The sequence below is a fragment of the Gigantopelta aegis genome, chromosome 1 (genome assembly GCF_016097555.1).
Source record: "Gigantopelta aegis isolate Gae_Host chromosome 1, Gae_host_genome, whole genome shotgun sequence".
NCBI lineage: Eukaryota > Metazoa > Mollusca > Gastropoda > Neomphalida > Peltospiridae > Gigantopelta > Gigantopelta aegis.
The window spans coordinates 37,157,273-37,287,769 of NC_054699.1; the positions used below are offsets into that span (position 1 = coordinate 37,157,273).

General features: G+C 37.7%; 4 protein-coding genes across 4 annotated transcripts in view; 3 read left to right on the plus strand and 1 right to left on the minus strand.

Moving 5' to 3' along the window:
* LOC121378801 (ankyrin repeat and MYND domain-containing protein 1-like) overlaps positions 1-6,324 on the minus strand; it is a 68,842-nt gene extending 62,518 nt beyond the window's left edge. The window contains exons 1-3 of the mRNA XM_041507161.1: positions 6,203-6,324; positions 1,692-1,917; positions 946-1,052 (exon numbers count right to left, since the gene is read on the minus strand). Coding sequence (XP_041363095.1) covers positions 946-1,052; positions 1,692-1,911 — 327 coding nt within the window. The 5' untranslated portion in view covers positions 1,912-1,917; positions 6,203-6,324. The remainder of the gene's footprint in view (positions 1-945; positions 1,053-1,691; positions 1,918-6,202) is intronic.
* Positions 6,325-14,354: 8,030 nt separating this feature from the next.
* LOC121367952 lies at positions 14,355-37,938 on the plus strand. The gene is made up of 7 exons (XM_041492424.1): positions 14,355-14,468; positions 22,842-23,150; positions 27,052-27,200; positions 29,648-29,876; positions 31,047-31,195; positions 35,042-35,270; positions 37,716-37,938. The coding sequence occupies exons 1-7, from the start codon at positions 14,423-14,425 to the stop codon at positions 37,799-37,801; spliced, it is 1,197 nt and encodes a 398-aa protein (XP_041348358.1). The 5' UTR covers positions 14,355-14,422; the 3' UTR covers positions 37,802-37,938.
* A 7,663-nt stretch (positions 37,939-45,601) lies between these two features.
* On the plus strand, positions 45,602-81,163 carry LOC121374555 (neuronal acetylcholine receptor subunit alpha-10-like). Its single transcript, XM_041501663.1, has 8 exons — positions 45,602-45,726; positions 57,104-57,258; positions 59,993-60,037; positions 63,384-63,493; positions 67,158-67,645; positions 68,721-68,807; positions 72,893-73,011; positions 73,514-81,163. Exons 1-8 carry the CDS (start codon positions 45,636-45,638, stop codon positions 73,862-73,864), a joined length of 1,446 nt encoding a protein of 481 aa, XP_041357597.1. The 5' UTR covers positions 45,602-45,635; the 3' UTR covers positions 73,865-81,163.
* A 1,904-nt stretch (positions 81,164-83,067) lies between these two features.
* On the plus strand, positions 83,068-112,566 carry LOC121374565 (ras-related C3 botulinum toxin substrate 1-like). The gene is made up of 6 exons (XM_041501673.1): positions 83,068-83,176; positions 85,062-85,211; positions 91,838-91,952; positions 93,621-93,738; positions 98,748-98,908; positions 109,483-112,566. Exons 2-6 carry the CDS (start codon positions 85,096-85,098, stop codon positions 109,558-109,560), a joined length of 588 nt encoding a protein of 195 aa, XP_041357607.1. The 5' UTR covers positions 83,068-83,176; positions 85,062-85,095; the 3' UTR covers positions 109,561-112,566.
* The last annotated feature ends 17,931 nt before the right edge of the window (positions 112,567-130,497 follow it).

The window sequence follows — 130,497 nt, forward strand, 5'->3', positions numbered from 1 at the left end:
TACACACACACACATTGTGAACAAAAACACTTGGAGTCAAATTTTAGAAACAAATGGAAGGCACAAGTTGCAACATTTATTTGAACAAAATGGCACTCTTAGCAAAATGTACACTTTACAAAATAGATTATGCTTTGTGAAAAATGTTTGTAATTATAAATGGTCCATTTCTTTTTTTTGTGTGCTTATATCTTATTTTTGTGCTTACATCCAATCAAGGTTCAAGCACACTTTCCTGGGCACACACACCTCGGGTCTCACTACACAGATGTCATCTGCCATTGAAACCCATGTTAAATCGCCCAACTTCAAACGAAGATTGCCAATAGAACGGGTTCTTGTTGGCACTAACAACATATACCATTGCGAACATACATATGAAAGCATTTATTTTGACTCCAAATTGAGAACATTTCCGTCTCAGTTTTTTTGCTATATGACCGCATCTGGCTGTAGTACCGGTCCGAACAAGTGGTTCATTAACCGATTCACTCCGGCTGTCTCTTTCGCTATACACCCATGTCCCAAAAGGTCAATGCACAATATTAACAAAATAACATGGATAAAATACAGCCAGAAGGCTTACCATTAAACATACTAATTGTTTTAATTCTTCCCAAATTCCTAGAAGTGAATATGTGAACCACAACATGTCACAATTAGGAACTATAGCGGACTGTGATGAATGAACTCTCACCTGGAAATGATCTGTGTAGTGAGACCACAGCTATCTGGGTTGTCTGTTCAGGACAGTGAGTTAGTTGTTAGTGGTTAGTGAGAGAGAAGAGGGTGTATTGGTCTTACACCTACCCAATGAGTCATTAAAACTCGCTCTGAGAGGAAGCTGGTACCTGGCTGCGAACCCTGTACCTACTAGCCGTATGTTGATGGCTTAACCACGACGCCACCGAGGCTGGTGGTCCATTACTAAACATCAAGGAAAACTGATTGGTTTACCTCCCCATTAGCCCACTGGATGTGTCCATCACCATGACGAAGGTCGTCCACAAACATCCCTTCGTAACGACTGCCATCCGGCCAAATGTGAACCCCTGAAATAGACATCCACAAAAAGTCATACAATCTATAACTGACAGTACACAAATGTCACAAAATTATAAAATCTATAACTGGCAGTATACAAAAGTCACAAAATCAAAATTATGAAATCTATAACTGATAATATACAAATGTCATAATCTATAAAAGGCAGCAAACAAATATCACAAAATTATCAATTCTATAATTGGCAGCATAAATATGTCACAAAATTATAAAATCTAAAGGTAGTAGAGTAGTATGCAAATGTAAACAAATTGTCAAGTCTATACGTATATGATTATTAAAATGTATCTCAAACTATGGGGTGAGCACCACAATTCACTGTTGTACAACAGGTTATTACCATCAGAAAAAACCCTAAATTTAAACATTAAATAATTAATAGAATAAAATAGAATAGATGTTTAATAGCACCCAAGCAAAAAAAATACATAAGCTATTGGGTGTCAACCTGTGGTAAATGAAAAACTACGGTGATGATCAGCATCAGTTAAATACTTAATAGGTGCTAATCTATTTTCAAATTAATTATAAAATATCGCTAATTGAAATTTTAGAACAAAATAATGCCTGATAAAGTGCTAAAGATTAATGTTAAATACTGAATTAATATTTCCATGAGAGCGAACCTGTGCCGTGTCTATGGTTTTCTACAAAAGATCCCTCATACTTGCTCCCATTGGGCCACGTGAAAATTCCTTTTCCAACTTTTTTGTGGTTCTTGACGGTACCCACGAAGCTGGCACCCGTTCTGTAGTTGACATGCACCTCCTGTATGTCGTCCACGTCCTCGGTGTCCTGGAATGTTGTCGCCGTACTCAGTCTGGGTAGAGGTAGACCACAATCCATGTCTGTCTGAAAAACAAAACAAGAATTCCGTTGTATTAAATGTCTTGGCTACCATAAATCTGCAACAATGTAGTTCATCCAACTTTGCTTACAGGTTTTATTTAATATAAATTATAATCAACATATTACTTGGGAATCCTTTACAGAGCATCCTATTAAACCATATCATTGTCTTATGTAAAAAATATATATACAGTTGGAAATATGTCAAATGAAATATTACATTTTCTGAAGTTATAAGTATAATAAAACATAATAGAAATATTGAAAAGTATATTTATGCAAATAATGACCATTTCACAAACAAGTGGGATATATTGGCTTTAAAGATAGTTAGTACATATACTTACGATCTTTTGAAAATATGGTGCTATATTATGACAAAACCAACCAAATATATAGGTGAATGTAAAGTACACTGCTGAGAAACCTATCAGCCGACAACAACGCTCGGGATTATTTATTTATTTTCATTATCATTTTTTATTTTTTTATTATTAATTTTGTATTATTACTATTTTTGTTTTATTATTATTATTTTTTTGCTATTTGTTTATTTTACTTCCTTCTATTATTTCTTCTTTCCTTTTAGTGGATAACGTTTATTAATATAATAACATATTATTTGTATTATTATATAATGTGTATCCTACTAGAATACTGTATTTTAATGCTTATATTCAACCATTATTCGATTACTGCTTGACCATATGGGGAAATTGTTCTAAATTAGACTTAGAAAGAATAAATAAATTACAAAAAAGAACAGCACGTATTATTTTTGACAAATCACCTGATGATCCAACTGATTTACTTTTTCATGAACTAAAGTGGCTAAAAATAAACAGAAGAGTCGAATATCAAAAAGCCATTCTTGTATATAAAACACTAAACGGACTTGCTCCTCAGTACCTCAGAGACCTGTTCAATCCAATATCATCAGTTTATGAACTTCGCTCCATTGATGATGGAAATATGTTAGCTCCCCGACCAAAAATAGAGCACTATAAGAAAAGTTTTCAATTTTCTGGAGTTGGTATCTGGAAGAGTTTACCTAATGATGTTAAAAAATGTACTAGTTTAAATATATTTAAGAAATTTTTTTTACAAACACTTCTTAGAAACATGATTGCTCTACTACATAATTATGTCTTAATATCTTTTATGGTTGTATATATTGTACATACATGTTTGGTTTTGTTAGTTTTTATTTTAATAATTAATATGATTATTGTTATAATTAGTAAGAATGCCTCAGGGGAGAATAGTCTAGAACTAACTGAGTTACCTTCTATAAATAAAGATTTTATTATTATTATTATTATTATTACATTAATGTAAGGTAGTGATACCAAGTTCCCGAACCCTGGTATTACTGTATTTAATTTTTAGGAATAATAAACTTTGAAAAACCCCAAAAACCCTTTGCTCACCTTAACATTACAGTTACTAGTGTATATGAATCCAATTCCACCTGTAGACGGGTTTATTGGCCAATCACGTCAAAGTACTGTATGTGCCCATGTTTAGAATCATTTGATTGGTTCACCATTAAGGGTGTGAAACTCGCACAATAATAAGTGAACAGCGTTCGAAATAAGCACTTGTCTGTTTGTCCTGACAAGTGAAAATCTGCTTGTACAAGCAAAATGTACCTCAATGTTTGTCCAGTGGACAAGTGAAAATGTTCAGTGCAATTTCATTTTAAGCAATCAAAAACATCGGTTCTTGCACTTGAATAAAACAAACCACTTATTTCGACATGTTAAAATATTGGCAAATAAGTAGTTATCTAAATGTACATGTCTGGAGGACTAGTGAAAATGTCTGCTTATCTCTATGGCTGGTGAAGGCATTGCATGCACCTGGGTGCATTTTCAGTATTTATGACCTTTTAGGTACATTTTGTGAACGCAAAACCAGTATGTTGGATAATTCATCCTAATTTAAAGATTGTAGATTCATACCAAAATTGGTGGGAGTGTGTTAATCATTAATAATAATAATCTTCTGATTAAATACATAGTTGCTGATGGCTTTTTTCACGTTCATGTAGTGTGTGTATTAGTAATTTTTATGTGAAATTATTTTAATCAAGAAACTCAATGTAAAGGTATTTAAAGTCAAACATAGAATTGTAAGTAAATTGTTAAGCTTAGTGAGTGCCAAGGAGTTATTTTTTTAAAAGGACAATTAGTTTAACACCAGCAGTGCAAATGGTTCAGCTGTAATGAGGCTTGGTATTCAAACACCTGGTTTTCCGTATGACAAAAGTGGGATGTGATCAATCTGGGTAATGTTCAAACAAGCTGATTTTGTGAAAACTTGAATAGCTAAACCTATAATAAATTAGTCAAATGAGAATTTTTGTAAGGTTTGATGAACAAAGTTTTCATAAATATATGTGTGATATCTGTCAACTCCCACTTGGGTGTGGTTTGTATAGGTGAAAAAAGTGTCCAAAATGCACCCAAATCATGCAGTTTGGGCACATTACAATGAATGTTACACAATAATTTAACTAAAAACATTTAAAATAAAACCCTCTTTATAAGTATGACCATTTTAGTAATTTCCTTGAGACTAAAAATATCTGTATCTTTTATTATTTTTAAACCATAGGTCGGCATTATTTAGGATGCCAGGAGCTGGCATGCATAAATCTCAGCTGAAGATTCACAAATAACTGTGGTCTTCTACATATCTGGTCCAATGCTGTATATAACACACTGTTTGTTATTAATATTTACTGCCAAATTCATTTGCCAAAGCAAATTTTTTAATCAGAACACTCTTGTGATGTATCACGTAACAAATAGTCATGGGTAACAGGTCGTTTCGCCCTTATTACTAGTTCACCCCAAGTTATTTTGAACCGGGTCGATTCATACCTCTAACCGAGTCGTTTCACCCTAATTTTTATTTTGTTAAAAAATTACATTTATTCATTGATTCGTCTTATATCCATTGATTTTCACACATTGCAATTTATATTGCGTGTTCATATTTACAAATACAAATGTTATAATTTTCTTTATTTCTAATATCATTTACTCACAAAATACGTACAGGCCTTAGATAATATATTCACAACATAACTAATTAAATTTATGAACAGTCACACTGCATACTACTGATGTGCTGTGGTTTCTTATTAAATATACTACATACCCAGCTGAGGTTCAAATGCTGAGTTCGGTATGTTGATTTTGCCCATTTCAGCTGAGAGAAAGTAAAATGCTGATAAGGCATTAATATCCAAAGACAGAATATTAACTAATATTTGGTAATGAATAATGAATACACAGAAGAAAAAAGACTTCAAAACTATAATAAATATATTTATTTTGGGGGGCGAAACGACTTGGTACAGATGAGATTTAGGGGTAACCAACCCTGGGTGAATAGGACTAAGGGCAAAACAATGCAGGGTTCGAAATGGTTTTAGGGCGAAACGACCTGGAATCATATAGTAATGCACTACATTCTTGTTACATGTTGCCATTTACTGTTTGACCGACCGTTCAAAATTATGCCAAATTCCCTCAATCAAAATTGCGCACCCTTTTCTCTTTGGCATTTAACTGCTCCATTCAAATTCCATAGCACCACCCCCACCCGCCTGCTACCGATTTGATCGGGCTGCTGGTGCTCCCTTGCACCTGCCAGTGCAGGCGTTCCCTCCTCTCCCCTCTCCCCACCTTTCCTGTCATGGATAGAGGAGCCGGCCAAGGCTGGCTCTTGTGCCCATGACAGGCGTGCACTACAACAGCTTGTTCTGAATGTGCATGTAAAACCCTATGACATGACATGACATGACATGTTACATGTTCAGCAATTTCTGTCTGTGGACCCAAATTATATTAGGTATTTGAGAAAACACATTTTTTATTGATGAAAAAAGAAATTATGTAAATCAGTTATCAAGATGTTGTTGGGTTTTTTTTTTTTTTTGGACATGCTCTATTAACAAGCAGGAATTCTGCCGGCTCAGGAAGAGTTGTTTCTTCATTTGTTGTTAAAAGTGAAATACTTGTTTAAAAAAAACTTTACTGTTGATAACAAAAAAATGCTTTTGAATTGTTGAAGAAAAAGGTTACAAATGAACAAAAAAAAACAGACAGTGTACGAGAAATCAAACCTAACGGAGTTTGAAACATAATGGAATTCAAGAGACACGGATAACTATTCTGTTCACTTATCCCATCGATTCGATCGAAAACATGTCATATGACGTTACATCACTGCACATGGAAATCGATGCTTATCACAATAAAATAACGAATCTTACCCAGTTGTTTATGACAGCCCTTTGTTAACGGTGTCCAGTAAACACCAGTATTGATGGTCAAGTGTTAATAGTGTTTCACACATCTATCGACACTGCTTGTAAACACTCTACCACCATTTTCATACAGTCACTGTTGCTAAGAAACAGGGTAGATTACTCTAATGGGATTCCGTTTCTCGTACCAAAGGCAAGAGCGGATCCAAGAAGGTGCTACGTTAAATAAAACAAATCCACGACCCCCACAACTTCCAACTTCCAACGTTACGCCCCATCCATGTATATAGTACTCAGTGTACCCACAATTCTGAAAGTAAACTAAATCTGCCGCGTTGCACGCGTGCGGTTAAAATGCGACAATTGAAATCAATGATTTCTAAAATAATCGCTCGCATCCGGTTAGGATACAGCTTTAACAGAGAAAGAAAGAAATGTTTTATTTAACGACGCACTCAACACATTTTATTTTACGGTTATATGGCGTCAAACATATGGTTAAGGACCACACAGATTTTGAGAGGAAACCCGCGGTCGCCACTACATGTGCTACTCTTCCGATTAGCAGCAAGGGATCTTTTATTTGCGCTTCCCACAAGCAGGATAGCACAAACCATGGCCTTTGTTGAACCAGTTATGGATCACTGGTCAGTGCAAGTGGTTTACACCTACCCATTGAGCCTTGCGGAGCACTCACTCACGGTTTGGAGTCGGTATCTGGATTAAAAATCCCATGCCTCGACTGGGATCCGAACCCAGTACCTACCAGCCTGTAGACCGATGGCCTACCACGACGCCACCGAGGCCGGTGCTTTAACAGAGATAATTATATGAGTTAGTAGGCCCGTCGGAAAATTTTGTTTTAAATGGGGTGGGCTAATGGTCAGGGTCGTTGTTAAGCATGGCACGATGTGCCTTGCTAGAGAGTACACAGCGCCCGAGATGTATAGGGGGTCTGGAGGCATGCCCCACCGGGGAAATTTTAAAACTGAATGGCTTTAAACGCCTTTTCTTTTCATCTGAATCGCAAAATTAGCCATTTTTAAACAATAATTTAAAAACCATTTTAAGCATTATTTTGCATAGTATTATAACCCATTAATGTTTGTTTTTTCTTGGTATCTTGATAGCAAAATTATTCATTTTCAGACAGTGATTGGGGGATAATAGGAGTTTTATAACCCAGTTGGAGTTTTATAACCCAAAAATTATTATTTAGAAAAGATCAAACCCGTTACTCTTAAATCTCAATCACTAAATCGTGAATTTTAGCGTTGACCGCCGTCGAAATGACCAGGGTCTGGAGAACGGGAGAGCAGGACCCGAGGAAAAGCCATAGAATCAACTTTGCGTCGTATCATATATTTCATTGTATTAATTTGACTTTTATCACTTTTTTTTAAAGGGCACTATTCTAGGGACGGCTCTGTCTAGGTAGGGAAGATATACATGAAAACGATACAAAGAGGCACTTGTAAGAACTTGTAAATTAAAACTTTGAAAGGTACTATTCTAGGGACGGCTCGGTCGAGGTAGGACAGTTATACATAAAAACGATACAAAGGGGCACTTGTATATTATAGCTTTATAGGGCACTATTCTAGGGACGGCTCGGTCTAGGTAGGGCAGATATACATAAAAATTAGCCTAATGTTCATTAGTAATTTTGATGATCTATACAATTTCAAAGCAAAAACTATAAGGCTATCATTATGCAACTTTGATCACGCAAAAGTAAGGCGCTCATTACTCGCGTTAAACAATGTGGTGAACAATGAACTCCATTGGGAATCAGTAACACAGACACACATTTGCAAGCTTACACATACAGGCACAACTTAACTTCATACAGCTGAAAATGCTTACGTGTGAAACAATTTTTATACAAACAAAAAGGGCACGTGAACATTTTGAGGGCACTTGAAAAAAAACTTGGGGGGGGGGGGACGCGTCCCCTTGGTCCCCTCTGGATCCGCCTCTGAGAATACACTACATACGCTAATTATACACTATAAATATACACTATACACATACGTATATACCACGTACAAGTATACATTAAGTATATGAAGTAAACACTACGTGTATAATATATATATGAAATACACATAGTACACATTACGCACGTATAAATGTATTACGTATTCACTAAGTAGGTCAATTGTGCACAACTTAAATGAAAGATACCTTATGTACACAATATGTACTGTACTTATCTCAAGTATACACTGTGTACATCAAGTGTTCACTACGTATACCAAGTATATACACTACGTACGCAATATATACCTGAAGTGCGTGGTGTTTACTTCAAAAATAGTGTTAAATTAATGCAATTACTGTATATCTTGAGTACGTATTACATATGGCATGTAGCTAATGTTCAGCTCTTGTTTAACGTATATTATATATTGACAGTGTGTAATGTACGTTAGTAGTTTGTACTTGATATACGTAGTGTATATATGACGTGTTTAGTGCGCATTTGATATAGGAAGTATATAATTAATTTCAATACATGTTGTGCATTTGATATATATGCAGTGTCTACATAATATAGGCTACGCTGCGTATGCTATGTCTAAAACATCTTTTGCACTCTGTCGTGTGCAGAGATACAATTTTGATCACGGAATACGGTTTTGTCAAATTATTTAGTATGTCTACAGTTTATGTACGTACAGTCAAATGAAACAATGAAATAGACAGAGGATGAGCACCAAACAAAGAGAGACAGAAAAAGACAGGAAGGGAGAGTCAGAAAAAAACAGACAGACAGACAGACATACTAGCAGATTGGGGATAATATTCGTTTACATAATTTGATGGGGAGTACTTAAAAAGAAAAATAATCTGCTAGTTTAGTGTGGGTTGTTTTTGTGGGGTTTTTTTTGTGTGTTTTTTGTTTTTTTGTTTTTTTGCTGACACTTTTTCCAGAACAAATATTTATTCTTAAAATTAAAAAAAAATCGTCAAAACATCACTGATCACGTCAGTATATTATGTTGCAATACATTATCATCAATAAACGAAGGAAGGAAGGAAATGTTTTATTTAACGACGCACTCAACACATTTTATTTACGGTTATATGGTTTCGGACATATGGTTAAGGACCACACAAATATTGAGGGAGGAAATCCGCTATCGCCACTTCATGGGCAACTCTTTTCGATTAGCAGCAAGGGATCTGTTATATGCACCATCCCACAGAATGGATAACACATACCACGGCCTTTGATATACCAGTCGTGGTGTAATGGCTTGAGCGAGAAATAGCCCAATGGGCCCCCTGATGCATCAATAAATATTAAGTTCTATGTATAACGTTTATACTCGATCCATTCTGTGTGAGTTTTGCAATGCAATGCAATCTCTCTCTCTCTCTCTCTCTCTCTCTCTCTCTCTCTCTCTCTCTCTCTCTCTCTCTCTCTCTCTCTCTCTCTCTCTCTCTCTCTCTCTCTCTCTCTCTCTCTCTCTCTCTCTCTCTCTCTGGGGCGGGACATAGCCCAGTGGTAAAAGCACTTGCGTAATTTGCAGTCGGTCTAAGATTGATTCTCGGCGTGACCCACTGGGCTATTGCTCGTTCGAGCCAGTCTTCATCATATAATGTAACAAATTCCGTGGTATTCTGTGGGACGATGCATATAATAGATCCCGTTTTGCTAATCGAAGAGTAGCCCATAACATGGCGGCATCGAGTTTCCTCTCTATGGTCTTTATCCATTTGTCCGACGCAGTATAATCGTAATTAACATGACTTTACTAAATAATTGGCAATGTAAATTGGCGTATGTCACTATTACTATTGTATCCTTTTTAATGGACTTTTTCGTAGACAATACCATTGAAAACGAGCTGACCATGAATGACATCATTGTAATATACTGTTCATTACAATATATTGGACGGTCCATAGCTATAGCTTCCAATGTATGAAAGCAAAAATTTCCGTGTCAAAGTTCGAGGGGCACCGTCAAATATTCACGGAGTATAAACAGCTGCGGCTCTGATTAGTAGTAATACGTATATGTCAATAGCCATTTATACAAATACTATTATCCATTCCAAATAAATAAATATTTCGACATTTAACGGGGCGTCACGTTCAGATATAATCTTGAACCACCCTAGACTCTTCGCATTTCCATAGAACATGCAATCAAGGACGGATCTGTAGAATTTCATACACTTTCTATGTTTATTTTCAGAATTGTGTGACTGTAAATGACCGTGGTGTAGTTATACTGTGTTCCCATATATGTGGATGGGGCGTTACCGGGAAAGTTGCCCCTGAGCCACCCCGTGTTTCATATTTGTGGGTTGTATGTGCACTACTGAACATATGATAAACATTCTATTTTTAGTTTCAGAATTGTGCGTCTAATCTGAATATTGAGCTGATCTGCGAATTTCGACATTTAACGGGGTGTCACGTCCAGATAGAGTTTTGAGCCACCATAGACTCTACATTACCAACGAACATTCACTATAGGATGGATCTGTAGAATTACATAAACTTTCTATGTGCAGTTTCAGAACGGTGTGCCTGTAAACGAGTGTGGTGTATTTATATTGTATACCATATATATGGATGGGGCGTTACCTCGACAGTTGCCCCTGAGCCACCCCGTGTTTGTTATATGTGGGATGAATGTGCACTGCTGAACACCTGTTTATTATATGATAAACATTCTCTGTTTACTTTGAGAATTGTTGGTAACTTGATTTTACACTGTATACCTTATATAGTTATGGGGCGTTACCTTGAAAGTTGCCCCTGAGCCACCCCGTGTTTTGTTATATATGGGTTGAATATGCACTGCTGAACACGTTGTTATCATATGATAAACATTCTATGTTTAGTTTCAGAAATGTGAGTAGCTTGCTTTTACACTGTGTACCATACATAATGATGGGCCGTTACTTGGGAAGTTTACCCTGAGCCACCCCGTGTTTGTTATTTATGGGTTGGATGTGCACAACTGAACACTTGTTTATCATATGATAAACATTCTGTGTTTAGTTTCAGAATTGTGGATCTAATCTGAATATTGAGCTAATTTCCGAATTTCGACCTTTAGCTGGGTGTCACGTCCACATAGTCTTGAGCCACCATAAACTACACATTTTCATAAAACATGCACTAGAGGATGGATCTGTAGAATTTCATAAACTTTTTATGTACACTTTCAGAACTGCGTGACTGGAAACGAGTTTGGTGTAGTTATACTGTATACCATATATATTGATAGGGCGTTACCTTGAAAGTTGCCCCTGAGCCACCCCGTGTGTTTTTTATATATGGGATGAATGTGCACAGCTAAACACCTGTTTATCATATGATTGTACACTGTGTATCATATATACTCTTCCAAAAAAGATGGGGAACCTGAAATATTAATATCAACTATTAGACCACAGACATCCTAATAAAGATAAGCGATGCGAGCGATTATTTTAGAAATCATTGATTTCAATGAATTGCTGGGAAGTGAAAGTTGGTTCGATAATAAACGTTCTACATTCAATATTGAATATTGCTCTAACAGAACAACATTCAATATTCAGAATATTTTCTGCAAAATGCAATTAACATTCTTTAAAAACTTCAATTCAAATACAAGTCTTTGTCTATGAAAACAACCAATTTAGAGTGACTTTGGAATAAACGATAATATGGGATGACTTCAAAAATAAAGCAAAGTGGGAATCCATGCAAAAATTTACTAACACTGTAACAGTATTAAAAAAGAAAGTAAACCTAGCATTTTTATCATTTGATAAAGAGGTACTCAATAGTGTCCGTCCCACCAATACATAACAAAACCAGGATGGCTCAATGGAAACTTCGCGCGTAACGCCCCATCAATATATACTCTTCAAAAAAGTAGGAGAACTCTAATAATAATTTACAATTGCCAAAATTGTACGGTATATTAGCTGTGGGAAATGGTTATATGATAACAGTCAATTAATTGGTCAAACATTACAACCGGTAGTTCAGTATTACAGTTGCTTTTATGACCACCAAAGATCTTAAAGGACGATTGGGGTCAGAAGTGAAATTTGAAAGTTGACGTGTTTTTGTTATCAGTAAATCTCAAATTCAAACAATAAAAATGACTGAAAACAAAACAATAACAACTGTATGATCAACAGAATGAAAAACATTGACAGAAATAATCTTCCACGGTGATTAATGGAAATTCGTGGAAATTGTCAAAATCAAGAATGACACCCCAAGCACGTGTTCGGGGCAGATGCGTAATGCATGTGCAAACTATGGAATGTGTTTCGGCGTGTTGATAAACAGACCTGAACATTCTTTACTAGGATGTCTGTGGTCAAAACGTATGTTCGGTCTAACATTAATATTTCAGGTTCACCTACTTTTTTGAAAAGTATATTTTAATTAAGCAATAAGTCAGTGTTTGAAATGTGTACAGTTTATTCACAATACCACAATTAATTTTTCACACACACACACACACACACACACACACACACACACACACGTTTATAAAAACGTACCGGTATGGAAGAATCAATTATTTTTGTATATTGCATCTTTAAAACTGTTTCCGATGATGTTAGATCTTTCCACAGAACAATAATGCAGATGTGAACGATTGAAAGTGTCATATATTATTCATATCATTCGACGGCTGTTTTCTTACTTTATTTTAACGGTCGGACATTTTCGTGAGAGTTATTAATTTTAATACCCGGGTTAACATTGGACCTCGAACGATGCACTGTAATGTATACGCGTGGAACACGCTGTGAAGTGATCGGCAATCCAAATAAACTCCTAATCCAGCACAAGTCGAGAAAATAATTATTAGTTTTATCCTTTATTAATGACTTACTGTTGGGAAATCAAGTTCATATAACTTTAACATTACAGAACATATTATATATAATAACGCATTTCATTCATTAAAAATTTAAATTCCGTAATGTAGGCAATTGTTATACCAATTATTTTTACAGTTTCAAACGACATTTAAATTTATACTCTGAATTAATTGTTGGCGTATTTGTTTGGTAAAAGTCTGAAATATAAGTCTGTAATGCCTTTATTATCAGTTATAACTTTAAGTTATGTGTTAAGACAGTTTAATTACCATAGTTCAATCGTGGTGCCAATATATGTAGCAAGATTATAGCTACAACAGTACCAATATCCGGTGTCGGTCTTACACAGTGTACAAAAGCGAAAATATTCAGCCTTGTATAGTTGTAGCGACAGTTGTATTTCTCATTGACGAAGTGACATCTGTGACCGTTAATTAAGTGACGTTAGTCAGCATTTAATAAAGATATCGCTTTGAAAATGGATTACACACGTCACATTGACTGGTATTTTGGCTGACAAGTATACAAGTATTAATATATTCTATAGCTGTGTTTTTTTCCATTCTACCCATGCATTTAAAAGGTTAAGATCCATTTGCCGCCGGTATGAAAAGGAGCGTTACAACAAAGTGATCAAAGGCGTGTTGATATATCAATATCGTATCAATCATAAAGCGCCGAAAGGGACCGTGTCAACACAATTATACTTACTGCTTTCTGTCCACGCTAAAGTGTCGCATTAAGAAGTGTATTTCTTGATAGGAAGCCCATTATACGGGCATAGATACAAATAGGGAGGTGCAACGTTCGATTAAAGAGGGACACGTGCGTGTGTACAACAAACACTTAACTCAGCCTACTTACGGAGCATTTGGCTATAAATTACAGAGAAAACATAAAATTGGTTTGGTCTGTGAAAGGTGCAGAGAAGGGAATGGGGGTGAAATTACAAACGATCCACCACTTAATTATATTACATCCCAACCTGGACTCCGAACTGGCAGGGATTCGACCTCCCCTCCTCCCCGTCCACTGAGGATAAAACATTTTTTACTTGCAATATTAGGAGAATTCGTTCGATTCGTATTCGACCCTCCACCCCCTCCCACGTCCAGACAACGCTACGCCTGGTCCACAAAAAACCCAACTCTACAAATAAGTGAAGTTTATACTAGTATTTATATTTAGTGTCCTGTCTGCGCAAACATAAGGATATTCAGGTGTATGCTAGGTGTGACACCCCTCTTCCTCCGCACCGTGTCATTTTCCGGCTCAACTGATATCAGCGAGAGAGCTTGTATTAATATAATTAAGCACATTAAAACGTGTAGTGTTATTAATTGTGTGTACCGTTGTGGGTCGAGCCATGTTCACAACTCTCCTCTTTCTTGGTCTTGTGGCTCCATGTCTAGGTAAGTTAAAGTTTGTTTTGTTTAAAGATACCACTAGAGCACGATGTCTAGGTAAGTTAAAAATACAGATCACTTATGTTCTTAATTATCCACTTTATTTGTTATCAGTCTGTGTAAATGCTATGTTGTTAAGCATTCCAACTTGTTAAACATAAATGCTATGTTGTTAAGCATTCCAACTTGTTAAACATAAATGGCGATACTCGGAAAGCTAGTTCAGCTCATTTAAATCTAATGCACGCGGAACAGCAATACTATGTAACAATGGTAATTATCTTGCATTGTGGGTCTTGAAATAGACAAACATTCTTATATTTTAATTAGTGTTTATGGTCCAAATTTATACAAACCAAATTTTTATTATAATTTAATTAATATACATATAATTGATAAATTAGATAGTAAGTTTGTTATTCTATGCGGAGACTGGAGTTTAGTACATGATCCAGTACTTGACTTGTATAATTATACTAGAACAGCTGATAATTCAAATGCACGACAAAAGTATTGGAGATGACAGAAATATTTGATCTTAAAGACCCACGGAGACAACCTAACGGAGATTTAAGGCGATGTACTTGGAGACAGACTATACCCTTCAAACAGCCTCCCGCCCCGGAATTGGTCACTGGCCAAGTCAGACTAACTCACGGACAGGCGTGCCTGAACCTTCGGGATATGGGCACGTAAATAGAATTCCCTTCCTTCCTTCCTTTGAAACAGCCACGTCTAGACTACTCTCTGATGTCACATAACCTGTCACCATCAGTTGTCTATATAAATATTCATCCCAGTTTTCAATCTGATCATTCACTTATTGAATTAACATTAAAAATTAATGAAATAGAAAGAGGAAAGTTTTTTTGTTGGAAGTTTAACAATTCATTACTTGAGGACAAGGAATTCGTAAAATTGATTAAAGAAACTATAAATGTAACTATTTAGCAACACAAAAATAGAACGAGACTACAAGGCAATATACCATCGATGATCATCTTTTATGGGATACTTTATTGCTTATGATTCATGGTAAAACTTTATGGTCTTTATCGAGGGGAAAAAGAAAATTACAGTACGTAGGCAAATTTAATTGAAAGCTGAACTGGATAGCTAGACTAACAAAAAATCTAGATGATACACAAAAGACATTAATCTTAAACACAATATAATCCAAAATGTTAAACTGATAAACACTGTAACTGAAGATGTGGATTGTATAAAAGCTAAATGGACGTTTGATAGATTAAAAGCATGATGGGTTGAAAAGGGTGAAAAACCTACCAAATATTTTTTAAATTTAAAATCTAGATTTAAAAAAAAAATACAGTGGGTTTTTTAAATACTCAGTATACTAGAGGAGACAGTCTTTCATTTTCTTTTAAAATTAGAAGTAAATTTAGAACACCTATTGTCACGTGGCGAGTCCGCAAAATCAGATCCAGACACCTCTGAAAGTCTTGACGGTATACAAAGTTATGATGAAATCTTACACACTTTTAAAATTAGAAGTAAATTTAGAACACCTATTGTCACGCGGTGAGTCCGCAAAATCAGATCCAGACACCTCTGAAAGTCTTGACGGTATACAAAGTTATGATGAAATTTTACACACTTTTAAAAATATGAAAAATGAAAAAAGCTCCGGCCCTGATGGATTTACGGTAGAATTTAAAAAACCAAAGCTTTTTGAGAATTTAAATAAATATTTACCCCGAAACAAGGTTTAATAACCTGTATTCCAAAAGCAAATACAAACAAGAAACTTTTTTTAAAACAAAAAGGAGACCTATCTCTTTATGGGTCTTATTAATTATCTTCCCGCTGCCATAGCCTCAAGAATAACTTCTAATATTATAAGTGAAGACCAAAAGGGATTTCTATCAGGTAGATTCATTAGGTAAGTGACACGATTGGTATATGATATGAGATATATGGAAGACAATAACATCCCATGCTTGTTATTATTAACTGATTTTCGAAAAAGTTGTTGACTTGGTAGACTGAAATTAGGAAAATCGATTCAGAAATGGGTTTATTTATTTCAAAGAGATAGCCAATCCTATCCCCTTGTAGATGGAGCTGTTTCATTTTTATTTAACACAGGAATAGGGTGGAGACGGGGCCAACCAGTATATCTGCATACTGTTCTCCTCCGTGCAGAAATATTAGCCAAATTGTTTAAAAAGCAATATTAATATATATTAATATAAAAAGAATAAAACTTGGTAATATTGAATATTTATTTACTCAATTTGCAGATGATGCAACAGTAATAATTATTAGATAGAACGGAGAAAAGCCTCTATGCTACTTTGAATAATTTAACATTTTATGCTAAAGTGAATCTGGAGAAAACTAAATTGATTTGGATAGGATCAAAGAAACGCAGTCGATATAAATGATGTAAAGAATTGAAATCTGATTTAGAAAATGTTGTTAAAATTAATTTACTGATAAATTGAATGCTATGGAGTCTCTCATGAATATTTGGGCAAGTAGGACTTTAACACCATTGAGAAGAAAAAGTGTTTTAAAATCGTTATTTATTGCAAAACTAAATAATTAATTTTCGCCAATTACTTTAATACAGGAATTTCAAAACAAATTTTAAAAGTTTATATGGAAAGGAAACCGGATAAGAGTAAACGTGTGCAAATGAATTATAATATTAGAACCGGAGATATTAATGGACCCAATATTCAAAATTTTATTATGGCTTAAAACATTGCATGGATTAAAAGAGCTATATATATATGTTCTAATTAGAATTGGAAATTGTTAATACTAAGCGAGGTTGATAAGTTTGAACATATAATGGAATTTGAAAAGAATATTGTCTCAACAGTAAAAACTATCTATTGAAAAGATACTTTATTAGCCTGGTGTGCATACCTCAGAACAGGTAAGAACAAACTCAGTGGTCACAATGAGATATAATCTCACTTTATTCGGTATAATGATGACATCAAAGTAAATACTAATTAACTATGTTATAGAGATTGGTATGGAGATACATAAAATAAAACAATTCAAAACAAAACTTTAAAAATCCTATTCTTTCTTATAATATATAATTCTAAACTTAAGGCAAACTGCAAAGGCTTTAAACATTATTATAATACCTAGCTTATACCTTATTATTTTTAAAAACAAACAAATATAAATTAAAATGAGAAAATTATTAATTTTTTTATTATCAAGATTTGAAACTTATAAATGCAATGCCGTTTCGCTGCACAGATAGTACAGAATTAAGATGGCTGTAATAAAAACCTTATCCACAGAATATTACCAGATAATCTTTCTTATATATATATATATATATACCATAGGATATATTGAGTCACCTCTGTTCTTTTTGTGAACAGAATATCAACATTAATTCATTTATTTTAGTTTGTAGTAAAATTAATCCCATTTGGAAAGGGGTAAACGAATGCATCCATACCACCACCATTCCAAAAAACCCAAACAAACAAACCAAAACAAAACAAAACAAAACAACAAAACAAACAAACAAAACCCCAAAACCCACCACCCAGGTATAATAATGTTCTTTAACAAAAAAATTGGGTTTAGAATAAGTAACAGTGAATCAATTAATTCAGTTATACTATTACATATGCATACTATTTAAGAGTCATTTGAAATGTTTTATTCCAAGTATGGAATGGATTCAAAAGGAATTAGAAATGTACTATAATATTTACTGACTTGAACTTTTTTCTTAATTGCATATGGCATTATATACATGTATATATATATATATAATATATAATATATATATATATATTATATATATATATATTTGGTTATCTTAACAATTGACAGCGAGTTTTATATCAATTTGCAAAATAAATCACAATATTATGTTTAATATATTAGTGTGATTTGACATGTATTCCCGTAGGATTTGAATGCTGAAATTGTTTTTTTTTTCACTTGTTTGGGTTCATTTGAGGTAAAACTATCGGAAAATTATGGGGTTCAAATTTTCAGACCCCTCCACCCCCTTCTGGGGGGTCCTTTTCATCCCGGGACCCCCCCGCCAATTACTCAATTTCTATCTCCACTAATACTGAACCGATTTTTGTGATCTTAGTGTCGTTTTAGAGGTTCTAACTGATGCTGAGTTGTTTATCATAATTTCGAAGCTACCAGCAGTGCCCATCACTGACTTCCGGTTTAGGACATCAGCGAAATCAAGGTCGTTATCACGGTAGCGATAAACCTATACATGTAGTACCTCTTTTTCGGGGTTTTCAGGCACGAGAAACCAATTGGTGCATTCCTGCGATCAGACTATCCTGTTAATAGATAGCCATGATAAGGGTACGTAGATCACGTTTTTATCAAATGGAGTGAAAAAGCAGGTTTTATATCGATAAATACCATGGGAATCCCCATGTCCCAATTGCTTGAAATAATTTTGAAAGTTAGTATTCTGATGTCACCGGTAGATGTCGCTCGAAGCACAACAATGCCTACGTCATGACAAATTTCACAGAGTGCGCACAGACTTGGGGTGCGTTCTTTTCACCTCTCCTGGACATGTTCCAACTGTTCTGTCCTGGTTGTATCCCCCTCTCCAGATATCGTAAGACTTAGCAAAATTATTGGTTTTAAGGGTTTGTAACGTTTTGTATTGAGACACTTACTTGTCTGAACTTTATTGTTACTGAAAATGTTCACGAACTGTGAAGAAAAATCTCACAAATGAACAACAACAAATCGGATGTTGATTGCGCGAACCGTGCACGAGAAAACAAATCGAACCAAAATGATAACGGTCACGTGGTATACCAACATCTGTGACGTTTACACAGGAAGATTCCCTCTAAAAATAGATTGGACCTCGCTTGCTTAACGTTTTTTTTCTCGACAGCACGTCTTGTGAAAAAATGAAAAAAATGCATTTCGTGGTTTTACAAACATCAGGATTACCAAAAAGCACTTCAGGTGAATGGAAATGTGTATTCTAAATAATAAAATGTAAGTAAAGTGCACTTTTATTTGTGAAAAATGGGGTTTAATAGCGAAAAACAACGCCGTAATGGTTAACAAATAGCCGTAACTAGGGTGTGTCCCTTTAAGCATGATGCTTATTTGTACTGTTCTGTGAATTTATCTGGCATTTTAAGTTGCGTAATTTAAAGGTAGACTAAACTCCAACAAGAGGCTTATGCGTTGGAAAGATGCATACCCGGACCACCAACACATACCGACACTTTAACAAATGAAAAACGCGTAATTTTAGAATTAATAAAAAAACCGTGATTATTCCTGCTAACTGGGGGCAGCCATTTTGTTTCGTTTTTGTGATGTCCGGTGGTATAGCTTGGGGCGAAGTGACGTCAGCTCAGGTCCAACTTCTCTATTATGCACAGTGTAAACAAATGCTCTAATTTACGACAAGGCGCTTCGCTTTCATCAACCTCACTTGTAAAACAACATAAATGACTTGATAGTATAATAAACTATTTAACTAAATATATTTCAATTTGCATCAATATAACGAAATGGTCTTATAGTATTTTTTTCTTTTAAAAAAATTCCAAAGAAAAAATGCATATTATTAGGCCTATTGGTAGGATACGTTCGAGCAAAAACGACCACTCACGATACCCAAGTGATAATTTTCTTTTCTCTGGGACTACGTAATTGGTCAGTTTTGTGATTTTAGATGGGAAGGGTTTTATAGAATTACTTAAAGTAATAAAGCTGGTAAAGTCAATTACGATTTGAGGTTATCACACAATACCCTGTAATCTTAATAAAAGAGGCACGTCTTTTCAGTCAGTCTAGACACAGTGTCTAGGGACCGTCTAAATATACACCTGCCAATCAAGAACCATAGGTACAGGCCACGGAAAGAAAAGACCAACTCCGACTATTATTTCAGTACGTGGGTTAATTTATATAAAAAATATAACACAGTTATTTCAACACTTTGACAATGGTGGTTTATTTTGTATAAACCACATATACACGTTACTGTGTTACTGGGATAAATATTATTACAGAATATTGCGATGCATCCGCAAAAATCAGGTGTGTTTTGTTTCTTCAGTTCGAAGACTAATTCCTGACGTGACACGTTTGGTATTACGTAACCACCAGCTCGCCAGAGGGCGTATTCATTGTGATGGTACAAAATAGCTGCGCCCGTTATATGTAGGCGACCATGGGACACGAGGCGACCTAGGCGACCATGGGACACGAGGTCGAGAAGAAGTGTCAGCACGTCCGTGTCGGGTGACCAAACACGTACTTCTTGCTCAGCATTCTTATCTGTAGCAGCCAGGACTTGATGAGGAATAAGCGTATCGGCGTTTCTTCAAAATCGTGGCCCTTGATCTTTGTGTCACACACGACAACGAGCTTGAAGGCGTTACTGCTGGATACGTGTTCCAGGAGGCCCCTAGCGAATATGGTTGTCAGACTACTCTTGGTCTTTGAAGCAGAGAGTATCTCCTTGATAGACATCGTGAGCTTCATTTCCAGATGGATCTGGAATTCTGCGGATCTTACAGCTCTCTTCTGGCGTGTCTTATTCTTTAATGATTGATCAATATAACAATCAAAGATCACTCGACCCTCATTGTAGTCGACCATCATCCATTCGATGCGCTTGATGAATGCCTCTAGATGAATAGCTTCCGTATGGTCGGTGTTTTCTTCATGCTCTGAAGAACTGACATGGCAATCAGTACTTCGTACGGAATAGGCGCTTGATCAAGTGCAGGTGCAGCTTGTATAGGTTGAGCTTTCACTCCTTCAATGGCATGTATCAGGCTGGCCTTATCTGTAGGGATGTACAGAGACCCATCAATGGCACACAGGGAGCGTGGCACCACTGACATCTCATACTCCCCAATCATCTCCTCTAATTTTGGCACCAGGTCGGGTCTGCTTCCTTGGATGATCAGAAATCGACCTAGCAGCTCATGTGCCTCTCGCAACTTGATAACTTTATCACCCAGGCGGACTTTCGTTTTCGCCATCCAGTTCGAGAACGTCTTCAGTTTGAGTTTTTTCATAGGATCCCATACTGAAAGCGTTGACGTCGGCAACAATCTGTCGTGAATGAAGTGTTCAAATCGCTGATATCCCTTTTCTGTAAAATGCAGAATGTCGTCCTTCGCATCTGCTGGTATAAGAGCTGATGAAACTAGGTTCTTCAAAGGAGACTGGATGGAGTAATGGAGCTTCAGTGCATTGGATCATCTCGTTCGAGTGCGTTCATTTGTGCGAGGTGGACTGGCATCAGGCGAGCATAGTTGAGGAGATCGTGAGCGACGAAATACTTGATCAGGTTCTCTAATGCACCCAAGTACCCTTCCCAGTCACCTGAGCGGCAGGCAATGATACGATTCAAGAGGTTTTCCACCTGTTCGACGTACTGCAATAGAAATTGGGCGAGCTCGCCAATTTCTTCTCCTTCGAGTGGCTTGAGATCTCTGGAGTAGCTGGCCTGGATCTTGTTGTAAATCTCGACCATGTCTGGACTCCACTCGTGCAAAGCTTTCTTGAATGTATTGGACTGGACACGGAGAGGTCCTGGTGGAAGAGTTGAGAAAATAGCGTCAAACCTCAACATCAGGATGGCCAGGTTTGTCATGATGTGGTACTCGACTCCTCGCTTATATGCCTTGCCACCATAAATCCCACGAAGTTATGCTGACGTGTATGTCCGACTTTCAATGGCACACATGTCGATCAATTTTTTTGCCAAGAGCGTGCAGTGCGACAAACATAAATACCATATTAATATTCCCTAAAGCAACTTTATTATGCATATCTATTGACAGGATAGTATGATTGCAAAAAGGAGTGCACCAATCGGCTTTTGGCGTTGAAAGTTCTGAAAGAGAGGTACTACATGCGTAGATTTATCGCTACCGTGATAACGATCTTGATTTTGCTGGTGTCCTTAACCGGAAGTCGGTGATGGGAATTTCTGATCGCTTCGAAATTATGATAAATAGACTCAGCATCAGCTAGAACCCCTAAAACGACCCTAATATCACAAAAATCGGTTCATTATTGGTGGAGATAGAAATTAAGTAAGTCGCTGGGGGGTCCCGGGATGGAAAGGGCCACCCAGAAGGAGGTGGAGGGGTCTGAAAATTTGAAACCCCATCATTTTCCAACAGTTTGAACCCAAATGAACCTAAACAAGCAGCAAAATCAATTTCAGCAATAAAATCCTACGGGAACAGTATAGGTGACATATATACAAAACCCCCATTCTACGCTCCTGATATATACATTCGTTTGTTAAAACTTGGTGTGCACCTTCCCCTGGATCCGTGCCTGTTTCTTGTTTGTTGTTGTGTTGTTCACACGACTGTTACTTGTTTCATATTACAGGAGCCGTCGGGACAGCAACATGCGGAGGGGGCACGGCCTATGTAGGCGTGCCCTTCACAGTGACGTGCAGTATAGCAGGCGCCATAGTTGACGGGGGCATTGTGTGGTATCGACCGAACGGCGAGCCTGTGGTCACGTGTGACGCTGCTGGCTCGTGTTCCTCTGACATCGCTGGATACAGCGTGACGACATCGACTTCGTCACAGCAGACTCTTGTCATCAACTCCCCATCTGCAGCAAATGACGTCGGCGACTTTGGTTGTGAAGATGGGATCGAGAGCTTCACACCTTGCACTTTGGCAGTTGTCCGTATGTAGTTTGATTTTGCCCTTTCATTACTTATCCCTAGCTCGTTTATACATATACACATATATATGTATGTATGTATACTATACATGTATATATTTTTTTCCAAAACACTTTTATTTTTGTTCTTGCTTCAAACCAAACTGAATTTATTTACAACAACAAAAAAATGTTTGAAGGAGGATGGGACGGACTATAGAAGATAATGAGACTAAGGAATAAAGTAAACTAGCATTATGCGTCTTAATTCGAACGCTGAACATGCCTGCCAAATCAAACCATTGTATTGCATTGCACACGTTCGACTTTTGTTTTCCCTCCATGCCTCATAGCCCTAAAATGTAACAGGCAGCAAGCTTATGGCAAAATGACGTAAAACATTAAATAAGAATGTTCTTCCTTAAACGGGTACTAGAGCCCTGTGAACGGACTCGAGACTTGCTAGACTCGGCCCGTCCCCGAGTACTAGAGACTTGCTAGACTCGGCCCGTCCCCGAGTACTAGAGACTTGCTAGACTCGGCCCGTCCCCGAGTACTCGAGACTTGCTAGACTCGGCCCGTCCCCGAGTACTAGAGACTTGCTAGACTCGGCCCGTCCCCGAGTACTCGAGACTTGCTAGACTCGGCCCGTCCCCGAGTACTAGAGACTTGCTAGACTCGGCCCGTCCCCGAGTACTCGAGACTTGCTAGACTCGGCCCGTCCCCGAGTACTCGAGACTTGCTAGACTCGGCCCGTCCCCGAGTACTCGAGACTTGCTAGACTCGGCCCGTCCCCGAGTACTAGAGACTTGCTAGACTCGGCCCGTCCCCGAGTACTCGAGACTTGCTAGACTCGGCCCGTCCCCGAGTACTAGAGACTTGCTAGACTCGGCCCGTCCCCGAGTACTCGAGACTTGCTAGACTCGGCCCGTCCCCGAGTACTCGAGACTTGCTAGACTCGGCCCGTCCCCGAGTACTCGAGACTTGCTAGACTCGGCCCGTCCCCGAGTACTAGAGACTTGCTAGACTCGGCCCGTCCCCGAGTACTAGAGACTTGCTAGACTCGGCCCGTCCCCGAGTACTCGAGACTTGCTAGACTCGGCCCGTCCCCGAGTACTAGAGACTTGCTAGACTCGGCCCGTCCCCGAGTACTAGAGACTTGCTAGACTCGGCCCGTCCCCGAGTACTCGAGACTTGCTAGACTCGGCCCGTCCCCGAGTACTCGAGACTTGCTAGACTCGGCCCGTCCCCGAGTACTAGAGACTTGCTAGACTCGGCCCGTCCCCGAGTACTCGAGACTTGCTAGACTCGGCCCGTCCCCGAGTACTCGAGACTTGCTAGACTCGGCCCGTCCCCGAGTACTAGAGACTTGCTAGACTCGGCCCGTCCCCGAGTACTAGAGACTTGCTAGACTCGGCCCGTCCCCGAGTACTCGAGACTAGCTAGACTCGGCCCGTCCCCGAGTACTCGAGACTTGCTAGACTCGGCCCGTCCCCGAGTACTCGAGACTTGCTAGACTCGGCCCGTCCCCGAGTACTAGAGACTTGCTAGACTCGGCCCGTCCCCGAGTACTAGAGACTTGCTAGACTCGGCCCGTCCCCGAGTACTCGAGACTTGCTAGACTCGGCCCGTCCCCGAGTACTCGAGACTTGCTAGACTCGGCCCATCCCCGAGTACTCGAGTATTCGTGGAGATCCCCTGTGATGCGTTGTCTATTTGAAAGAAAGAAAGAAATGTTTTATTTAACGACGCACTCAACACATTTTATTTACGGTTATATGGCGTCAGACATATGGTTAAGGACCACACAGATACTAAGAGAGGAAACCCGCTATCGCCACTTCATGGGCTAGGCCCACTCTTTTCGATTAGCAGCAAGGGATCTTTTATATGCACCATCCCACAGACAGGATAGTACATACCACGGCCTTTGTTATACCAGTTGTGGAGCACTGGCTGGAACGAGAAATAGCCCAATGAGTCCACTGACGGGAATCGACCCTAGACCGACCGCGCATCACGCGAACGCTTTACCAATGGGCTACGTCCCGCCCCGTGTTATTTTGAATGGGAATGACGTCAGATATCTATGATCACTGCTACTATAAGTTTTGTTTTCACAACGCTGGACAACTTTCAATGTAAAGTTGGTATTGACATGTTGATGCGTCGCCGTAGTACTTTGCTTAAATGTCAATAAACGTAGTGCCGTGACCTCGATTAATTTACATCTAATTTGCAAAGATATCAAATTCTGAAAGTATGTGATTTAAAAATAATACAATACTTTGATTACACCGGATATGCTAGCTATGATATGATAACTATTGCTAGTCAATCTGCGAACCACCAGTCATTTTGCGTGGTCCTAACATCTTCCGTCATATCATGGAATGACTAAAATTCAAGGCCTTGTGTGACACAAGATGCTTGAATGTGGGTACAGCAAATCGGTAACAGTTCCCGGGTTAATGGGAAAAATGCCTATTCATATTTGTTTATACATATTTATATATAAACAGTCACTAATTTGAGCCCTGTTTGTGTGTATGTACACACGCACGCACGCACACACACACACACACACACACACACACACACACACTGAGTGACTATTTAGTTGCAAATGCGACCATAACTGTACGTCTGCTCCTGAATAAATTACTTTAGTCGCATCGTGCGACCTGAACTTTATTCTGGTTTATTCACTTTCTTTTACCATTTACACAGGCATAGACAAAGCACACCCTTGTAACATGTAGAGCCAGTTACGACGCCTGTTTCTCGGAAACGCACGTGTTTAAGCATGGTAAATGTATGTAGTTACACGCGTCTAAAACCAAAAACAAAAACAAAAACAACAAAACAATCAGGCCGTGTAAATTCGGCCTGTAGTATTTATTTAATTATACATAAAGTTAAAGTTTGTTTTGTTTAACGACACCACTAGAGCACATTGACTTAGTAACTATCGGTTGTCAAACATTTGATAATTTTGACATATATAGTCATAGAGATGAAATCCGCTACATTTTTCCATCAGTAGCAAGGAACCTTTTATAAGCCTCATCCCAAAGACAGGATATCACATACCACGGCCTTTAATATACAAGTCGTGGTGCACTGGCTGGAACGAGAAATAGCCGAATAGGCCAAGACCAAGACCAAATTGTTTAACGTGCACATTCAGAGCAAGCTGTTGTAGCGCACACCTGTCCTGGGCACAAGTACTGGCCTCAGCCGGTTCTTCCGTCCAGGACAGGAAAGGGTTGGGGTGGGTAAATGAGGGACCGCCTGCACTGGCAGGTGCAAGGGAGCACCAGCAGTCCGACCGTAGCCGGTAACAGGCGGAGCGAATAGGCCCACCGACGGGGATTATTTATACGTGGTCTTGTCCCTAAGTGTATTACTACGCGAAAGCTATTCGAAAAAGCAGATACATGAAAAGAGCACGGTGGGTGTGCCATATGTTTCGCTATTCAACTACAAAAGGTGGTATGTTTTTTAGTCTCCTGATATGACACCAGTTTGTCAGTGTCTTAAATTATTAATATAGGCTTAATATATTTATTTGTTTATTTAACCAAAGTTAGCTCCTAACTTATATATTTTGCTCCTAATTCTTTTTACTTTAGCTGCAGTGTGTCTATACTAGCTCAGAATGTTAACATCGAGTCCTGTACATTTGTTTTGTTTAACTACACCACTAGAGCACATCGATGTAATAATCATCGACTACTGGATGTCAAACATTCGGTAATTCTGACAAATATAGTCTTAGAAAAAACCTGCTACATTTTGTTTATTAGCAGCAAGGGATATTTTATATGCACTTTGCCACAGACAAGACAGCACATATCACTGCCTTTTGGTATATCAGTCGAAGGGTATTGGTGTAACTTTAACCGTTTTCTACCCATTACAGCTGCTATGAGTAGTACCCTTATGCAGAATGACCTACAGTCGATGATGTCACAGACATTTACAGCCAGTTCGTCCTTGACCCTGGTTGTGGCGACATCATGTACCACTCCGGCGGGAGTATGCACGTGGAGCTATCAAAACACAGAACTGGTAATATCTATCAATAAAGTTTAACGTTAAAGTTTGTTTTGTTTCATAGCACCACTAGAAGACATCATTGGCTATTGGGTGTTAAATATTTAGTAATTTTTGACATGAAAAGGAAACCCGCTCTATTTTTCCATTAACAGCAAGGGATCTTTTATATGCATTTTCCTACAGACATGACGGCACATACCACGGTCGTTGATATACCATTCGTAGGGCACTGGTTGGGACGGGGAAAACCCCCAGTTAGAGAGTGGGTCCACTGAGGTGGTACGATCCTTCGATGCAAGCACCAATCCAACAAGTGGTTGTGACAGGTGCCCACATAAAGGCATCGCACCACTCCAACAAGTAGTTGTGACAGGTGCCCACATAAAGGCATCGCACCACTCCAACAAGTAGTTGTGACAGGTGCCCACATAAAGGCATCGCACCACTCCAACAAGTAGTTGTGACAACAAGTAGTTGTGACAGGTGCCCACTACTCCAACAAGTAGTTGTGACATAAAGGCATCGCACCACTCCAACAAGTAGTTGTGACAGGTGCCCACATGCCCACAAAAGTGGTTGGCAGGTCTAAAGGCACTCAATCCAACAAGTGGTTGTGACAGGTGCCCACATAAAGGCATCGCACTACTCCAACAAGTAGTTGTGACAGGTGCCCACATAAAGGCATCGAACCACTCCAACAAGTAGTTGTGACAGGTGCCCACATAAAGGCATCGCACCACTCCAACAAGTAGTTGTGACAGGTGCCCACACATAGGCATCGCACCACTCCGTCAAGTAGTTGTGACAGGTGCCCACACACAGGCATCGCACCACTCCGTCAAGTAGTTGTGACAGGTGCCCACATAAAGGCATCGCACACTCCATCAAGTAGTTGTGACAGGTGCCCACACAGAGGCATCGCACCACTCCATCAACTAGTTGTGACAGGTACCCACACATAGGCATCGCACCAATCCATCAAGTAGTTGTGACAGGTACCCACAAATAGGCATCGCACCACTCCATCAACTAGTTGTGATAGGTACCCACACATAGGCATCGCACCAATCCATCAAGTAGTTGTGACAGGTACCCACACAGAGGCATCGCACCACTCCACCAAGTAGTTGTGACAGGTGCCCACACATAGGCATCGCACCACTCCATCAACTAGTTGTGATGGGTGCCCACACAAATGCATCGCACCACTCCATCAAGTACTATGTGCCCATACAGAGGCGGATATAGGGTGGGGCAGGGGCCCCTAAATTTTTGCGATAGTTATAATTTTATTATATATTAATTTTCTTTTCTTTTTTTACAACCCCTCTCCAAACCTCCCCCAAAGTTCCCTTGGCATTTCACCTCATGTCACTGGGGCCCCTCTAAATGGATATTCTGCATCCGCCACTGCCATAAAATCCTGGATACGTCAATGACTGCCCATTCCAACTGAAAATCAACTTCATATATAACTTCCACCAGCTGCTGTCATCGTCAGACCCCTGTGTTTTATACCAAGTCATCCTTCAACTGGGGTTGTGGGTGAAAGGGCAGTGAGAGGGGGCAGGAACTTGGTACCATATATCTGCCGAATATGTGAACCTGATGCATAGGCATCAGAAGGTAACGATGAGGGGGCATTAATTGTATCATAAAAAAGATATCTACACTAAAACGTTTGTGGTTCTTTTGTAGTTTAGTATATAATAATTTGCTACATTGTCAATTGAAAGCGACTATTCGGAGTTTTTATCTCCAGCAAAACCTTGTTTGTAACCCTCTCCCCAATGAAGTAAACACACGGCCTGGTTTTCTCATGTGTGTTTTTTTTAAACATATTTTAAATATAAAGCATCATACGTATAAGGAAGAAAATGTTTTATTTAACGACGCAATCAACACATTTTATTTACGGTTATATCAGACATATGGTTAAGGACCACACAGATATTGAGAGAGGAAACCCGCTGTCGCCACTTCGTTGGCTACTCTTTTCGATTAGCAGCAAGGGATCTTTTATATGCACATCCCACAGACAGGGTAGTACATACCACGGCCTTTGATATACCAGTCGTGGTGCACTGGCTGGAACGAGAAATAGCCCAATGAGCCCACCGACAGGGATCGATGCCAGACCGACCGCGCATCGAGCGAATGCCTTACCACTGGGCTACGTCTCGCCTCTTCATGCGATTTTTGTTCGAAATATTTCAAATTTCGTTTGGCCGTTGGAAGAAATAATAAATAAAAAATAAAGACAAAAATAACATCGATATTAAAATACTACAACACATTACGATATCCAGTAATGCATTGTAAGTAGAGATATTCATATTTTAAGCAAGAAAATGTGTGTAAATTGAATAATATAAAAATATTGTATTTGCCAAAAACCTTTTAAAATGGCTACAAATTGAGAATAGGCTCTTGAAACACTGTGATTGTTTTCTCAACAGGTCAGTGAGACAGGCACGTTCGATGGAAGTTTCGCTGTGACCACCAGTCCGAGCTTACACAGCGGCCAGCAGTGTTCTGGGGGTAGCGTGCACACCGTCTGCACCCTAACAATCTCTTCCACTCCCAGCTTCCTCGCTAACCGGAAGGTGACGTTGTCACTGAACATTGCGCATGCCTCACTGGTATCCCCCATCATCGTCACCAGTTCTAATGTACTTACCTTCGCAGGTAAGCTGTATATAAATAACATGTTTTAACAATCCTGTCACCACTGACTTCAACACAGTGACCACTACCTTGACAAGCAAAACAACCATCATCATCATCATCATCATCATCATCACCACCACCACCATCATTATTATCATCACCAACATCACCACCACCATCATCATCACCAGCACCACCACCACCGTCATCATCATCATCACCAACACCACCACCACCACCACCACCACCATCATCATTATCATCACCAACACCAACACCACCACCATCATCAGCATCACCAACACCACCACCACCATCATCATCATCACCAACACCACCACCACCACCATCATCATTATCATCACCAACACCAACACCACCACCACCACCATCATCATTATCATCACCAACACCACCACCATCATCAGCATTACCAACACCACCACCACCACCACCATCATCATCATCATCATCACCACCCAAGACCAAATTGTTTAACGTGCACATTCAGAGCAAGCTGCTGTAGCGCACGCCTGTCCTGGGCACAAGTGCCGGCCTCGGCCGGCTCCTCCGTCCAGGACAGGAAAGGGTGTGGGTGGGAGGAGGAGGGACCGGCTGCACTGGCAGGTGCAAGGGAGCACCAGCAGTCCGACCGTAGCCGGTAACAGGCGGAGCGAATAGGCCCACCGACGGGGATTATTTATACATGGTCTTGTCCCTAAGTGTATTACTACGCGAAAGCTACTCGAAAAAGCAAATATGTTGACAGGAGCGCGGTGGGTGTGCCATTTGTTTCGCTATTCAACTACAAAAGGTGATATGTTTTTTAGTCTCCTGACATGATACCAGTTTGTCAGTGTCTTAAATTATTAATATAGGCTTAATATATTTATTTGTTTATTTAACCAAAGTGTATTCCTAAATTATATATTTTGCAAAATGTTAACATCGAGTCATGTACATTTGTTTCGTTTAACGACACCACTAGAGCACATGGATGTATTAATCATCGGCTATTGGATGTCAAACATTTGGTAATTCTGACAAATAGTCTGTTACATTTTTGTATTAGCAGCAAGGGATATTTTATATGCACTTTGCCACAGACAGGACAGCACATACCACTGCCTTTTGGTATATCAGTCGAAGGGTATTGGTGTAACTTTAACCGTTTTCTACCCATTACAGCTGCTATGAGTAGTACCCTTGTGCAGAATGACCTACAGTCGATGATGTCACAGACATTTACAGCCAGTTCGTCCTTGACCCTGGTTGTGGCGACATCATGTACCACTCCGGTGGGAGTATGCACGTGGAGCTATCAAAACACAGAACTGGTAATATTTATCGATAAAGTTTAACGTTAAAGTTTGTTTGGTTTCACAGCATCACTAGAAGACATTGATTTATTAATCATTGGCTATTGGATGTTAAACATTTAGTAATTTTTGACACGAAAAGGAAACCCGCTCTATTTTTCCATTAACAGCAAGGGATCTTTTATATGCATTTTCTTAAAGATATGACAGCACATACCACGGTCGTTGATATACCATTCGTAGGGCACTGGTTGGTACGGGGAAAACCCCCAGTTAGAGAGTGGGTCCACTGAGGTGGTACGATCCTTCGACGCAAGCACCAATCCAACAAGTGGTTGTGACAGGTGCCCACATAAATGCATCGCACCACTCCAACAAGTAGTTGTGACAGGTGCCCACATAAAGGCATCGCACCACTCCAACAAGTAGTTGTGACAGGTGCCCACACAAAGGCATCGCACCACTCCAACAAGTAGTTGTGACGGGTGCCCACATAAATGCATCGCACCACTCCAACAAGTAGTTGTGACAGGTGCCCACATAAAGGCATCGCACCACTCCAACAAGTAGTTGTGACAGGTGCCCACACATAGGCTTCGCACCACTCCGTCAAGTAGTTGTGACAGGTGCCCACATAAAGGCATCGCACTACTCCAACAAGTAGTTGTGACAGGTGCCCACATAAAGGCATCTCACCACTCCAACAAGTAGTTGTGACAGGTGCCCACATAAAGGCATCGCACCACTCCAACAAGTAGTTGTGACAGGTGCCCACATAAAGGCTTCGCACCACTCCATCAAGTAGTTGTGACAGGTGCCCACATAAAGGCATCGCACCAATCCATCAAGTAGTTGTGACAGATGCCCACATAAAGGCATCGCACCACTCCAACAAGTAGTTGTGACAGGTGCCCACACATAGGCATCGCACCACTCCATCAAGTAGTTGTGACAGGTGCCCACACATAGGCATCGCACCACTCCGTCAAGTAGTTGTGACAGGTGCCCACATAAAGGCATCGCACCAATCCATGAAGTAGTTGTGACAGGTGCCCACACAAAGGCATCGCACCACTCCATCAAGTAGTTGTGACAGATACCCACACAAAGGCATCGCACCATTCCATCAAGTAGTTGTGACAGGTGCCCACAGAAAGGCATCGCACCACTCCATCAAGTAGTTGTGATAGGTACCCACACATAGGCATCGCACCATTCCATCAAGTAGTTGTGATAGGTACCCACACATAGGCATCGCACCACTCCGTCAAGTAGTTGTGACAGGTACCCACACAAAGGCATCTGACCACTCTGTCAAGTAGTTGTGACAGGTACCCACACAAAGGCATCGCACCACTCCGTCAAGTAGTTGTGACAGGTGCCCACACACAGGCATCGTACCACTCCGTCAAGTAGTTGTGACAGGTGCCCACACAAAGGCATCGCACCACTCCATCAAGTAGTTGTGAAGGGTGCCTACACAGAGGCATCGCACCACTCCATCAAGTAGTTGTGATAGGTACCCACACATAGGCATCGTACCAATCCGTCAAGTAGTTGTGATAGATGCCCACACAGAGGCATCGCACCACTCCGTCAAGTAGTTGTGATAGGTGCCCACACATAGGCATCGCACCACTCCGTCAAGTAGTTGTGACAGGTACCCACACAAAGGCATCGCACCAATCTGTCAAGTAGTTGTGACAGGTACCCACACAAAGGCATCGCACCACTCCGTCAAGTAGTTGTGACAGGTGCCCACACATAGGCATCGTACCACTCCGTCAAGTAGTTGTGACAGGTGCCCACATATAGGCATCGCACCACTCCGTCAAGTAGTTGTGATAGGTACCCACACATAGGCATCGTACCAATCCGTCAAGTAGTTGTGATAGATGCCCACACAGAGGCATCGCACCACTCCGTCAAGTAGTTGTGATAGGTGCCCACACATAGGCATCGCACCACTCCGTCAAGTAGTTGTGACAGGTGCCCACACAAAGGCATCGCACCACTCCATCAAGTAGTTGTGAAGGGTGCCCACACAGAGGCATCGCACCCCTCCGTCAAGTGGTTGTGATAGATGCCCACACAGAGGCATCGCACCACTCCGTCAAGTAGTTGTGACAGGTGCCCACACAAAGGCATCGCACCACTCCATCAAGTAGTTGTGAAGGGTGCCCACACAGAGGCATCGCACCACTCCGTCAAGTAGTTGTGATAGATGCTCACACAGAGGCATCGCACCACTCCGTCAAGTAGTTGTGATAGGTACCCACACATAGGCATCGCACCACTCCGTCAAGTGGTTGTGACAGGTGCCCACACAGAGGCATCGCACCACTCCGTCAAGTGGTTGTGACAGATGCCCACACAGAGGCATCGCACCACTCCGTCAAGTGGTTGTGACAGATGCCCACACAAAGGCATCGCACCAATCCATCAAGTAGTTGTGATAGGCGCCCACACATAGGCATCGCACCACTCCATCAAGTAGTTGTGACAGATGCCAACACAAAGGCATCGCACCACTCCGTCAAGTGGTTGTGGTAGGTGCCCACACAAAGGCATCGCACCACTCCGTCAAGTGGTTGTGGTAGGCGCCCACACAAAGGCATCGCACCAATCCATCAAGTAGTTGTGATAGGCGCCCACACATAGGCATCGCACCACTCCATCAAGTAGTTGTGATAGGTGCTCACACATAGGCATCGCACCACTCCATCAAGTAGTTGTGATAGGTGCTCACACACAGGCATCGCACCAATCCATGAAGTAGTTGTGATAGGTACTCACACACAGGCATCGCACCAATCCATGAAGTAGTTGTGTTAGGTGCTCACACACAGGCATCGCACCACTCCATCAAGTAGTTGTGATAGGTGCTCACACAAAGGCATCGGACCAATCCGTCAAGTAGTTGTGATAGGTGCCCACACACAGGCATCGCAAAATGCCGGCGGGAGGGGGAGCTGAAGCTATTGCATGGCCCCCACTGGCGTAGGCACCCTCCCAATCACACCTCATCTTTTCACAACCTGGTATATTTTCTTATCGCCCTGTAACACGAATCACAGACGGTGTGATTACCCCCCCCCCACACACACCCACACACACACACACACACACACACACACATCCCACTCTCACCCCCACTCCATAAGATCATGGCTACGTCAATGACTGCCCCTTCCAACTGAAAATCAACTTCATATAGAAGTTCCACCAGCTGCTGTCATCGTCAGACTCCTGTGTTTTATACCAAGTCGTTCTTCAACTGGGGTTGTGGGCGAGGGGGCAGTGAGGGGGAGCAGGGACCTGGTACCGTATATCTGCCGAATATGTGAACCTGGTGCATAGGCTTCAAGGATTAATTGTATCATGAAAAAGATATATACACTAAAACGTTTGTGATTCTTTTATAGTTTAGTATATAATAATTTGCCACATTGTCAGTTGAAAGCGAGTTTTTTTTTTTATATCTCCAGCAAACCGTTGTTAGTATCCCTCCCCAATGAAATAAACACTATATGTTTTAAATATAAAGGATTTAACATATTTTAAATATAAAGCATCATACGGATAAATACATTTGCAATGACTTTTGTCCGAAATATTTCAAATTTCGTTTGGCCGTCGGAAGAAATAATAAATAAAAAATAAAGACAAAAATAACATCGATATTAAAATAGTACAATACTTTACGATATCCAGAAATGCATAGTAAATGAAGATATTCATATTTTAAGCAATAAAATGTGTGTAAATTGAATAATTTAAAAATATTGTATTTGCCAAAATTCTTTTAAAATAGCTACAAATTAAGAATAAGCTCTTGAAACATTGTGATTGTTTTGTCAACAGGTCAGTGAGACAGGCACGTTCGATGGAAGTTTCGCTGTGACCACCAGTCCGAGCTTACACAGCGGCCAGCAGTGTTCTGGGGGTAGCGTGCACACCGTCTGCACCCTAACAATCTCCTCCACTCCCGGCTTCCTCGCTAACCGGAAGGTGACGTTGTCACTGAGCATTGCGCATCCCTCACTGGTATCCCCCATCACCGTCACCAGTTCTAGTATACTTACCTTCGCAGGTAAGCTGTATATAAATAAAATGTTTTAATAATCCTGTCACCACTGGCTTCAACACAGTGGCCACTACCGTGACAAGCAAAACAACCATCATCATCATCATCATCATCATCACCAACACCATCATCATCATCATCACCAACACCACCACCACCACCATCATTATCATCACCAACACTACCACCATCATCATCACCAACACCACCATCATCATCCATAACACGTACCATTATCACCATCACAACAACCAATGCCACCAAAAATCATCATCATCATCTTCATCATCATCACCACCATTACCAACTCCATCATCATCATCACCACCATAAGCGTATGTGCAAATCCTCGAATTCGGGCACAAACAATGGAGATATTCCATCAAAGTTAGCTGGCCTGAAACCTTTTCACCGTGTATTTTTCACCATTCTATTCGCAATATTTAATTAATGTAAAAATAAGAAATGCTTCGTTTAATTGCAACCTTATATAGCTGTAGAATGCTAATATGAACAACAACAACAACAACAAAAAATCCAGATTCGGGCATTTTTGTTTAATTCGGGCAAAACTTAGCCTGGCCCCGTACAAAATTGGGAGCCTGCTCGCCTCTGTTCACCGCCAACATCATTAGCATCATCAACAGCAACAACTCTATCATCATTCCAACATGATCGGAATTTTCATTTAAAAATGTACAGTTTAATGACGTGTTCACATTAAAGTAAATAAACTGAATATGTTAAAGGCGCTCAATCACGGATTTAGTGGGCATTATTTCTCTAAATATGGATTACAAATGGAAATTACATTCATTTGGAACACCAAACCTTGTTATTGTGTGATCCAAAACATTTTAATTGAACTACGATCGAGGGAATTCCATGACGCGCTTCATTTTTAAAATTAGGAACTCTTCTTGGGAAAAGTCATAAAAAATACAGCAAAACAGACTCGTAGTGATGAGGCTGTATATATTATATACGACAACCGTGTAATGTATTTTAGAATTGTATATAAACGACCGCCGTGTATAGAGACTTGGCAAATGAGGGCCGGCTAATAATAAAATAATAAAAAATATTTATTATTTCATAACAAAAATAACTGCGAAGACGCTGAAATACAATAATAAACAGTCGGAACATGAACTCACCATTTATTATTATTATTATTATTATTATTATTACTATTACTATTATTATGATCAGGCGCGTGTGCATGGAATTTAGCAGGAGAGAGAGTCTAGACGGTTACAACGCTATAGTGCTTGGTTCGAAAACGGATAACATGTTTTCCAGCGTCACAAATGTGGCATACGACCAGCCAGTCGTTTTTCGTTAAACGTTTGCAAATTATTTACCGCCTATATACATTTTTTGCTGTGAATATAGCCAGCCATAGTTAGCGGAGGCTATATACATGGCGGACGTATATATAGTCACATCGTATATAAACACCGTTTAGTTCAGAGTATTCTTTTAAAATGTAACAATTCCTATCCTAAGTCAGCTGTTATGGCATATTTTGCATAAAATGAATTTGACAAGGTGAAAAATTAAAGTATTTGTGATCCAGATGTTTAGAGGTTTTTGCGTACGACTAAGGATAAATTTACCTATAGCCTAGATACAAAGGCCTAACTAGTCGGAATTGTCGACGTTTAACATGCTCATGTTACTAAAATAAATTAATGTATAAGCTTATTATCATTCAGTACATGTTTTTATTAAGTTTAATAACCTATTTTCGTTGTTGTTTTGTTTTCTATTTACTCTACGTCACAGAGGACGGTCAAGCGTTCTCGTTACACGAGCTTGGTAAATCGTTTTGACACTGCGGTTATTCGGGGGATGCCCGTCACGTGATTCAAAATAATACGTCACACCTCTGCTCTCCAAAATAGCCGTTATTTTTCTCTGAATTATGGACCGTTGACATAATTCCTTTTTTCTTTTTAAAAAAAATAAAATATCAATTAGTGGGACATGGTGGTTAAATAAAGTACTTTTATGAACAAATCAAATGTATATATTTTCAGATAGCCTAATACTTTGTTGGGTCATTAATTAGGTCACCATCCGTGAAGGAGCGCCTTTAAAGTTTCTTTAGTTTAACGACACCACAAGAGCATATTGATTTATTTATTATCGGCTATTGGATGTCAAATATATGGTAATTCTGACATATAGTCTTAGAGAAAAAAGCCGCTACATTTTGCCATTAGTAGCAAGGGATTTTTTTATATGTAACTTCCCGCAGACAGGATAACACATACAACGACCGTTGATATACCAGACGTGGTACACTGGCTGGAATTGAGAAATAGCCCAATGGACCCACTGACGGGGATCGATCCAAGATCGTGAGCGCTGTAATGTATGTCTGAGACAAGTATGGTTTAATCTGTCTCGAAATATCTGATTCTTTGCTACAATTTTGTTTTTCAGATAGTTCTTCCGGGCACTGCTGGCATTCGTCAGTCTCCTTGATGGTCATTGGCTGTTCTATTTATTTGTTGTCCTGTTGGCTATAAATAGTACTGTCGTCACTGTTTAAAAGAAGTCTTCATTTGAAGTGTTGTGCCTGACTGTACTTTTAACTTTGATATGTTTTATATTATTATGTACTCAGCATAATAAAACAAAAAGGTGATTTTGTCGTATCTTTAAAAAAAAAATTCTTTCCGATTTAATGACAATAAATAAAACAAGTGCGCATGCATTCCTATGGACTAAAAGTGGATGTGTGGGTAAGACGAAACCTCACCTATAATGCCACTTTATTTAACGGACACCGGAGACTGAACTTGGAGAGGGGCGTCGAATATGAACCTAGCGGGCGCCTTTGTTTACATTTTCCCTATGCACACAGTGTATGAATAACGTAATATGACACTAATAGTATGAGGGCCCTCCAATCTGATTACAATTAGCTCTGCTGGGTCTAGCCAGTAGATCTAACAGCATTGCGTGGACTCCCATTTCCAGGTGACATTTCATCAATAGATAACACACTTCTCTGACAACACGCGATGAAGCTGGATGTGCTCTCGACTTTGCTAGCCAAGACCTTGCTAGCCCACCGGTGGAGGAAACTGGTGCCGCAGTTCAACGCGAAGCACTTCATCTCGTCCCCGTAGTCGCCAAATTTATTTTATTTTATTTTATTTTTTAATTTAATTTAATTAATTTATTTATTTATTTGTAAACAGTCCGACGCACTTTATTTTGGCAGCCCGTCTAAAATGCTCAAATCACCTTAAAATCCTTTCGGTCGAGCACTCTAATTTTATTATTTGGACTTAATTTTTGGTCCAAACATGAGTAGTATGAACTTGTTGGTCTATTTCAACATTGAAAAAACAGGGGCAAAAGTGCAGTAATAAACTTTGGATTGTATACTAGTATAAACATTTATATTTTCGTCTTGAAACGAATTTTATATAAAATTTTATATTGCAATTAGTTTCCGGTATACTTCGTAATTCACCTGAATTATTTCGTATACCCTCGGGATAATCCTGAATGTTTTCAAATTCTTTTCAAATCACTGGCATGATTTTTCAAGTAAGGTTTTGATTGGTCGAATGAAAGGTCAATAGGACATGAACTCCAACGGGCTGCTGTTAGATCCACATGTAATAGTGGAGCTAATTTTAATTAGATTGAGGGCCCTCATACTATTTACACAGTAAAAATTGTTTTAGCCTCGTCCCCCGAACCCACCCCCGTTCTACACCCCTTCTGAGGGCGAACATTTGCTCACTCTTTTTAGGCTACACGAGTTGTTGGATTCTGTTTCTGAACAGATTCAACAACTGATGGGAATATAACTTGTTAATAAGTAAATCTCTGTTAAAAATGGTGTTGGTAAATTGATACGAAATTAATACAGAACTCGATACATGGTCAAAATAGGAATCGATGAGCAAGCAAGGGTATTATGTATCGTATCGTATCGTGCATAAGCGTATGAGACAGGGAACAGTTGCCCCCACCCCACCCCTAGTGCCAGAGCAAAAACTCAAATTCAGGTAAAGATGATACAGATTATAGGACAAAATGTGCTAACCTGAGACCTTTTTACCATGTTTTTCCACCATTCTACCCTCAAAATTAGTAATCCATGTAAAAGTGTGTAGTGATTTGTTTGCAACCCTGTATAGCTGTTTAGTAGTAATACTAATATGAATACATGTTATCCAGATTCGGGCATTTTCGTTTAATTCGGGCAAAAGCCAGCCTGCACCCCCCCCCCCCCCCCCCGAGGGAGCCCATACCCCTAACATATCGTGATGTAACACCCATAGCCGTCACACCAACTTCTCTCTCATTAACAACTAACATGCAACTATTAACCCATATCTTTATTTTATTTATATTAACAGCCCAAATAGCTGAGGTGTGAGCCCCAAATAACGTGCTTTAAAACATTTACTGAATTATGGTAGCCTACGCACACACGCACGCAATGGCATGTACAAGCCGCCAAATCTAGCACTATGATCCATATAATGTACTGTCATGTCGATGTCTAGTGCTCAAATGTGTATCAAAGGTCTTGGTATGTGCTATCGTGTCTGTGGGAAAGATGTATATCGAATGTTAAAGTGACAGTCTCTGATTATCATGTCATAACATAGTTTACTAACGTGAACGGACATCGGTTACTGTATACGCTCAGTCTGCCGCATTGCTCCAACAATGTATTAACGACGGCCTTTGTCGGTTTTACCGGCCTCAGTGATGTCGTGGTTAAGCCATCGGACATAAGGCTGGTAGGTACAGGGTTCGCAGCCCGGTACTGGCTCCCACCCAGAGCTAGTTTTAACGACTCGATGGGTAGGTGCAAGACTACTACACCCTCGTCTCTCTCACTGAGCACTGACAACTAAGAACTAACCCACTGTTCTGGACAGACATCTCAAATAGCCGAAACGTGTGCCCAGGACAGCGTGCTTGAACCTTAATTGGATATAAGCACGAAAATAAGTTGTTTTTAGTCGGGCAGTTCTGGTGAAAATGGCAATTCTAGTCCAGGAAGGTTAATGCTTGTTTGATTTAACGACACTACTGATTGATTAAATATCGGCTATTGGATGTCACACATTTGGTCATTCTGACACGTAGTCTGACTACAAGTGCATTTACATAAACAATCTTTTGATAGGGAAACATGGCCGCTTACTGCAGGAGTCTGCTAATTATAGGTGGCTGTTTGGACAGGTCTGCCTGTATTTGTGTATAATTTTGACATCTTTGTTTGTATGTTGAATTTATTCATTGTGAAAACGTCTGCGTAAACATAGTTAATCATGCGCCTTTTTTTCGACGTCGATTTTTTTTTTTTCAAACGCCTGACTGTCACTTGCCATCGGGATTGCACAAAGTAACTTTTACTGGCCCGAATCCAAAAAACACTGGCCTCGGGCATCGAGCCACCGTATTCTAGAAGGCCTGCCTGACAATAGAATTTAAGTTACACGATTCAAAAGTCAATAGCACATGAAGGACTACTTTTAATGGCAGACATGGGTGTTGTCTAAGCTAGACCGTCAATTTATGAGTCTGTCGCACATAACATCTAATTATTATCTATGAATAGGTGTTCCTTAAGTTCTTCACCATTCATCCGTGATTGTGTACAATGCAAGTGGTCACTATTGTAAAAAAGCGACACCGATTTCGCCTAAAGGTGACTGGCACGGCGAAGTGTAGCTAGTCAAAGCAAATTTTGGGCTCACTTCGCCAGCCCGCGTGAGTCATCAAAGGAAACCCGATTCATTTTTCCTAATGCAGCAAGGGATCTTTTATATGTACTTTCCCACAAACAGGAAAGCACATATCACGGCCTTTGAACAGTTGTGGTGCACTGGTTGGAACAAGAAAAAACCCAATCAATTGAATGGATCCACCCAGGTGGTTCGGTCCTGCGATGCAAGTACCCCAAGCGAGCACTCATCGGACTAAGCTAAATTCCTCCCCTGTGCTGGAAGAAGTAACAGTCTTGTGTTATACATACTTGACCCATCATTTATCTTGAAGAAGAATCCTCCACCTCAGTATACCCACTGTTAGTGTAGCCTACTCTGGCGATCCATTTTGGTGGAATGCAATCATCTGAAGCAAACTAGAAATATATATTTGGAAGAAGAAATGTGATGGAATCCAGAAGTTTTGTTGAAATTTCTTCCCGATACTGACTTTTATTCGAAATTTTAATTTGACCTATTTCAATTTCACCTACCTAATCTGTGATATTTGTATTTTTGCACACTGTGTTTTAATTTAACTCATAAATTTTTTATATTGATGTTGATCATGAATTAATTTCTGTAACAACACGTTTGTGGATTAGCATAGGCGTCGTCTCAGAAAAAAAGTTAGTTTGTGTTGTTTGACGACACCACCACTAGAGCACATTGATTTATTAATCATCGGCTATTCGGTGTCAAACATTTAGTAATTTTTACGTATAGTTACAGAGGAGAAACCCACATTTTTCCATTAGCAGCAAAGCATCTTGTATATATGCACCATCCCACAGACAGGATAGCACATACCACAGCCTTCTATAGGTCAGTTGTGGTGCATTGGCTGGGATGAGAATAGCCCAATGGACTCACCGACGGGGATCGATCGTGTATCTTAGATCGACCGCGCATCAGACGAGTGCTTTACCACTGGGCTACATTCAAATGTTTTTAGCATCTTAAATTTCGTGTTACATGTACTTCCTAATATAATTGTTTTGGCACATGCGAAATTATTAAGAGATAAATTAAAGTTTGGGCTACTACAAACATTAGAATAAAAAAAGACACCCCCCCAAAAAAAAAAAAAAAACCCCCCACAACACCCCCCCCAAAAAAAACCCCAAACCAAACAACCCCCCCCCAAAATCCAACAACAAACAAACAAACAAACAAAAAACAACACCCCCCCCAAAAAAAACCCCCAACATATTGTATATACAGACACTGACATTTTAAATAGAAAACTTAATTTAATGATTTAATGTGTGACTCATGACAATCCCTTTAATTAGATTTCGTGTATTTCAGACATTTTAAAGCTAACCATGACACATATATCCGTAAAGTGATCGTTTATCAGATCCGACAAACCATGACATATATTCGAAAATCATGTCCGTCAAAGCAAGGATTACGGAGGACAACTCTCACGGTTCCCACACAACTTAACACCAATAATACCTAGTGAAAACTGATTTTATTATGGTCTAAACCACAGGAATACATAAAACATACAAGCATACAAAGTAATTCAGTCTGATACGGTCTTATGTTTGACCTCAGGTCAAATAACGTCATACGGTGCTAATTATGAGATAATGATAACAATTCCCCACCAAAACGGAGCATTTTCCAACATTGTCCGACAAATAAACGTTACGGACATATATATAATATGTCGGTCTTCATTAAAAACTGCGATCCCCGTCGCATTGGGCTATTTCTCGCTCCAGCCAGTGCACCACGACTGGTACATCAAAGGCCGTGGTATGTGCTATCCTGTCTGTGGGATGGTGCATAAACAAGATCCCTTGCTGCAAATCTAAAAGAGTAGCCCATGAAGTGGTGACAGCGGGTTTCCTCCCCTCAATATCTGTGTGGTCCTTAACCTTATGTCCGACGCCATATAACCTTAAATAAAATATGTTTAGTGCGTCGTTAAATAAACCATTTCCACTTCCTTCATTAAAAACCACTGGTTCGAAATCATCCGTTATCAGATGCGTTTACGGACGATAATTGGATGCGATAAACCCGATCGTTAACGGATATGTATCATTAACTTATTAAACTGATTCTTCATAATATAGTCAACAGTCAGTGGCGTAGGAAGAATGTGTGACTGTACATAGTGCCCTGAATTGTAATAAATTACCTTTTGTAATACTTGCCTTGAATTGTAATAAAAACTATCCTGAATTGTAATACTGACTTGGATTGTAATAAAAAGTGCCCTGAATTGTAATAAACTAGCTGACTTGAATTGTAATAAAGAATTGCCCTGATTTGTAATAACCAGAGATGCCTTTAAGTGTAATGAGATACCGACTTGAATTGTAAGAACACAAAAATGAAAAGGAACGTGTGCTTAACGACACCGCACCGCATTTCTTCAATTTGAGGCTGTTGAGTTTATTATATTTGAGACAATCGTTACTGCCACATAGGTTTCTCCTTTCGACTATCAGCAAATAGGTTTGTGGACCCACTGGGCTATTTATCATTCCAGTTATTGCTCCACAACTGGCATGGTATGTATTATCCTGTGTATATGATGATGCATATAAAAGATCCCTTGCTATTAATCGCTAAGAGTAACACAATGAGTGGAGGCAGCATGTTTTCTATCTTTGTTGCCCGTAACCATGTTGGGGACGGGATCTAGCTCAGTCGATAGAGCGCTCACCCGAGGTGCGTCGGTCACAGGATCAAATCCGCTTGGTGGAACAATTCTCTCATTGGGCTTTTTGCCGTCCCAGCCAGTGCCCCACGACTGGTATACCAAAGACCGTGGTATGTGCTATCCTATCTATGGATATCACTTGCTACTAATGAGAAAATGTAGCGGATTTCCTCTGACTACGTGTCACGATGACCAAATGTTTGACATCCAATAGCCGATAATTAATAAATCAATGTGCTCTAGTGGTGTCGTTAAATAAAACACTTTGTTTCCCACCCTCGCCTATACCAAGTATCACAGCCATAATTTAGGTCTAGATACTCAAAGTGCTATACAAAGTATATGGGTTGCTATTATGTATATGTATGGGTCTGTCTGTGTGTGTGTGTGTGTGTGTGTGTGTGTGTGTGTGTGTGTGTGTGTGTGTGTGTGTGTGTGTGTGCGCGCGCGCGCGCGCGTGTGTGTGTGTGTGTGTTTAATTAGGTATTGTCAAATCTGTATTAGTCGGCCACCCAAGAGAGTACAAATTGTGGCCTTTTAAGACAAGTGGCTGCTTCATACAAGTCGATTTGTTCTATATTAGACGATTTGGGAGTACAATATTATGTATTATAGTTCGAGTATTATAATTATAGAAAGTATAGGCCTATATAAAGTTAGAAATTCAGGGCAGTTTTTATTACAATTCAAGTCAGTATTACAATCCAGGGCAGTTTTTATTACAATTCAAGTCAGTATTACAATTCATGGCAGTTTTTATTACAATTCAAGTCAGTATTACAATTCATGGCAGTTTTTATTACAATTCAAGTCAGTATTACAATTCAGGGCAATTTTTATTACAATTCAAGGCAGGTATTACAAATCAGGTAATGTATTACAATTCAGGCACACATATATATATATATATATATATATATATATATATATATATATATATATATATATATATATATATATATATAAACCATCGCTGCTGCTATTGGATCAAGAATAGTGCAGTATATACATGTATTTAGCATACATACTGCCAGTCGGATCCGGCATATCCATTACCGGGGTGGAGTGGTGTGTGTGGGTGGTGGTGGTGGTGGCGGTGGTGCTGTTCAACAATGCATTAAATGAAGCCGAGATTCGTGAAAGACTAATGTTCAATAATATTACAAAATACAAACTGCAATTTACTTCAAAAATAAAAATTATTCCTAATCAAACTATTCTTTAAATCTCTTAAATTCTATGTGCTGGGGAAAAGGGGTGGGTCGGTGTGTGTGTGGGGGGGGGGGGGGGGGGTGGGGGGGGGCTTATAGGCTACATGTGTACTGCTTGAATGCGTTAATATCATATATATTATGTATGTGAACAAATGATTTACTGGTAACAACGTAACTGAAAGAAGATTTTATTCAGGAAAATAAATCTAACAAAATGCCCTTGAAACAACAACAAAAACAAAACATAATATACACACAACCTTTTTCGCAATAAAAAAAATTCTGCATTACTTTCATAGGGAAACCAGTGCAGGCAAAGAATGTACAAAAACATTTTCATATGCAATGCTGTCTTGTTGCAATAATCACCAAGTTATGGTTTTTGCTTCGAACGCATGTTATTCCATCCACCCCCGATTTAAACAAAATCCTAGTTCATTTACAGTTGTTACCAGTATGTCCTTTGTCCACATACTTAATACATGTGTTATGACATTTCTGTAAGAAAATATTCAGTGAAATACTAATTGCGTTATTTATGCCTCTCAGTATATTAACATAATCGGCTATAGGAAATATTTGGTGCAACGGAACCATAAGAATGAACGGTTTTGGCATAAGGGAGATAACTGATGACGATGTTTTCTGAATCTTTATTAAGAGGAAAATTTTCTCATATTCTGGAAGTGAAAGAAAGTTTCAGCAAGTTTTCGTAATGTTAATAAGTTGTGTAAAAAACATGTCTTGTCAAATATTTACAGTGATTTTCATATGTTTAATATCCTACTGCAGAGCAAATGTTCAAAGTGAGTGAATAGGCCACGATAATTAGTTTTTAAACTTCGTCTAGTCCTCGCTAAAAATGAGGGTCCGACTATTGTATTTTATAATTTAGTATTTAGTATAATTTACCCCAAGACACCCCAAGATACTCCAAAACACCACCAAAACACCACCAAAACACCACCAAGATACCCCAAGACTCTATAAATGTTTTAAAAAATGATTTAAAATGTACTATGTTATAAAATATTTAGTGGAAAATGAAGGAAAATAATTAATTTTAAGCCTTTTGACAGCCGATTGCTAAGGGAGATAATCGACTATTTACCCCAAGACAGCAATGATGCAATCTTTGTTTTTTCTGTGTCAGAGCTCACGCTGTCGTTAGCCAAATTAGCCATTGGCTAATTAAAAAAAAAATGGCTAATAAAATTTGCAAGTGGCTAAAATTTTGGCTAAGCCATTTTCTGTCTTCTGATGTGAACAAACGGTTACATAATCTATCCGACACCTTAAACATAATAGTACTACCAAATATTCAATTAGCGTAATAGCGATCTCGTGACCGGTAACGAGAAACGGTGTCATGCAGAATACAGCGTAGGCCTTATGATGTTTGCGTATTTTAATAATCACGGTTATTAATTTTAACGGCATGCATTCAGCATGTATGACAGCAATGTCTGGAAGATCTGTAGCTTGTTATTTTTACTTTGTAAAATCTTTGAACCAAAGTAATAAAAACAGACCGACAATGTGTGTCAATTTGAATACACATACCAGTTCAGGGCCGAAAGACGTGTAGGGGCATCTCAAGGGCTGAGTTCAGCCAGATTGAGCGAAAACAAAACGTTTGCTAGACTGGTTTGTGCGCTTCACGTTAAACCAAATGGACACGACAAACACCAATCAAATAGTTCGAGAATGTTAGGAAGAACGTTCGTTGGCTGAACTGAGGACAGCTCTCGGTGGAATATACGTCGCGCTTCAGCGTCAGCCGACGCCTGCGTGTCAAGAGACATTGTTGCGGACATTAAACAATACGATTACGCAAAAGTAAATCTTGATGTAAATTTGTAAAAAAAACAATAGTTATTCGCATCAATGAATACCTAACTGCAGTTTTTGTTTATTCCTTTGTCTTTGTTAATTTCGTACCCATGCAGATTGTGATTGCCGGAAATGAACATGCAGTATTTAAATTTTGTAAGCAGAAATCACAACAAGCATTTAACACGACGCTGAAATCAACGGCAACAACATGGCATAAATTATGAAATTGTTTGGGGTGGGGAATTGACGGGTCACTTAAAAAAAAAAGCAAAGAAAAACAACAACAATTGAAACTAACATAAAGATTGCTATTTAAAGAAATAATGAGCAGTGTTCTCCAACTTTTATGCGACCAGGTTGGTGGACATGTGAGGCCTTGGTCCTTCGTCCACGAGGGGGAGGGGGGGTGAGCTCGAGAGGGGTTCGCCCCCTCTCGCACCGGAAAATTTTGTAAATCTTAAGTCACAAAAAGTGCTTTTTTTCTGGCATTTAATAGTCGATGTCGTGTATATTTATATACCATCGACGTCCCAAACTGCCTTCACCTAACGATAAAAACACGAATAAGATATTTATAGAAATGCTATTCTACATTTTTGAGCTACGATACGTGAAATAAAATAGATTGCAATCAGTTAACGTGAAAAATCAACAATGGACTTAAAGCAAATATATTCTAGTAAAGAAAAGTGAAACACCCTCCGGTAAACAAGAAAGAGTGCAACATTCAGGCACACGCGTTTGCAAAAAGTGTCGTATCGCGCATGTGCGATTTGTCGTTTTCCATTTTTAATGCCACTACATCAACAAAAATATGTGTCTTAACTATGCACAGTTGTCAAACACTTAGTTTAATATGTTTTTAAAAGAGGAAAGAGTGCAACATTTCTAACTGCGTTCAGGCACACGCGTTTGCAAAAAGTGTCGTATCGCGCATGTACGATTTGTCATTTTCCATTTTTAATGCCACTACATGAACAAAAATATGTGTCTTAACTATGCACAGTTGTCAAACACTTAGTTTAATATGTTTTTAAAAGGAAAAATTCAATTTGTCAAGCGTTGTGGTCCGGTCCGCGTTTTATCAACACACATCACTAACACTTGATGTCATTACTGATAGGCATTACGTTTATACCAGTGAATAGTTAAAAAAATTAATTTTTTTAACTAATTGATTCTTAATTAACACAATTTATACCCTCAAAATTATTTACAATTGTTATGAATGGATTATAAAAACTATTCACTACAACAGAGGCACAAAAATGTAGCATACCTTTTGCAGATCAAATATAATAAGGCGTATCATAAAATATTGTTTGTTTCCGTTTACCCGACCGACCCTAATTTGAACCTGCCGACCCTAAAACTTTTTTTTGTATATCCAAAAATGTTTTTTTTAATATAACAACGATTTCCACGAAAACATTCCAAAACTATCACAAGCACTAATTTGGTGTCATTTAGGGGATAACCCTACTGAGTTTTCCGATTTGCGGACGTATATCGGTGGTTTTACTGTCGCAAATTTAGTTTTATTGTCGACCCGTTAGCCACGAAATGTTTTCTTCTAACAATTGATTGATGGAGTTACTTCCCTTCAAATTGAAGTTCGGTAACTTTCGTGAAATATCGGGCGAAGAGTCGGAAAATTGTTTTCACGAATATATGCGATCTTTTCCGATTTAGCGTAGCGAGGTGTTCCGATTAATAATAATAATAATAATAATAACTATATTTAATGATTTACTCCAGCGACAAACTGGCCTTGTAGAAATTTAGTGACCTTCTGATAAACTAGGGGAGGGAATGTTTACTGATACTGATGGAGTTTACTGCCAAATCAAATGATTAAATATGTCAGTAAGATCTCGATGCGTTTCGTTAATTTTTGTAAATGGTCACTGGGAACTTCGCGGGTTTCCGCTAAAAACAGTGTCAGAATGACCATGTGTTTGACGTCCAATAGCTGATGATATTAAAGATAAAAATCAATGTGCTCTAGTGGCGTCCTTAAATAAAACAAACTTTACTTTTCAACATTCGTTTGAGCATCCTGAGAATTTATACTGCATTTCTATTCATTGGACCAATTGATTGCTTCAGACCAAGTGTGTACTTTAATACTGGATGCATACAGAATAAAACTAACATTGCAAATTATAAAATTGGTAAGTCTACCATTTCTTGGATACACCAGGAAAGATAATATTCATAATTTTTTTTTTTTTAATGTTATTGTTGGACAGATAAATATAGAACCCTTCTTTTCAGTTTTCATTAAAATAAATTGTTATAACTTATTTACTGGTTTCTATCCAATTAAGGTTCATCCAAGTCTGTCCTGGACCAGTACAGAAGTTAAGTGTTAGTATGAGAGTAAACCTTCTGCCTGTTATTAAACAGCAAGGGGTCTTTTGTATGTACTCTCCCACAGATAGGTCAGCACCATGTTGCCCTCAAAATCAAAATACCTTGCCTTTTATAAATTTATAAGTTGCCCATGTAAAAAGAAGCCTTTAAACACACCTATGTGGATAGTACTACATATTTCATTTTTTAAATTAAGTTATGAAATAGATATAAGGTTTTTGTCCTTTTGAAAATTGTATAATGGAAAAAATAAAGCCCTTATATTTAAAACTGCACATAAAATATGCCCCCAAAACGTCACTTTACCATGCCTTACTTTATTTCTATGGAAAACACTGTGATGAATGGTATTGTTGGTTTGCATAATGCATTTCTATACATGCAGAGGTTATTTTGGATACCGGTAGTCAACACCTTTATTGAATATCCATAAATAAAATTATTTTCCAAAATAAAATGTTTTTCCTACCTACCTACCCTATATTTTTCCAGCATGTAATAGGAAACAAGTAATTTTTTTTTTCCGGCCTAATTGAAAACAAATTCTAACAACAGGGGTCTTAAAATTTTAATGCTTTGGCCTTGTTGATCTGGCACGTGTGAGATCATGTGATATGCAGTAAAAGTTAATTCATCTTTCTCCAGTTTAAGTCGTTTCTACGAGTCATGTGGACCCGATATCAGTAATTTTAAGGAATAAACAAAAACGTTAGGGGTTTGTAAAGTTTTGTATTTAGATACTTACTTTTCTTAACTTTATTGTTAATGAAAATGTTCCTGAACTGTAAAGAAAAACCTCTGAAATGAGCGACATGCTGATGAAAACAAATCGGATGTTGATTGCACGAACCGTGCACGAGAAAACAAAGTGAACGGAGTTGGAAGCATAACGCAGTTGGGGACGTTGATATATATATATATATATATATATATATATATATATATATATATATATATATATATATGTATATAAAAACCAACAACAGCAAGAAAACGTACCGCTTTTAAAAATAAAATTTTAATGCCTTGGGGGGTATCGTGTATGTTTTTGGGGCATCTTAGAGGTCTAATTAACGAGCTACTCTCGATTCACTAATGTCAACCTAGGGAGACACCACAGCATCATAGAGGTCTAATTAACGAGCTACTCTCGATTCACTAATGTCAAAACCTATACTTGCTCTGGAACTTTCTTTAACCGTTCAAAATTGCGCCCAATTTCCTCAACCAAATTTGCACACTTTTTCTCTTTGGCATAATACTTTGCACCATTCAAAATTCCATAGCACCATCACCCCCACCCCCGAATGCTACCGTCCTTGTTTGGGCTGCTGGTGTTCCCTTGCACCTGCCAGTGCAGGGGGTCCCTCCTCTCTTCCCCCCCCCCCCCCCCCCCCCATTTCCTGTCCTGGACGGAGGAGGCGGCCGAGGCCGGCTCTTGTGCCCAGGACAGGTGTGCGCTACAACAGCTTGTTCTGAATGGTGTGCACGTAAAGCCCTATGACCTGACCTGACCTTTGTGTTTTGGGGGTATCCTACGGTGTCTTGGGGTAAATAGTTGATTATCTCCCTTAGCAATAGACTGTCATTAATGCTTAAAATTAATTCTTTTACTTCATTTTCCACTAAATATTTTATAAAATAGTACATTTTAATTAATTTTTAAAAATATTTATGGAGTCTTGGTGGTGTTTTGGGGTGTCTTGGGTAAATAGACCGTACAAATTACACCATCTCGAAATGCCTTCAAATGGGGAGTAGTCTGTAGATACAGGACCAGGCCAGGACTTGTTTGATATTTACAGCAGTTCAGCAATTTGAGCCTTGAATACGTGTGGTTCTGTGTTACAGGCCAGGACTTGTTTGATATTTACAGCAGTTCAGCAATTTGAGCCTTGAATACGTGTGGTTCTGTGTTACAGGCCAGGACTTGTTTGATATTTACAGCAGTTCAGCAATTTGAGCCTTGAATACGTGTGGTTCTGTGTTACAGGCCAGGACTTGTTTGATATTTACAGCAGTTCAGCAATTTGAGCCTTGAATACGTGTGGTTCTGTGTTACAGGCCAGGACTTGTTTGATATTTACAGCAGTTCAGCAATTTGAGCCTTGAATACGTGTGGTTCTGTGTTACAGGCCAGGACTTGTTTGATATTTACAGCAGTTCAGCAATTTGAGCCTTGAATACGTGTGGTTCTGTGTTACAGGCCAGGACTTGTTTGATATTTACAGCAGTTCAGCAATTTGAGCCTTGAATACGTGTGGTTCTGTGTTACAGGCCAGGACTTGTTTGATATTTACAGCAGTTCAGCAATTTGAGCCTTGAATACGTGTGGTTCTGTGTTACAGGCCAGGACTTGTTTTTGATATTGTTACACAGCAGTTCAGCAGTTCAGCAATTTGAGCCTTGAATACGTGTGGTTCTGTGTTACAGGCCAGGACTTGTTTGATATTTACAGCAGTTCAGCAATTTGAGCCTTGAATACGTGTGGTTCTGTGTTACAGGCCAGGACTTGTTTGATATTTACAGCAGTTCAGCAATTTGAGCCTTGAATACGTGTGGTTCTGTGTTACAGGCCAGGACTTGTTTGATATTTACAGCAGTTCAGCAATTTGAGCCTTGAATACATGTGGTTCTGTGTTACAGGCCAGGACTTGTTTGATATTTACAGCAGTTCAGCAATTTGAGCCTTGAATACATGTGGTTCTGTGTTACAGGCCAGGACTTGTTTGATATTTACAGCAGTTCAGCAATTTGAGCCTTGAATACATGTGGTTCTGTGTTACAGGCCAGGACTTGTTTGATATTTACAGCAGTTCAGCAATTTGAGCCTTGAATACATGTGGTTCTGTGTTACAGGCCAGGACTTGTTTGATATTTACAGCAGTTCAGCAATTTGAGCCTTGAATACATGTGGTTCTGTGTTACAGGCCAGGACTTGTTTGATATTTACAGCAGTTCAGCAATTTGAGCCTTGAATACATGTGGTTCTGTGTTACAGGCCAGGACTTGTTTGATATTTACAGCAGTTCAGCAATTTGAGCCTTGAATACATGTGGTTCTGTGTTACAGGCCAGGACTTGTTTGATATTTACAGCAGTTCAGCAATTTGAGCCTTGAATACATGTGGTTCTGTGTTACAGGCCAGGACTTGTTTGATATTTACAGCAGTTCAGCAATTTGAGCCTTGAATACATGTGGTTCTGTGTTACAGGCCAGGACTTGTTTGATATTTACAGCAGTTCAGCAATTTGAGCCTTGAATACATGTGGTTCTGTGTTACAGGCCAGGACTTGTTTGATATTTACAGCAGTTCAGCAATTTGAGCCTTGAATACATGTGGTTCTGTGTTACAGGCCTCTTTATTAGGGGGCGGGGGGAGGGAGTGGGACGTAGCCCAGTGGTAAGGTGCTCGCTTGATACGCGGTTGGTTTGGGATCAATCTCCATCGGTGGGCCCATTCAGTTTTGGGCTATTTCTCATTCCAGCCAGTGCACCATGACTGATATTTCAAAGGTCATGGTATGTGCTACCTTGTCTGGGAAAGTGCATATAAAAGATCCCTTGCTGCATTAGAAAAATATAGGGGTTTACACTGATGACTACGTGTCAGAATTACCAAATGGTTGACATCCAATAGCCAATGATTAATTTATCAATGTGTTCTAGTGGTGTAGTTACACAAAAAAACCCACCAACAACACTTAAGTATTGGAATGTTATGTAATTTAAGCCTGGCGTAAATTACATGGTGCCCATTGATACTTGTACAATTGTAGGCAGGTTATATGCACACAAAAAAAAACCCAACAAAAAAACAATGTTGAAAAGGTAAAATTGTGTGCCGCTGTAAACAAAGCTAATTACTGCATAAACAGTTGTTTTGTTTTTAAATTTCATCCAAAATCCAGAATAGATGGCATCTAGTTTAGGCAGTTATATTGTTAATATGGATTAATGATATCTGGACAGGACTTTAAAATCATGCCAGTTTACACAGAATGCAGATGGCCAAGATGAAATAAAATGCAACATTTGAGAAAAATTATTTGTGAATTCAGTAACGTGTGTGGTATGATCAGAAAGCAATTTTTGTCTAGTTTCCAAAACTGTTTACAGTTCTTAGATACACCTAGCCATTCAACAGTTACGCCCATTTTAGCAAATCATATTTTAGACTTCAACAAGAGTAACTTTTTGTCAAAAATATATACCTTTTTTAAACAGTACTAGATAGTAAAAAAAATGATCTAAAAGATATTAAACAAGTGTATCTTTCTTTACATATTTAGCTAAATTTGTTCACTTTTAAGTAAGTAAGTAATCAGTGTTAATTAATTAAAATATACTTGTTGTGTCCTTCCATTACTGAACAACTTTTTTCGAAATAAAATTTATTTCAAAGAATTTGTTTTAGTTTAGAAGTATTAATAAGTTATAATTAAAAAATTTTTTTTTATATAAATTTAGTCATTGTGACCAATTAAGAACCTGTGCCTCCATTCCAGTAATGGAGGGACATCTGTGCCATTGTACCTTAAAACAGAGTGTGTGATAAAACCAACTTGAAAGACATGATATCAAGCATCGAAATAAGCATTGTGTCTAGTATCCCATTTACAGGTTACAACAAAATATAACCTGGTAACCTATAGGTTACCACAACTATTTCAAAGTTACAATTGAATTTCTGTTATCGGTACGACTAACGAAATCTGGAAGTAAATTTATCAAGTGGATGCTGCTTAAACGCCGATTGCCGAAATTGCTTTGCAATTGCACAAGTGCGCACGAACATTGGTGCAATTTCGTACAAGAAAAGAAAACGCAAAAGTAAATTCATCTAGTGCTTAAACATGGAATGACTATAATTGCTTTCAGTTGCACAAGTGCACATGAACATCGATGCATTTCCTTACAAGAACATGAAACGCAGAAGTCCGGAATGAATTGCCTGGTTTACATTCGGAAACGAAACTACCGTTACGTTGAAACTTTTGTCGAGAGCGAAACACCGTTCTCGACTTTTCTTACATGTGGTAACCTCCCGGTAACCTGAACAACCGTTCTAGATTTATTTCGATGCCTGTACTATGTATATATATTTTGATTAAATATACTTGAATCATTTTATGTAACATCAACTTCTGTAATTTACAAACACTGCAAGTCTTTAGATATCACTTTATTAAGAGATTGCAGCTACTAATTGGGGCAATAAAATTTCTATATAGTCTAGGAGAATGGGAAGTGTCACCTGATCACTTTGTACCTGTCTTACCAAAAGGATGTGTATCTCACTTCTGGCAGACTAAGAGTAATTAATTTACTTCACACCTTAGTCCTAATTAAAAGTCCAATGGAAATGGGGGCAGTTGTAACAACAAAATTTTTAAATAGCAACTTGAAATATATGTTTTAGCTTTATGTTTGCTTAATACACACATTCATTTTTATAAGACCAATAATTGCCAGTTCAATATCATTTACATTAAACTGTTTTACAGTCAAAAAACATGTTTGTTCAGAAAAATAAAGATACTACAGTGAATGCCAAAACAAAAAACTAGGGTTATCATATATTTTTACAAATTACACATGTAAGTAATATGGATGTTTTCATTTATTCACCGGTTATCTCCAAATACATGTACATACATTAGTATTGGTAGTTCATGATACTGAACAAATCAGTGTGACTGATGTGTTTATTAAAGTTATCTTTAATATGCTCAACATGCACATACAAATACATGAAACTTTACTATTTGGATTATGGAAACAATCAGTCGAATTATAGAACTTTATTAACAGTTATTTGCACAATTCTGTCATAGTAGACCAATTTTTTTTTTTTTAAATGTGGTGTATGTAATCCAGTTAATAGTATAATACTAAACCAGAACATTAAAAATAATATATATATTATAGATGTCCAAAAATTGTTTGCATAATTTCAACTTGATGATATATACATGTAAACATACAAACAATGCAAGTTTGGATATACTGTATCCAAAACAATATAACAATGAACCATGAATTTATTTTTATTAAAAATATAATTACTGAGCTATGTATTTCAGAGTTATATTGTTGATTTCAGTTATATACTAGTTCCAATATTGGACACTTTAACTTAGCATGTGCAGCAAATATGGAACAAAAAAATTGTCATTTTATGACCTGCATTTTCTGTTCCTCCATCACCCAATTTTAAAAGCCCATTTATGACAATTAAAACAGTTATTTTTATACAACAGTATAAAGGAAACCATCAGCTACAATATATATACCAATCCAAAAGCAGGGGATCAAAAATCCCATCACCCGACACCTGTGCCAAGTGGAATTTTCATGTCGGGCAAGTAATTATGTTAACTGCATATGCCCGATGACAAGTGAAAAATGTAACCCCTAAAACATATTTTCATTTTGTTACAAATATCTAAGTCCTTTGGAAAGAGTTCCAATCGTTCAAGCATTTACATAGTTCTAAGAACTAACCCTAAATGCTGGAACAATCGGGAACTCTTGCCAATGCGTTAACACGCCAAAACGGAAATTGTGTTCAAAAGTTTGATAACAGCTTGGACTGAGATCAGTAATTTCCACCACTTGTAAATAGCATCCAATACGCTTTAATGCTTATATAAAAATAAAGTATAGATACATTGTGTGTGCAATAAAAATGTTAAATCATTGCAAACATGGTATATGAGGTGAGATACAGTTTAAATTGGATGTTAAAGCGGTTTCAGAATCTGCTTTTGGCAAATGAACGGGGAAGTAAAGCGAGTACTCCTAACAAGTTTATAATTTTCGAGTTCATGCGAACAAAACATAAATATTATGAACTGTATTATAAATGTTGCAAGATATTTTAGTTTAGATATAATAAACCTTGTAGCAGAACATACTTAATGTTTTTTCACTACTTTGCGAACGTAAATCTACATTCGTGTAAAATGAACATCTATAGTCTGTCCCATCATTCTATAAATATGTTTTATGTAAATATTTTCAGTTTGGTTCGACGTAAGAAGAAACTTAAATATGTTTTGGAAATAACAAAAACATACTACTATTGTGTACAATTTACAAATCAATCTGCTCAGAAATAAATAACTTATAGTAAATTCCATTGTATGAAAAAGGCGTTCCTGTGGGAAAGACTACAGGGTGAAGTTAATATGTCATTAGCCCTACGTCATAATCGAGACAAGTTAGATTTCATTTGCCCTATGCCATAATCGTGATGATGCCATGCCCTTTAACCACACATGAATATATTCATGATTTTTGTGCTGCATTATTAATATTGTTTTTAACAAATAAATTATGTTCAATAAATTAAATATACTGCAATCGATGTCTATTTTAGTGGCCGCAGTACAGTGAACCATACCAATACGTACAGGATGGGTTATCAGTCTTCAATTTTACATTAAAAATTATTTATTTATTTATAAAAAAAACCCTAACTAAATCAGTCTTCAGTTTTACATTACAAATTATTTGTTTTATAAAATAAAACATGTTTTAAGGCATTCATAATTCACACGAAACATGTCGTATACCCTCAGGATAATTCGGAATGTTTTCAAATTATTTTTAAATCACTGGCATGATTCTGCAAGTAAGGTTTTGATTGGTGGACATGAGCTTCATCTGGCTGGTGTTAGATCCACATGTAATAGTGGAGCTAATTTTAATTAGATTGCACATGGGCCAAAATCCCTAAAAGGTGTAAAAGTGTAAAGAAACCTATCACCTATATAACCAATCCAAAAGTAAGCTTTAATGACAAAAACTTAATTCAGTATGAACAATTTCATTTGTAAAGTAGTTAAAATGTCCCTCTGTTACTGCTTGATCATGCTCAGATGCCAGTTTGGACGTAGTCCCCTGTATTAGCTTTGATAAATTTAAATGTACATTATAACATTCTATTACTGTTTGTATTTGTAGGTATGACTTCACAAAAGGGTGAGATGATGTATGAATCAGAGCTCATAAAAGATCTGCAGGGCCCACACTACCAGAAGCAGGCGCGGCCAGTGTTCCGACCCACGGACAGAGTGAACGTGTCCGTCACTATCACCTTTCAGAGTATTGAAGACCTGGTAATATCAACAATGTCATGTACACCTCAACAAACTTATGTCAACTTAAACAATTTGTCTCTCACGGAAATTTGGTAAAGAATTGCCATGAGTGAAACTGCCCAGCTGCAGGCAATTTTGAGCATGCAACAAATAAAAATGACTAAAAGGTTGTATGTAGACATATTTCAAACATGCAAATGTTAAATATTGGCAGATAATGTATACCAGGTGTATACATTTTGCCATTGTTGCGGAGCTTTGCCAATAACACAAAACTGCCGTTGGTGATGCTCTCTACCTACGGACATTTATATCTCACCGACAGTAATTGCCATCGATGCTGTCATTAAGTTCGAGCCCTATGTCCACAATCTGCAGTTAACCTTTAAACTATGGGATTAATTTGCAACAAAAAACACCTTGTTTATAATTTTTACTCCCTTAAATGTTTTATAAATATACTACTCAAAAGAATTTAAGGGTCAGACGATATTTTCGACATTATTTTCTGAATGTCAATTATATTAGCTAGACCATAATGTCACGCATGGTATTGTTCCATTTTGACGAAAGTGGGTCTAAGCAACCCATAAATGAATTAAAATCCACTGTCAATGACAGTCGACTAGTTCTAATGGCGAAAACATGCTTACATTTGCACGTAAATTAGGGCGAAAGCAAAAGGTCTGCTAAGTGCCCATAACCTGCTTTTTCACAAAGCGCTTTATTTGCACGCTTTGCACGTGTATTCCATGTTCCCAATGCTGAATTTCCGTATAATTGGAGCTTGTGTTCGTGTACGGTGCACACTCCAAATTCGACAATGGTACGACTTCAACTGACTATCGAAGATCGAGGAAGGGCTATTGCTTGGCTTCAGGATGGCAGTACGCAAAGAAATGTTGCTCTGAGACTTGGTGTCAGTCAGAGTGTCGTTGGCCGACTGTGGCAACGGTACCAAGCAACGAATTCTGTTCGAAATCGTCCACGTTCGGGAAGACCCCGAAGCACTACAAATAGAGAGGACCGCTACATCACCAATATGGCTCTACGTCAACGCACAACCACTGCACGCCGATTACGTGACAATCTGCGGACTGCGACTGGAACTCGAGTGTCTGATCAAACCATACGCAATCGTCTGAGAGCCAATAATCTACGCTGCCGTCGCCAGGCTGTTCGACCACCACTCCTACCACGTTACAGAACGGCCAGACGTCACTGGTGCACGCTTCATCTGCGGTGGCAACGTGTTCAGTGGGGTCGAGTGATGTTCACTGATGAGTCCAGGTTTAGTCTCCAGTTCAACGACGGTCGGGTTCGTGTCTACAGATGTCCTGAGGAGCGCTTCGCTGACGTTAACGTTAGACAACGTCACCGGTTCGGTGGTGGCAGCGTCATGGTGTGGGGCGGCATCTCTATCCACCACAGGACCCCCCTCTATGTGGTGGATGGCAATCTGAATGGAATCCGCTATCTGAATGAGATTATCCGGCCGTTGGTTCTCCCAGGCCTTCAGCCGATTGGCGGCGGGGCAGTTCTGCAGGATGACAGTGCCAGACCCCACCGCGCCAGGGTGGTAACGGACTTTCTCAGACAACAAGGTATCGCCAGGATGGATTGGCCAGCATATTAGCCTGACTTGGCCCCAATAGAGAACGCCTGGGACGAATTAGGCAGGAGAGTTCGGGATAACCATGCCCCTCCTGCCAACCTTCATGATCTGGGTCAACTTCTTATGGCAGAGTGGCAGGCCATTCCCCAAGAGTTCTTCAGACGTCTGATCAACAGCATGAGGCAACGATGTGTCGAGTGTATTCGCGCCAGGGCTGGATTCACACACTATTAAACGAATGTTCTAATGTGTAAAATCCATGTTTGACAACCTTCAACTTTGACAGCATGTCATGTGACTTTCTTGTATACAGTGACGTTTATTTGTGTTTTTTTTGTAAATATGGAACAATAAATAAAAATTTGGTGTAGTTTACATCATCAATCTAATACACTCTGAAACTTATTTGGTTATAAATTTTTGACCCTTAAATTCTTTTGAGTAGTATACATAAAATAAAGTTCATATTTGAATCTGTAAGTATTATTTTCGTGGGTTTTTCAAATTTTTATATTTTATATCAGTTAATGTTAATTAAAATTAGGCAAAAAATAGAAAATGTTGCGTTTACTTTTGTGGCCAGCTGTCCAGTATTTATGTCCATTATTCACAATAACAGTGGTTTTCTACCAGAATTAAAAAACTACAATTCATATAGGCAAAATGCTGTTTATCTGGATGTTTGCTCAAGACAAGATAAAAACATGATACCATAAACTCAATTATTACCCATATGGTTAAAAATATCTTGGCATGTCATGTCAAAGTGATAATCCCACTAGAACACCACAACATCACAGGAACGTCAACCAAACAAGTGGAGTGATATAAATTAAGATCGATTATGGGTAATAAATAGGATATTAAACTCACTACCATTTCGTATCATGTTTATGTCCCTCATGAAATAGTTTTCAGTGAAAATTATTTCACTCGGGACATAAACATGATACGAAATAGTAGCGATTTTAATATCGTATATATCTCCTACTGAACATTCCACTGATAATGTTGTCATTCCACTAAAGCAGAATGACACATACTGAGCAACAAAAGAAAGACCAATGTTAATTTATTTAAACTGGAATTCCCTTAGACGTTCTTCACTAATAAATATTGGTGTTTGGTTTTTTTCAGAATGAAAGAGAAAATACATTTACATCAACGTTATTGTTAGTGCAGGTAAGCAATGTGTGTTTATTTTTAAAATCTTACTGTGAAATTATGAAAGGAAAGAAAAGAAATATTTTACTTAACGATACTCATCACATATTAATCACGGTTATATGGCATCGGATATACAGGGAACATTTTGTTTTCAAAATCTTGATTGGTGATATTTCTAGAAATTGAAAATTGATTAGCAATTACTGTTTAAAGTTTTAAAATGTATAGCAGTCTCTGAAGGTAGTACTAAACCAAATAACTTCCGGCTGGATCAAAGTGCGAGGTGCACCGAACTTTTGATAGAGAAGTGAACACCACAAGTCCTGTGATTGGTTATAAATGTGAGTGTGTTGGTTGTAAAAAATAATAGTTTCATCTGGGTAAAAAAAAATTGCAATTTTATTTCATCTAGTACCATTGTGTCAAGTAGCGTTGTGCTTGAAACATGTATGGGGTACCTGTAAAAAAAAGTACTCGAATTTTGTGCGAAACTAGGGTAGTCATAGACGCTACCCGTTATCTCAGAAACGAGCAGCTTGACCCCCATTTTTTTCTGATTCACTTTAAGTGTAAGGGGTGGTAGTATTTATATCCGTGGCGTTTATGTCGGTTGATACGTTGCAGGTAGGAGTTTTAGCCACATATGTTACTATTGTCGTCTATGGGATTTGATTTGGTAGTATACACCCTATAGCACATATTCAGTGCATAATAAAAAATATTATGATTTTGTCATTTTATTTAATTAAACTATACTGGTTGATAAATTAGCCATCACTCGATCATGCAAGTTCACAATGACCTTGACCTTGACAATAATCTCTGTACATGGCTCTGAATGGAGTTTGAATCAAAGTTAGCACTGAAGAAAAGTTGGTTTTGGCCTATAATTCATACTGTAAAGATTTCAATAATTTCTTTTTACATGGTATTTGACTTGCCATCATATACAACTGCTCTTAAATATGGTATTATATATAAGCAACCTGAACTAAGATTTTAATAGCAATTTATTTTTAAATTTTATATAACACTAGTGGGTTAATGTCTTTAGTTTCCATTAACATTGTTAATTTTTTTTTTTAATAATCACTTAGTTAGCTCTCATGAAAAGCATTTTGAGTTTATACTAGATTCAGAACCAATTTTTTCAGATCTGATTATCTTCCTTGGATTAAGTTGATAATTTATTTTATTGTTAAAGCTGTATTACCTAATGTTACTAGCTAAATAAAATGCTGGATTACAGATTGTAGGAATACATCTAATGTACATATTGTATTCATCCGGATTAGAAAATAATGCAAGAAAATAGATGTTCGGGTAATTTTGTCATTTAAAAATAGTTTTTTTCAGTAATTAATCAAAAATAAATGTGTTAAAGCTGCATGATTATTCCAGATATCACAACTATTAAAACCTCCAACTACAGTAGGCTATAAATAAAATATAGTCAGGAATATTGGTGGCTGCCAATAGTTTTGATGGTTCATTATGAAAATCAGCATGGCCGATGGATTTGAAATTCGCACACCTGTTAACTTGGAGACACCCACACCCAGCATACAGGATTTCCTCCCAACACTAATGTTCAGGACATTAAGTCATTACTTCATACAGGTACAGTCATGTTTGTGTTTCCTTCCTCAGACAGTGTATTTTTTTAATACTGATATTTCTTTGATGTGCCTGTTACGGTCTTCATACTCTAGGGGTCAATCAAGTGCATGTGTTTTAATGGAATTCTTTAAAGGGGTAGAGGTACTCTGACTATCTTTGTTGTCTCTACATATATACCTGAGTACACACACCCAACTGAAAGTAAATATCTTCAGGAGTTTTATTTTAAAACATTTTGTTGTTTAATATGACATATTGCATTTGTACAAACCTATATGCAATATATATGCTTTTTGAGGTGTACATTATATTAGGTTGCACTGTAGAAACAACAGTTTCAGTGAGGTTGTCAGTTTATGTCAGAATACACCAGATCCTGGTTGTCATAAAGACACTTTTTGAAAAATGTATGTTATCAGTATAGGTAGTACTAAACCAAATAACTTCCGGCTGGGTCAAAGTGCGAGGTGCACCGAACTTTTGATAGAGAAGTGAACACCACAAGTCCTGTGATTGGTTATAAATGTGAGTGTGTTGGTTGTAAAAAATAATAGTTTCATCTGGGTAAAAAAAAATTGCAATTTTATTTCATCTAGTACCATTGTGTCAAGTAGCCTTGTGCTTGAAACATGTATGGGGTACCTGTAAAAAAAAAGTACTCGAATTTTGTGCGAAACTAGGGTAGTCATAGACGCTACCCGTTATCTCAGAAACGAGCAGCTTGACCCCCATTTTTTTCTGATTCACTTTAAGTGTAAGGGGTGGTAGTATTTATATCCGTGGCATTTATGTCGGTTGATACGTTGAAGGTAGGAGTTTTAGCCACATATGTTACTATTGTCGTCTATGGGATTTGATTTGGTAGTATACACCCTGAATATTGTGTAGCGAATCGCGATGCGATACTGAAGAAAATATTCCCTAGACATATGATTAAGGACCACACAAATATTGAAAAAGAAAACTCACTGCTACCAAGTCATGGGCTACTCTTTTTGATTAGCAGCAAAGGAACTTTTATATGCACAATCTCACAGACAGGATCGTAAATACCTTGGTTTTTATTACCTAAGTTGTAGACCCACTGACAAGATTGATCTTAGACCAATTGCCCATCAATCAAGCTGTTGCGAAGATAACAACTTATATTAAAATGTATTCCAATCTGTAAATACTCTCTTGTTACAAATGCTTGGATTTTGTCCGAATAACATCAGGTGACTTGAAAAACAATGTTCATAAGTGCATGAATCTGGAGTTTTTACTACTTTTGGTAAGGTTTAGAAAACAGGATTAATCATTTCAACTGTTTTCTTGTTTTAAATTTAATAAAATTACTGTTTACATTAATTGTTAATGTTGAATCCATAACTGTTACTTATTGTCAATGTTTAAAATTGTTTGTATGAAATAATGTGAAAAGTCCCTAATTCGGCTGTTGATGAAAAAAGCCAAACTACATGTACATTATGGGGATTCCCACTATTTTATACATGTATTAATTTCCTGAAGAAAGAATTTGATTGTTATTTCATACTATTTTATATTTAACAAAATTATCATTCACTTGGAATTGTAAAATTGAACATGATTATAATGTTTGGCATTCATGCAAGTGTGCAAAGCTTTTTTTTGGTTCATACAGATTTTTTTATTATTATGTTCAATTTATAACTAAATGTTAATATCTGTTTGTTGATGTACACTGTATATGCTGATAGGATGTCAATGTTTTTGACAGACCTGGAAGGACCCTCGGCTGAAGTGGAATCTGACTAAATATGGTGGAGTTCGGACCATCAAACTGGCTGTTAGCTCCGTGTGGACTCCAGACATCGTGCCTTACAACACGTTCGTGTTTAGTTGCTGCTTTTTTTTTTACTGCTTGTACAGACCTGGTGCTCATAAAACTTTTCGAGTCTAGACTTGAGATTCTAATAGAGTCTGAGACACTAATGTCATGACAAGGCCATGCTGTATGCGTGTGACATCATTAGAGATTGAGTCTGGACTGTGAAATTTTTATAAGCACGGGCCGTGATATTTGTACAGTAGGACTGTTAATTTGATAAACTGATGCAGGACAGTAAAGTGTTTTCCACAGAAATTTGGCACGGCAAAACACTTTCGGGACATTTTTACCATTTTCAGGGCACAGTATTTTTCCATCGATGACAGAAAAATAATTGAAATAAAACTTAATGTAATTGCTTTAAATAAATTAATGACAAAATATACTACAGGGATATTTTATTAATTACTAATACATTTTCTGAGTGTTTTTGAAGGCAATTTAGAATTAATTATTGAAAAAAGCGTGTTTAATCTCAGGGCAGCATGATGCTGATTAAGGCAAGATGGTGCTGGACTATTGAGGCATGGTGCCACACCATGCTAAAACAAGCTAGAGAAAACACTATAATACTAGTGCTGATGATACAATACACGATACCCTTGCTTGTGTATCAATTTATATTTTGACCATATATAGAATCCTATTTTAATTTTGTATCAATTTACCAAGACCTATTCATACTTCGATGTACTTATTGCCAAGTTATTTCCACGGATAGTGCATATAAAACATCCCTTGCTGTTAATCAAAAAGAGTAGCCCATGGAATGATGTCCTTTCTAATTATCTGTGATCCTTAACCATATGCCCAATGCTACATATAATGCCAATGTCCATATACAGATACTTGTACATTAAAGGTGTGACAATAAACCGATGTATCGATGTATAACGATACTACTGCAAACGATGTCATACATGATACCCTCGCTTATGTATCAATTAACATTTTGACCATGAATTGTATCCTATTTCGGATCGATTTACAAAAAAAGAAGAAGAAAATTTGTTTTGTTTAATGACACCACTAGAGCACATTCAGAGTTTAACAAATCCACTAGCCTGACGCCTGTGGCTACTGGTTTTTAAGTTCGATCTAGTGAGAAACGCAAAACCACTAGCCCACGGGGCTAGTGGTTCCCCCCCCCCCTCCTTATCGCTCTATCGTGGTTTTTTTTTTCTTTTTTCTTTTTCTCTCAGCTGAAATTTCGTTTAATAAATTTGATTGTGACGTTTGTCATCGAATAATATAAACAACGCAATCAGTATATAATAATAATCCACTTGAACTAGGTCTGCAAACTGCTGTAACATGCTATCTCTACATCGTCACAGTTACAGCATGCATTGTTTACTTCTCCCTTTCAAGTTTCTGGCACAGGAAATAAGTCTAATGACATGCGTGTTTTGATTCGTTGGACACGTCACGTGGTAGTTTATCTTGCACATATGTTTTAGGCTAAGAAATTGGAAATCACCAATTGTGACGACAAGATAATACCTTTTTTGTTCATCAATTAACAACGGATTAGATGACGCCATTGTATTCTTTTGATATCGGTCTGATACGGGATTTGGGCAATTGGCATCACTGTTCCTGGTGACACAAATAGTAGGCCCTAAATGTGTAACCCACTACCAAATACACTGAAACATCTATTACCGTGTGTCACACTGTCGTACCCTCATTTAAATTTAATTATTTTGATAGTGGGTTTAGATACCAACCATGAGTTTGCTCAATTATTTTTCCCGGGTGGGGGGGGGGGGGAGGGGGGGAGGGCAAAAGCGAAAACGGGACAATGACGATGCAACACACTTGACAAAAGACCAAACGTACGATACGACAAAAAACTGAAAGTTACATGATTTAAGTATTTGTTTTATTTTACTGTTATACTCGTAAATGTGTAATGTTACAAAAATTATATAAGAATCCAATTATAATTGATCAGGAATTTGGGCTAGTGCTTTATCTTGGTAGGCTAGTGGTTTTCACAAATCCACTAGCCCTGTGGCTAGTGACTTTTCAACATATTTGTCATACTCTGACATTGATTTATTAATCATCGGCTTATGGATGTCAAACATATGGTCATTCTGACACAGTCATAGAGATGAAACCTGCTACATTTTTGCATTAGTAGCAAGGGATCTTTTATAGGCACCATCCCACAGACAGAATAGCACATACCATGGCCTTTGATATACCAGTAGTGGTGCACTGGCTAGAGTGAGAAATAGCCCAATAGGCCCACCGACGGGGATCGATCCTAGACCGAGTGCACATCAAGTGAGCATTTTCCCACTGGGCTACGTCCCGCCCTTTGATTTACCAGCACCAGTTTGTACTGAGATGTACTTATTGACGAGTTATTTTCTGCAAGAAAAATCAGTGAAGTGGACAGAATATGTGCTTGCTTATGTCAATATAAGTATGATGTTGTGTTTCCACATTACACCTGTGTTTAATCAGTGGTTCACTCTTATTTCACCCAATCTTCAGCTTTTTGTTTTACTGGGAAAACACTGTGAATCAGGTTTTGTGATTTATTATCCATATGGGCAGAGAAAATTGGGGAAAGAAAAATTATCTTTCCCTAGGGAAAGAAACCCCCCCCCCATTTCTTCCACTAGATACATTTTGACGTCATAAACAGTGCTTCACTATAGGCTGTTAATTACGTGTAAGAATACATGTAGTTTCCATGGTGGAAGTCATGTCAACAACTAACTTACATCATCAACGATACATACGTCATAGCTATGACGCAACACTGTCTCTTGTTCTCATCTTGCAAACTTATTTTCAACAACAGTATCGTTTGAAAATCTTCCATAAAATGATAAATATTGTAAATGGGTAATAAATAAAATACCAAATTCGCTACTCAGCAATACCGTTTATCTTGCACTTGACATGAATTCACGAGTGCAAGATAAACGGTATTGCCTTGTAGCTCGTTGAGTATTCTCTAAATGTATTGTATTGTGGGTTATATATATCCTATTTTGAGGTAGGTGTATTGTGACACCCCTACTGTACATCTATAGAAAACGTTTTAAGCAGATTTAAAATTCTATTTGTCATATTTAATTGATGAATGTATAGGTGTACTTTTTATTAATGAAAAGAGTAAATGGTTAAAGTTTTCTTGAGTATCTGCTGTCAGAGTTGAAAATTAGCAGTCGCCCAGTTGCCTGTGGCGACCTTTATTGGCTAAGGCCGACTAAGAAGTTTATAAAGATAGTCTGTTGGGTGACCATCGATTTTAGGGTCTGGCGAATATGGTGCCAGTTAAAAAAAAGAAAAGCACTGAAACTGAATTGAATGTGACAAAATACACTGCGTCAGTGCTGGCGCGAACTACAGATTTGGCAGCTGAAGACATAGAACATGAAACACAGATCAGATCTAATGTTTTGACACCCAAGTCTTACATGGTGCAATAACCGTCCAAAGATTACTATAATAAACAAAAAGTATGTTTTTATGCTTTGTAATATGATAAAAAAAAGTACATTATATATTTTGGTAAAATGATTTTTTGGCTGAATGAAATTTTGGTGACTGATTTTCTTAGCAAATTTGCCAAATTGCTAATGTTATGGGCTTCAGCTTAAACCCTGAATGTAGCACTGAAATTGTTTGTTTTGCCAGTGCGTCGTTGAAGCCGACGAGTCACCTGTACGAAGACACTGTGTCAGTGATGCACGATGGGACGGTTTTCTGGGTGCCGATGATGACGATCTCTGTGAAGTGCCCCATGGACATGACGCGGTTCCCGTACGATGTCCAGACGTGTCGCATCGTGCTGGGCTCGTGGTCGCACTCCACCGCCGAGATGGCCATCCACTTCATCAAGGGCGACAAGGAGACCAAGGTTGACGTTCTGATGGAGGAGACGTCCTTCCCGCTGACGGAGCACCCGCAGTGGCTGCTGGTGGATGACCGAGCGCGGGCACAGATCAACTACATGCACTACGAGTGCTGCAGTGACGCCTTCACCATCCTCACCGTCACCTGCGTGCTCAAGCGGCGGCCGTCCTTCTACCGCTACCTCGCCGTCGGCCCGTCGGCCTTGCTTGGCCTCCTCGTCCCCATCCTCTTTCTTCTACCGTCACGGTCCCACGAGAAAGCTACGTACGGTAGGTGCAAAATAGTGGAATGTGACTGCTAATATGGTTTATGAAATATGAACTGTTTTGTTAAATATACTATGATATCGATGTGTAATATTTTCGGCCACCTCATCCCCATCCTCTTTTTTTTTTCTTCTGCCTTCACGGTCCCAGGAGAAAATAACGTATGGTAGGTGCAAAACAGTGGAACATGACTGCTAATGTAGTTTATGAACTATGAATTATCTTGTTATGTGTACTATAATATTTTCGGTCTCCTTATTCCAATCCTCTTTCATCTGCCGTCGCGGTCCCAGGAGAAAACTGCATATGGTAGGTGTAAAACGGTGAAATGTGACTGCTAAATTAAATGTAGTTTATGAAATATGAACCATGTTGTTACTTACAGGATAATCATCTTGTATTTGACCATTTGCGGACATTAATTTAGTTTTTACAGTCGCAAATTGAGTTTTACTGGCGACGTAGAGTAGAAACGGTAAAACAGATATTTTGGACTGTAAAACCATCATTAACATCTTCAAATGGTCATAAACAACATGGTTATCCCCATTCTGCAGCGTTAACAAAAGCCTGGTCACTACGATTGTGTTTCAAGTCTTCTGTCTTATAAAATAATTATAATGCAAGCAAATTTTTTTACGTGTATTACAACTTGCTCCTAATATCATTTTGGTATTAACGATAATACCAACCATTATTAACGATTTTATTTATTCTGAATACTCATCATGACCACTGGTGCTCGATAACGAAGATTCATAATTCAGCATAGTTGCCGTTAATTACTTCTGCATTCCTGTCAGCGTCACACACATGACGTCACACAAATGTTTATGAAACAGCATTCTAATTCACTCTGTATATAACGCAAAATTTATGTAAAACAAATATAGTAGACACTTCACGAACGAGGATCGTTGGTTCCCTGATGATTCAGGTGTGATCCTTAACCATATGTTTGACACCATATAACTTCTATAAATAAAAAGGTATTGAGTATGTTTAATAAAGCATTTTTTTCTTCTTATTCATCATTGACGTGATAAGTTTGAGTTGTAACTCGTGTCATTTGTTTCAGGTTTGTTTATTCTCCTGTGTGTCACGGTTCTCATTGTGGTGCTGCAGGAAGCTATCCCGTTCAGTCACGGATCCATGCCTCGCATTGGTAAGAAATTAACAAACTCGTTGATATGAGCTTCCCCATTTTCATTTCATTATATAGGATTCTGATCAGGGCTTTAAAAACAATATACATGTAGCAGAGAAAACATGGAACAGCACCAAAAAATGATAGCCATGCAACAAACATGATGGTGGTACATGTTTGGAACGTCCTGCTAAATGGAGTAGTGAGACAACATGATAGTGGTAAATGTTTGGCACATCCTGCTAAATGGAGTAGTGAGACAACAAACATGATAGTGGTACATGTTTAGCACGTCCTGCTAAATGGAGTAGTGAGACAACAAACATGATGGTGGTACATGTATGGAACGTCCTGCTAAATGGAGTAGTGAGACAACAGACATGATGGTGGTACATGTATGGAACGTCCTGCTAAATGGAGTAGTGAGACAACAGACATGATGGTGGTACATGTATGGAACGTCCTGCTAAATGGAGTAGTGAGACAACAAACATGATGGTGGTACATGTATGGAACGTCCTGCTAAATGGAGTAGTGAGACAACAAACATGATGGTGGTACATGTATGGAAAGTCCTGCTAAATGGAGTAGTGAGACAACAAACATGATGGTGGTACATGTATGGAACGTCCTGCTAAATGGAGTAGTGAGACAACAAACATGATGGTGGTACATGTAAGGAACGTCCTGCTAAATGGAGTAGTGAGACAACAAACATGATGGTGGTACATGTATGGAACGTCCTGCTAAATGGAGTAGTGAGACAACATGATAGTGGTAAATGTTTGGCACGTCCTGCTAAATGGAGTAGTGAGACAACAAACATGATAGTGGTACATGTTTAGCACGTCCTGCTAAATGGAGTAGTGAGACAACAAACATGATGGTGGTACATGTATGGAACGTCCTGCTAAATGGAGTAGTGAGACAACAAACATGATGGTGGTACATGTATGGAACGTCCTGCTAAATGGAGTAGTGAGACAACAAACATGATGGTGGTACATGTATGGAACGTCCTGCTAAATGGAGTAGTGAGACAACATGATAGTGGTACATGTTTGGCACGTCCTGCTAAATGGAGTAGTGAGACAACATGATAGTGGTACATGTTTGGCACGTCCTGCTAAATGGAGTAGTGAGACAACAACATGATGGTGGTACATGTATGGAACGTCCTGCTAAATGGAGTAGTGAGACAACAAACATGATGGTGGTACATGTATGGAACGTCCTGCTAAATGGAGTAGTGAGACAACAAACATGATGGTGGTACATGTATGGAACGTCCTGCTAAATGGAGTAGTGAGACAACATGATAGTGGTAAATGTTTGGCACGTCCTGCTAAATGGAGTAGTGAGACAACAAACATGATAGTGGTACATGTTTAGCACGTCCTGCTAAATGGAGTAGTGAGACAACAAACATGATGGTGGTACATGTATGGAACGTCCTGCTAAATGGAGTAGTGAGACAACAAACATGATGGTGGTACATGTATGGAACGTCCTGCTAAATGGAGTAGTGAGACAACAAACATGATGGTGGTACATGTATGGAACGTCCTGCTAAATGGAGTAGTGAGACAACAAACATGATGGTGGTACATGTATGGAACGTCCTGCTAAATGGAGTAGTGAGACAACATGATAGTGGTAAATGTTTGGCACGTCCTGCTAAATGGAGTAGTGAGACAACAAACATGATAGTGGTACATGTTTAGCACGTCCTGCTAAATGGAGTAGTGAGACAACAAAATGATGGTGGTACATGTTTGGCACGTCCTGCTAAATGGAGTAGTGAGACAACAACATGATGGTGGTACATGTTTGGCACGTCCTGCTAAATGGAGTAGTGAGACAACATGATAGTGGTACAAAACAAGTAAAGGTTGCTCACTCGCCATTCATACTATCCACATTGTAATCAAATGTGCAAAATGGAGACTGATTATTAAACAATGCATTACACAGTAGGCATTTCAACACTTACATAACGCTCTATGGTAGACCATGGGATGCGTTACAAATGTTATGGGGGAGGGGTTGTTTGTCAAGATTTACTTAACAGCAACATCTTTAAAACAATGTGATTTTTTAAAGCATAAACTAAATACCTCCCACTTCCCTCATGCGATCATTTCTGAAATGGTCCTCATTTCAAATTCATGATAAAGAGTCAAAACTAAACAATTTCATTGTTTGAAATTATTTATTTAATCCAGCAGCATAAGTCATGTATAATGTTACGATATTATGAAATATTTAGATAAAAAACAGAAAATACAAGTAACCAAAGCAATTTAAAAAACACAAAGAAGTTTACCGCACCTTATCTTGCAAGCAATATTTTAAACAATCAGTAGTTAGGTTTTTTCGTTCAGTGAGCGGGGGGTAGGCCGATTGTAAACATGTGCCCTTTTGATTGCATTAGTTATGTAGTTTTTTTGCATTGTTGGTTCAATTAACAATTTAAAAATTTCTTCAACTAATAATAATTGATAATAAAATTACAAAGCAGTTTTAAAATATACTAATCATCCAGGACCCATGCTACCTGCCAACTTTGTCTCAGATGATGGTCGTTCGACAATGAAAAATCAAGATTGCTACCTTTTTATTTATATAGTTAGTTATTTATTTAATTAATTTTTTTATTTAGTTCTTTAAAATAGTATGTAACGTTAAAGGGACATACCCTAGTTTCAACCCGTGAAAATTAACACTAACTTTAATTAATCTACAAACCTGCAATACATTTGGATAAAGTTACAATTGAGTGAAACATGAGTCTGTGACTTTGAAATGGGAAATACCCTCTAAAAATAGAAACAAACCTCGACTCCATAACTGTTATTTCTTAGATGCACGTGCGTTTTTAAAAATATGACAAATGCATTTTGTGATGTTAAAAACACCAGGATGACCAAAAACATTTTGAATGTACAGAAATTGATAATCTAAACCATAAAATCTAAGTAAAGTATGATTTCAGTTATCAAAAATGGGTATAATAGTCAAACATATGCATTAGCGTTTAAAAACTAGGGTATGTCCCTTTAAGCCCCCACCCACCCTCCAAAATTACTTCATTAGCTCTTACAAATAAAAATAAGAAATTGTTTGAAAATGTTAGGTAATTCTAACCAAATATCCCTCCCTCAAGTCTTATAACGTACCCTATTTGAGCCTCTGGGTGTTTGTTCATCAGTAACCTACTTGCGAGCATATCAATCAAAATAAAGAGGGCTGTAATATAGCTTCTTTTTTTTTAATTTTGTAACACAACATGGGTACTTTGGGGTCGGTACTAAGCTTTGGTGCATTTACCTGATTGGAAATAATAAAACTAGTAATAATGCCAAAATCAGTTGGGTCCCAAAGTGGGCAGTATAACGAGGTTTGACTGTATGATTGTTTATTTGCAGGGGTATTGTAATTTGTATTGTTTATTTGCAGGGGTATTGTAATTTGTATTGTTTATTTGCAGGGGTATTGTAATTTGTATTGTTTATTTGCAGGGGTATTGTAATTTGTATTGTTTATTTGCAGGGGTATTGTAATTTGTATTGTTTATTTGCAGGAGTATTGTAATTTGTATTGTTTATTTGCAGGAGTATTGTAATTTGTATTGTTTATTTTTACGGGAGGGACGGGACGTAGCCCAGTGGTAAAGCGCTTGCTTGATGCACGGTTTGGGATCAGTCCCCATTGGTGGGCCCATTTGGCTATTACTCGTTCCAACCAGCGCACCATGACTGGTATATCAAAGACTGTGGTATGTGCATATAAAAGATCCCTTGCTACTAATGGAAAAATGTAGTGGGTTTCCTCTCTTAAGACTTATAAGTCAAAATTACCAAATGTTTGATATCCAATAGCAGATGATTAATACGTCAATGTGCTCTAGTGGTGTGATTAAAACACAAAACTTTAGTTTTACAGGTATTGTATTGGTAAAAAATATTGTTTATTTTTATGAATATTGTATTAGTAAAAAATATTGTTTATATTTCGGAATATTGTATTAGTAAATCTTACTGTTTAGTAAAAAGAGATGGTTTATTGTCATAGATATTCGATTAGTGATTGTTTATTTTCAGGGGTATTCTATTTGTCGACAATGATTCTGACAAGTTTCAGCATTATCCTGTCGGCTATAATTGGTAATCTGAGTGTGCGTGGCTCGCGGCGACGCCCCCTGCCTGCCTGGATTCAAAGTGTAAGACAAATCACTTAGTTCATATGGGGATGCATTTTATCTCACTTGGTAGAACACTAGACTAAAGTGTGATCAAACCCCTTGGCAGACCCATTAGTTTTTTTCCTGTCCCAACCAGGGTGCCATGAAATTATTGGTCCCTTACCGGTCCAACCAGAGGGGACTATAGGTTTTGTCTCTATCCTTCTGTCTGTCTGTCCATCTGTCCCACATAGAACTTTTTCACAATGCTTCAAGATATTGAGCTGAAATTCTTATATAGCTCTCTCTATCTCTCTTTCTGCCCCTTCTTTCTGCCCACTCTCTCTCTCTGTCTGTCTGTCTCTCTCTCTGTCTGTCTGTCTCTCTCTCTGTCTGTCTGTCTGTCTCTCTCTCTCTCTCTCTCTCTCTCTCTCTCTCTCTCTCTCTCTCTCTCTCTCTCTCTCTCTCTCTCTCTCTCTCTCTCTCTCTCTCTCTCCATATATTTTAAAATGTACTGTAATATTTCTTCCTTCTCTTGCAGACGTTTCTGAGTGGCAGTGGCCTGCGGCGCCTGCTGTGTATCGACCAGTACTCCCCTGTGGACAACCTCTTCTCCACCAGCCTGCGAGGGCTGGAGGACCTCGAAAACACCCCTCCGTGTCACCGCCATGGGGATGAGTCCGGTCCAGACCCCGCCCCACCGACGAGACTGGAGCAGCAGTTTACCGAGATGAACAAGTATCTGCGGTACATCGTGGGCAAGATGGCTGCCGATGTGTCCTACGAGAACGTCAACCAGGACTGGGAGGAGTTCGCGCGCGTCCTCGACCGCATCCTCTTTGTCGTCTTCTTCATCCTGTACGCCATGACCGCCATGTCGCTCCTCACCTAACTGTCTTAATCATCCTGTATGCCATGACCACCATGTGGCTCCTCACCTAACTGTCTTCTTCATCCTGTACGCCATGTTGCTCCTCACCTGACTGTCTTCTTCATCCTGTACGCCATGACCACCATGTCGCTCCTCACTTAACTGTCTTGTTCATCCTGTACACCATGTCGCTTGCTCCTCACCTAACTGTCTTATTCATCCTGTACACCATGACCACCATGTTGCTCCTCACCTAACTGTCTTATTCATCCTGTACGCCATGACCGCCATGTCACTCCTCACCTAACTGTCTTCTTCATCCTGTACGCCATGTTGTTTCATCACCTAACTGTCTTCTTCATCCTGTACGCCATGACCACCATGTCGCTCCTCACCTAACTGTCTTCTTCATCCTGTACACCATGTCGCTCCTCACCTAACTGTCTTATTCATCCTGTACACCATGACCACCATGCTGCTCCTCACCTAACTGTCTTCTTCATCCTGTACGCCATGACCACCATGTCGCTCCTCACCTAACTGTCTTCTTCATCCTGTACGCCATGTCGCTCCTCACCTAACTGTCTTATTCATCCTGTACACCATGACCACCATGTCGCTCCTCACCTAACTATCTTCTTCATCCTGTACGCCATGACGCTCCTCACCTAACTGTCTTCTTCATCCTGTATGCCATGACACTCCTCGCCTAACTGTCTTCTTCATCCTGTATGCCATGTTGCTCCTCACCTAACTGTCTTCTTCATCCTGTACGCCATGACCGCCATGTCGCTCCGCACCTAACTGTCTTCTTCATTCTGTACGCCATGTTGCTCCTCACCTAACTGTTAGTTCAGAGGCCTGAAAAACTTGCAACACTGATGGTTTTTGTTAAGTATTGATGCTCGCATCCTTGAATGAGTTCTGTTTGATCATTTTTTTCATCCTGTAGACGATGAGTGCAATTTCACTTGTCACTAAACTGTGTTGGTTCAACAGCTTGGAAATTGCAACATTGATGGTTTCTGTTGAGTATTTGTGCAAGTCAGGTGTTGCATAACCCAGGTTTTGTTGAGTTTTGTGCAAGTCAGGTGTTGCAGAACCCAGGTTTTGTTGAGTTTTTGTGCAAGTCAGGTGTTGCATAACCCAGGTTTTGTTGAGTATTTGTGCAAGTCAGGTGTTGCATAACCCAGGTTTTGTTTGCATGTTAAATTCAGGACATCATGTACATTGTTGTAATGGGTTATGCATTAAGGAATGTATTACATATAACCATGTTGTGTTTGACCATTTCCAGATGTTAATGCTCATTTTACAGGTGTGCAAAAAAAAAATGGCTCTCTCTGTTTTGTGTCTCTTGTCTCTTTGCAACAATAAAAGCAACATTAACGTCTGTAAATGTTACTTTGTAATTTTATAGTTATCCCCTAATTGAAAGCCCAAAGTTAACAAAAACTGGAAACAATTGTTTTGATTTGGAGGCTGTACTCCGGTTGTCAGATTGTGTATAGAACACATGCTGGGTGGTGCAGTCTGTGATGTATCTGAACTCTTTGTTGTGGGAGTAATGTTTAGCCCTAATGGTTAATAACTGAAGTTAGCGGCATACCTGTATTACGAATATTTGAGCTAGTTTGGTCCACATTTTCATCATTGTTTGTATATTATAATGCTCACTTTTATCGTTTTTGTTTATAATTTACTGCAAGTGTTGACATGTATTTCTAAACTATTACCCCACGACAGTTCATGTGTAATATGCTACATGTATGTGTTTTTGTGTTGATGTTGATCATGTGTTAGCAGGACACAATATTTCACGTAACCACAGTTCTGTTTATGTGTCAGTTATGCAACTTTAAATTAAGGCGAATTGCCGATCGGTTATGTGGTGTACCGTTACATGCTCTGCCGGGCGTCAAATAGTGGCCTGCGAAAAGCGAAACACAATCCATTTTTTAAATTTAGCAGGTCAAATAGAAATTCACCTGCTAAAACGACCAAACCAATTGCAGGTCATATTTAAGAGGCTATATATGTTTGGTTATTTCATCTGCTATTTAGCTCGTGTACTGTCTTATTTACAACATATGTTTGTCTTATTTAGACATATTTCTACAAGCTAGCTACTGTAGAAATGTAACAGCAGGCCATACTTCTATAAGCTAGCTACTGTAGAAATGTAACAGCAGGCCATATTTCTATAAGCTAGCTACTGTAGAAATGTAACAGCAGGCCATATTTTACTTCCCATTTTGAGCCCTGCTCTGAAATTAAAAGTTGCAGACTTCAGAAGGTAACTAATTTAAATGCAGGTTTGAGGTAATTGATTAGGTTACACAGATACAATTCACATAACCAAACAGTCGGTTACCTACATGTAGATCAAACATGTGTGAACCATCTTCTGGTTACCTAAACATGTTGAAATATTGCCCGCTGGTTTGTGTGCATCTGTGTCCAGGATGGTGTTAAGTATGCCCAAATTAAGTGTAATACTTATACTTGATGACTTGCAATTCACAACAAACAAATTGCTAAGATTAACATTTGTTAGTCATGGTACTTTCCATGAGCAAATCTGCCTTGGATCTTAAGAAAATAAATCAGGCATTTTATCAGGTATCCAATTTATTTTTTTAATTGGTGGGAGGGAGATGAATTTTATTTTTTATTTTATATAATATATTCTGGACTGGAAATATCGCCCATTGAGGAAAACAGAACTCTTTTGACCTATAAAATAATGGGGGACGGCAGGGAAGACCATCTAAGATTTACCCCCTGACTCGGAATTGGTCACTGATGATCCCAGAGATTAAGTCCGGGGTGGGCGTGCCTAAACCTTCGGGATATGGGCACGTAAAAAGAGTTCCCTTCTTTCTAAGATTTATTTTATTACAGCCTTAGAAGTAGTAAAGAAGCGGTCTTTGGGTCCTTGGTATAGTTTCTGTACTGTTGTCAGTTGGTTAGTAGTAGAGTATTACTGTTTTGACAGTGACCTAGATTCAGTAAAACATTCATTTATTTCTATTGTATTAAGTGTTAAATTATCTCATTTGACTTGCTCACTATACAGTATTTAAATTGTTTTTCACCCTAGCCCCCCCCCCCCCCCCCTCCCCCCAAAAATAAAATTGCATTTGACATATATACAGGTATATTTTACAATAAATTGACCATGCAGCTAATTTGAGAACCATCTGGAAAAGCATGCCACATCAGAATTTAGTATGTTGCCTGTTTGCTGATATTTAACGAGACAGCAAGTGATTGCGGCAGCTTGCTGGACAGGTTTTTGATCCTACTGTTAAATTAATATGATATGACAGAAGATGATAGTAACCAGTCAGATTGCCACATTATGGTGTAATGTTGTTTTTTAGGCCATGCTATTATGAACAGTTTACTGTAAATCATAAAATATTGGCAGTCTTAAAATTTAGAGAAAACCAAATTAGTGATATATTATCTACATAAAATTTTAGTGAGGTTGTCATATCAGAAACTAAGAATAAAGTTAAATTATGGAAACAGCTGAAATAATACTTTCGATCAGTTTTGACATTGCACAGCTTATAGTCGAAGATTGCAGTAACTAAGTATTGTTCTTTGCTATCCTTTTGGTTTAATCAATGTAACCATTATTGTGTGTTCAGTCAATCAGCGACAAGACAATTGAAAAGTTATTTTTGGAATGGTCTCTTGTATATCTCCTTAAATTTAACATGCAATATTTTATTTATATGGCCTCGCTGATTTCGCTAAACTTTTATGCTCTCTACCATTTCGTGATTTACAGTGTTTAAGAAAAACAGAGGTCTTGATGATCTTTGACTTTTTTGTCTCTTAATAATTGGGTCTTTAAAAAGACTGTCCTGAGTTTGCTGTCATTGTAACACATTTCTCTTTGATATAGACTTTCTAATGACCATATTTACATGTTGAATGCATTTTCTTATCTTTGATATAGACTTTCTAATGACTATATTTACATGTTGAATGCATTTTCTTATCTTTGATATAGACTTTCTAATGACTATATTTACATGTTGAATGCATTTTCTTCTCTTTGATATAGACTTTCTAATGACTATATTTACATATTGAATGCATTTTCTTCTGCTTGATACAGACTTGGAAATGGGAAAAATATCCTTAAAAAGTAGACTACATCGTCTCTCCATAACTGTTACTTCTCAGATTTATGTGCATTTTTACAAATTTTTAAAATGTATTAGAAACACCAGGATGACCAGAAGCACTTAGGATGTATGGAATTGGATAATGTAAACAATACAATCTAAGTAAAGTCTGATTTCAAGTATCAGAGAGTCGGATAAAACTATGATCTGTCACTTTAACATTGACAGCAAACTAAGAAGAGTTTGTTTGAGACATGCTACATGACTCAGGATATCATGTTCTACTTAACCAAGCAGCAGTTTTTGATCCGTCCATCGACCGTGTGTAAAACTCTGTATATACAGGTACCTAAGTACATATTTGTTTTACTACACACTTAAAACAGTTTATATGACAACTTGAAGAACAATTATGTTAAGATTTCAAATAAAATTATAACATGTTACTAAGCATTGTAATTAGGCACTGTTACTGTATTAGTACATGTAATACCTTTTAAAAGTCACAATAGTATGTTTTAGTTAAAAGAATGTTTTACACAAACGGTTTATATTTTTGGGACTTATACTTTTCTACTAAATGTTTTAAGACTGTCTCAATGTTGCTTGTTAATATATATTTTTTTATATATGCTTTTTATGATACACTTTATTTGAAAACTCGTCAAAACAGAACATTTTGTTCAATATTACATAGCAATTCGCTGTTTAACTTTCAGAGATTGTTAAATAGTAGACTAGTTTCTAATCCATTTTTGCATGTATATGATTAGAAACCAATGTTGTTAAAATGTTTTGAAACAAAATATTGCCTGCAGTACAAAATAACTGTTTCAGGAAGTCTTTTCTGTTGTATCATACATGAACAGAATTCAGGGCTCAACCTCACCAGTAGCCCAAGGTGTTTTGGCTACCATATGTTTGCTCGGGCTACCAGATGTCTAAACCTGGTAGTCCACCGGGCTAGTATGTATTTGTTTTACACGTCCAGTTACTCCGCAATCAACATGTATAAGTGTATATTTCACGGTATATTTCTCATGATTTAAAAAAAAACGTAACAGATGTTTAAATAAAAATAACTGATTTTAATATTTTCTCTCATTTTTTTTAATGTATTAAACTTATGGGGCTACCAACTTTTACTGGGGGCTACCAGATTTTATAACCTCATAGCCCGGCTGGCTACCACTGAAAAAAGTTATGGTCAAGGCCTGGAATTATTGTAAAACTGGACTATTTTGTCATTATGCTTGGGATGCTGTTGCTACAATCATAAGCGTAAGAGATGGTTGGGGGGGGGGGGGGGGGGGGGGGGGGGGGGGGGGGGGGGGGGTCAAATTAGGGCAAAAAACTAGAGAGATATTTGGGCAAAATGTGCTAAACTGTTCCTATAATTTTCAGTGTGAGCAAACCTTAATCTTATTTAATATTTTTTAATCCGTTTATAGTGCCAGATTTAATATGTGTTTGTATTATGTTACTATATGTGTTCGTTCCAGAATATTTGGAACTTGTTTTATTTGTTTTTTTAGTAATAATTTGTATTGTTATTTTACATTTTATTTATAACCAATTTTATAGAAATAGCCCACCAGTTGGTTTCATGTACATAGACACATAGATATACTAAATCAAAATGAGTAGTAGTGGGACACCTCCATGTATCATTAAAATGGAAAAAACCCAAACTTACATATGTTCAGTATTGCTTAGGTATTTACAGTAACATTTTATTCAGTGCTTATTGTTTGAAAACCATCAGCGAGCAATAAAGTGCAATTTAAATGCTCTCAATATCATATTTGATTTTGAATACAATAAACTAACGACATCAGCCTGTGATGAGGCTAGCAGTCTTCCGCCCACACAGAATCCGTTTGGTGTTAGCACATGTGGACTGGAGGACTGTAAAACCATCACGACTCGTTTATGGCCAGCTGTATTATAGGCAGGGTTGCACTTAATGGTTCAACAAAACAAATAAATACATTAATACTCAGCTAAGTCTTAATAGAGTGTTTGCCATGAACAAAAACAAGAGTGCTGACCACCACTCATGTTAAGGCACTAGGTGTCAAACCTGACTGCCTTTCAAGGCTAGCTCTGGGCGAGTGTGGAGGAGAGTGAGAGTGGTGACTCGCCTTTCAAGGCTAGATCTGGGCGAGCGTGGAAGAGAGCGAGAGTGGTGACTCACCTTTCAAGGCTAGATCTGGGCGAGCATGGAGGAGAGCAAGAATGATGACTCGCCTTTCAAGGCTAGCTCTGGGTGAGTGTGGAGGAGAGCGAAAGTGATGACTCACCTTTCAAGGCTAGCTCTGGGCGAGTGTGGAGGAGAGCGAGAGTGGTGACTCACCTTTCAAGGCTAGCTCTGGGTGAGTGTGGAGGAGAGAGAAAGTGATGACTCACCTTTCAAGGCTAGCTCTGGGCGAGTGTGGAGGAGAGCGAAAGTGATGACTCACCTTTCAAAAACATTTTGCCAAATTATGTCTTAAACTTAAAAACAGTACAGAAACCCAGTTATTTTCTAACAAAATATCAGTTATTCATGAAATTATTTTGCTAAAGTAAAATAAAATTCACCAGACAGTATTAGGATAGGATATTGCTTGATGATAAATTACACAAAACAAAACAAAACAACAAAGAAGAAAAAATAAGTAAAAACAAACCTAACTCTCACTATGTGGATGTCGCATGTTTTATTATCACGGTGCTGTTTGTATTGTGTTCCTTTACCAAGATCAATCACTTTGTAACAAATTATTGTTGTTATGTCTTCTGTGTGTGTGTGTGTGTGTGTGTCTTGTGTGTCTTGTGTGCGTGTGTGTGTGTGTGTGTGTGTGTGTGTGTGTGTTAAACTGTGTGTGTTTATGTGTACATGCATACTTTCTGTGTGTGTGTGTAACTTACATCTGCATGGTATAGTTATTACAGCAGTGTGTCAGCAGAGATGTCCTGGCCCCTCTGTTTGGGTTGCCGTATAAACGCGAAGCAGTTCACTGGACGACTTGCTGCATAATGTCGCCTCACTGATCTTGGAACCGTATTGTGGTTTATATTGAACAAATGTGGAGAACAATAATTTCTGTCTATTTTAAAATGTATTCATTTAATGTGCTTTTTTATATACCTGTATAAAACCTAGCTCATACCAAATAAACAGTGATTGTAATATATTTTGTTGTTTTTTGATGTTGCTTTTTCAAATATACATGTTACCACTATTTGATAATTTGACACAGTTTTCAGTTGGTGTGTTTTGTTTAATGACACTAAACTCCCACAACTTTGCGATCTCGCAGTGCAATTCTAAAAGATTTACAAAGAGGATGCTTTGTTGTCTAGCAGAGCCTAAGAGACCTTTGTGAATTAGGCCCCAAGATCACATTTAATTAATTAATGACCTGCTGTCTGATATGAAACATTTGGTAATTCTGACACTATCTTCAGAAGGAAATGTACATTGTTTCCATTGGCAACAAGGGATCGGATCATCATCCATGCACTTTTCCCAGACCGACAGCGGGTTTCCTCTCTCTATATCTGTGTGGTCTTTAACCATCTGTCTGACGCCATATAACCGTAAATAAAATGTGTTGAGTGCGTCGTTAAATAAACCATTTCCTTCCTTTTCCCAGATAGGATGGTACAGCCTTTGATATACCAGCGTAGGTATTGGAAGATTCCATCAATAGGGGTGGGGGTGTGTAGGGGTGGTGGAGGCAGTAGGGATATTAAATTGAATCATCTTTTTCAACTGTGCAACCATACCCCCATATCCACTTCTGACTGGGACTGGGGGTGGGACTACAAAATAATGGATCCACTGAAGGGGTTTGATCCTGTGACCCAAGCAAATTTTCCAGGGTTATGAAATTGCCCGTTTCGTTTGCACCCTCAGAAAACCCCTACATCTGCTGCTGATCAATGTTGATGCAGTGGTTGATAAGAGAATGTAACAGGACATTTAATATCTATGAAGGGTCCAAGGCAATAACCCATGACAAGCCTGGAATTTGGCCTAGACTTTGAGATTTTTCATTTCTATATATATATACAGCGAGAGAGGGGGGGGGGGGGGGGGGGGGGGGGGGGGGGGGGGGGAGGGAGGGAGAGAGAAAGGGGGGGGGGGGGGAAGACCGAGAGATAGGCCGATATATAGATGATTCATCACGAGTATTTTTTAATATGGAAAATATCAACCAAGTCTATGTTAATCGGTATTTGTCAAGGCTCTGCCGAAACAAATACCAATTAACTATATATATAATAATCCTAAAAGTGAAATTTTATTTCTTTATTAAAACCGGCCTCGGTGGCGTCGTGGTTAGGCCATCGGTCAACAGGCTGGTAGGTACTGGGTTCGGATCCCAGTTGAGGCATGGAATTTTTAATCCAGATACCAACTCCAAACCCTGAGTGAGTGCTCCGCAAGGCTCAATGGGTAGGTGTAAACCACTTGCACCGACCAGTAATCCATAACTGGTTCAACAAAGGCCTAGTTTGTGCTATCCTGCCTGTGGGAAGCGCAACTAAAAGATCCCTTGCTGCTAATCGGAAAGAGTAGCCCATGAAGTGGCGACAGCAGGTTTCCTCTCAAAATCGGTGTGGTCCTTAACCATATGTCTGACGCCATATAACCGTAAATAAAATGTGTTGAATGCGTCATTAAATAAAACATTTCTTTCTTTCTTTATTAAAATTATATAACTTACCACTAAGGGAGAGACCGTAATATAGGCATCGCCTGTTGGTCAACCCCAAACGTTAAACGTTAATAAATATTGTTTAAAAAAACAACTTTCCACTCCTCCAAAATTAACAACATATTCAAAAAAAAAGAAAGAAAAGAAAAGACGAGCGAAATAGTGGACTACTGTAATTTTTTAACAGCTCACTCCCAAAATTCGTGTTATTTACTTGCTTTCCTTGTGTTCATTAGTATACAAACATTGCATATCCGATGCGGTTCCACGCTCACCTGCAATAACAGTCTACAAAGCGATTTGGGAGATCCCTGATATGACGTCAAAAATGCTTTTGATTGGCTGATATATTTAGACTCGTAATACTCATTAAAAATGGCGTTTGCTTAGAAGGCATTCTTTCTTGGAATTTTAGATTATTGTGTGAAAAGTTATGATACTTTGATGGTTTGAGAGTGATCGAGGCGTGATTTCATTAGGTTTGTATCAGTGTTGCCAAAAGCAGCCATAATAAGAAAACAGGAAATGGCAAAAAAGACGTTTTGACACTTGTATTACGGCGAATGTTTTTGCTGAAAAACTGTGTGTGATGAGTCATTAGAAATGGCGATAACCCATTCCCAGCTCTTACCTGTATCATTTTGGTCAGTTCTGATGTTTGTTCTTTCAGACTATATCCAGTGGTAAGAATTCCACACTTCCCTCCACATGAAATATTCTAGTATTATGTTTAACAGTGCACTTTTTCAGTGGGAAATTCCAAAACCCTCGACATTTTGCTGTAGCTGGATATACATGCATTTTGATTATAATCAAAATCGTATCACAAAAGTATTATTTTGTCAGTGTGTGCATTATTACAGGTAGAAGCAAGTTAATTGCATTGAAATTATCATTATAAATGTATACCATTGACATAGGAAACTGCATTTGGTTAACACCAAAAACACATACAATACTTAATTACTTATGATAAGAACAAAAGTTGTTGGTAAATCATGCTTTTCACAGTATATATTTCCTGATTGCAGAGTTGTAAACTTTGAAATAAAACAATATCACATTACCAAAAATGTGACATCAAAGCAGGGATAGAAGCTAATGCTCACCCCGAGGGGCGAGTACAATTTAAATGATGCTAGTCCCCCCGGGGGGGGGGGGGGGGGTGTGGGTGTGTAATACTGGGCAGTTGTGACCCAGATTTATGATGCGGACAGTCAAACTATTTTGCCTATGAAACCTGTTAAACATAGATGTATTTCATCAAAATAAATTGCAATGACAGATTGACAAAGTCAAAAGTATGACAGTTTCGTTTGGTCTCGATAAATCTGGATATTTACTACAAACATAATCAGAACTTTCCTATTTTTGTTTCCGAATTCCAAAAATTGCTGTAATATTCCAATTATAGATGAGGCATGTTCGGAATGACGACCAAGTTGGTGCAGCGTGTTATACTTGAACTCAACCTGTGAAAACATTATTAGTTTTTTTGTTAGTTACACTTATTTTAGTTGCTTTGTATAGTTCCCATATATATTTGGTCTTCTCAAACTGCTTCAATAATGAAGTTGGGGTGGAGGGCTAGTGATTTTTCCTGGGGACTAGTAACTTTCCTCAGCTACTAGTCCCCCGGGCCAGTGAAACTATTTCCTAATTTCTACCACTGCAAAGGTTATTCCCATAGACTCTTCATATGGCTTATATGTATATAGTGAAAATGGCCCAAGTGAAAACGGAACCAAATTGGACAAAACTGAACCTAGCATTGGCTAAAACGACACCAAAATCTATAGACAAAAACGGAAGTTAGTGTTGGCTAAAATGGCACAAAATATTTTCAAATCATTACAAGCTGTGAACGAGGATATACACTGGGTGCTCGCCTGTTTGAGTGTACACCAGATTGGACGCAAGGCCCACCCCCTTTGCTAACCTTTCTTCCAAGACTTTTAACTTATAAATAGTTTAATATATTAAAGTTAACTAATGTAATTTACTATTATACTAAGTTCAGTAACAGTTATTATTTTTATGCGCCTTTTATATATCGTTTTTCTTGTTTTATGAACCAACAAAATAAATAAAATGCTTTGACTTTGTAAACTTATTTACAAAAAATACATTTGTAGGATGATGGGATGGACTATTGTAAGTATCTCATGGACGGAATGGATGTTCAGACCAGATCATTCAACTGTTAGGTCCTGTATTAAAAAAAGATTCTGTTTTAGCCAAAACATTGAGGTGCAGTTACAGCCAAATTGTTTCTGTTTTCGCCAACGAAAATGGTTCCGTTTTGGTAGTGGTGGCATTTTAGCCTGATCCCCTTCATATATTTAAATTTGTATTTTTTTCCAGATTTCTCAGACGTATTAATTTTTGAAGAGTTATAATGGCTCAGGGTCGTCCAATCAAATGTGTTGTTGTTGGAGATGGAACGGTGGGGAAAACCTGCATGCTGATCTCGTACACTACCGACAGTTTTCCTGGAGAGTATGTCCCTACAGTGTGAGTATTACTATTGTTACAGTGTGAGTATTGTTATTAGTCTCCTACGTTACAGGTTACATGTCTGTCCGTCTGTCTGTCTGTCCCACATAGTTTTCCAGATGGGTTTTTTCACAATGCCTAGAGATATTGAGCTAAAATTTTGTGTATAGCTTTATTATGTATAACATTCATGGTGTATGACCTATTTTGACAGAGTTATGGCCCTTGACCTTAGGAGATACAGAGCTGAAATTTTGCCTCAAGATATAGTCCGAAGGGATGTAGAAAGTGGTTCTTTCTACGTCCGAATATTGTTACATGCCCAATGCATAACTGGTATTCAAAACTTGTGGCAACATGTTTGCACCATTTCTCAACTGAAATAGTGCAACAAATGGACACACAAACCAAAAATGTATAACCTATCGTAATCACTAAATCCTGACAAAATAACATTAAAAAATTTCCACGCCATTTTAAATTTGTTAAATAGAGGAAGCAACTCGCCCTGCACATTAAGTAAAGTATTGACTTGATGTGTGCCCTGCACTACTCAAGATACTGAGCTGAAATTTTGTATATAGCTTTATCACGTTCTGTTGCAGATGAAATTTGACTTGCATGACGTTTAAAATGTAGCGGGTTTCAAGGTTTCTGCCAGAGGGATTTTTCAGATTTGTTTTCAATTACTCTTTATTATTAGTGTATGATTTTCATAACTCTAACCCGAAACTTAACCTATTTTCTTTTGGGGTGGGGTGGGGCCTCAAGTTGATTGTGGTTGCATTCAGTTCCATAGTACCATACCCAAATTTTTTTTCTGGCAGAAACAGTGGGTTTCCTTTCTAAGACTATATATCAAAATCACCAAATGTTTGACTTCCAATAGCCAATTTGCCTTTTTTCCCTTCATTTTACACATTTTTGATAGAGTTATGTCCCTTGAATTTACGAGACAAAACTTTGTTGGGCCTGGTAGGGGACATGTATTGCTTTAGAAGTATTCACAAAATGCTTGTTACAGTATGAGTATTGTTGTTACAGGTGTCGCCTCTGAAGGTTTTTTAAACATATATATATGTATATATATATACATGTAATAGAGAATAACTGGTTACTGACTTGAGATACCGGTACGAGGCATTTGACTGTAGCAGGATAAAGCCAATATTTCAAGACAATGGGTTATTTTATTTATCTTACAATTCGATATAATTCGAAACATTTATGAAATTAACTATTTTATTACGCAACTTCACGATCATTTTTCAGGGTAATAGATTCACATGTGTTGAATGCCTTTTCGCCTACAATATGTATACACAAAAACAAAATAGTTCTTAAATATTAACAATTTGTCTTATTTTTAAAATAAAAATTGTCTTCAAAATGTTTTAAAAGAAATAAAAACCCACAACTGGAAATACGACCATAAGTAATGTTTAACAATACACCATTTCATGGCTGATTGTAAACTAGTGTAACAGTAGTTCCATCACCAAGAGCTATATTTTTAATCGGTGATGAAGAATAGATAGTGAATAACTGGTTACTGCCTTAAGATATCGGCTTTATCCTGCGAAGGTTACAATGACAAATGCTGCTGAGCAACATTTGTCATTCGACCTGAGCAGGATAAAACCAATATCTTATGGCAGTAACCAGTTATTTTATTTCGCCTGCAATTCTACAGGAATAGTCGAAAAATCATTATTTATTCCATTTTTGTGTATGCAAAAACTAAATATCGTCAACCTAGCAAAACGTATGCAGTATGATGTCATACAAGATACATGACGTCATTCTTTGTAAGATGCTAGCTACATTCTGTCACATTCAAAAAGCATTTTTAAACTGTAATTCATAAATAGATATACAAGTTTGTATAGTTATCCCAAAACTAAAAGTTATTTATATTTACTGTAGGGCCATTCCATGGTAATGATTTAAGCCAGGACGTGACATTCTGACTCTTATGATCTCCTTCACTAAAACTTCCTTTTTAAATAGAAATGCAGTTTTATCATTTATGTACTCAATACATATGGTGGTATAAGCATGTCATTAAACTGTCATTAAAACCCATAAAACGTAAGTACATTGACAATAAATATAGATTTTTATATGCTTACGGGTGTTAACTTTAAGCTATAATAAAAACTTAGTTACATAACAGATCACATCCATGGACCAAATACCATGGAATGCCTCTGTACTAAAACATGATTTAATGAGTATGTTTATTGAAAATCTAGTCGGGCTTATGTCATGTGACCTATATTTTTGGTCAGTGACCGAAAATATTGAAATTTATCTAGTCGTAATATCTTGCTGAATGTATATAGTAATTGCGGATAAAAAATGTATCTAGTCATCATATCTTAGTGCTATATATAATGATTGTAGGATAAAAAGAAATATATACATGTATGTACACATTGTACCTAATCTTGCCAGTATATCATTGCACATTATGCGGCAACAATAGTCCTACACAAACTAGTTTTTTCCAATCCCAACCCAACCAGTGGCCCAAAACTGCAGGGTTCAAACTTAACGGCAATTGTCATAACTGTGGTACCAGTTGCCTTGGTCATGGGCTTTACTAACAGCAATTGTCATAGCTGCAGTATGAGTTGCCTTGGTCAAGGGCTTTACTGACTGCAACTGTTATAGCTGTGGTACAAGTTGCCTTGGTCAGAGTCTTTACTAATGGCAATTATCATAGCTGTGGTACAAGTTGCTTTGGTCGGGGACTTTACTGACGGCAATTATCATAGCTGTGGTACAAATTGCTTTGGTCGGGGACTTTACTGACAGCAGTTATCATAGCTGTGGTACAAGTTGCCTTGGTCGGGGGCTTTACTGATGGCAGTTGTCATAGCTGTTGTACAAGTTGCCTTGGTCGAGGGCTTTACTGATGGCAATTGTCATAGCTGCAGTATGAGTTCTTTGGTCGGGGGCTTTACTGACAGTAATTGTTATAGCTGCAGTATGAGTTGCCTTGGTCAAGGGCTTTACTGACGGCAATTGTCATAGCTGTGGTACAAGTTGCCTTGGTCGGGGGCTCTACTGACAGCAATTATCATAGCTGTGGTACAAGTTGCCTTGGTCGGGGGCTTTACTGACAGCAGTTGTCATAGCTGTGGTACAAGTTACCTTGGTCGGGGGCTTTACTGACAGCAATTATCATAGCTGTTGTACAAGTTGCCTTGGTCAGGGTCTTTACTGACAGCAGTTGTCATAGCTGCAGTATGAGTTCTTTGGTCAAGGATTTTACTTACAACAATTGTCATAGCTGTGGTACAAGTTGCCTTGGTCGGGGGCTTTACTGACGGCAATTGTCATAGCAATTGTCATAGCTGCAGTATGAGTTCTTTGGTCAAGGATTTTACTTACAACAATTATCATAGCTGTGGTACAAATTGCCTTGGTCGGGGGCTTTACTGACGGCAATTGTCATAGCTGCAGTATGAGTTCTTTGGTCAAGGATTTTACTTACAACAATTGTCATAGCTGTGGTCGGGGGCTTTACTAATGGAAATGTGCTACTGGATAAAAATTATTACTGTCGCTTTAGGGAATACTTTAAACTAAATTATCCATGGAACATTTTGTTCAGTATTGCATTGTGGCTAAGCAGGTTTCAAAGATCGCTAAACAGTTTTAAAACTTAAAAAACAGTTTTCAATTAACTAGAGATTTTGAAAACAAAATGGCCTGTTATATTTTTTTTCGTTGGAAATGTGGGTTCAGAATTGCTGTACCTGTAGGTAAGCATTTCGCCAGTGGCAAAAACATCTTTAAATTGCTGTAGATGACAAATTTCTTAAGGTTAAGCCCTGCACCTGCAAACATCAACGGCTTTGTACAATATCTATATCAAAGGCCATAGTATGTGCAATCCTGTCTGTGGGATGGTACATATATAAAATATCCCATGAGCACTGCGTTAGGAAAAAAGTACCAGGTTTCCTCTGATGACTACAAGTCAGAATTACCAAATTTTGACATCCAGTAGCGGATGATTAATGAATAAATGTGCTCTAGTGGTGTCATTCAACAAAACAAACTTCATACAATAATATGTTTTGTTCTGGCTACAGAAAGTTTCATATAAAAGATCTCTTGAGCTGCTTCACGAAAGGAGTAGCCTGTGTGGCTGCTGTAGGTTTTATCTCTCAATCAAGTGTCGATATCAGATCAGGTCAGGTCATCGGGTTTAACGCACACATTCAGAACAAGCTGTTATAGCGCACGACTGTCATGGATACAGGTGTCTGCTCTTGCTGGCTCCTCCGTCCATCACACGAAAAGGTGGGGAAGAGGAGGACTGATATGATAGCCCATACTGGCAAGTGCCAGTGAGCACAGGCAGCCCGGCTGGGGTCGGAAGTGGGGGTGGGTGGTTTTTGGCACCATTGAATTTGCAAACATCCTGTGAAATTATAGCCAAATAGAAACTGTTTCATAATTTCTTTGAGGTACATGTAATTTGGAGTGGTTCGCCGAAAGAGAAATGGGAACTTTGCCTTTATGGAGGCTGTGGTGGTTTGATTCCCATAGATGCTCTTTTAGTTCATTAGTGTCGAAATAACCAAGACGACATTAAATGGCCCTGGTTTAAAATATGGAATTGTTGTTTGACAGATATGCTTCTTTGTTTCTTTATAAAATGTGATATTTATAAAATGTACATACTGTATATCTTTGCCTGTAAGTCAACCTTGCCTATAATTTGAGTCCCTAATTTCAAGCCCTGAAAGCATATTTAGTTTATTGACCCATTTATAAGTCGACCAATAAATATTAAAGTATTTCTTACTTTCAGCAAATGCGGATCATTAATGGGTCATATATACAGTATTTGAACAAATAAAAATTATTTTACAGAACTTTATCTTTGTACATTGCGGTATTCCATTTCAATGAAATCTCATTACAATTACACATGGCATCAAAAGGAAATATGTCCTTAATAGATGGTGAAAACTGACTGTTACCGTATAGCACTGTACAGATAGGTTTGTCCATAAACAATGACTTTATTTATCAACAGATCAGTACGATATCCAGTGTGCAACTGAAAATTGACAGAAAAGATAACTGTTGTAGAAAATATACTGTTTTTCATGCCAAAATTGTCTTCCTGTTGGATATCAGTCTAAGCTATTTTTAGTGCAAGGTTATTAATATTCATGACATCTTACTGGCGAAATGAAAGTCCGCTCAACTCGCCGAGTTATTGGTGATAGTGAGAAGTCGAAGTTGCCGGAGTATTCTAGACCTAATTCGATTTCAGAACTGAAGTCACGCAACAGATGTCAAGATCTGACTTGTTTATTATGATAGATCACTTGTCACTATATGTCGGCCAGTGTTTTTACTTTGGCACCAGACTGTATCCTCAAGTAACGGCAAATGGTTTCTGCGCACACACACTATAATGTACGATTGATTTGATGAAATATTGTTTTACCTTGTTCAATTTATTGTCAAAATCAACCAATAAATGTTAATACTCATGTCAGTTTCTGTTGTGAAGAGATTAAATGAATGTCGTAGTCTAATGTTGACATTCTTCAGATACACCCGTAAACGATGCTATTTTTAATTTTTTTTTAAAGTGATGCGTGTCGCACTGTGTGCTGTGATCAGTCAAGCATTGTTAATCCTTGGTCACATTCAGTTCAGTAATGCCAGAAAATACTAATTAATACTTTAATTTTAATGGTACATTATCAACTACATGTTCTTAATAATATCAAGTTTTAATGAACCTACAATTATTTTGTTTAAATTTTATTACCAGAAGTTGTATTTTATATCGAAATATTACGATTAGAACTGAGTGTAAAATTCTTAATTAGCCTGATTGAACACGGAATTGTGCAAAATGTTACGAAATGTACACGATATATGTTCACTTCGCCTATGTATTTTTATCAAACTTCTCCCCTTTCTTCTGGGAAGGGAGAACTCACTTCTCCTACTTTTTCAATTCTAGATTAGGGCCTGCATGTTGGTGTGTTTAGTATATATTTTGCACAAAAGATGTTTCAACAACGATTAATGCTATTGACCAGATTTTAGAATAAACAGGCAACATGTGTTTAGTACTGTTTACAGTTTTGCTATTAGTGATAGTTGTTATTTTAATTAAGTGAACTGTTGTCTTAGTTTGTGTGAGATCAGTACGTCTTTCCATGATGCATTTTATGGCCAAAACACTAAAAGTTATATTAAATTAATTAAATTGTAAAATTAACACATTTGAGTATAAACACTGAGAAAATTCAACAATAAAAACTTCCAATACCTTCCCCAAAATGCTAATATTTTTAAATGTCATTTTTTGACCCACTTATAAAATAATATTTTGATGAAGAAAACCTGACTTATATGCAAAGGCATACAGAAATCCATAAAATATAATACTTAAGAAATGTAATATTTATAAAATATAATATTTATGAAATGTATTATTTATAAAATGTATTATTTATGAAATGTATTATTTATAAAATGTAATATTTATGAAATGTAATATTTATCCAAAAAATTAATATTATGAAATGTAATATTTGTGAAATGTAGTATTTGTAATATTTATGACGTAATAATTGACAAGAATCACTTTGCAGCTTCGATAACTACACTGCCAATTTGATGGTGGACGGAATACCAGTCAGCTTGGGATTGTGGGATACTGCGGGCCAGGAGGACTATGACAGACTACGACCTCTCTCTTACCCTCAGGTATAGCACTCACGTACTACATATAATGTATACCTTTTCTATTTAAATGTCTTTAAAAGATTACTCGTTCCAACCAGTGTACCACAACTGGTATATCAAAGGCTGTGGTATGTGATATCCTGTCTGTGCGATGGTTCATATATAAAGGTCACTTGCTACTAATGGAAAAATGTTGTGAGTTTCCTCTCTAAAGACTATATATCAAAATTACCAAATGTTTGACATCCAATAGCTGATGGTTATAAATCAATTTGCTCTAGTGGTGTTGTTAAACAAAACAAACTTTTAACTTTAGTCAGTACAATGACAGATCTCGAATTTGGCAAATTAGAGGGCACGGTCATTTAGCCTAGACCAGTGGAGATTTGTTTTGGTAGGTAGGGAGGGGCATTACAGCCAGACGATGGAGATTTGGTGGGTGGGGAGAAGCATTACAACCAGATGATGGAGATTTGGTGGGTGGGGAGAAGCATTACAGCCAGATGATGGAGATTTGGTGGGTGGGGAGAAGCATTACAGCCAGATGATGGAGATTTGGTGGGTGGGGAGAAGCATTACAGCCAGATGATGGAGATTTGGTGGGTGGGGAGGGGCATTACAGCCAGATGATGGAGATTTGGTGGGTGGGGATGGGCATTACAGCCAGACGATGGAGATTTGGTGGGTGTGGATGGGCATTACAGCCAGACGATGGAGATTTGGTGGGTGGAGATGGGCATTACAGCCAGACGATGGAGATTTGGTGGGTGGGGAGGGGCATTTCAGCCAGACGATGGAGATTTGGTGGGTGGGGAGGGGCATTACAGCCAGACGATGGAGATTTGGTGGGTGGGGAGGGGCATTGCAGCCAGAGTATGGAGATTTGGTGGGTGGGGAGGGGCATTACAGTCAGATGATGGAGATTTGGTGGGTGGGGAGGGGCAATACAGTCAGATGATGGAGATTTGGTGGATGGGATGGGGCATTACAGTCAGATGATGGAGATTTGGTGGGTGGGGAGGGGCATTATAGTCAGATGATGGAGATTTGGTGGGTGGGGACGTTCATTACAGCCAGCGATGTAGATTTGGTGGGTGGGAAGGTTCATTACAACCCTAAGGCAGGGAAACATTTGAGCTGGCTCTTATGCAGTTTATCTTCACATCTGCTTGCATATGGTCATAATTCAGTGAGACCGTTTGTACCTGGTAATACCTTCGCTGTGCGGGATTTGCCTCGGTCAGTAGAACGCTCGCCTGAGCAGGCCTCTGGACATTGAGAGAACTATAGTTTTTGTTCGAACATCGCTCGCACAAGAGTGTTTTTGTGTAGCCCATTTTTAATACTGTGCATTGAATTTAGGACATCATGTACATGTACATCGGGTTATGCAAAAAAAAAAGGGTTACCTGAATTTGTGTTCACATAATGATCCAACATTTATAAATGGTTTACTCCAATTTATAATTCTCAGTGTTCTGCTTAGGTCAAAGGATCAAACCTTCTTGACAGACCCATTGTTTTAATGTGTTGCTTGTTTTTCAGACAGATGTGTTTCTGATATGTGTTGCTTGTTTTTCAGACATGTGTTTCTGATGTGTTGCTTGTTTTTCAGACGGATGTGTTTCTGATATATGTTGCTTGTTTTCCAGACGGATGTGTTTCTGATATGTGTTGCTTGTTTTGCAGACGGATGTGTTTCTGATATGCTTCAGTGTTGTGAGTCCATCTTCACATGAGAATGTGACAACGAAATGGCAGCCAGAAATCAAACACCATTGTCCAGACGCTCCCATTATAATTGTCGGTAAGATTCTTCATAACATGGTTTTATTCTGCCCATATTTCTTTGACATATTGGATAAAGTTTTTTTTTTTAAAACAAGCTTTATTGGCTCAGAAACATTTGGTAACTACACTGGCCCAGAAACATTTGGTAACTACACTGACCCAGAAACATTTGGTAACTACACTGACCCAGAAACATTTGGTAACTACACTGACCCAGAAACATTTGGTAACTACACTGGCCCAGAAACATTTGGTCACTACACTGACCCAGAAACATTTGGTGACTACACTGGCCCAGAAACATTTGGTGACTACACTGGCCCAGAAACATTTGGTGACTACATTGACCCAGAAACATTTGGTGACTACATTGGCCCAGAAACATTTGATAACCCAGAAACATTTAATAACTACATTTGGTAACTACACTGACCCAGAAACATTTGGTGACTACATTGACCCAGAAACATTTGGGGACTACATTGGCCCAGAAACATTTGATAACCCAAAAACATTTGGTAACTACACTGGCCCAGAAACATTTGGTAACTACATTGACCCAGAAACATTTGATAACCCAGAAACATTTGGTGACTACATTGACCCAGAAACATTTGATAACCCAGAAACATTTGGTAACTACACTGGCCCAGAAACATTTGGTAACTACACTGGCCCAGAAACATTTGGTAACTACATTGACCCAGAAACATTTGATAACCCAGAAACATTTGGTCACTACACTGACCCAGAAACATTTGGTGACTACACTGACCCAGAAACATTTGGTGACTACACTGACCCAGAAACATTTGGTGACTACACTGGCCCAGAAACATTTGGTGACTATTGATCCAGAAACATTTGGTGACTACATTGATCCAGAAACATTTGGTGACTACATTGGCCCAAAAACATTTGGTGACCACACTGGCCCAGAAACATTTGGTGACTACACTGGCCCAGAAACATTTGGTAACTACATTGACCCAGAAACATTTGGTAACTACATTGGTCAGAAACATTTGGTAACTACATTGACCCAGAAACATTTGGTGACTACATTGGCCCAGAAACATTTGGTAACTACACTGACCCAGAAACATTTGGTGACTACATTGATCCAGAAACATTTGGTGACTACATTGGCCCAGAAACATTTGGTGACTACACTGGCCCAGAAACATTTGGTGACTACATTGGCCCAGAAACATTTGGTGACTACACTGGCCCAGAAACATTTGGTGACTACACTGGCCCAGAAACATTTGGTGACTACACTGGCCCAGAAACATTTGGTAACTATATTGGCCCAGAAACATTTGGTAACTACATTGACCCAGAAACATTTGGTAACTACATTGGTCAGAAACATTTGGTAACTACACTGGCCCAGAGACATTTGGTAACTACATTGGCCCAGAAACATTTGGTAACTACATTGACCCAGAAACATTTGGTAACTACATTGGTCAGAAACATTTGGTAACTACACTGGCCCAGAAACATTTGGTAACTACACTGGCCCAGAAACATTTGGTAACTACATTGACCCAGAAACATTTGTTAACTACATTGACCCAGAAACATTTGTTAACTACATTGACCCAGAAACATTTGTTAACTACATTGGCCCAGAAACATTTGGTAACTACATTGACCCAGAAACATTTGTTAACTACATTGACCCAGAAACATTTGTTAACTACATTGACCCAGAAACATTTGTTAACTACATTGACCCAGAAACATTTGGTAACTACATTGACCCAGAAACATTTGTTAACTACATTGGCCCAGAAACATTTGTTAACTACATTGGCCCAGAAACATTTGTTAACTACATTGACCCAGAAACATTTGTTAACTACATTAACTACATTGGCCCAGAAACATTTGTTAACTACATTGACCCAGAAACATTTGTTAACTACATTGACCCAGAAACATTTGTTAACTACATTGGCCCAGAAACATTTGGTAATTACACAGGGCTTCTAGAATTTGTTTTAAATCCAGTATACATGGGATCAGTGATTTTTTAAATTTACTAGCCGCGATTAAAAATTAACTAGCCCTACTTTACTGTAAGTTCGGGAACATTCCAAAATTAATGGGATAACTTTACCAGATGGCTTCGTTAGTAAGTGGGTAAAGTACTCGGATGACAGTAACGCAACTTTATCAGACTTGGACTCGGCCAAACAACTTTTCAAAATTCTACACATTTATGAACGTGCATCTGGAGCTGAAGTAAATCTTCGGAAAACCAATGGTTTCCTAATGGGTAAACTTAGGTATGAAAAATACACTCCTCTTGATATAAGATGGAATAATGAAAAAATTAAAATTTTAGGATTTTATTTTGGCAGCATTGACGTTTCGGCAGATAACTAACTGGGAACCCAAAATTAAAAAAAATTAAACAATTCTAAATATATGGAGTAACAGAAAATTAACATTACATGGTAAAGTAGTTGCTGTAAATTCACTCCCCACTAGTGGCTTGTGGTATTTATCAAACGTTTTGGAACTTCCGGAAAAATATGCTAAACAAATTGACACAATGATTTTTGATTTCATTTGGAGTTATAGAAAACATTTTATATTAAAACAGCAAATTCAACTACCTAAGGAGATAGGTGGGTTGGGGTTTGTAAATATTCAGCTAAAAATTAAAGCACAAAGAATTAAATTTGTAAATAGACTTGAGTTTAGAGGTGAAGGGAATTGGAAATCTTTAGCAGATTACTTTTTAGGCCAATATAAAAATTTTAACATTGAAAGACACATTTTAAAATGCAACATTGTAAACAAAAAAGGCAATTTTAACCTAATGCCGAACATTTACAAAGACATATTATTAATTTGGGACGAACTCGACATTACACGCAACATGGAGAGCTATCAACAGATTCTCTATGAACCTCTCCATGACAACCCGACGATAAGTAACAAACAATACAAAAGTATACGGAGCGAACGACTAAATTTAGTCAGAGACATATGGGACTTGGGGACGAACAACTTTATGGACTTTGCTGGTCGCTCGACTGGCGTGGCATTTTATCGCCAAATAAAAGACCTACAGGACAACTTTCAGCAACCTTTATTGTAGACATTAAAAAATGAAGACCCCTATGATGGTGACTTAGACACCATCTTTCGTATCAATGTAGGTGATACGAATAAAGACGTGACAGTCGCGAATACTAGGGACATATATATGCAGTTCTGCTATTACGAACTCACAAAGACGCATCGTTTAAGTCCAAATGGGAAACCATTTTTAATGAAAATATAAACCTAAATTTGTTTTGGCAAACACTAAATTCTGCATTAATTGAAAATCACGATTTTGACTTAATTTATAAAATGATTACAAATGTAATTGCAGTTAGAAACATCTCTATGATGGGCAGATTGAGTGGACTCAGTCTTTCACGCCTTTTTTTACTGCAACAAAACTAGATTATTCATTAAACAAATTGAACCTATTTTCAAAAAACCTTTTGGCAACAAATTCAGATTAAATCCATACATAATGATTTTTGGAATCAAACATAAAGTTGGCAACTATGCGTTGAACTTGGGAATTGTTCTCTGGAGTAAAGCAATAAGTGTAATTTGGACCATATGAAAATTATTAGAGGGAAATAAGCCATGTAATGAAATGGCACTTTTCAAACATTTAGTATATTCAAAATGAATATTTTGCCACATTAGAACGGTCTAATAGAAGAGAAAAATTCTTGAAACACTGGTGCTTCAAAGGGGTCGTTGCCTCGTGCAATGACGCCTTTGACATTACATATCAGCTGTGATAATTAATGGTGAAATGTGCACAAAACGTAGAAAAACAGGCCTGGCTTGTAGCTTTGGGGGCCAGGTCTGCAAACCAGGTTAGAATCTTGTAAATAATTTTTAATCAACATACACTAAATAGTAAAAGAAAACAAAAACACAAGCATACACTAAATAATTTATTATAATATAAGCACAAACACTTCTATGTACATTTATATATTTTAACATTCAACGAGAACCTGGTTAATTGTATATAGGTAGGCTTTTTCATGAATAAATGGGGCACCCGGCAAATCGTCCGGAAATGCCCGAAAAGTTAAAAAAAAAGAAAAAAAAAAGAAAAAAAGTGTTTGCTATCAGCAGAGATCGTCAAAAGTATAGGCCCTACGCTCGATTCTTCGCCTGTTCCGCCATTGCACGGCAAAGCACACACGATCACCTGTTGTCAGTTTCACGTAACACTGTGTTTGCAGATTTGAAATTGTATGGGTCGTCTCAAAAAATTAAATGAGAAATCTTGCACTGTACGAAACATGGTCGGTTGAGGATAGGGTATTAGGGCGTTTGATCTTGGCAATGTATTATCAACTATCGTACCTTCCTATTTCAGAATTAATATTGTATAAAATATTGATTATGTACATTTTAAATAAAATATACTAAAGTAGAAAAAAAGAAGAAAAAAAAAGAAAACAAGTTGATACAATTTTACTAAATAATAATTATAATAATCAGATATGTCACCTAAAGAGGGAGATAGAGCTTAAAAACACTATAGGCCTTGACCTAAGTTTTTTTAATGGTAGCCCACCAGGTTATACAATCTAGTAGCCCACAGTAAAAATTGGTAGCCCCATATCATTTGAAGTGGAAACACTGTACATTATAATATTATTAATAATATATTATTCTATAGACTGGGGGACTAGTAGAAATTATTGCAGGCTAGTAAATTTTAGTTGGTTTTGGTCCAGCGGGCTAGTGAAATATGTTCCATTTCTGCACCCTGGAACGATATCTGGAGTTGGGGGGGAGGGGCCTAATCTCTAATGGAGGGACACAGTCCAGTTGGGGTGGGGGACACAAGCCATATTTTAAACCAGATTTATAATAGAGTACAGTCCCCCTGGCCTCTTGATATAGAGGAAATACCTTACAAACTGTTGCCAGAACTGGGGACTTACATGTATTTGTTTCACGGTGTTGTTTAACTTGCAGGTACAAAAATAGATTTACGAGAGAACAAGGAAGCGATTGGTCAGCTAGCTGCTCAAGGACTTTCACCAATCAAACGAGAGCAGGGAATAAAAGTGGCCAATAAAATTCGAGCTAAGAAGTACATGGAGTGCTCAGCGCTGACGCAGCGTGGTCTCAAACAGGTGGGTCACAGGATCGAATCCCCTCACAAGACCCAACCTCTAGTTCTTTTCCCCACTTCCAACCAGTGCCTTACAACTTGTATACAGGGCTAGCTCTGAGTGTGTAGAACATTTTACCAAATTATCTAGTAACCTTCAGAAATGGCAGAAACCCAGCATTATTTTGCAACAAGATATCAATCATAATATGAAAATATTAAGTCAAATTACAATAAAATTTGCCAGTTCTGTTTAAAATTCACAACTGGTGAATTTGGTGAGTGGCTGAGCTAGCCATTGATATATCAAAGTCCATGTGCTGTCCTGTCTTTGGGAAAGTATAAGGGAAAGATACCTTGCTACTAATGTTTTAGAAGTATAGCAGGTTTCTGCAAGTTTTCTAGGCATTCTGTGTGTCCAAACATACATGTAGGCCCGTTTCCAAAAGAAAGTGGCACTGAAAATGTTTGACATCCAACAACCAATGATTAAAAAATCAATGTGCTCTAGTGGTGTCATTAAACAAAAAGAAACTTTAACTTTTTACTGGCCCCTAAGAAATGTAACGGTTATGCAATGTTTCATACCTTATCTTGTTCATCCTTTGATGTGTCATACATTGTACTGTTTTAAACAGTAGAGGCTGCATTTACAAAGCTTGTTTTTTATTAAACGAAGGTGTTAAAGCATTGTAAAGGTATGTGCCCAGTGGTAAAGTACTATTCCTCCTCCTAGCCAGTACACCACGACTGGTATATCAAAGGCTGTAGTAAGTGCTATCATGCCTGGGATGGTGCATATAAAAAATCCCTTGCTACTAATGGAAAAATGTAGTGAGTTTCCTTTCTAAGACTACAACAGTATGTCAACATTACCAAATGTTTGACATCCAATAGCCGATGATTAATAAATCAATGCTCTAGTGGTGTCGTTAAACAAAACAAACTTCTTTTATGGGGTAAAGGTATGTATTTACAAGCGTGTAAGTCAAAAACATCTTTGTAAATTCAGCGTTAGATGTTTTGTTCCCCGGTCATTTTGAACACACTGTATATTTGCCCTGTGTATGGCTTACGCTGGAAGCCACAAATTAATAGCATTTTGAACACTGTATATTTGCCCTGTGTAGGGCTTACGCTGGAAGCCACAAATTAATAGCATTTTGAACACTGTATATTTGCCCTATGTATGGCTTAAGCTGGAAGCCACAAATTAATAGCATTTTGAACACTGTATATTTACCCTGTGTAGGGCTTAAGCTGGAAGCCACAAATTAATAGCATTTTGAACACACTGTATATTTGCCCTGTGTAGGGCTTGAGCTGGAAGCCACAAATTAATAGCATTTTGAACACTGTATATTTACCCTGTGTAGGGCTTAAGCTGGAAGCCACAAATTAATAGCATTTTGAACACACTGTATATTTGCCCTGTGTAGGGCTTGAGCTGGAAGCCACAAATTAATAGCATTTTGAACACTGTATATTTACCCTGTGTAGGGCTTAAGCTGGAAGCCACAAATTAATAGCATTTTGAACACACTGTATATTTGCCCTGTGTAGGGCTTGAGCTAGAAGCCACAAATTAATAGCATTTTGAACACTGTATATTTGCCCTATGTATGGCTTATGCTGGAAGCCACAAATTAATAGCATTTTGAACACTGTATATTTACCCTGTGTAGGGCTTGAGCTGGAAGCCACAAATTAATAGCATTTTGAACACACTGTATATTTGCCCTGTGTAGGGCTTGAGCTGGAAGCCACAAATTAATAGCATTTTGAACACTGTATATTTACCCTGTGTAGGGCTTGAGCTGGAAGCCACACATTAATAGCATTTTAATAAATTTGAGTGAGAAATCTGTAGCCAAATTCATATAACAATTAGCTAAACGGAAAGGGCAAATTTACAAAGCCTGTTTTTCTTAAACGCGGGTGTTTAAGCCGTGTAAATATATGTAATTACATGTAAGACATAAACTGGCTTTACAAATTCAGGCTTTTTATTTAAAATACTAAATATAGAAATGAATTTTTGGGCTATATGGCGAATGCCTTCGTGTACAATATTCAGTGGACTTTAATTTTGAGCAATCAAAAACATCATCCTAGTGCTTGAATGAAACAAACCATTTGTTTGTTCAAGTGAAAATATTGGTGGACAAGTAGATTTCTAGATGTATTTGTCTGGTGGGCTAGTAAAAACATTCTGCTTATTTCTATCACTAATTGCCTCATTTATTTTATATTTAGATTGATTTTGTTACCAGACTTATGAAAGTTTTGAGGATATCCGATCTATTTTTAAAAATATCTTAATATTTACAAGTAAAGTTATCTGAAAGATCATTTAAAATAATAATTGTTAAGCCGACTGCTTTTTCTTAGAGGTGCACAAATCTAATTTGGAACGATCTAGATATAATGTTGCATAGTCCAAAATATAAAGATTTTGCAGTTTTCATGAGGTAATTTGGCGCATAATTTGGAGCGGTACATCAAAAAGAAATGGAACGATTTGAGTAATTTTGACTTAGTTTGCCGAATTGTAGCTCATATTTCACAAAGACTGTGGGATTAGTTTTTATGCATCCATCTGTGGTATGGCATTGTCCGTCCATACGTCCGGACCATATCTTGCATACAGATGCATACATGACCATCAAACCTAACATGTAAGAACAACTTGGGATGGCGGTGTGTCACATACTATTACTAGGTCACTGTGACCTACTTTTCACGGTTTACGGCACATAACAGTAAATCCTTGTCTGGATCATATCTTACACACAGATGCATGCATGACCATCAAACCACACATGTAAGAACAACTTGGGACAACGGTGTGTCACATACTATTACTAGGTCACTGTGACCTACTTTTCACGGTCTACTGCACATAACAGTAAATCCTTGTCTGGATCATATCTTGCATACAGGACCATCAAATCACATGTAGGAACAACTTGGGATGGTAGTTGATCCAAAACAAACTGTTAATCCATCCAATTACAAAAATTTCACATACTTACAATTGAATCATACCCGTAACATATTCATTAATATAGATATGGTTTTCCATCAAACTCCTGATGAGCTTATCATGTACCTCACCGGTACTCTTGTTATCATTGTTATGTTCTGTCACTGCATTTCGTTGACCATGACAGTTAGTCTCAGCAACACTGTCATTCATCTGACATCATCTTTTCTAACCTTAGCATTGCAATTAGTTTTGTATGTATCCGGTTATACTTACAATATCACTAGTAGAGAGTCATATACTCATAAATTACAAATATTAACAATTAAAATGGTTGCTGCTCAGCAAAAAGTATTCACTTATAAAAATACACCATCCTATGATAGGTGGCCAAACAATGTACACCTTCAGCACCCACTTTACCCAGTCATTAAAACTGGTTTAATATTAAAGGGAGAGTACACTAAGACATGAGCCTTATGTGTTGGAAAGATGCATACCCGGACTACCAACACATACTGACACTTTAACAAATGAGAAACGTGTCATTTTAGAGTTAACCGGCCTCGGTGGTGTCGTGGTTAGGCCATCGGTCTACAGGCTGGTATGTACTGGGTTCGGATCCCAGTCAAGGCTTGGGATTTTAAATCCAGATACCGACTCCAAACCCTGAGTGAGTGCTCCGCAAGGCTCAGTGGGTAGGTGTAAACCACTTGCACCGACCAGTGATCCATAACTGGTTCAACAAAGGCCATGGTTTGTGCTATCCTGCCTGTGGGAAGCGCAAATAAAAGATCCCTTGCTGCCTGTTGTAAAAGAGTAGCCTATGTGGCGACATCGGGTTTCCTCTAAAAAACAATCGGTGTCAGAATGACCATATGTTTGATGTCCAATAGCCGATGATAAGATAAAAAATCAATGTCAGCGAACATTTTGTTCAGTATCGCGTCGCGAAACGCGATGCAGTTTCCGGCTATCGCTACACAATATTAAAACGTATCGCTAAATGTCGCGATGCATATTTTTGACAGTATTAAATTTTGAAGATCGTCCTTAACCCCCAAATATTCCACTGATAACATGTTAAATCTATCACTGTAATGAACTATTTATCTAGGTGTAGATTTCCAAGTTTCATCAGATATTTTCTTTTTTGCAACAGCTTTTACGTGGTAAAACGGCTGTTCAGATATCCACCCACCGATAGACACCATAACATTATGACGTTTAGCTCTTAGGTTACGAATATTTTTCAACAATTTGCAAACAAAAAATCGTGTCATGTTTTAAAAATAATTACGTGAATCTTTGACAAGAATAATTTTTAAAACAAGGTGAAATTAGTTAGCAAATCGTATAGCGCATATAGTTTTGAAATGACCCCTTAATCGACCGTCTATTCCCAATAATTTTGACGTCACGCAGCAAACGTAGTTTGAGCAAGGTTGTTTTAAAAAACATTATCTCGCCTTCATGTAAAATTCTTTAATCTCATTGGTTGTTTGCCGTTGGACAAATCCCTTATACCCCTGTGGGCGGAGCCAAATTCTCTTATACCCCGTCTGTAATTTCCAACAGTTTCCAGCCACCCCAGTTAATGCTCAAGCAGTAATCAGATTATAAATAGCAATCAAGTATACATAATTAATTTTATTTTTACTATAAAATACACTATTTCAATACTTTTTAAAGCTGCACTGTTGAACTCGGCCACCTAATTACGGTCGTGGTGTTATTGTATTAATGCGCGATTAGCAACAGTTTTTTATTTATTTATTTTTTATTTTTAATATTTTATTTTTTTTACTACCCGTACATACCTTCGGCTCGGGGTAAAGAACACACAAAGGGTACATACAAAGCCATATACCTCTCGTGATGCTTCTACAACTTATAATGGCGACAAAAAAGAGAACTCTGTGGACACTGTTGCATCGAAGAGACCAAACATTGCTTGCGAGTCATCCTCCAACACTGAGTTTACTGAATGACTCTAAATTTAATTCTGTTCTTTGGGGTTCTGAACTAGAAATGTCACTAAAAGTTGATATAAAGGTTGCAAAAACTATTTTGTTCATATTTAATGAACCATACTAATGTTACAGAAATCGCTAATCAAAATAAGTGATTGCTAATCAATTTTAAAATTGATTCGCGACTGTCGCTCATCAAAATTTTAAAAACAAAATGTTCCCTGAATGTGCTCTAGTGGCGTCATTAAATAAAACACACTTTACTTTTAGAGTTAATAAAAAATCGTGATTATTCCTGCTAACTGGGGCAGCCATTTTCTTTTCTTTTCGAGGCGTCCGGTACTCTATCTTGGAGCGAAGTGACGTCAGCTCTGACCAACTCCTGTATGCACAGTGTAAACAAAAACAGTAATTTATGATAAGGCGCTTCTTTTTGATCAACCTGACTTGTAGAACAACATAAATGACGTGATAATATAATAAACTGTTTAACTAAATATATTTCAAGTTGCATCAATGGAACAAAATGGGGTTATAGTATTTTTCTCTGTTAAATAATCCAAAGGAAAAATGTACACTATTAGGCCTATTGGTCTGCTACGTTGGAGCAAAAAACGACAACCCACAATACCCAAGTGATAATATTCTTTTCTTTGGTCAGTTCTGTGATTTTAGATGGGAAAATCTACTTAATCAGTAGTTTTACAGAACTATTTACAGTAATAAACCATGTCCATTACCATTTTAGGGTGACAGGTAATATTACACAATACCAGTATGTATTTTTGTGTCTAGACAGCGGTAATTAATTGGCTGGTTACCAATCTAATACACACCTGCCAATCAGGAATCACAGGTAGAGGCAACTAACAGAATAGACCAATTAACTGAGTTAACACTGTTTCATTTCGGTACGTAGGTTAATCAATAAATCAATCAATCAATCAATTTTTATACATATTGTAAACTAAAGAATTCTTGTTATGGATTATTTTAAACCAATATATTAATATTCTCTTCTTACATAAAACAGAAATTGGAATTCCCCCTAACTCCGAAAGCACAACGCTGTTTGGTGTTCTTCGTTTTGCATTAAGAATATGCTAACAAAATTTAATTTTGACGTTTTCTAATTCAGCAATATTATTATTAATGCATGGACAAAACATGGTATAATTATTTCGATTTGTTATGTAGCCACTTTTTCAATGGTGGTTTATTTTGTATTGAAAAATAATATATACTTATTGCTGGCTTACTGGGATGTATATTATTACAGAATATTGCAATGCATGCCTATTTTATCATCCCGCAAAAAACAGGTAGATTTGTTTTTCTAGTTCTAAGACACATTCCTGATGTTATGCGTTAAGTATTACATAACCTCCAGCTTGCCAGAGGGCGTATTCACTGGAATGGAACAAAATGGCTGTGCCCTTAATATATAAAAGCTATCGCATTTAACCGTTTTATTAATTAAATATAATAATATACTTGTTGATATTAAATAATAATGTGCATTATATATCTTTGAATATGCATACCAGTCCAAAAGCCTTGCTTTTAAAAGCATTCATTTAACATTAAATCGGTTGCACGATTTCAGAAGGTATTGACTTGACACCACATGGAGTAGTTAATTGTGGAAGTAATGTAAAGCTTAATATTTTCTGGAGATTGCAACAAATTCTGTATCTTCTGTGGTGACTTATCCCCATGATCATCTAAGTAACAAGTTTAAATGATTGCAGCAAGTTTATCATGGCAGCAGTATCACAGCCTGATGCCATCAGTGATGAGCACACGTGGCAGCAAATGACATGCAATTGATTTATGTTTATTTGCTGTTGCCATCGTGGATTTGAGCAATGATAAAATACTCTGTATTAGTAAATGAATTAATTCCTTACACTAAAAACCTGTATTTGAAGTATAACTTATTGTTTGGGGTAAAACAGAATGTAAGTTATGACTACTGCCTACTATTGGTGGTTGTTTTCATGGTCATCTTGTGTTTAAATGATGATACAATCTTAAATCACCCAGTTGTTAGCAAGATGTTGTTATAAATGAATTCCGTGGGTCATACATTTTAATTGCTAACATCAAAATCTTTTTCAAGTGGATGTAAAATGTGATCATTGCAATTTCCTTGTTCTGGCTGATATCGTTTGTTTTGTTTTGTTTAATGACACTGCTAGAGCACATTAATTTATTAATCATCGGCTATTGGATGTCAAACATTTGAAAATTCTGACATGGTGCGGCCAACTTGAATTTAAATGATTTTGTGATACCTTAATTATTTGGGACTAATTCAAAATGAATTCCTTGACCCCTAAAATACCATAATAGACATCAACTGTTTTGTCATAGGTGATGAAATATCTGAGATATTGCCAGTTATGTGTTTTGGCAGCCATCTTGAATATTTCAAAATGCTCACGGGTACCAAGTTTGCACAACTTGGATCCTTCATCAGCACCTTTCAAAGATGCAAACACCACAAAGAACAATTGTAGGTACCGAACTACAAGGTTTTGTCAAAAAATGAGGTCTTGGTAAACAGAATATGTTGTTAATCAGTATCAGACATTTAGTGGCAATCACTGATCGCTGATCACTCAACACATAGTGACTTGCGAAACACCATGCAACAAAATTAGGTGTTTGTGTTAAACTGTGTCGTGTGGTTGTGTGTTTGTGGATATTTCTTTTTACGGGGAGCATGCCCCTGAAACACACATTTTCACCCCCTTCCAACTATTTTGCCAAACCTCTAAAAACATTGATGTATACTAATCAAAATAATTTCAGGGTCAGACGATGTTTTCAGCATTATTTTCTGATGATAGACAGGATAGCATATACCACAGCTTTTGATATACTACTGGGTTATGTCCTGCCCCAGCCAGGGGTGGATTCACACACTATTAAACAAATGTGCTAATGTGTAAACTCCATGTTTGACTCAATCCCAACTTTGACAGCATCTCACGAGACTCACTTCTATACAGTGACATTTATTTATTATTTTTTAAATTATTTATTAATTTTTTTAGTACATGATATCCAGATTTGGAATAACAGAAAATTTGCTAAGGCAGCAGTGTTAAAGATACATATTCTAAATATACTCTTCAATAGAAGAAACGCAAAACCACATTGTCGTAACATTTGGAGAATTGATTTAATTATTGAATGGTGAGTCCGATAATTACCAAATGTTGCTGGATTGTTCACAATTCACTCTAGTCCATTGTGAGTAAGTGATAGGACACACCACCAAGGTCAAGGTCATCTGGAGTCAATACCGGGTGTGGCCTCCGCGTGTGTTGACAACTGCCTGGCACCGCCTGCCCATTGAAGCAACCAGAGTACGGATGACGTCCCGGGGGATGGTGGCCCACTCGGCCTGCAAGGCTGCTGCCAGCTCGAGCAGGGTCTGGGGCTGTGGTTGTCGCTGTCGGAGGCGTCGGTCCAACTCGTCCCATAGATGCTCAATTGGGTTCAAATCCGGTGATATCGATGGCCAAGGAAGGACATTAATGTTGTTGTTCTGTAGGAAAGCCGTTGTGAGACGTGCTGTGTGAGGCCTGGCGTTGTCATGTTGGAACACTGCGTTGGCGTTGGCCATAACTGGAACGATGTGTGGCCGGAGGATCTGGTCAATGTAGCCCTGTGCATTCAGGTTGCCCTGCACGTGGACCAGGTCAGTTCTGCCAGTGTGTGAGATGGCTGCCCACACCATGACACTACCCCCGCCGAATCTGTCCACTTCCTGCACGCAGTTTGCCGCATAACGTTCACCACGACGCCTATACACGCGACATCTTCCATCATGACGTCGGAGCAGAAATCGGGACTCGTCACTGAACCACACCTGTCTCCATCGCAGTTGAGGCCATTGTCGATGAATCTGGCACCACTGCAGTCGGAATCGACGGTGTTGTGGTGTTAAGATGACACCTCGAACTGGACGTCTGGCACGAATTCCTACCTCACGTAGGCGGTTCCGTACGGTCTGGTCGGATATCCTGCGCAAACCTGGTATTGCTGCGGCTGTGGAGGTGGCAGTAGTCAATCGTTCCCGAATGTGGCGTACCCGGATGTAGCGGTCCTGCCCGGGGGTAGTGACCCGTGGTCGACCGGATCTAGGGAGGTCACGTGTTGATCCATGTTGCTGGTAACGGTCCCACAGTCTGGAGATGGTGCTTGGGGACACATGGAATGCCCTGGCAACGGCCGTTCTGGATTCGCCTGCGTCTAGTTGGCCGATGGCATTGTTTCTCTGCGGTTCACTGAGACGTGGCATGTCCTGGATTGTCAACTGTCGGCCAGATACAGAGGCCAGGCAAGCGAACACCCTGCACTTTTATACTGTCGGTGTTCATGTTGCACGTGCAGACAACGCACGTGCAGTGGTGACATGGTTTGCACGTGGCTGCGTTTTTGCGAATATTCACATTTTGGAACTTTATTGTACAGTAGCTGCGTTTTATCGAATGTAACCGTGGGAATGTGTTTGGGACATGCAATGACCTTATATTCACAAAGCATGAACCGGTAGGAAACAAAATCGGAGTTATAACCCATTTGTACCCTTTTGCGTTTCTTTTTTTGAAGAGTATATATGCATACATAGAGGTTATTACAGAGTGTTTTTCGGTATCGTCAATATCATATATTAGGAATAAAAATTGTATTATGCGAGCCTCTAGCACATACAAGTAAGTAGGCCTTCAGACCTTTATATTAATAAAATAATTTTCTGATTTTCCTTTACATTAAGGTGTGCAGGAATGGAGCTAGCTCTGGGCAAGCAAATCATTTAAACACCAAATTATCTGTAAAGCCAGTTATTTCCCCACCAAAAATCAGTTACCGGTATATCATGAAATTATTTTGCCAGTTTAAAATAATATTTGTCATTAGGTTTTTAAATTCCCAGTAAGCTAGTTTGGTGGTTGCCATAGCTAGCCCCGAGACCTACAAGTTCATCTTAAGACAACAGATTATGACAGCTTGACAAAAATTTACATCACATATCTACGATGCGCGATTGTTTGTGAGTGTGTGTGTATTGTGTGTATTGTGTGTTTGTGTATTGTATGTGTATTCTGTGTGTGTATGTGTGTCTGCGTGTGCATCACATATCTACGATGAGCTTTGGTCTATGAGTGTGTGTATTGTATATATTTTTGTGTGTGTATGCGTGAATGCATGCATCACATATCTACGATGAGTGATTGTCTGTGAGTGTGTGTGTGTGTATTGTATATATTTTGTGTGTATGTGGGTCTGCGCTTGAATCACATATCTAAGATGAGCGATAGTCTGTGAGTGTGTGTGTATTCTGTGTGTATGCATGTCTGCACGTGCATCACATTTAAGATGAGCGATAGTCTGTGAGTGTGTGTGTATTGTGTGTGTATGCGTGTGCATATGCATCACATATCCACGTTGAGCGATTGTGAGTGAATGTGTGTGTGTGTGTGTATGCATCTGCACATGCATCACATATCCACGATGAGCGATTGTCTGACAAGTTTCTCTTCGGCTGAAAACTCTGGATAGTCTGGATAATGCAGGTCGGATAGTAATTCATCTGAAATGGCGTTTGTCTTGATGTTTCAGGTGTTCGATGAAGCGGTGCGAGCAGTATTACAACCTCAAACGACGAACCGCCGTGAGACGAAGTGTGTCGTGCTGTGACCGCGGCCATGCTCTGCCAATCACAGAACAACACGGAATGACTGCAGCACGTGACCGCAATGGATGAAGTTTTACATGTTTTACTTGACCAATCAACGGCAGCCTTTGCAATTCAGAAACATTTCCTCAACAAAAGATTCTAGAAAATATAGTTTACTTCAGTTAAAATATACTTTGCCCTGGCATCTTTGTATCTCTGTATTGAAATTGCCCCAGCAAAAATAAATTTAATTCAAAATTAGTTTGCTTCAGCTAAAATACACTTTGCCTTGGCATTTGTATTTTAAATGTTAGTATTTTTATATTGAAATTGACTCAGTAAAAACTAAATTAATTCAAAATCAGTTTACTTCAGCTTAAATACACTTTGCCTTGCCAGTTGTTATTTTAAATGGTAGTATCTCTTGATGAATGCAAAAGTACTTTGCTTCTGCTAAAATGCACTTGCTGTGGCAATTGTATTTTAAATGTCTTTTTACAATTGTCTCTTCACTGATAAAAACAAGAGAGAAAAAAGCTACACTTAGTTTATTTTATGTCAGCTTTTTACCTTGACATTGCCGAAACGCTGAGGTGAATTGCAATGGCTGCAGCAGTAGGCTTGGAAGTGTTCACCCATACACTCTGAAAACATTTACCTACATAACCAACCTAATCACTTGCCTTTTTATAAATACTGTAATTATGATAATTTTCTTACGCTGTATTCAGTAATTTTCTGATTAGGTGACCTGTATACTCTTCATGTTGTTCTGTATGCCGATAAAAGAATTATGACAATTAGTTTGTTAACTTCTGTAAGTGCCTGAGTAGAAGCCTAGGCTTCTGTTTATTTCATGACTCTCTCAGACTCTCTATTCAATGTAGACTTCTGTTTATTGCATGACTCTCTCAGACTGCCTCTATTCAAGGTAGACTTCTGTTTATTTCATGACTCTCTCAGACTGTCTCTATTCAAGGTAGACTTCTGTTTATTGCATGACTCTCTCAGACTGTCTCTATTCAATGTAGACTTCTGTTTATTGCATGACTCTCTCAGACTGTCTCTATTCAAGGTAGACTCCTGTTTATTTCATGACTGTCTCAGACTGTCTCTATTCAAGGTAGACTTCTGTTTATTTCATGACTCTCTCAGACTGTCTCTATTCAAGGTAGACTTCTATTTATTGCATGACTCTCTCAGACTGTCTCTATTCAAGGTAGACTCCTATTTATTTCATGACTGTCTCAGACTGTCTCTATTCAAGGTAGACTTCTGTTTATTTCATGACTCTCTCAGACTGTCTCTATTCAAGGTAGACTTCTATTTATTGCATGACTCTCTCAGACTGTCTCTATTCAAGGTAGACTTCTATTTATTGCATGACTCTCTCAGACTGTCTCTATTCAAGGTAGACTCCTATTTATTTCATGACTCTCTCAGACTGTCTCTATTCAAGGTAGACTTCTGTTTATTTCATGACTCCCTCAGACTGCCTCTATTCAAGGTAGACTTCTGTTTATTTCATGACACTCTCAGACTGCCTCTATTCAAGGTAGGCTTCTATTTACTTCCTGCAGAATTTTCTAACAGAGGCAGGTTTCTATTCAAGGCAACCCTCTTTATTTTTTTTGCAGCACCCTGAGACCAGGCTAGGGATTTTTGAAGAAATCTTAGCACTACAAAATCATAAAACCAGCATAAAACCATCGTAGGTTGTTACATTGTTACAGTGATGTCATCGCTTGCGCTGATTTTCCAATTTCGTAGCCCTACGATAGCTTCTAAAACCACCTGACCTGGCTTCACCTCGAGGCAGGCTTCTACTCACAGGTTTACAGTGTTTTAATAAGTCATTGTTGGTTGCATTTGTCCATCATGTCCATTGTTTGAAAGTTTCCGATGATAGGTTACAATGTTTAGTGCTATCTTTTTCAAAGTTCAATGAACTTGTGAGTCATTTCCAATTATGAACAGTTTTACTACCATACATACATGTATGCTATGGTGGAACAGGTTAACCCAGTGTATGCTTTTGAAACAAAAAACAAATGTTACTTGAAAAGAAATAAGGGTAATTTTAGTGCTTAAGCCTAAAACAAATTGTGTGTTTCGGGAAATTTGCTGAAAAACATTAGTTACATGTAGAGTGGTCAGCATTTGAAAACCTCCAAATTATATAAAAATGTTTTTACTACATTCACCCATATGGGTGGAGATAAAATGTTATGTATGTACTTTTTTCACCTACATGTTAATACAAAAAACAACAACAAATAGTACAGTGAAACCTGTTTAAACTGGACCCTGAACAAACCAGAATCCTGTCAAAACCGGACGAGTTTCATTTTCTAAATTCTAAAATGCGACTCTCAAAAACAATTGATCCTGTCTATTAGGTCCTCGGCACGATCCGGTTTGTACTGGTTTTGGTTTTACTATAATATATATTAGGATCCCCCCTTTACTCTGTAGAGTTGTTTTAAATTGTAGGCTTTACCAGTGTACACTTTATGATGTGGGTGTGAGTGATTTTCTAAAAAGAGATTCAATATGGTTTTGTATGCTGTGAAAATGTTGATAATTATCAACGGCTTGTTAATTATTTTAAAACATCAGTATTGGATTTCTCCATCGGTTCAGATTTTCAGTGTTTGCGATGATTGCTTACACACTTTAATGATGATAGGTTACACACTTTAATGATGATAGGTTACACACTTTGAGAATGATAAGTTACACACTTTAATGATGATAGGTTACACACTTTAACGATGATAAGTTACACACTTTTGGAGTTAAACAAAAGTTAAACAAATTTATGTGTATGTATCGGCTCTATTTTTCATTAAATGTAAGTTCTAAATTAATTAAACTTGGTTTATAGTTGCATATACCAGTATTCATCTCAATACATATTTGAAAAAAATAGATAATTTATATTTTTAATTGTCTTTACATTAGCTCTATTTCCCACTAAATATAAGTTCTACATCAATGAAACTTGGTTTATACTGGTAGTTGAATATGTTCATCTAAATACATTAAAAAATAAATTAAATTATATATATTTGTGTTTAACTCATCAATGAAACTTGGTTTATGGTTGAGTATGTTCAACTCAATTCATATTTAAATTATTATTATTTTTTATTAAATTAATAAAAAAAATTCATTTAATTAAAAAAAGAGACGCAGCATTCCGAAAAGAAACACTAGCTTAATCCTGAATGTTAACATCAATTTTTTTTTTATTCTCTGAAACAGTTTATAATGGGTGAGACATTGTGACAAATTCTTGTTTGTTTCCCACGTGTGTAGGATTGCCCATGTTGTCTGTTGTGTGTAACCAGTTGTGATGTGCTGGCGACCTGGGCCCTTTTCCACGAAGCAGTCTTAACACTAAGATCACCTTATGTGTACACGGTGATTATCTACTAGTGTTTTCCCTAGCTTGTTTTAGCATGGTGTGACACGATGGTTCAGTAGTCTAGCGCCATCTTGCCTTAATCAGCGCCATTCTGCCCTGAGATTAAAGAAGCATTTTTCAATAATTAATTCTAAAATGACATGTATAAAACTCTAATGTAATAATTCAATATCCCAGTTATATATTTTGCCAATCATGTATTAAAATAAGCACACTAATTACATGCACATTTATTTTTATTTCAATTATTTTTTTTGTCTTTAATGAAAACAAAAAAGTACCCTAAAAATGAGGAAAGTGCCCTAAAAGTGTACAATGCCTTGTGAAATTTGTGGGGAAAACCCAATACACTAACAGTAATCATAGTGCTAAAATCTTTTTGTGGAATGGGACCCTGGTCGTCCGAGATGTATTTCATCTGTGCCTTGTCTTACTTCAAGTCGACTAAATCAGTTTCTGCTTCTGTAGGTCAATCATTGCCAGTAATCATTTTATATCTATAGTCTGTCCCACAGGGAACACCTTTTTCATACTATGGAATTTATACTTCCAGTTTATTATTTCTGAGCCAATTGATTTGTAAATTGCATACAAAAAATAGTATTTTTGTGTTATTTTCAAAACACTTTTACTTTTCTTCTTATGTCAAACCAAATTAAAATTATTTACAAAAAAAATGTTTTATAGAATGATGGGACGGACTATAGAGTTTTTCCTTTAAAAAGATAAAAATAAAGTCTAAGGGCCTAATTCACTAAACTATGATAACCTTGTGATATTGTGGTGCTGGGTAAAAGACTTGCTAAGACGATGCTTTGTTGCTATGAGAGCCTAGTGACGTAGGCCACAGGACACAGACTTTTTACCTGTCTTGGCGCTAGATGGAGTAAAACCATTGTAGGTTATGACATCACTATGGTGATTGGTGTAGTGACGTCATAGTCTATGATGATTTTACAATATCTTAGTGCTTAAATATCTGTAGCCAAGGGCCTAATTGACTGAATTCTTTGAACTTTGCGATATCGCAGTGCAATGCCAAAAGACTTGCAACAGAGATCTCTGTGAATTCTGCCACAGGGCTTTAAATAGTACTAATGTTGGCACAAATCGTTTTTGTTTGTTCCGATCACAGAGAGGTTGGTTTAGTGCACTAACATTGTTAACAACTGTACAATGAGTTGTTGATCTTGAGAAATGCATTTCACATTATTTTATTTAATTATAGCTTAATATTTAAGTGGTTTTGAGATCAAGAAGTTTCTACTTAACTGGGATATGCTTATTTGGGTCCAGAGATATGCTTATTTTGGCACAGTGCTTCAGTATAGTCCAAAGTTCTGAAAGTGTTTCTCTAAACCACAAATATTTTCTAGACGTTTTGTCAGTTACATCACTGACATCTTCATAAGAAGTCTTTAAAAAGCGAGAGAGAAAACAAAACTAATAACTGGGGTGAATGTAAAAAGATGTCAAAGTTGGCCGACTAACCTGAATGAGTGTGTTTATTGAATCATTGTTTATGTACACTGTGACTTTATTTTAACAGCTGGTGTAGATCTGAATACATTTCATTGTCAGATGAACAGCCTTGACCTTAATAATGTCATGCATAGAAACATCAAAGTAGGACAAATTAAACAACACGTCCTATTCTTATGCTACAATGTCTAACTATTCTGCAATGATTAACATAGCTTGGTTTTGTTGTCAGAATCATCATCGTGGAACAGCCAATCAAATATCTCTAAATTGATATCTCACATATGTGGGATACCATGACTTGATACTGAAAAACTCACCATGTTCCCTGCAATATTATTGGTGTATAGAATAACAGAATTTATAATAACATTAAATTTAGCTCTTTGTGCTTTGAGATGGATTTCCGCCCAGAACGTTTTAAAAGCCAGATACATTGTTCATTATTATTTAGCTTAGGTGATGTTCTTCTTTTATGTTTATATATTTATTTTCCGTTTGTTATTTGTATAGTATTTTACTTTTGTCTGCATTTTATGTTATTTACTATTGTGTTGTACATATGCAAGAGATGACGCTGCCTCCACTGACAGCATTCGAACATGGTGCGTGTTGGGTACGTGTTTGGGGTTCTAGTCCAGTGCTCCGCCACCACAAACACATCCACAGATTTAACACACTTACGAAATCTCATATCTATTCTATAATATAATTATATAAGATATTACACTCACTACCATTTTGTATCATGTTTATGTCCTGAGTGAAATAATGTTCTATTATTATGAGCTTTAGCCCGAGTTAAAGAAAATTATTTCACTCGGGACATAAACATGATATGAAATGGTAGCGAGTTTAATATCCTATTTATCAGCCATAATTGATCTTTACTTATGTCACTGCTTTCTTTTGACTGATGTTCTGGTATGGCCATTGTGTGCCAGGCGTATGACGTTGAAGTGTTATGTCCCACTTCATGAGCTAGTACTACGTAACACTTGGATATGAACCAAGATGTTATTCAACCATATGAATAACAAACACAAATGCGACTGTTTTAAATGGACTGCTTTCAGGTTACTGTCATTGTAACAAGATATCATTCAACCATGTTTTTTTTTTTTTTTATTTTTTTTTATTAAAGATTTATTGTCCCCAGAACATAGGCAGTGAACAGGTTCATTCAACCATGTTGGTAATAAGCAAACTCATCTCACCATGCTAGGACACAAACGTGACTTAAATGGACTGCTTTCAGGTTACTGTCATTGTAATATGGGTCCCAGGTTTTCTGTCAGAAAATAATGCGAGGGTATTTATGAAAGCAAAGACAGACCACAAGATCCCCTACTGAGTGTGAATATTTTGAAATCTGCTACAGCATTGCATGTGCTATGACGTATTTTAAAATTCTTTCTGTCATCTGTGTAAAAATTAAAAAAATATGTCCATTAATTTCCCGGGTTTTAGAGTGCATAATTCTACCATCCTTACTGTCTGGCAGAAACCCTGGTTCCGGTTAATAGTCTCTTTTTAACACTGACCATTACATCAGGCCTGTAGGAACCGGGGTTGGGGTGGGCACATACACCCCCATTCGAGGACAGAAATGTAGTTTTTTTGGTCCTACTTGATATGAATAAAGATTAAATAAACTGGCTTGTGCCCCTTCATTAGAGACTGTGCTCCCCACTACTATGAGCCTGTATATTCAGTGTGTTTATGGTTGCTTTATTGGTTGTTGAAACATGCCACATTTTGTACAGGTATCCAACATAATTAGTGTTCTGTATTAGAAAGCACTAGCCACATTTCATATCCATTATACCTGTAGGATGATATTATTTATCCTGTTGAAATGTAAACTTTTTTTCTCTATTTGTTACATTTTTTTATTTTTTTTATTTTATTTTAAACTTGAATGTGTAATTTAGTGAGGGCATTAAATATTTTAAATTAGTATTTACTTTTGCTAGTTACCAATAGAATGTTTTACAAAATGTTTTTTTTTATTAGTTTTTTTTTATCATGACTAGAATGTCTGTCAACATATCATATACATGTTCCTGTCGTTATGTTTTTGTTGCTTTATATTTTGTTTTGTGTTTTATTACTTTGCTTTTTTAATGTTACACTTTGTAGTGTATCATCGTGTCATGGCACAATAGCTGGACAGTGAGCATCTTAAATTTGGGTCGCATCTGCTCAGAATTACTGACCCATGGAATTAGCATAATTTAAATTGTATTCATCCCCATTGATTAATACTCGCCTGGAATGAGGGGTCAAGGATTAGTTTCTATTTCTTGATATGAAAAACACGCAGGTCTTTTAACCACACTGGGTGTTAGATTCTAGTCTATTTACAGTACCTTTTTAATAACAAAATGTATATACCGGTACAAGCTTGTGCAAGTTCTTTACACAAAATCTTTTATAATAAATTATATTGTTATAACATTTAAACACTATAGTTCAACTAAATGCGACTTTGTTTACATGGCATGTAAGCACATTACAATTTTGATTTTCCTAAGTAGGACTCGAACTTAACAATGGCACCGACGACATTGCCATCGTTGAGATATAAATTGCGGAAGGATTGCAACATCACCGACAGCACTTTTGTGCTGCTGGATAAATATATTACTGCCAATGGTAAAAGCTTTTCAATGGTAGCGAAATGAATACACCAAATTGATTAAAAAATTGGCTACATTTAAAACAGACTTAATGCAGTTAAATAACATTTCAGTCATGTTTATTTGCTGCAAAAGTAACTTAAAAAATTAGTTGTCTGTTAAGAAGAGCTAAAAAAACTACCGTCGGTGAGCTGTTATACACACAGCATTTTTTATTTTTAAATGCTGTTGGTGACAAATCCTTAAGTTCGAGCCCTGCATATGTTAATAATCATGGAAGGGTAACATGTACATGTGTATGTGTGGAATCAATTAATTTGTAAACTTTATTTATGACAAATAAATGTAAAAATAGCAAAACACTTCATAAGTGTATATGGCAGAGGCTGGGGGGGGGGGGGGGGGCAACTGCTCCCCCCAGTCCTGGAGAAAATCACCAAGTTCGGACAAAAACAATAGAGAAATTTGGGCAAAATGAGCTGGGCTGAACTCTTTTCACCATGTATTTTCATCATTCTACCCACAAATATTAGTTGTGATCCATGTAAAAATGCGTGGTGATTCATTTGCAACCATATATAACTGTTTGGCAGTAATACTAATATGAATAAACGGAGTAATCCAGATTTGAATACTATTCGGGTAAAAATCAGCCTGCCTGCCTAGAAAAATGTGAGCCCATACGCCTGTGAAACACTTGTAACTGTGACTTGACACCTTTAATTTGAGCCCGTTCACCTGTGAAACACTTGTATCTGTGACTTGACACCTTTAATTTGAGCCCGTTCGCCTGTGAAACACTTGTAACTATGACTTGACACCTTTAATGTAAGCCCGTTTGCCTGTGAAACACTTGTAACTATGACTTGACACCTTTAATTTAAGCCCGTTTGCCTGTGAAACACTTGTAACTCTGACTTGACACCTTTAATTTGAGCCCGTTCGCCTGTGAAACACTTGTAACTCTGACTTGACACCTTTAATTTGAGCCCGTTCACCTGTGAAACACTTGTAACTGTGACTTGACACCTTTAATTTGAGCCCGTTCGCCTGTGAAACACTTGTAACTGTGACTTGACACCTTTAATGTGAGCCCGTTTGCCTGTGAACCACTTGTAACTGTGACTTGACACCTTTAATTTGAGCCCGTTCACCTGTGAAACACTTGTAACTGTGACTTGACACCTTTAATTTGAGCCCGTTCGCCTGTGAAACACTTGTAACTGTGACTTGACACCTTTGTAACTGTGACTTGACACCTTTAATGTGAGCCCGTTCGCCTGTGAAACACTTGTAACTGTGACTTGACACCTTTAATGTGAGCCCGTTCGCCTGTGAAACACTTGTAACTGTGACTTGACACCTTTAATTTGAGCCCGTTCGCCTGTGAAACACTTGTAACTGTGACTTGACACCTTTAATGTGAGCCCGTTCGCCTGTGAAGCACTTGTAACTGTGACTTGACACCTTTAATGTGAGCCCGTTCGCCTGTGAAACACTTGTAACTGTGACTTGACACCTTTAATGTGAGCCCGTTCGCCTGTGAAACACTTGTAACTGTGACTTGACACCTTTAATGTGAGCCCGTTCGCCTGTGAAACACTTGTAACTGTGACATGACACCTTTAATTTGAGCCCGTTCGCCTGTGAAACACTTGTAACTGTGACTTGACACCTTTAATGTGAGCCCGTTCGCCTGTGAAACACTTGTAACTGTGACTTGACACCTTTAATGTGAGCCCGTTCGCCTGTGAAACACTTGTAACTGTGACTTGACACCTTTAATGTGAGCCCGTTCGCCTGTGAAACACTTGTAACTGTGACATGACACCTTTAATGTGAGCCCATTCGCCTGTGAAACACTTGTAACTGTGACTTGACACCTTTAATTTGAGCCCGTTCGCCTGTGAAACACTTGTAACTGTGACTTGACACCTTTAATGTGAGCCCGTTCACCTGTGAAACACTTGTAACTGTGACTTGACACCTTTAATGTGAACCCGTTCGCCTGTGAACCACTTGTAAGTGTGAAACACTTGTAACTGTGACTTGACACCTTTAATATGAGCCCGTTCGTCTGTGAAACACTTGTAACTGTGACTTGACACCTTTAATGCCTACTTCATCCTGCGTTATGTGTTTTAGTTGCAAAACTGAAAAGTGATTTTACGAAACTTGTTAAGACCCCAAGATGTCAGTTTGAGAAAAACAATGTTTTATGTTTAAAAAAGACTATAACTTCATGTACATGTGTATACCACTGATTTATTTCAGCTCCCAACTCCCCAAACCTCCAACCAACCCACCCCCAACCCTCCAACCCATCCACCCCCAAAAACCAACCCTCAAACACATTAACTTGCAGTCTTTCTGCCAGAAAATAATTTGAAGTTACGTTACGTAACATAATAAAAACAAAACAGACCATAAGTGCCTTTACTAGGTAGATGTAGGCTTAAACTCTTTTGACATCGAGGTGTTTTGTGTTAGGGGACGTAACACTTTGACATTTACCAAGATATCATTCAACCATGTTGGTAATAAGCAAACTTGGCTCACCATGCTAACACACCAACACAAATGCGAATGTTTTAAATGGACTGTTCTGGAAATTACAAAAAATTACAATTTTTGTGTGAAATTTACAAATCGGTCAGCTCACAAATAAATAACTTATAGTACAATCTATAGTATGAAAAAAAGCGTTCCCTTTGGTTATGAGTTTGATTTGAATCTTTTGAAACTGGACCCTGCATTTCATGTACTTTGACAAATATTAAACAGCAGTTCTCTTACTGTAATATTTCTAAAAATTATTAAAATGTATCCATTGAATGCCAAGATCTTAGACTACATACTTTTACTTTTTGTACCCTCTGGCAGAAACCCTGCCTCATCTATTCTAGAGACTGACTATATATTTGGTTTGTCTTTGTGAGTTTCAATCTATTTTGGGATAACCACAGGGTATGTAACTGCACAGTATGTCAAGTGAGCAATATATGCAGTTACCTCCATTTGTTCCATAAAATGTGGACTTAACAAGTTTATATATACAACTCTTCAGTTGCAAATAACTGTGTAATTGTGTTAATACTCAATGACTAGCTGCAATAATATTTACGTTTACCACTTTGTATTTATTACCATTGAAACGTTTTTGAATGTGTTCTTTGGAAACTTTTAATGTCAATTTTACATCTGTTTTATTTTTATTTTGGTTCCTTGCTTTGCTCCAAGATTTCCATGCTAAAACCACTAAGTACTTGTTTACTTCTCAAAGCTCTAGTCACATTGTTTATTGTCATTGTCACTTTTACAGGGCTCGAAATTAATTTTGTCAAGTGAGCATGGAATATTTTGTTCAGTATTGTGTCGTAATTTGCTACGCAAGTTTTAGAGATTGCCACACAATTTTAAAACATTAAACAGTAATTGCTGATCAATTTTTAATTGACTGGAAATATCGCTAATCAAAATTTTAAAAACAAAATATTCCCTGGTAGGGAGGGAATCTTTGCCACTAAAATTTTAAGGTAAAAGCAAATAGAGTAAAAGCACTCTAAATTGGACACCAGTTTTAAGAGAGATTCGGATTAGAGATGCTGTGTTCTGTACTGATATTTAAAAGGGGACTTTGAAAAACGTCCTGCTTTGAGGAAGTTTGGTTACAGTGTCCAGTTTTAAGGGGGTTTCACTGTAGCCCAGTGGTTAAGTGCTTGCTTGATGCTCGGTCGGTTTAGGATCAATCCCAATTGATGGACCCATTGTTCTATTTCTTGTTTTAGCCAGTGCACCACAACTGGTAAATCAAAGGCCGTGGTGTCTGCTATCCTGTCTGTGAGATGGTGTATATAAAAAATACGTTTCTACTAATGGGAAAAAATTAGCAGATATATCAAAAATTAGCAAATGTTTGACATCTAATAGCTGATGATTAATAAATCAATGTGCTGTAGTGGTGTCGTTAAACAAAACAAAGAAACCTTTATACGAACCATCCCACAAACAGGATAGCACATACCACAGCCTTTTTATATACCAATCGTGGTTCACTGGCTGGAATGAGAAATAGCCCAATGGGCCTGCCAACAAGGATTGATCCCAGACCGACCGTGCATCAAGCGATTACTTTACCATTGGGCTACGTCCTGCCCCACTCTAGTTGTGTTGGTGTATAATGAAAAACAGGAAAGCGTTCTTAATCCGTACCGTAAGGTACATGTATATGCATGAGACACAGAGGAGTGTTAATGAAGAACAGGAAAGCGTTCTTAATCCGTACCGTAAGGTATATGTATATGCATGAGACACAGAGAAGTGTTAATGAAGAACAGGAAAAGCGTTCTTAATCCGTACCGTAAGGTACATGTATATGCATGAGACACAGAGGAGTGTTAATGAAGAACAGGAAAGCGTTCTTAATCCGTACCGTAAGGTACATGTATATGCATGAGACACAGATGAGTATTAAGTTGGGGTTTTTTTCTTGTGTCACAATACCTTAATGTACTAATAAAACATTGCCAGACACATTAAATCAAGCATTATATGTCATGATGTGCACTATCCATTTTATATAAAGTGTACAAATGGCAATTTTCCAGTTAATATGTGGTCTTAGCAAATCATACATTGTAGATAACGACTCGAAGCACTTATATTTAATAAGAATGCATAATAAAAAAAAATGTATTTCATTGAAAATTCAAATTTTGCACTTGCTTGACCTTTGACCTCTATGTGACCTTGACCATGGTCGGGTTTAAAACAGTTGACCTTTTTAGAAATGCCCATCAAACATTTGGTGATGCCCCATAAACAAATGAATCCTTTCTCTTAAGAGATCAGAGATGAAAGTTTTCTATATTTATTTGGAATTCCACGATTTCTGCTGTTTGTCCAAACCTTTCCATATTTTCCATCCAAGACTTATCTGTGGTTTCGAGTGATTCTTTGCATACATTCTGAATGTGGGCCGCTATACTAGACTGTTGTGTAACCCTAACTCGGATCCCAGACCTCCAATATTAAAATTCCTGGATTTTGTTCACAATCCACTTTCATCTCTGAAACATACGTGCATTGGGCTATTTCTCGTTCATTGTTAGACTTTCTTCTTCTCATGAAGCTTCTATGACATGGAGGTCCTCATTTTCCACACACAATTTCAAACCCTTTTCTCAACCTAAATCCTGAATTCTATGTATGTGCCTGTGTACCCTTATGGTTTCGAAAGAAAATGTTTTATTTAATGATGCACTCAACACATTTTATTTACGGTTATATGGCATCAGACATATGGTTAAGGACCACACAGATATTGCGGGAGGAAACCCACTTTCGCCATTTCATGGGCTACTCTTTTCGATTAGCAGCAGAGGATCTTTTATATGCACCATCCGACAGACAGGGTAGTACATACCACGGCCTTTTATATACCAGTCGTGGTGCACTGGCTGGAAAGAGAAATAGCCCAACAGGTCACAGCGCTGCCATGGTCAGTGGTGTGGCCTCGACGGTCTTCTCTCAACCCTTGCTGTCTTGTTTCCAACAATAATGTTTTGTTTCATATTTTGTTCAGCCCACTTGTTACAAAAATATAATTTCAGGCCATATTTTACTTCCAATTTCGAGTCCTACTGCATACTTTTGAGTTACTACTGGTATTGAAAATGTGAGAATGATGTTATACATGTACATGTCTATGGTATTCAGGACAATATCTAGCACAAAATAAGTAGGGTGGCAGCACAAGAACAATTGGGGTATAGTCATAGGTTATTGGCAGATAGATAAAACTGGTACTCCTAAACAAAAAACACAACAATGATACCGCTAGGTATGACTCTGACTGAGTTACTATTGGTATTGAGTTTCACGGTCATTAGTGATGTTCTATCATTTTGAGTCATCATTGGTATTGAGCTTTACTACAGAATGACGTTTCTTTGAACTATTTTTCTATGCTAAGAGATTTCTTGAAGGTTGTGATACATTCTTGGTGTTTCTAGTTCATATCTTTCTATTTTCTATACAAATCAACAATTCATTAGTGATTATATTTGCTGTCGTAAGCTAATATGTTTCCGACTAACAGAGACTTGTTAATGACTAAAATAACAGTAAATACATTGTCTTCAATATCAGTGAGTGTATTCAGTATGTGTCTGTCGGCTGCACAAATCAGCCACTGGTGTTTCTGTCATTAGGCCTGTACATGTCGATGGTTAGCTTGCTTCATGTTTGCTGTACACAGAAAATTGATGTCTTCACTCTCAATTTTAATATGGAGGTATGGATATTTTTTTGTTTGTTTTTGAAATCACTTTTGGAGTTAAATGCAGTATTTTTAAAACTATACATTTTATTATTTTTATTAGTTAAATTATAGTTTTGTTGTAGAAAGAAAAATTACTGCGCATTTTTACATGGATTACAACTAAATTTCAGGGGTAGAATGATGGAAATATATGGTAAAAACGTCTCACGTTAGCACGTTTTCCCCGAATATATCTATAATTTTTGCCCGAATTTGAGGTTTTGCTCCGCGCCCGCCCCCCCCCCCCCCCCCCCCCGTCTCGCGTGCTCATGGTATCTAAGCATCTATTTACGCGTACATCATCTCTGTAATTCAGAATCTCCAGTGTAACAAATTGCTTCCTCAAATATGAATCTCAAACATTGTGCTGGTGCTAATAGTATTACCTACACTGTATCAAAGATGTTACTGCAAACATTTTTTTTTTTTTTTGTTGCACTTAGTCTTTCCTTCATATTTCTAATTTGCCAACATTGCATAATAATTTTACTTTTTTAATTATCATGTTACATCCTGCTAATAACATGGGCATCTCGAAATATTAGTGAGGTCATCTTACAAATAGCGTATCAGAATTGTAGTGATATCATCCAGCAATTGAATTGGTTGTCTCAAAATGCTAGTAACGTCATTCTGCAAGTGACTTATAGTCTGTCCCATCATTCTACAATTTTTTTTTTTTTTTTTTTTTTTTTTTTTTTTTTGCAAATAATTTCAGTTTGGTTTGACGTAAGAACAAAAGTAAAAATGTTTTTAAAATAACAAAAAAACCCACCGTTTCTGTGTATAATTTACAAATTAATCGGTTCTGGAATAAATAACTAGTAAATTCCATAGCATGAAAAAAAGGCGTTCTCTGTGGGACGGACTATAGATATCTCGAAATGCTACTAACGTCATTCTGGTAATGACAGATATATCGAAATAGTAGCATCGCCATTCTGATAATTTCGAAATATGAGTGACATCGTGGAAATAACGTGGTTGTCTCGAAATGTCGGTGATGTCATCCTGCAGACACTATATGATCTGTTTATTGTTTGTATGTCACATGTTTAGTGCTGTGTTTGTCTCTGTGTTACTCCACCACTGACTCGTGCTGGGAGTTGGAATTATTTATGTTTTCAGGCTTTCCGTCTCAGACTGCTCTTCAATGTGGGTGGTTCCGCTGTCAGTGAAAGATACAATTTTAGCCAATGTCTCAACTTTTAAAACGTTTGTGTTGATCACTGTTGTATTGAGTCCGATACACCTGCGAGAGAACCGAGTTTCAGTCGACGGCAGATGTATCGGATTGTGTCGCAGCCAGATATTGCTTGCCTCATACCAGGTGACCACAAGCCTCTTAGTGTTAAAATGAAATTCACAATTTCAAAAGAAAAGAAAAATGAAAGAAAAAAAGTAATTTTCGGTAATGTTAGTCACGGTCAGTTAAGTGTCCACTGACGTTTACTAAAGTAAGACTGACACGTTTTTAGTCAGCATTGTGTTATCTGATATGAACCCAAGAGCAAAAAAAAAGTGTATGCAATAGTGACAAAAAATAAGGGTATTTAAACTTCAAAAATTGTCTCAGAGTGTAACGCCAGTCACAGTGCAGTTGTCCACATTATCGTTGAGTTATATTTTCAACATACAGTTGTATTTCAGATATGTTAGATAGCGTTACACGAAGCTTTTACAAACTGACAGCAGTTAATGTCCATGTTTATTGTAACAAAGTCAATATTGTGTTTTCAGACATTATTAAAGTGAAAGAAAACCTTGGGACTAAATTCACCACACCGTCGCAACTTTGAAATATCGCAGTGAATTGCAAAAAGACGAAGTGATGTTACTTACGGTATTTTAAAGCCCCAAGCTGAATAGGCAAACTGTAACGAACTAGAATGATTTCACATTCGATACAGTCTAGTATGGTGTATAAACCAGGTCCCAGGCTGACTAGGCAACCTGTAACGAACTAGAATGTTTTCACATTGGATACAGTCTAGAATAGTGTGTAAACCAGGTCCCAGGCTGAATAGGCAACCTGTAACGAACTAGAATGATTTCACATTCGATACGGTGTACTATAGTCTGTAAACCAGGGGCCTACTTCACTAAACTCGCATATACTATATAGTCTGTAAACCAGGGGCCTACTTCACTGAACTCGCATATACTATATAGTCTGTAAACCATGGGCCTACTTCACTGAACTCGCATATACTATATAGTCTGTAAACCAGGGGTCTACGTCAGTAAACTCTCGCATATACTATATAGTCTGTAAACCAGGGACCTACGTCACTAAACTCGCATATACTATATAGTCTGTAAACCAGGGGCCTACTTCACTAAACTCGCATATACTATATAGTCTGTAAACCAGGGGCCTACGTCACTAAACTAGCATATTGTCTGTAAACCAGGGGCCTACTTCACTACACACTCGCAATTTTGCGATGTCGCAGTGCAGTACACAAATACTGACAAGAATATTGTTTAACGGGAGCCTAAAGGCGACGTCACACGAAACCAGCATCTCGTACGAGAAAGCCGATTGCCAAGCAACCGATGATTCGGATGGAATCGTAATGTCTGTCTTGTCACAATAGACAATGCTCGCACGAGGCTCTCGAATCTGTGGCGTCACCTTAAGAGAGATTAGCGAATTAGTTCCAGCTAAACAGACCTTCAAACGTGTACTTGTAATTTTATACGGCCTGAAATGAGTTCTGTATAGTTTGTTTTTGTTATTAACCTACAACGTGTGTATGTACATTGCAAATGGACTGTACTACATGTGTCATTCACTCCCTGTTTTAATGGGGGTTTGCAGACACGTGTATTGAAGTGCAATATTTCTTGAAATAAAAGCTGGCATTTTGATTCTTAGTTGTTATTTATTTTTTAAATATATAATCAATCACACACACACACACACACACACACACACACACACACACACACACACCTGTGGACCCGCCAGTACAGTACTTGGCGACACTTTGTTCGTTTGACATTTCTTAAGATATTTCCTAAATGTTACAAATATTAAACGTACTCTAGCCGTATTGTGACATAAAATATATGGGCATATTGCCAAAGAAGACGTGAGCTATCAAAAAGTCTGCATACACATGGTCTGTGAATAAACGTCTTCACATTTTCAAAACACGTATTTGTACATGCAGCACAAACCACCATGTTAGCTTGCTACTCGGACTTCCGGTGTGAATGTTCATCCCACTCCTGGTTTTCTTGGTTTCACGTCAGCAACGCTGTAGTCATGACGCCGCGTATTCACACAATTAACACCTGTGGTATATTGCTCATTCTGGCACAATTCCTAGAAGACTGACTTCGAGATAGGTAAGTTTTGGTTTTATATATTAGATAATATATGATTAATAGAGAACCATTCATGACACAATCTAAAATAATTCATTTAAGCTGCTAACCAGTCTGAATATTCAAGAGCAGGGTATAGGGACCAGCAGCCCTTCATTGAATTTTGTATTGCCGTGAAAGATCTAGGGCTTTAGGTTTCTTTAAACGCATGTGTTTTTAAGCATTGTAAATGCATGTAGTTACACGAGTGTAAATTAAAAAAAAAGAAGCTTTATAAATTCGGTCCCTAGTGTTTAACAAATAAATATAACTAATGGTTTGGGTTTTTTTTTAGTGAAGGGAAAATAATTTAAAGGACTGCTATACCTCATATTATAAAATTGATTGCCATTACCATTTTTGTTTAACATATATATCTTAAGAATGAAATGACTTACCGGGGTTTCCTGTATATTGGCCCACTCGAAATGAAGCCCATGGGCTTAAAACGGAAAGAATTATCTATCTATCTATCTATCTATGTATCTATCTATCTCTATATATACATCGTATTTACTATTAAAAGTAGAAAAAACTGCATACTTAACGACACATTTTAAATGTACCGTACTAGAATTCACTATTATAGTTTCAATGTCATATTTACTTATCTTTACATTTACATGACTAAAACAAATAATAATATGAAATAAAAAACATTGAAATTAATCAAATATAATGTTTACCTAATTAAATAATTCAATAAAATGAAAATCACAATTTACTGGTTTCGCTTCGTCAACAATCCTTAGGTAATTTAAGCGTCATGAATCCACAAAGGGACTTCTGAATGTGCAGCCATTGTTTCTGATTATAACATTTTGTACCGACTAAAATAACATACGGAATACAAATTCTTATTGAGAATATCAGTGTCTGCATACTACTATTCAATGTGTTTCTGATCATCCCAATGTTTGTAAGTAGCCCGACCTGGATTTCCACTCCCAATACTTTTGTACATACGAACAAGTGCATAGCGTTGCTGAACTAAGAAAACCTCGTATGTGCAGTTTTGGCGATTTTCACTTTTTTTTATTCTTTCAGAAGCAGAAATCTATTATCTTTTTGTTGTCAAAACCTCGTACATGTCCAGGCAATGGAAAGTATGGAAAATGTCAAATAAGTAAAACACGAATTTGAAAAACACTGTTTATCTGTTATGAAAACCTCGTATCTACCAACTGATTATTTTTATCCTTATCATATTTGAACCTTTTCTATCGAGTAAAGGTAAATTTGTTAGTGACCAAAGTGTGTATATTGTATATATGTACATATTATGTATTCAACTGGTGATCAAGGAAAAGCTATCATACCAGAAAAGAAGTGTAGACCCACCAGGAATTTCCGTATTTAAGGTCCAAGCATAAATACAAAAAAATACCATCTTAGAGAAGATAAAGGTTTATCTAAAATTAAGCCAGGGACTTACATTAAGAAGCTGAAAAACATTATCGAGTTATTATTTACGCAAAAATTATGTATTATATCGATTAATATGTAGGTTTATTTGTTTATTTTATTTTATTTCATTGCTATTGTTATTTATGTAAAGAGAGCAAAAATGAACATGCATCTTTACGTCTTTTAAGTTCTTTTAAAATTTCTCGTTATAAAATTTCCTCCAGTTACATAATAAATAAAATGTCATTTGTTAGCCCAGGGAACATTTCTATTAAAATATTATCCGAATGCTTGCCAATAGTCTTAAATGCGGCGAATGTTACTGTTTTTAAACCTATGGGCTTCATTTCACATGAATCCCAGTAACCTTGGGATGAAGTAAATGTTGTTGAACCTATGAATCATGTCCCAGATTTTAAACATTTTCGTTTATTCCGAGAGACAAGTATGTTCAGCTAAAACGAAAGGTATTAGTTTAAAACTATTTGTGGATATTCTCTTAAAAGACACATTTTCTAAACCATTGATGAAATATTCTTGTCAGTTATCCTAAATGGACAATGAACAATTCGTATACACATTATATTGTTATACACCCTAAAAAGTGGCAGACAGCCACCCTATGGGAAACCTACCATGTAACTTTTAAGATCTAATATAAAAGGTTTATTAAAACATTGATACACCTAATCTATTGGTGACCCGGGGCCAGTTTCACGAAGGCATTTACTGTAACCATCTGTTAAGCAATTGCTAGTGAAAATGTTTTCTTTGGTAATTTTTTTAAGTGAATTCATTATTGTGCCACTTTCTTGAATGTAGCAGACAATACTAATGAACATTACACATCGTCATTACTAGAAAACAGTTTTAAACTTTGGCCCTAACATGTTGAAGCCTGGTCAAGAATGTATGTAGGCTGGGGGTGGAGAGAAGGGTTCGTTGAACTGCTCCTGATTTAAGCGATTTAAAAACAAAATATTGTCCGGAGAACTGTTCTCTAAACATCGCTTACCACAGTATAGGCTCCCGCCCCTCCATAGTACCTGCAGCTCGCTTTCATTTTTTTTTTTTTTACCAACAGCAGATTAACAGTCAGTTAAACTAAATAACCTTTATATTGGTGGTCCCTGACTGATTGGGAAAGACATGTTGTTTATTTTTGTTTATTTTTTAAAAATTAATTTTAATGAAAAATGATACAAGTACACATGGCAAATACGCTAACTGATTCAGGGCCTCGTTCCATGAAGCGATCTTAGCGTTAAGATCACCTTAAGTACATAATATAGTTATTCACCTAAGGTGATCTTAGCGCTAAGATTGCGTCGTGCAACAGGGCCCAGGACACAATTGAGACTGGGAGTGTTTATAATATGATACACCTTACATGGCTAGGTTTAAGTATCACGGTAACTTGAAAAACAATGTAGGTCTACTGGTCATACTAAATGAAGAAATTATTAATATGAAAAACTCATAAGTAAAGTTTAAATCAGATTTTCACGGTGAAATACTCGTAAATGACATTTCTGTAATTCAAATTCAGTTATTGATAAATACTATTCATCAGTTTAAAATGACTTTATTTGTCATGTTATAGATCTTAAGAACCATTTCTTACACTGAATCAGCGTGTACCAAAACAGTTTTTTTTTTCGTTTCCTGTAAAACATAAAAATGCAGATAGGTATTTTACTTAGTTGAACAACGATAGGCCTGTTAGGAAATAAAATGAAGTTTGAGCTAGTACAGACACTAGGACGATCAGAAACACTTAATATACAGCCACTGATATATGTTATACAGATTCATTTACTTAATATGTAATTATAGTAATTAAAATGTCTCTGTTAGTACAGACACTAGGACGATCAGAAACACTTAGTATACAGCCACTGATATATGTTATACAGATTCATTTACTTAATATGTAATTATAGTAATTAAAAGGTCTCTGTTAGTACAGACACTAGGACGATCAGAAACACTTAGTATACAGCCACTGATATATGTTATACAGATTCATTTACTTAATATGTAATTATAGTAATTAAAATGTCTCTGTTAGTACAGACACTAGGACGATCAGAAACACTTAGTATACAGCCACTGATATATGTTATACAGATTCATTTACTTAATATGTAATTATAGTAATTAAAATGTCTCTGTTTGTACAGACACTAGGACGATCAGAAACACTTAGTATACAGCCACTGATATATGTTATACAGATTCATTTACTTAATATGTAATTATAGTAATTAAAATGTCTCTGTTAGTACAGACACTAGGA

Coding starts and splice junctions, on each gene's coding strand:
- LOC121367952 (XM_041492424.1), top strand. CDS start 14,423: ATGTTCACAACTCTCCTCTTTCTTGGTCTTGTGGCTCCATGTCTAG. Junction 29,877..31,046: donor TAATGTACTTACCTTCGCAG/GTAAGCTGTATA, acceptor TACCCATTACAG/CTGCTATGAGTAGTACCCTT. Junction 31,196..35,041: donor GCTATCAAAACACAGAACTG/GTAATATTTATC, acceptor TTTTGTCAACAG/GTCAGTGAGACAGGCACGTT.
- LOC121374555 (XM_041501663.1), top strand. CDS start 45,636: ATGTTAATAAGTTGTGTAAAAAACATGTCTTGTCAAATATTTACAGTG. Junction 45,727..57,103: donor CTGCAGAGCAAATGTTCAAA/GTGAGTGAATAG, acceptor TTGTATTTGTAG/GTATGACTTCACAAAAGGGT. Junction 68,808..72,892: donor CGGATCCATGCCTCGCATTG/GTAAGAAATTAA, acceptor GTTTATTTTCAG/GGGTATTCTATTTGTCGACA.
- LOC121374565 (XM_041501673.1), top strand. CDS start 85,096: ATGGCTCAGGGTCGTCCAATCAAATGTGTTGTTGTTGGAGATGGAACG. Junction 85,212..91,837: donor GGAGAGTATGTCCCTACAGT/GTGAGTATTACT, acceptor ATCACTTTGCAG/CTTCGATAACTACACTGCCA. Junction 91,953..93,620: donor GACCTCTCTCTTACCCTCAG/GTATAGCACTCA, acceptor CTTGTTTTGCAG/ACGGATGTGTTTCTGATATG.